Here is a 140,232-nt window from a genome sequence, read left to right as displayed (position 1 = left end):
CACGACACGCCTCCTGACCTCTCCGAGTGCTCAGTGCTGTCCACCTGCACGGACCCTCCTGCACCACAGGTATTTCTTTGTGGGCTTCAGCCAGGCAAGGTGGGGGGGTCCACTTTGGTGCACTGGGCCACTATACTGAAATCCTCTTCCTTTCCTTCTTTTTTCTAATAGTGGTAAAATACCCTCCCCTTCTTTTTAAAGTAAGTTTAAGTTTTACAAAAATAACACAGGGTCATCATTTTAAAAATCAAATAGATTTCATGGGTGGTACATAGCAGGTGTCCCATAGCTGAATGAATGAATGAATGAATGAAAGAGAAAAAAAGAGGAGCCCTTCTTGATGTCTCTCCAGCTCCTTACAACAGTATCACCCAATGAGAGTGGCAGGGAGCATTCGCTTGCTTCACTGGGAAGAAAACAGGCTCAGAGCTGCAGTTAGTGTTATTAGATAAAATGCAGCATCCCAGGAACTTGCCCGAGGTCAGCTGCAGTTTGGGTCTAGGCCTAACCCCACCCCTGCTCCACTGCCAGGGAGCCGGGGGCTGCCTGTCATCCCAGCACTGCCCGAAGGCCACTGTGGCTGCTCCAGGCTGGGAAGGTGAACTGGCTTCTCACGTTGCAGGCCTAATTTTATCTGCTTCTTCAGAAGGGCTGGACTGGATGCCAGAGGATGCAAGGCCAGAGGCCAGAGCTTTGGGGGCTAAGCCCGTCCAGGGCTCCAACAGTTTCCTTCAGCCCCAGAACCTGGGGACCAGGCTTCCAACCTCATCTTTCCTGGGGGAACAGGCAGTGGGTGGCCAGTTGGGCTGAAAAAGAGGTGAGAGAGAAAGCTTGCAGGACTTGTGGGATCCATATGACCTCACTGCATCTCACCTGCATCATTGCTATCCCCCCAGGATCTCAGCGCCTCCCAGGGGCTTCTCTAGGAGAAGCGCATCTTGTGAGGAGCCAGTGCCTCAGTTCCCTCATCCGTGAAATGGGGATGTTAATGGTGCTTCCATCTCAGCTTCCTGTGCATCTGCTGACATTGCCGTTCCAAACCTCAAGACTTGAGCCCCTTCTCTCACCCCCAGGCCAAAAGCCTCCCCCAGAGCTCTGAGGACCTCCCAGCCCCTCACTGTCTATGGCAGCCTGGGGCAGAGAAGGGGACTCGGGGAGAGGCCTACCGGGAAAATAAACTCCCTGACCGCCAATGCCCCCAGGCCCTGCCTGCGTGGGGACGGCTGCGGGGCGACAGGGTGAGGGCAGACCAAGGACGGATGGCCACTCCAGCCCTGCCTGCCCAACTCAGCAGAAACCAGGGCCAGCGGTAATGGGCTGGTGCCCCCCAGCTGCAACCAACTTCATTTTCTGTCACAATTAAATGATTGCTCGAGTTTGCTCATGCTCACTTATTCAATTACCTCTGCGGCCCTGAAGGACTCACAGAAAAACAGCCATAAATAACCCGCATCAGCCACCGCCCCCCCAGTCTGTCATCGGGCGCATCTCTCACTGGCCCAGGCCAGACTCTCCTGCAAGCGCAGGACCATCGCCACGTGTGTCCCCTGCCCCAAATCAATCCGCCCCAGCTCCCACGGCCCACCTCAGAATGTCAAGCCCTCGCCTGGCTGATGGGGGCCCTTCCTGGCTCTAGTTGCCCCATCGTGTATCTCTGGGGGGCCGCTTCATCCTGCAGGCCTCTGGTCCCTCCAATCTGTGAGATGACTGAACAGTCTGTGTGAGTCGTTAAGTGTTGCCCTTCAAAGAGGCTATGGGCCTGGCTTCACAGTCAGAATGTAGGCACAAAGGCAAGACAAGTGTCCTCTCTACCTGCCTGCACCCCCACCTCCATTCCAGGCACCTCTGCTCCAGGCTTCCAGAAATGCCCTGCTCTTCCAGCCTGCATGCCTTTGTGGATGCTGTTCCCCTTCCTGTTCCCTTCATTCACTTCTCAGCCTGGGGCCTCTAGCACCCCATAAGGCCCAGCTTGGACGCCAGCTCCCCTGGGAGGCCTGACATCTGCCCCCCATGGCAAGCGTATTAACGTCTCCCTCCTCAGGCTCCCACAGCACCCTGTGTGCCTCTGTGGTACATACAGGTTCTGATTTGGGAGCCAGTCCCAGGATCAAATATTCTGGGCCGCTGTCCCCATAACCATGTCAGGGCACGAATCTCAATTCAGTGTTGGGAAGGGTAGGTACACAGTCCGCCTCCCTGACTGAGTGCCGTCCGCATGAGGACTTGCCAGCCATCTATAATTATAGCCATTCATACAATTAGCCAGGACCTTGGAGGCCTGGTGTCACACTGTGCTAAATGGTTCTCACCTGCATTATGTCATTACACCATCACACTCACCCTAAGAAAACTATCCCGGCTTTACAGATGAGGAAACAGAGATTCAGTGAGTTTAGGATGCTGGCCCAAGCTCACATCCCCGGGAAATGGTGGGGCTGGGACTCAGACCCGGGTGCGTCCACACCACAGGCCAGGCTCTTTGCCGGCCCTCTCCCCAGGAGGCCCACAGAACTAGCAGTCTCAGGACTCGGGTTCAGGTGTAGCTCTTCACTGGCCTCTGTGCGACCCGGGCATCTCTCTGCGGCCTCTCCTTGTCTCTCCCCTGCAGTAAAATGAAAAGATTGTAATGGGTGGCCTTGGGGGGACCTTCCAGCCCTGATCTTCTGGGATTCTATTTCTTTCTGGAAAGTACCTGCTGTGGCCACACTGGTGAACCAACACAGCTGGGATGGTAGGCTCATCCCCTGGGGTTTGCTCTGGGGCAGAGCACTGCCAGGGCTCCTCCCGTGGGCCAGGAAGGCAGGTGGCAGCCCATCCTCTCAAGGAGGGCAGCTCCTGAGTCTAGCAATGGTGGCAAAGTGCTCTGGGCATTCTCAGGCAGGGCAGGTCCTTTCTCTGATGGCCTTTGATGGCTGCTGCTAAATGCGACCACAATTATTCAGGGCAGAGGAACCACACCCAGCAGAACCAATCACCTGTAGCTGGGCAATCTGTGCCATACACCAGCTGCCTCTCCCAAAACCTGTGTGGGAAAGGAACCCTCTTTGTGCCTCAGCCAGATGTGGGCAGGGGGACACAGCCAGTAACTCCGCGCTGCAGGGCACACCAGGCCTGGGCCCAGTTCCCCAGCTGTGTCCACACTCACAGACAAGCTGACACCTCCCTCCAGAGGCCTCCCCTCCCTATAGCTGGCCCATGGGCTTGACTGGGGGAGTGGAGGGAGCACCTTGTGCTTCTCCCCTTGGTGTTGGGCTGTGTTCTTGCAACCAAGTGCATCTATGGGGCTGCCCGGAAAATAAAATAGTCGTTAGGAGTGGGGGCTCTGGGTTCAAATCCTAGCTCTGCCACTGTGTGCCACTGTTATAGCTGTGTGACCTGCGGCCTCTCTGAGGCTGCATTTCTCAGCTGGAAAACAAAAGTAATAAAAGGCCCTCCCTCATGGGGCTCTTATGAGAATCAAATGAGGTTGTTTGTGTGTGTGTGTGTGCGTGCGTGCACATGTGTCTGTCAGAAGAGAAAAACGGGGCCACCAAATATGTGAATGTTTGCTGCCCCTGCAGAATGATAACCCTGCATGTGGCTGTTCTGGCTCCCTCAGAGCCCCCAACAACTCTGAGCCAGCACCCTAACCCTCTAGTGCCTGGCTGGCATTGCCGTGGCCTGCACCACTCTGCCCTGAGGGGTCTTAGCTCACCAGCCATTTGGGAGCCCAATACGAGTCCAAACAGGCTCTGGGATGGGATCCCAATGCCCAGGCTAGAAGTTCGCGGGTGGGGCCAGGAGCTGGGCACTGGGTCAGGCCAGCATGTACTCCGTCTTCTGCAAGTAGCCAGACACCAGGCTTCACGCCCCCTGGGACAGACTACGGGGGGCTGCACAGTGAGGTCGCTCTGTCCTGGGCTTTCCAGGGAATGGGGTGACAGCTGATGTAGGAGGCAGCTGACCCCCACAGGGCACAGGTAACCGCCTCCAGGGAGGCTCTGGACAGCTGGAGGGCAGGTGAGATCACTGCGTCAACCATGAGGAAGCCAAGGGGCTCCACCCCTGCAGCCTTGCTCTAGGATTCCCTTAGAGGTACCCAGGGCCTGCGTGAGGTCCCCCAGCACCCGAGTCTCTGGGCAGAATCTCATACCCCTGCCCTCCCCAGAGCACACACCCCCAGAAGCCCCCTAATGAGGACATATTTGTTCAGCCCAACGTGCTCTATCTCCTCGAGGTGCTCACACACCCACATGTGGCCTGAGCACAGCAGAGTGAGAACAGCAGTACCCACAGAAACAGACAAGGTGACAAGAGAATGTGAGAGAAAAAGCCAGGGCAGCACAGGAAATAATCCACAGGCAGGAAAAAGAGGAAGAAAAGAGATTGTGGAGGGAACCACAAGATCAAGGTGCTTCCCCTCTCTGAGCCTCAGCATCCTGGCCTATGAAATGGGGCTCCTTGCACAGAGCAGAAGAGGAGCAGGCAGGGGAGGGCAGCGTGCCACGTTGGGGTGCAGCAGGAGAGGCCCAGCGCAGGGCATCAGGGGCTTCTGCTGGAGGCTGGGTGGGTTAGCAGCAGTCACCACAGCCACGATGTTTATGCCATGAGCAGGGGGTGATGACATGTCCTGGAACATGTTGTTGTTGTCGTCTCTAGAGCGGGAAAACTGGGTCATGGGGGCAGTAGAGGGGGGAGAGGGAGGGTGTCACAGGCCACAGTCACCAGGCAGGGCCTCCACGCCCGAGGCCAGGAAGAGAAAAAGAACTCCCTGATACCAGCTCCTGACCCACGCACCCCCAGCTGTGAAGGCCAGGGCATCAGGAGGTCAGAATGGGAAGTCGCAGACCCAGAATGAGTTCATATGTTTGTTCATTCATTCACCAAACGAGCACCAGGAAGCCAGCACTATGCTACATGCTGGGGACACAATGTTAAGCAAAACAATCCAGGTTGCTGCCCTCATGGAAGGAAAACACACAGGGAGCAAATAATCACACAAGTAAAAGCATGACTATATCTGGGATAAGTGCTTCTAAAGCAAGGTCTTGGGTAGCAGACCATGTCAGAGAGGTCAGGGAGGGCTTCTTGGAGGAGGTGACATTTGAGCTAGCTTTTAAAGTGTGTAGAGGAGTTAACCAGGCAGAGAGGTGAGGGAAGGACATCCTAGGTAGAAGGGACAGCAGGTGCAAAGGATCCACACATAGTGTGGCTAGACCACAGAAGGCAAGGGGGTGCCCCTGGAGATAGGGCTAGGAAGGTGGGCAGGGCTGGGCCTCAGGGAGGGCTTTGGACTTTATTCTAAGGATGGGGAGCCACTGAAGATTATTCAGCAGGTAAGCAACATAACCTGAGTTGTCTCAAAGCATCACTCTGGGGAGGATGGATTGTAGGAGCAAGGGTGTGATGAGAAGGGGGGACACTGTGAGGAGCCCTGCCACTGAAGCCATGACACCGTGATGGGCCAGGGTAGTAGCCATAGAGATGGAGAGAAGGGAGTCCAGTTTGGGACTTGAAATTCACAGGATGTAGTGATGGATAAACTGCCAGGGAATGTGGCAAGGGGGGTGGTCCTATAAAAGGTCAGCTGGGTGGGTGGGGTGGTGAAAAGGGAGTACCCCTTTGCCTTAAGTGAGCAGGGCAGCCCCCAAACAGGTGGCTGTGTGCTTATAAGCCCAGGCATCTTCTGCCTTCAAATGGCATCCGTGAGCTGGCTGGGAATGCCATGTCCAGGGATGAGCCTCATGGGTCAGGACTGACTTCCTAGAGGAGAGGCAGGATCAGGCCCAGAGGGTGAGCCGGGGAGTTGTCATGGGGCAGAGCTGGTCCCAGACATGGCTGGAGAAGGCTTAGCTGCAGGTTATGTTGCAAGTAAAGCTGAGCTTTGGAAAAACAACCATGAAGAGAACTTGGCCATAGTCGGGAAACAGAAATAAAGTGGCTCATTTGATTGCATGATGGAAAGCACCAGATCACTGGCTCTGTGACCACAGGGCCCTGTGCATTTTGTTTATTGCTGTATGTCTTGGATCACACGGTAGGGGCTCAAAAATGATGTTAAATAAAGGGAGGGATAGGAAGTCAGTGTGGAACTTTGCTCTTTGCAACAGCAACAAAACGTAACCAGAAAGCAAGTACTGGAATGTGGTCCCACCCTCCTGAGGCCATGGGTTCAGTCCTGCAATGGCCAAATGGCTCAGGTGGGAGGTCCCTTCCTATCCACCCTTAAGAGCCTACAGCTCAACCCATGTTAATTCAGAGTTTCCCAGAACAGGGATAGGAGTCCAGCAGGTGGGAAAGGGGACGTGGGGGAGGGGTGGGGGGAAAGGAGGTCACACCGTCTCTTCCAGGGCCAGGTAACCGGAGCCCAGCACATAGCTGGGCAGCTGAGCAACCAAGTACTCAGCAGGCTCGCAAGGCAGCCTGACCATCTGCCTTCCCCAGTGAAATGTGATCCACTGCCCTGGGGAGCGAGCAGGGCCATGGATGCTCAGCCCATTACACCCAGCCTCATGGTGCCCAGGAATCCCTGTCATGCCAGCAGGGCTCTGCCCTGGCTGGGTGTGGAGAGGACTGGAAAGGAGGCTGGCCACAGGAAGGGCAGCTACGGGCAGCCCCCAAACTTGCTGTGGCCTTCCCACGACACTGTTCTTTGCTGCTAACACGTCTGCTGGGCAGCTGGTGATATGCGAGGTCCCAGAAGGGTGCAAAGCACACAGCACAGTGACGGAGGGACCTCTGGGACAAGGGCCAGGAGGCCTGCGTTCCAGTCCTGCCTGGTCTCCCATTTTGGTCCTTATCCAAGCCCAGGGCTCATCTGTTCTGGGCTCATCTGTTCTGCGCGTGAACAGTGAGGGTGGCTAGACCGTAGGAAGGAGCCCTCCGTGGACATGTGGAGACGGGGGTTGAGGGGATGGAAAAGCCATCACGGCTCAGTGCTGCAGCAACAAATCTAGGGGAGCCCTGTTAGAGCCAGGAGACAGGTGAGGGCACCCTGAGGGAAGCAAAAACCTGGGGGCTGTGACCCAGAGTCAGAGAGAGGCTGGACCAGACCAAGAGGCAAGTTGGCCTGAGGGGGCCTCGGAGGAGCCTCTGGCCAGAGAGGAGGCTGAGCCCCCTGGCTGCTGCTGAGCCGCAGGAGCTGAGTGTCCACAGCCAGGGAAGCCCAGGAAGGGGCAGACTAGCACCCCAGGCAAGTGGGGCACACAGTGCCCGAGGGAACTACAGCCAGAAGCCCAGGGTAGCTTGAGTTGCCTGAAGGGCCAACTTCAGACCTAATACTTGGCCCAGAGTCGCTGAGACCTGAAGCCTGTCCCTGACAAGTCTCTGTCCTTTTCCCACACCCCATCTCTCCCCATCTCACATCACTAGGCCTTGTCAAGCCTGCCTCCTGAACATCTCAGGAACTCACCCACTCCCTTCCACCTCACTGCCTCCTCTCCCCACCAGGCTGAACTCAGCTGGAGAACAGAACCTGGCAGCCTCGTAACCTGCCTGCCCATTTTTGATCATGCCTCCCTCACCTACTCTCCTCAAAGCATCCACTCTGCTCAAAACCCCAACCTGGGCCTGGCCCTTCCTGATGTAATGCCCTTCAGTTTCTCCTGAGAAGCCAAGGTTAGAGACCTGTGAGGTGCACTTCCCCCACCCCAGCCTCATCTGTCATCACTCCCCACATCCTGCATGCTCCAAAAGCCTCCACCTGCCAGATCACCCTGTTCCCCGCTGCCTCTGGGCTTTTGCATGTGCTCTTCCCTTAGCGAGCATGCTCTTCCCACCACCCTCTCCACCCCAACCTGGATGATCCTATTTATCCAATGGTTACTTCCCCCAGGATGCCTTCCCTGCTCCCCCCAGCCTGGGCAAGGGGCCCCCCCTAAGCTCCATGTTCACATACCAAATACACTGGAATTGCCCTTCAACCTGCTGAACACCCTTTCCAACACCTGCTCTGTGATCTCCTGACAACAGTCCCTGGTCTGGCAGGTTCCTGGGGCAGCCCAGCAAAGGCCTCAAAAACTATTTGACTGATTGTTTTCAAGCTGATTGAGTGCTGACTGGCTTGCTGTTTTCCTGCCTGATTTCCCTCTCGCCAGAGTGACAGCTTGGGGCAAGCTGACAGTAAAGTTGTGGGGAAGAGGGTGAAGGGAGGGAAAAAAGACTCCCTAGCCTAGCCTTACCTCAAGGAATAAAAAAACCACTGGGTACCTCATGCAATTGGCCCTGGTGCACAGGGCCTGACCTCCAACCAGCAGAGCATAAGGCTTCTGCCTCTCAGGCCTCTCCTCCTCTTCCTCCTCCTCATTCACATGCCCTCCTAGGCCGCAGGCCCTGCTCCCCTGCTCGGAGCAGCCATACACCAGCTGACAGCTGGACTCATCAGCCCCTGCCAGCCCTTCCCAAGGGTCAGGTGACCTCCCGTCCCAGGCCCGCTGGGCGGACCTGGGTCTAAGCAGACCTCTCCATCAGCGCCGTAGTAGACAGTGAGCTCTCTGTGCTGGGGCGCTGGGAAGGGCCTCTGCTCAGGGCCAGCAGTCGGCAGCCACCGAAGGAGATTCCTTTCCACTGGACCTTCTCTTCTACACACTCCCTGCTGTGCTTCCAGGAAGGAGGCCCTGGTGAGTGCTGCCTCGGTGGATAGGGTGGGGAGGGCCTCGTGGAGCCCTTGGCGGTGTGGGAGTGAGGGTCCACCTAGGACAGGACAGACCCCCACCCCCAACAGTCTACCCCATGGAGGTGCCAGCCTGCTTATTTATGTGCGTCTATACATCTGTGTATGTGGGGGTGCTGCTGGGTTGGCTCAGTAGCAGAAATTCTGTTGTTTGCTTGTCTCTCATCTCTGTGGCCTGCCCTTAGAGTCACTCATCCCAGCCTTCCTAGGCTGTCCAGGAGTCTTTAACCTGGGCTCCTGCATGTAGGCAGGGTGGGTTCCGCAAGCTGGGCCTGCAGAGGAAGCTGGGTGGCAGGTACAGGGGTGGGAGCCAATGATTCCCACCGTTTAACCCTTCACAGAGGCAGCTGTCTGGGGAGAAGCAGGCAGCACCCCCTGGGCTCCAGGGACAGTGTGTCCTGTCCTGGCAGCCCCACCCTCCATGGCGGGGGAGGGGTGCACGAAGCCAGGATGACCTCAGCCTGTGGGCAGTGGGCCTATGGCCTGGGTATCGGGTGCCCCTGTGGAGTGCGGGTTGACCGCAGGCACTACCGAGGGCCCCTGCCTGAGGTGGTGGCACAGTTTTGGGGAGCCCCTCCCCATGGACTCTTCTTGACCTCAGTAAATCTGAGACCTGAACCTGTCTGAGCCTGTCATGGTCCTCAGGACCTCCAGGGGATCTAAAAACATCCATCCCAGGTTCCCCCTCCAGAGATTCGGATCCCCTGGGGCAGGGCCCAGGTTTCTACAGATTTTTAAAGCTACCAGTTTATAATTTAACCTTTTTACCATGAAAAACTTTAAGCCTACAGGAAGCAGCAGGGGGAATGATATATATGAACTCTTGCATATCCTACCCCAGGATTTACATGGTTGTGTGACCTTTACCATACCTGCTTCATTGACTACCCTAAGGATAAAGTACTTGAAGCAATTTTTGGACATCAGAGCATTCCCCCTGAAGTACCTCAGGAGGTACTTACACACCCCGATGGCCATTATCCCACTGACAAAATGAACACCTCCCGAAGAATGTCCACGTGGAGTTCATATTCATATTTCCCCGATGGCCCCCTGGGTGTTTTTTATTGCTTTGTTTGGACCAGGATACAATCAAGGTATGTGGGTCTGTATGTCTTTTAAGTCCCCAATCTGAAAGTGTCTCTGCCAACCCCCCACCCCCGCCCCGCCTACCCATCACCACACTGACCTGCTAAATGAAAGGGCCAGTCATCCCACAGGAGTGAGAATCTGGCTGAGTCAGACACCTCTCAGTATAGAACAAGCAACTGAGGCCCAGAAAGAAAGGGACAGGGAATCTGAGGCAGGGCCAGGTCTCCTAGTCCCTTCCTGTGCTGTACTCCCCAAAGCCAGCTCCTTATCGAGGATCTGAGAAGCTCCTCCACTGCAAAGGGCCTGAGGCCCCTGGGACCCTCCCAGGGTGCTGCTGAGGACCACGTTCCTCTCAGCTGGGATATGCCCTCCAGCTCCTACGCCCTATCCCCTCTTTGGCAAGCCATATCACCAGCTTTGGGGTCCCTCGCCCTCTGAATGGAGCCAGGCACCCCACTCCTCAGAACACGTCTCATCAAGGGCAGGAAGCTCCCCTGCAACCAGACACCCCTGAGAAAAAGTAGGGTGAAGTGAGAGGAGACCGGAACGTGGAGGGACATCGACCTTGAAAGTAACTCCTGAGCTCTTGAAAAACTGCCCGTTCTGGGCTCTCTGAGGACAGGCCCAGCAAGTCCAGGTCCGGAATGTGTGACCTGGCAGAGGGCCAGGGCCGGTGGGCCGGCTGTGGAGTTTGGGCTGGCATGTCTGCTGCTGCCCTCTGCTGGGGAAAGGCCCGCTCGCGCTCTCCCTGAACAGGCTGGCTCCGGGGAGTGGGCCAGTTCCACCCGGTGGTCTTGCAGCATCAGGACCTCCCACTCTCACGCACACATGCACTTACACATTCGTCTGCACGCTCACACGCTTGCTCCACCCATTGTTACGTTTTAACCTTAAAAGGACGTTTCTTCTTGCAGCCATAAAGTTGCCATGCTAACCACTGACAAAACCTCCTGTCTAGCTCAAAGGCTTCTTATGTAAGGCAGGTGGCTGCTGATCACAGTACTTAGAGAAAGGTGTAGAGGCCTGGGGAAGGGTGTCGGAGGTTGGGAAATGTGCCTGTCTGGGTGGTAAGCAGCCTCCAAGATCCCAGATGCAGCTTCTAGTGGGTCAGGTCCTAAAGGAATTAGGGAATGCTGCTAGAGTCATCAGTAACCATGTCCACGGTACCCGAGGGCCCATGATGCTGTCACGAGGTTAAGATACCGTAGGGGTGAGGGAGGAAGAAGCCTCCAGCCTTAGCCACCCCCGGAGTAGCCCTTCCAGTGGCACTGGGATTCTTGAGTCATCTTTGCCCCATGCGTCTCCCGCCCTGACAGCAAGCTCAGAACATTGCTGTTGCCGCTGCTAAGGACATTTGTCAGTGGCTGAAGGGCTTCTAAACTAATAATCGCTGTATTTAAATCGCATTTGGTCCTCAAACTGGAGGAACATTGGGAGATTTTAAATGTTAAAGGAAAAGGAGAGGAAAAAAACTTCTCTCAAAGGATAAAATCAGCCCTGAAATAAGTTTGTGTGACAGAGGAATATGAAGCATTTCTCTGTGGTTCTGGCTATCAGGCCTTCCCTGGGGAACAGATGCTCTGCAAAGCCACATATTTCAGCCATGGCTGAGAAGGTGATGTGTGAAGTCCCCCAGTGTTCGGTATTGATCCCATTGGGTAGAGGACCACACAGATGGAGGGCACGCCATCTTACAGCCCTTGAGTCATTTTTAGAGTGGATTTTAAAACATGGCTTTTTCCCTCCGGAAAATAATCTTGTGCTTTCCCAGCCTGGATGGCCCCAGATGATACACAACCCTCTGCCACATGAGAAACTCAAAATCCTCTTGCCCATTACAACCTAAGCAGTTTTAAATGGTTTTCAGGTCCTCTTTTCTCTAATAGATTAAAAAATGCTCCCTCGGGCATCACAAAGACATTGAACGGTACTGGTATCAAATCTCTGGCTCCAGCAGGCCTACGAAATGTACAGTAGAGCTTCAGAGTAGAGAGGGCAGGCCATAAACCATGCTGCTTTGGAATCTGCAGCCTGACACATCTTATACTGCAGTCTTCTTTTGATACAAGCTGTTTCTTTCTTTCTTTTTTAAAAGATTTATTTATTTATTTATTCATTCAGAGAGAGCGAAGAGAGAGGCAGAGACACAGGGAGAGGGAGAAGCAGGCTCCATGCAGGGAGCCTGATGTGGGACTTGATCCCCAGTCTCCAGGATCACACCCCAGGCTGCAGGCGGCGCTAAACCCCTGCACCGCCACGCCACCGGGGCTGCCCCAAGCTGTTTCTTAATTATCTCTTCCCAAAACACTTCCTGCCCCGCCAGATTTATTGGAATGCAATCCTGAAGGCTTCCTCACCTCACCTTCTCAGGCAACCCCCTCCTCCTTGCCCTGAGCAAGACCAGACAGACGCTCTCCCGGTCTGGGTGGCCAGGCCTTCTCTCCACCCCTCTAGGCCAGCAAGTAAAGTAAGCCAGGGTTACTGCCACTCACAGTCCTCCCTCTGGTCTCTTGGCCAGCCCTGGCCACTTCCCTATTGCTTCCTGCGTCCCCTCTTCTCCTGAGACAGGCCCTTTCCAGCCTCCCCCAGACCCAGGCACAGCTGGCATCTCCCCCTGCTCAGACCCTATCCTGGAAGTGTGACACCATGCCTGTCACAGATGACAGCAGTACCTCTCCTAAACCTTTTCAACTAGGACTCCATTTCAACATAATTTGTTCCCTACGAGTCCTCCTGCGATACTCATTATACTTTTAGTATCCACTGATTGAGAAAATGGATGATGATAAAAACTACTAGGAACTCAAATAGTGCCTTTAAATGAATCTGTATTTTGGTAATCTCCAAAGTGTTCATATACATTTGAGAGGTTATCATGCTCCAAGAGTATAACTGTTCTGGTCTAAAGATGATGCTTGTGGCGGTGTGGCTTTGGGAGGCTCTAGACCGTCCCTCAGGCAGCAGCCCTTTGCCCCTGGCCCAGCAAATCCACAGTGCCGAGTGCCCCATCAGACCCTGTCCACCAGCAGTGCACCGCCCAGCTGGGTATGAGCTCCTGGAAGGCTCTCATGTCTGATGTAGGCCACTGAGGCACACAGCATGAAGAGGCCTCAGACAGGATCCCAGCCCTGAGGCCTTTAGAGTAGACAGTCTTGAATCCCAGCTAGAGTGCTCAGTACCTCCTCTAACTGTGCACAAGGTCTTCAACGTCTCAGACCCTCAGGTTCCCCACCTGAGAGTGATTCTCTTCAGAAATGGTGATAGTGACTATAAAGCCAGTGATCCACAGGAGATGCTTCATAGGAGAGGCTACTATTATATAGGATATATTTGGGCATGAAGTATCTGACTGCCTGGTTCAAGTGAGGTCACTTTCCACTTCCAGGCTCCATGATAGGAATCTGGCTGTGAGCTGGTGCACTGGTCAGGAAGCATGAGGCTGTGCTGCATAACAAACCACCCCCAAATCACAGGGGCCTACTAGCACAGAGATGTATTTCTCTGTCAGGCTACATATCCAACATGTATAGTCAGTCACTCAGGGAGTGATGGTGCTTCCGAGGTGGGCCAGAGAGAGAGGACATGGGCAATGACTTGCCCTTAAAGTTCCCACTGGAAATGACATCTGTCACTACCATGCACATCATGTCGGCAGAAGCAAATCACGTGGCTGCACTTACCTTCAAAGGGCAAGGGAAGCGCAATCATACCACATTCCCACAGGAAAAAAGCAGACTATTTGTGAACAGCGCTGACAATGACCACAGTCAGCCAGCTTGTCTCCAGATATAAGGAGCTGACAGGCTCTCATAAGATACAGTTCATGACAAATTTCATCTAAGTTTGAACTGGTACAAGTTTGATTTGTGGTCTTGCCTGCCATCTTCCCTACAATGGGAACGGCAGGCTTAAAAAGGGGCAGAGCTTCTGTAATTTTTAATGAGCCCGGGTTTAGCATGCAGCAGAGATTATATACACAGACTCTCAGGAAATAAAATGTGCCAACTGGTAGTGATGAGCCACGGGGCACTCATTCCCCTCAGCCTGCTGGTGGCCTCTGTCCCTGTGTCTGGCATCACTGGTATTGTCATCTGTCCCCACTCTGGAAGCCAAATACAAACCCAGGCCCTGCTGTCCATGACCCTCCTTTCAGTCTAGGGAGTGTCCTGCAACCCTGTGGCTGGCTGGCTGTCACTCAGGTCCCAAGGGGCTGCAATGACTGAGGCAGCCCCACGGCGGGGCGGGGGAGGAGGGGTTCATTTAATCACCAGCTGGACAGTGGGGCCCATCAGGGATTTTAGCCCTTGAGTCTCCTGGAGTGAGCCCAGAGTTTTTCATTCAGGACACAACCCAGTGACAGAAGAGGACACAGGGACCTGAGGTCATTTGTTCACTACTCCTGGGGAGGGGGCTCTCAGCTGAACTCTTCTGGCTCGAGGCATCTCCCTCCCTGCCCACCCTCCCTCCCTGTCTCCTATTTCTCCCTCCCCAAGAACACTAGGGTGGGATGCTGGGTGAGGGGCCGGCTGTGGGGCTACAGGGGGAAGTGTGGGCTGGAGAAAGGACATTTGTCTCCCTCTGACACACTGAAGGGAGCCCAGTGTACTCAGTGAGTGTGTCAGAGGGAGCGGAAGGTCCTGTCTCAAGCGGGTGCCTCACCTGCCTCCCAGCACCCGAGCTGAGTCAGTCCTGAGAATAACCCACGCAGTGACAAGCCTCGGGTGGCAGAGACACTTGGGAAGAGGACTTCACAAAGGAATTCTGTGCATTTTGTCATCTGAGTATCATGACAAGGCTATGGCAGTGGGTGGGAAATCAAGACTCAGATGAACATTAGGAGTTCATCCTAGGGGCCTCATGAGGCTAGTGGGAATGCCTGCAACAGACCTGGGCTCCTGACTCCCTGCACAGTGCTCTGAGGAAACAGAGCACTGATCAAAGGCCACGGCCCATGCATATAACAGACGTACCTGCATGTAGCAAAGGGAAGGTCTGGGTTGAGAAAGACCTGTCAGCTTGAATTATTTACTTGGGACTTCTGAGGGAGGACTGGGAAGAATGGAGGTCTTCCCTAACTCATTCCCAGAGAATGGGAGGTTGCACAACAAAGATGGTGACAGAGAACAACCTCAAGCTTCCTCGGGAATGGAAGGTCAGCATTAGTGCCAATGGGAAGCCACAGAGTGCCTCCCTGAGCAGCAGCAAATCCACCTGCCTAGCTCAGGGGCTGAGGCCACCGCCCTAATCCTCCTCTGCCCCTTCCCACCAACCTGTGTCAGAACCATACAGCTCAGGAGTAGGAGGACCCTCAGATATAGCTTCACCTATACCTTCAGATGACCCGTGAGAGGAAGAGCCCCAGTTTCCCTACCTGTTGAGTCTAGATTTTTTTTAAAACATTTTTTTTAAATAAGCTCTATGTCTAACACGAGGCTCAAACACAGAATCCCAAGATCGAGTCACATGCTCTACTGACTGAGCCAGGCAGGTGCCCCAAATCTAGAGTTTTAGAAGTATAGGCTGACTACCCAACAGATACCCCATGACTATCAACTCACCCTAAGTTTGCACTGTTGTGCCATTGGTTGCTTGGATGCCCCTGGCTTGCTCTCTGCTCTCTAAGAAGGTTCAGGCAGGGCTCCTGAGAACATCTGGGAATGACAGTGCCTCTTGGTTAGGGTTAGGGTTAGGGTTAGGGTTAGGGTTAGGGTTAGGGGTTAGGGTTAGGGTTAGGGTTAGGTCTTGTTGAAACCCCTAGCCAAAGAGTCCCAAAAAGGTCAACACCAAGCCCCAGCTCTGCATTGACCTGCCATGATAGTTTCTGTAGAGGTGCGGAGCCCACCCACCACTGGGACATGCACTTACTCCATCAGGTTGGAGGAGAGACAGGCCTGGGGGACAAGGAAACCTGTGTCCTGTCCCAGCAGAGCCAGTGACTTACAGGTGACTTTGGCCAAGTTCCAGTCTCCTTGGGGTCAATTTTCTGACTTTCAAAGTGGATACACAGTAGCCCTCAACCACCCTGCTGCATGGTGGGTAAGTGCGCTATGGGGCACAAGTGTCTGGGTTCAAATCCCTGCTCCCTCCTTACTGGCGGGGTGCACATAAGCAACTTATGTAACCTCTCGTTTTCCCAATCTCTGAAACAGGCTGATAATACTACCTCATGGGGTAGTTGTGAAGCTTAAAGGAGTTGATCTATACAACACACCTAGAACATTGCCTGGCACCCAGCAAGCTCTCTGACTTTATTACCATTTATTGCTATTTCCTCTCCCACACCACCACTGCAAGGTGACACTGATTCCCTCAGGGCTCCTTAGGGAGAGAGGAGTGTGGGGAGGGAGGGTGGTGGGCTGCTGGCATGGGAGCATGAGGGCTCGCCTGGGATACCACCTGGACACATCGGCACAGCTGGGCTGCCTTGGCAAGGCCAGGCCGGGTTGGTTGGTGTTGGGCCACCTTGGTTCTCTCTTCTTTCTTCTTTCTTGCCTTCACCAAATTTGCAAGTAGGGCTGGGTTTGCCAAGCAATTGTGCTATCTTGTCATATATCAACTTATCCCTGAGCCAATTTCTGATTTGCGTCTGCATCGAGATGCCTCCTACTGGCTTCTTAGCTCGTGGAACAGGCTCAAGTGGGGCTCCTTCTTTACAGTCTGAGAGCAGACCCAGGGTAAGGCCTAGGCTGTGGTGTCAGCACAGCCCCTTATCATCAGGCCTCAGGCTCCCTGAACCCCTGATACCTGGCCCAGCCACCCTAACCTCCCCCATCATGCTCCAGCCATACAGGCAGCTCTTAGAAGCCTCATCCTACATCCAGCAAAGCAAACGCACATACCAGGCAAAACACCTCTCCCTTCCTAAAGGGGCAGGCACTCTGTGGCCCAAAAGACAGTAGCTAATGTGAGAAAGAGAGAGAGAGAAAGAGAGAGACACCCCTAGGGGGTGAGGGGGTAATAAATGGGCCAGGCTGAGGCTTTCAGCCACTTGGTGCCAGAGGTACAGGTGGGTGGCAGGAAGCTCTCTGAGCTGGGGTCCTGAACAAATTGATAGGCACTCCATGCATGGAGCCAGCTAGCCATGTCGACGGTCTGGACTGAAGGTCATTCAGGGCATTAATCATGTCCAGTGCTGCCTAGCTTGGAGGCATCTTGGCTGGGAGTCCAACAGAGGAGAGAGTATTAATAACTCGGCAGTGATGGGCACCCCTGTAGGAATGTCCTCTCAAACAGGACAGGACAAATGTGGCCAGAAGAGCCTCCCCTCACACTGTCTCCTTGGCACTCTCCTGAGACGAAGTCAGGATGTCTTTCGGGGCTGCATTTCCAGCCCCAAGTTCCAGCAAGCCTGCCCTTAGGGAGGAGGGGGAGCTCTGGCAGGTAGCAGAGAATAAGGCCCAGAGACAAGCAGCCTCCACTTTCCTCCTGCCTCGCTCCTGGCCCGAACCAGGGCCTGGTCAAGGCATTTCAGACCTTGCTTCCCTCATGTGCAAAGCAGCAGTGAGAAAGTCTGCCTTCCTTTCAACCCAGAGCTGTTGGGAAGATATAACTACCATGGCAATAATGCTAGAAATAACAATGATAAATTACATTTATGGAGTACTTAGCTCTGGGCCCTCAGCTAACCTTTTCACAGTCTTTATCTTAATTTTGTCCTAAGTCCATGAAGTATCCTTATTATTTCATTCTACAGATGGGGAAACAGAGGCGCAGAGGTTTGGTCACTTCTCAAAGTTACACAGCAATTCTGTCGTGAAGCCATGATGTAGATTGACATGCACAGCTGTGCTGTACAAAAATGAAGCTTTCCTGTACCCCCGAAGCCCTTGCAAGAGGCTGAGTGCCTGGATAGCAGGGACTCTGCTCTCTTCTTGGGCCTGTGACCAATACTCCCTAAGGCAGGCAGGAAACACAACATGAGGAGTTAAGACAATCTGTGTACTCTGGATGCCTACGGTTATGTGTACTGCTTGATTTTTTTAGAAAATGTTTTAATATTTAAATTCAAAGGGCACAGAACAGTATTTAGAGAAGTCTACCTCTCATCCTGGCTTCCTGGAGGCAATCATGGTTACCAGTTTCCTAGGACAGATTATTCTAGAAGTGACAGATGCCTCTTTCGAGTCTCATTCAACTACTGGTGGGTCGTGGCTGGGAACTGTAGGTCCTTCTGTTCCTCTCAGCACAACATCTCCCTCACACCATTTCCACCTTCCTCCTCTGCTTTCCAGGGGCCCACAGACAGAAGGACAGCTGTGCTATGACAGTGACAAAGGCCAAGAAGGAGAAAGCTGAGGACCACTGACGGCCTTGCCTCCTGTCCGGGAACTGCCTCTTCTACCCCAGACCTTCTTCCTGTGGATACATGGTTGTGCAGGACAGCACGGATGCTGGGGATGCCAGGGTGGGCGTGCGGCTAGAGCCCTTCCTGCACCAGGTCGGAGGGCATCTGAGCGTGATGAAGTACGATGAGCACACGGTATGCAAGCCCCTCATCTTCCGGGAGCAGAGGTTCTACGAATCCCTGCCTCTGGCCATGAAGCAATTCACTCCACAGTACAAAGGTGAGTGTCCAGGCAGCCAGACGTGGCTCTGCGCCTGCCATACTGGGCTGGACTCGTGCGCACGCACCTACTGCTTCCCCGGGCACTGTGGCATGTGTAACAGTTGCCATGGAGATATGCCCCTCTCCCACAGACCAGTTGGCCTTCCCTGTCCTAGTTTCTCTGAACTCTTCAAGCCTCCAGGCCCAGAGTCTAATGCCACTTGGCATCCCTACAAATTAGCTCAAACCACCAGGCTTTGAGGAACTGAGAATGGAATAAAATGACACCCCAACCCCACCCTGGTCTGTGCTTCGGAAGTGCCACGGCTGGGTCCTGTGACCAGGGCTGGGAAAGACATGGCAGGCTGAGGCCTCCTTCAGCTCCCTCTGGGGACCCAGGTGGGTGGCAGGAACCTCAGGCCTGGGTCAGGGCATGAAGGAGCTGGGACCTGATATGTTGAGGAAACTGGGATGGGAACATCCTCATATAGTGGCCAAGCCAGGGCCATGGGCTGCCTTCCAGGTAAAATGGGGGCAATGAGGCAGAGAGCAGTGTGTGTTCTGGATCTGAGTCCAAGGTGGGTTCAGGGGAGTGAAGGCTGGGTGGGGAGGGCCACCATTTGTGGGCCTCCAGGCAGGGGCACTCTGGGCAGCTGGCCAGCATCCAGGAGGCAGGCTTTTTGTCCACACTCAGTCTTCAGGGCATGACTCTGCCAGCCACCAGCCCCTCAACAGGATGATGAGTGCCCAGAGAAAAGACCTCTTTCAAAGGTTTTTAACTGTTGTGACTACAAGCTTCTGTGCTCATCATCTAAGTATCTGCAATAAAAGTGATGATGAAATCCAAATAAGTCAGTCAAAAACTCACTTGCATTTCAATGATCAAGATAACCGGGAAGGACACGGCCTGGCCCTATGAGTGTTTCTCAGAGTCTGTGCTGGGATTGACCAAGGTTGATGGCGGGGCGGCGGGGGGGGGGGGGGGGGGTTTAAAATGCATATTCCCAGGCTCCCTTGCAGATCTGTGCACCAGAACCCCTGGGATCAGGGCATGGGAATCTGTATTCAGCATGTCCCAGAGTGAGATTCATTTATATGGGGCCAAGGCCTTGAGCCCCAGGCACTGCTTCAGTCCTGGCTGGCCAAGACCTTCCGAGAGTCTGAGGCAAGATAGATGTATATGAGCACCACACACAGAGACGGAGGGGCAGACGGCTGGTGTGCAGTCTGTGCATACCTCCCCTGGGGCCTCTGGAGCCGCAGGCCAGTGTTGCCCATCAGCTGTGGGTCACTGCCCATCCTGTCAGAGCGCCCACTGGAATGAACGTCTGTCCTTTCACAACCGAACTCAACCTAGTAAAAGGGTGGCGGGATCTTGCGTGGGGTGGCTCCTGCCCACAGCATTTCACGCTTGTTGGACACAGCTCTGGAGCTGAGACAGACTGCCAGGGCAGTCACAGGCAAAGAAGGGAAATGTAAGAGGCTGCTTAGTCTCCAGAACCCCATCCTGATGCCTTCCCTGTGTCCTGTCTACATGTGCCCATTCCTCCGTGGTGGGGGGTGTAGTGCAGCCCCACTCTCGGGCACCCTCAGGCACTGGTCTCCTGTCTAGACCCCTACTCTATACTCTGCCTCCCAATCCAGGTGGGGCTCATCTCTGGTACCTCCTGCTAATTTGATAGATTAATTGAAGGCAAGGCATCACAGCTGCACGTATCAGTGGTCACAGAACATGCTTCAACTTCTGTCCTGGGGCTACACCTGGGGGATGGTGTTTCCACACGAGCTGGGAGGGGGCTGGGTCGGGAACCACAGGACACCCCTCAGGTGAGACCACATAGCCCTGCTGAGGGTGAGGCAGGGTCCACGGACTCGAGTGACTCCCAAACATGAGGTTTCCATGGTGCAGAAACGTGGATTCACTCAGCAGCCAGAACGTGATCTGCAGGGTGCCAGGCACCACGTAATGAAACACACATCTAGGGAGACAGTAGAGAAAGGCCCAGACCCAGAGCCCTCACACTCTCAGATGCCTGAAGCAGGTGGCTGAGGTCAGGTTTTAGGTGGGAAAAGGTCCCTCCAAGGGCTCTCAGGCTGCGCAGGTTCTCGTTTCACCAGATAAGAAAAGTGGGATCAGCTAACCATTGGTGCTCACTCAGTGCAGAACACACTGAAAATGGTTTCCACTATCAACTCAATCCTCACAACAACACTCTGAGGCAGGTACTACTACGATCCCCATTTCACAGGTGAGGAGACCGAGGCCCAGAGAGGTGACAGGACTTGCCTGAGGCCATGCAGCCAGTGAGAGGCAGAGCTGGGATTCAGAGCTTCGAGGTCTGGCTCCCAAGGGTAGGCTTGTGGCCATCAAGGCCTGCTCTACCAGCCACTGTTACCCAGGAGACGGGCTCCTCAGATGCCGGGGCTCAGGGGTCATCTAGCCCAATGAAGGAGGGGATGTGATTTGCCCAGAGTCACCCAACTGGTGACCTCAGGTCAGGGGGACTGCCACAGGGAGCCTCCCTTTTTCTCCCCCATGGGAAGGGCCCTAGAGAGAGGGGCAGTTTCTGTAGTGGCCACTGTATGCCATGGAGCACAGCCTCTCCCTTCTCACTGCCTTGCTCTGATGGCACCCGGGAATGTAGGGCATGGACGTCACTCCAAAGGGTAGCCTCCCCATGCCAAGAGCACGCCCGGGCCTTTTGCTGGGCTCCTCGGCACAACGGCATCTCAGGGCTGCATCCCTCTGCCTCCCAGCGTACCTGTCAGCTTTGGACATGCAAGGACATACTCCTAAGTCTGGCTGGTGAACAGATAAGCCAGACTCATACTATAGACACCGGTGGACAGATGCTCTCACAAGCTTAAAAATAAATACAATGGATGAAAGATCTAAATGTGACACAAGATTCCATCAAAATCCTAAAGGAGAACACAGGCAACAGCCTTTTTGAACTTGGCCACAGCAACTTCTTGCAAGATACATCATGAAGGCAAGAGAAACAAAAGCAAAAATGAATTATCGGGACTTCATCAAGATAAAAAGTTTCTGCACAGCAAAAGAAACAGTCCACAAAACTAAAAGACAATCTACAGAATGGGAGAAGGTATTTGCAAATGACATATCAGATAAAGGGCTAGTATCCAAGATCTATAAAGAACTTATTAAACTCAAAAAAAAAAGAACTTATTAAACTCAGCAGCAAAGAAACAAACAATCCAATCATGAAATGGGCAAAAGACATGAAGATAAATCTCACAGAGGAAGACATAGACATGGCCAACAAGCACATGAGAAAATGCTCCACATCACTGGACATCAGGGAAATACAAATCAAAACCACAATGAGATACCACCTCACACCAGTGAGAATGGGGAAAATTAACAAGGCAGGAAACCACAAATGTTGGAGAGGATGCGGAGAAAAGGGAACCCTCTTACACTGTTGGTGGGAATGTGAACTGGTGCAGCCACTCTGGAAAACTGTGTGGAGGTTCCTCAAAGAATTAAAAATAGACTTGCTCTACGACCCAGCAATTGCACTGTTAGGGATTTACCCCAAAGATACAGATGCAGTGAAACGCCAGAACACCTGCACCCCGATGTTTATAGCAGCCATGTCCACAATAGCCAAACTGTGGAAGGAGCCTCAGTGCCCATCGAAAGATGAATGGATAAAGAAGCTGTGGTCTATGTATACAATGGAATATTCCTCAGCCATTAGAAACAACAAATACCCACCATTTGCTTTGACGAGGGTGGAACTGGAGGGTATTATGCTGAGTGAAGTAAGTCAATCGGAGAAGGACAAACATTATATGATCTCATTCATTTGGGGAATATAAGAATTAGTGAAAGGGAATAAAGGGAAAGGAGAGAAAATGAGTGAAAATATCAGTGAGGGTGAAAAACATGAGAGATACCTAAAACTGGGAAATGAACAAAGGGTAGTGGAAAGGGAGGTGGGTGGAGGGTTGGGGTGACTGGGTGATGGGCACTGAGGGGGGCACTTGATGGGATGAGCACTGAGTGTTATGCTATATGTTAGCAAATTGAACTCCAATAAAAAAAATTAAAAAAAATAATACATACATACATACATGCGTACAGGACAGAACATTCCCGGAGGCTAGGGAAGCTGCTTGGCCAACCCGAAACTGCTGAGATGCTCTGGGCGACACTTTTGCCCGTAAGCATTCCTGTGTGCTCAGCTGGCAAGACTGCAGGTTGGGGAGCCTGGGGGCTGGTGACAGGCTCACAAGGCTCAACAGGCAGGGGCCGCACAGTGCCAGGAGCCCACATCCCTGCAGGCCCAGCCCCCATGGAAATACAAAGCAAGCCAGAAGCCAGGCCAGGACCGACATGACTCCTGACCAAAAACCAATCCAAGTCCCAAGGAGTCTTGATCCCACTGATACGCTGCTTCGGTGAAGAGCTGGCAACTTGAAGTCGTCTGCAAGGCAGCTATCTGCTACAGGTCTCGGGCTTCAGAGGAAGGTCTGGGCTGAGATGGAGATGGCTGTGGGAAATGCAAGGAAGATGGACAGGCAGAGACACAGAGCCACAGGCGTGCAGAAAGGCAAAGCAAGGAGGCAGGGCCATGGAGTCTGGCTGGGTAGCTCTGACAATATGAGGAGTAGAAATGACTTGGATTTTATTGGGGCTATTTTGCACCTCTGCTCACCACCATTTATTTAGACACTCAGATCTGATGAGATCAGACAAGAACTGGAGCCTAGAGAAGTGGGTGAAGGTCACATTTCTTGTCCTTCCAGGGAGGCCTCCTGGGGCCGGGGGCTCCCCGAGACAGTGGTTTCTGGCAAGAGTGATACCATAGTCCCACCGCGGGGAAGACCAGATGGTGAGCTGACCTTTACAAGACCCAAAAGGGCCTTGCCCTTGTCTGGCACACATCCTGGGCTCCCCAGGCAGCTGGGAGGCTCCAAGCTCCCCAAGGACAAGCACAGAAGCCAGAGCGCTCTCCTTTCCCCACTGTGGAGGGGTGGGCTCTGGGACCTGGTGCTGGCTTCCGGGTCAGGCCCTCTCCAGGGAATAAGCACAGCAACCCTCCAAGCCGAGGAACTAGGAATGGAAACATAAACACCATGTCCCGGGGCCTCTTGGCAGTCCCAGCCCTCTGGACTGATGACCCTCTAAGGTAGTGGGATCATGGTTTCTCTGTTCACTCTCACGGAACAGACTGGCCAAAACAAATCTGATAGGGACACAGCAGGAGTGTTCCTCACCTACCCACAAGTAAACACAGCATGACGACACTGCTCTCCCGATAAAAGGCTAAAGACCTCGGCTCCATGTTACAGCTTCTCCCTTCTTCCATACCCACGTGGAGCATGGCCTTCTCAAGACTCCACCCCTACTGTGTGACCTTAGGCACCTTATTCCATCTCTCTGAGCCTCAGTGACCGCAGACAAGGGCATCACAGGCCTGCTAGAACTAGGTAGTAACAAACGAAAAGCACAGAAGCAGACACCTGGCACTGATTGCTACCACCATGGTTCTTCCTCTGACCTGCCATCAGTCCCCTGTTCTCATGAGCGGAACACCTCTGGTGGGCTCCACCTGGGGATGCATGCCAGTGTTCAGGGAAACCGCAAAATGCCAGGTTCACATATGGTATTATTAGTAGTATCATTATTAATTCACAAGACTCAGGGGCCTGACGTGAGCTGAGGAAAAGCAGAATTCTTTTTAAGGAGCTAGAGAGAACTGAATGTCACTCTTGGGCTGCAAATTTAGGGCACCAGGAATCTGAGATGACAGGACTAGACCGGAGAGACCGCTGAGCTAGGCACAGATGGCCTGAGGAGTGACTTGCTGAATTATAGAGCAGCCCTGAAAGCAAGCGTCTGCACTGACCAGCCAGGGCAGGGACACAAGCAGGAAAATCAGATGCCTTGAGTGCTGGTGCAGCAGAAATTACCACATGTCCAGGAAAGTGACCAAGTGGCTGGGGGAGGAAATAAATACTTGAGAGGACATGATCACGTGCAGCCCCCCTTCTCACAGTCAGAGTGCCAGCAGAAAATGAGTGGTATATTGAAAGGGGTTTAAATGAGGAGAATTTTCAAAGAGACGGCTCATAGGAGTGCATGCAGGATTAAGAGGACAAGGGGGGCTGATGAGGCACAGAGGGGCCAGCAGCACTAAAAGGCTATGGCCACCCCTAGGCCCGAAGGCCACATAGAGGAAACGGTATCACTGACCCAGCAAGAGGGGGGCCCTAGAGGGACAGGATCATGCTGCAGCACCAAGGGAACCAGTAGGATAAATACCTCCACCTTTCGCCTGCCCCACCCCATCTCCTGCCAATGTCCTCCACTGGCCAAACCCCTGGGAAACCAGGAGCAAGGAAGCCACTGGTGCACTCCATAGGGTCAGCCTCGCAGGCACAGAGAAAGGTGGGGACAGGTGGAGGGTAGCTTGGTGAGAGAAGGAGCCAATAGAACAGTCATGGCATCAGCTGCAGGAAGAAGTCTAGAGATCCAGTCCTTGCAAAGCCATCTGTGTGGCTGTCTCCCATGCCACCAGCAAGAGTATAACTCCGACTCCACCAGAACTTGGGTGAGGCCAGGCACCCACTTAGCTCTGATGCTAAGCCTACTCCACAAGGGAACTCCTAGACTGTGCCACCAGAGCAAGAAATCCAAAGTGGGTGGCCACGGAGTCATTGGCATTCGTGCCAGACCTAATTACGTGACCTGGCCAATGTCCCGGAGGAGAAGCCCAATTAGCACATTTGTCCACTGGGTTCCCTTGCACTCTGACTCTCACAAGCAGTGAATGAAGCAGGCTGTTGTGTCTCGATTACAAACACCAACGGTCAGGAGTTACTGTAGCTGGAGAAATCCTAGAAGTCTCCTGTTTCCTATCAAAGAACCATGTTCCATCAATAATATTCACGTGCTGTGTGTCTAGCTGAAGGAGATGGCAGGCATCTGTGTTAAAGCCAGAGACCAGGGGTAGGGGTGGGGTCTAAATGAAGGTGACACAGAGGCCAGGTCCTGGAAGGCTGTCTGAGGTGAGCTTCCTGGAAGAAGAGAGAGGGAAAGGGAAGGGAGAGAAAGGATGATGAAGGAGGCAACGGGAAGGAATGGGATGGGCCCCAACTTCCCTCACAGCCACCCTGAGGCAGAGGGGCCCTCTCTACAGAGGACCAGCTCCAATGACGCCAGGTTGTGCCCCGCGGAAACAGCTCTGTCTGACGGGGAAGGTACCACTACTGAGGAGCCAGAAGGTGAGAACAAAATGTATGGGACTGACTTTGTTCAAAGCATGAAAGGGCAGAGAGATGCAATGAAGCAGAGCCTGGGCCCAGATCAGCCCAAGGCTATTTTCTGCAGGTTCCATGGCCCTGGGCTCATTCTGGAACAGTCCCCATAACTCTTCCTTGAGAGAAGAGTTAGGGAAGGGGTGGTGGGGGGGGTTGATCAGTGACATTACATTAAACTACAATTCAAAAGGATGTCACCTCTTGCAACACATCCACCAGGTAAATTCCATCTGGTTTCCCCCTCCCTTCCTCCCTCGTGTGCTCTGCAGGCACCATCACGGTGCACCTCCAAAAAGACAGCCGAGGCCATCTCAGCCTGGTGGCCAACCCGCTGAAGGAGAACCGGGGGCCCTTCAAGGTCTCCACGGAGTCGGCGGCAGTGGCACTATGGCAGACTCTCCAGCAGACCACCAGCGGCAGTGGTGGCGCCCACCCCCTCACCCAGTGGCAGCTGGCACACTCGCTCGAGGAGAGGTGAGGGCCATGTGGCAGGATGGCAGAACCCCAGCAGGGACCAGTACCACTCCCACCTGCGCCAAAGCTAACGGCTCCCCAGTAGGGACAAGGGAGTGAGAGATTCACATGAAGTCTCTGTCTAGAAGCGCAATGGGACCCAGAAAAGGAATGGATTTTCTTTCCTGTGGTTTTAGAGGGAGGACTAATGTATTTACCTCAGAAGCTGCCGCATGTACAGAGTCCTATGTAGAGCAGGCATTCAGGACATATTTGTTTAATTAAATACCTGTTTCACCGAGACCAGGAAGTATCTCTGGTGGGGTGTGAGGGTGGGGGCAATGCAGAAACCCAGAAGACTTGACACAAAGGAAAAGTGGCTAATGGCAGTCAGAAATCACCTTTCCCTAGCAATCAGGAAGGGAAAAGGAGAGGTCAATGAAGTCCCCCCTGGGACCTCAGAGACACAGGCAGCTCAAGGCACCCGAGATCCCAGAGAGGTCTCCAAAACCTCTGATAATGTTAGCTGACCTTTCTCAGATGAAAAGGACCCCTGGGGACTTATAAAACATTTCTGGAAAACAAAAGGGAGCTAATACAATGAAAGTACCTCCCTTCCCCAAGGAGCACAGCGGATCTAATTAAGCCTCTTGGCTCAGCGTCAGGAAGTGGGTACACATTATCTCCATTTCACAGATGGGAAAGCCAGGGTGCGGAGGACAGGAGAGAGGGTGGACCAAGGATCCAGGATTCCCACCCCTGAGGACACTTTGAGGTCTCAAGGGAACAATGACATGGCACACTCACAGCCTAAACCCCCAGCCTTCTGATTCTAGGGAGGGTTGCTCTCTCCACGCTGTGTCGCCTCAATAGCACAATAGCAATCCAGGTCACTTACAAGTGAATTTAAACCACCTCAGCCCTCTAAGGAGGGGATGACAATGAGTTCTTCTGGGGTTCTGAGAGAAGCCCTGCCAGGGCTGCAGTGTGGACTGATCTGGTGCCCAGGGCCTGAATGGGGCAGGAGGGGCATACAGAGGCCCTGCAGACATCCTGGAGAGTAGCCAGGGACAGTCCGTGTCAGGGCCCAACCCTGGAGAGCCCAGTCACAGAGATGGGCACCCTTCCCCAGTCCTCTGGCCATTGCTGGCCTATCATTCGCTTCCGTCTCCCATAGCCCGGCCACGACGCTCCTGAGGTCCGAGTTCCAACTCAATGCCCAAGTCTCCTCGCTGGTGGAAGATGCTAAAGGGAACCAGTCTGAGAGGAGGAGCTTTAACCCGTGGGGCCTGCAGTGCCATCAGGCCCACCTGACCCGCCTGTGCACCGAGTACCCAGAGAACAAGCGGCACCGTATCCTTGCTCACACTCCTACCACCTATCAAAGGGTGGGAGGATTGAAGGCGGGTGGTGGAGACAGACAGACGGGGTGTACACAGGGCCAGGGGAGGGGGAAGTGTGGGGAGAGAGACTGATGTGAGGGACACTTCGAGGCACAAGCCCTCAAACCTAGGACCTAGAAGAAATCTGATCTCTCCAAAAGAAAAATTAGAGAGTGTGGGGAAGTCAGACTGGAAATTGAGCTGAACACAGTGCCCGTGGTCAGGCCACTGGCTGTGTCACTGCCACCTGGGCAGAGGGGGCTGGGCTGGGAGGTCTCTGTGTGCAGATAGGAATGATGACTGCCATGCTGGGTGGGGGCAGTGGGAGGCTCAGAGGGATGGGTCGATTCCCCACACCCCAGCCTCCCTTTTATCCCTCCAAATTCTCCCTGAAGATGTCTTCCTATGGATCTGACGGGGTGAGGGGGGTGGATCCCCCATCAGCGAAGTGCCTGTGAAGGAGACATTCCTCCCTCATTCTCAGGCTGCCATGTTCTGAGTACATGTAGGCTTGAAACGCCCCCTCTGTCAGCGCTGGGCTCCTTCCTGCAAGACGGGTGACTGGTTTCACAGTATTTACTAAGACACATCTGCAGCCCTAATCCCTAAGAAGCTTTTGCAGGATAATTACTCCGCTGAAATTAATATTCCTGCAACTCATCTCCAAAGCTAACATCAACCCACTTCTCCCAAAAGGTACTGGCCCATTCAGTGACTCAAGGTTTTAGCCTTATGATTTTCTGCCATAAAATGTAAATTGGGCATGTCTGCCCAAATCCCAAGTCTGCCAGGGATTTCACGCCTGCATTTAGATTTCAACCTCAGAGCAAAAAGGAAAAAGAAAGCTCACATAGTCATAAACTCCCCTAAATAAATGGACTTTTTTTTTTTAATAAATGGACTTATTAAAGCAGCCTGCAAAGCTAATACGTGGAATTCTTAAGAGGGACGATGGGCTTGTCTGTAAGGAGCCGAGAGAGAAGGAATAGCTTTGTGTTCCCAGGCATCCGCCAAGGCATGCTAACGGCCTCCGTAGGGGCAGTGGCCTTCATGTCCACGGAGCCTTCCTGAACTTGGCGTGACCAGGGTTTCTGCTGCTGGAAAACGTCGTGTCACAATATAAGCACCCCTGTATCCTAGACCTGAAGATGGGGACCCGGCAGCACGGGGATGATGTGTCTGAGGAGAAGAAGGCCCGCCACATGAGGAAGTGTGCGCAGAGCACCTCGGCCTGCTTGGGCGTGCGCATCTGCGGCATGCAGGTAGGTGCAGGGCTGGGCATCCTGGCAGTGAGCGTGTCTCCCAGACACCTCTGTGTACAGAGCCACACAGGAGGGAGCTGGGCACAGCCTGCCCAGGCAGGAAACGCTATCTGCCCTAGGATATACTGGGATTTCTATAAGAGCCCCTTTCAGGAAAGTGCTGCCAAAAAGCCACTTTTTTTTTTTTTAAACTCTGTCTCAGGGTCTCTGGCAGCTTAAATTTCCCAGTGGCCACGTGGGTCCTGTCCATATTGACAGCAGACCTCTCATAACAGTGTGTGAGCAGGGGCTGGGGACAGACGTGAAAAAGAGCTTCCCTGTGCACTCCGTGACTTTCTCAATCTCTTGAAGGATAAAGCTGAACCCTCTCCTTCTCCAGTGCTGTACAGCACTCTGCTTTTTGAATTCTTAGAAGCCATTCCTTCTTCCTACTCCACCTTTTCTGGGTTTTTGTTGTTGTTGTTGTTGTTGTTGTTTGCTACCTGTTCTGGTTAATGAATTAAGCAGATCGTAGCCTGCTAAGCTGAGGCAAAGGAAAGTTAATTTTTTATTGCCCAGACTCTACCCTAGTTTTGCAGCTCTGATGTGGCCTGTGGCAGGGGCTGTAGGAAAGGGAAGAAATAAACTTTCCCTACTCGTTTGATTTTGCAGTCTATCTCCCCAAAGCAAAACCAGAGACCAATTTGACGGTACAGGTTAAAGCTTTCCTTAATTGAAACTGCCACCCTTGAAGCTGGAAGTGGAGTCTATAAATCTGTTGCACAGATGTCCCTTGGAAGGTTTGGAATGCAGTCCTCAAGAGAATGGAGTGTGATGATTTGGGGTGTAAATGGAATCTCTCTCTGGACCTCCAATCTTCTGAAAATGATCTGATTTATTTAGACAATGACGCCTGTCATGTATTTATGACAGCTAATTTAGCAGCCCATCTTCAGCCCTCCAAAGCAAGTCTATCATATCTTTCTGATTTTTTCAGCACTGGTTTCCTGTAAACATACCACATAATCTGAAGGCAGGAAAGACCTGAGAAACTGTCTTGGCCAGGTGTGGGCTGCCCTTCCCAGGTGTGCCGGGTAGAGGTGTGCCAAGTCACGGCCATGCTAGCCACTGGCCTTGGTACAGCCTCTGCCTCTGCCATCTGAATGAAATGGGAGTGGGTGCCACTGTCCCCCCACCCCCCATCAGCATCTCCTCCATCTGTTCCTTTCTGGTGGCCAAGACATGACAGGGGAGAGGAGAGGTGCTGGTGCCAAGGAGGAGCCACCAGTTCCCAGGGCTGCTGTGAGGCTCCCCTCAGCTGAGCTGGCTGCCTGAAAACCCCACCCATACCTGATCCAGCCCGTCTTTTGATCTTTTTATTTTCAGTCAACCCTGCTTTACCTCAAGAGCCATGATTGTTTCCTTAGAATCTGCAGAGAAAGGACTTTATAAACTTAATTGGGGAAATTTGAATCTAGTTGGCTTTCCAAGGCCATTGGCTGTGATTTCAGATTCCTACTGAAGCTTTCTAGCTTGGGTTTGCTAATATTTGAATTGAAGAGGGCCAGAAGCCAGGGTTTAAATCATGATTTGGAGGATGACACTGGAAATTCACAAGAAAGGTGATCCAAAGCTTTTCCTCCTGGGTGGAGGATCACCTTTGTGGGGTGAAGAATATTTAGACCCTGGATTCCTATTAAAAGCTTGCACAGAAAGCATTTTGAAATGTGAAAGATCCCCTGGTGCTTGATGAAAGATCATCCTTCCATTCATTTCAGCCATGCTTGCCCTGCATCTCCCAGAAAACTGTTTATATATCCTATTAGTTTCTGACACTGCAACCATAGCAGTTCCAAGTCTGTTCTTAAGTTGGCAATTCTTCACATTTTCTTTTTTTATTATAAGGTTTATCAAGTTGATAAGAAGCACTTTCTCTGCAAAGACAAGTATTACGGAAGAAAACTCTCCGTTGAGGGGTTCCGACAAGCACTCCATCAGTTCCTGCATGACGGAACCCGCCTCCGGACAGAGCTCCTGGAGCCCATTCAGCACCAGCTCCGGGCCCTCCTCTCGGTCATTAGGAGCCAGAGTTCATATCGATTCTACTCCAGCTCTCTCCTCATCATCTATGATGGGCAGGAGCTGCCAGAAAGGACCCCAGGAGGTCTGCATTCTCAGGAGGCTCCGCAGATGACCCATGGCATCTCTGCTGGAGGTCTCACCAAAGTTGACATCCGGATGATCGACTTTGCTCACACAACATACAAAGGCTCCTGGAACGAACACACCACTTATGACGGACCAGATCCGGGCTATATTTTTGGCCTAGAAAACCTCATCCAGATCCTACAGGATATTCAAGAGGGAGAATGAGGCTTGTTGGGCATATCCAGATTTTTTTGGAGTCTAGTTCTCAAAAGGGACCTACTGCCAGCCAGGGTACTCTAGAAACTGTTAGATGTCTTTGTAATAATTATATCCACATTCAAAAGCCATACATGGCAGGTATATTATCGGCTGCTAAAGAAACTAGCTCTGGAGAGAATTCCACGTATGCTGGCATCTTATACTAATGCTGGTCATTGGAGACTGGACAGTCAGTGTGAAATGGCACCATTTTGCAGTACATTGGAGGGCTGCGGCAGGAGTGAGAAGCCAGCATTACAGTAAGATTCTGGAGAATTTGCGTTGAAAAATTTTTTTAAAATTTTATTTATTTATTCATGAGAGACACAATGAGAGAGAGAGGCAGAGACACAGGCAGAGGGAGAAGCAGGCTCCATGCAGGGAGCCCGATATGGGACTCGATCCTGGGCCCCCAGGATCAGGCCCCAGACTGAAGGCAGTGCTGTTGAGCCACCAGGGCTGCCCCAAAAATGCTTTTTTGTTGTCACACTGAAGTCTTGGCAAGCTATGAGGCAAAAAACTCTACTTGAAGAAGACCTGAACAGTGAGTTCACAAGTGTATGATTTTTCCGGAGCTCACGAATGACTGTCTCCTACCTTCCCAAGAGGCATTTGGGTGAGGCAGGAAGGAGTAGGGCAGATCTGCCCATCTCACCAGCTTCCTACCCAGGGTCTGAATTGGCAAGGGCAATCCAGACACAGCCCTGGCAAATCGAGACCCCAGGTTCTCCATTTTTGCCCATGGAGACAAGGGTCTCTTTCTAGACTTCCGAGTACCTATTGGGAGCGATAACTTGACTAGATCCTGGCCACAAAATGGCTCTAACCATAAAATGCAGCTTCCAGTGGGGGTGGACTGCACGAAAGGATGAGCTACTGATATTAAATTATACTATTTGCTTTCTATTTATTTATTTTGGGGGTAGGGTGGGGGAATCAGGAGAGAGAAGGCTGGAGGGCCAAGGAAACCAGGTGCAATGTTTACAAGACTGGTGAACAAGTGTAAATACGGAAGAGCAAACAGTCCTAATTAATTAGTTCTTCTGCAGTGTGGAAACCCATTACAATGCCCTTGAGTCGAGCATGAAGATACGTTACCCAATTAGGGAAATAAATTTGTTAATAAAATTGCTGAGGTCACCAGAATTATTTGGTGTGCCTTATTACCCTTTCTGTTTGTTTATTCTGATCACCACACTGTATAGCAGTTACAATTTATGGGCGACTAGTGTGTACAGCAAGAACAGTTCCCTGGGAAAAAAAAAAAAGAAAAGAAAAGAAAGAACAGTTTACTGATTTCCTACAATCCTTTGGGGATCCTGGGTGGAAAACGGTGGCTAATCAAGTATTTCCATGTATCTACAAGGCAGGTACCAGAGCTCATAATTGGTCCTTTTATCTGAACTTTCTATAACATAGAGTTAAATAATTTTTGTATTCTCATGGCTAATTACCATCAACCTTCCAAAATCCACACTTAAGGAAAGAGTGGCTTGGATTAAAAAATTTTGTTTAATTTTAGTATATATTATATGGATTTCAAAGCAAGTTAACTTCCCTAAGTATGTGTGGCTGAGGTAACGTTGTGATTAATTTGCATGCTCTGCACTCATGATGGGAGAACTGAGTCAAAGTATGTTGGGTGGCAAAAAGAAGTCAACCAAAAACTAAATATTTGTTAAAGACAAAATGGAGCCCTAAATACTGCCTTTTCTAGGGCACTTCCTTGCTTAAAAATCTGGTTCAATCAAATCTGGAGCTCCCTGCCTTAGCTTCTGATTCCTGTCCCTGTTCTCAGCCCTGGGTATTGTGGGACCTGCCTGAAGATGGGGGGTGGGGGCGGTTAGCTAGAATATTAGTCTTTCAGGGCTGGCCATGCATGTCACTCTCCTGGCTCCTGTCCACGTGACCCTTTTTCCCTCAGCCAGTCCTTTATCCAACAGTGCCCTTCACAGGAGGCCTTCCTCCTCTGCCAAGCCCTTGAGGCCCAGACCAAATCCCACATACCCCTGAAGATGTCACCAACAAAGGTGGAGTTTGTTGCAAGGGGCAAAGCTGGCTACCAGTTTTAGACTGTGCTTCCCAGACTCAGAGGAGTCTGGGCTCAGAGGAGTCACCACTGTCTAGAAATGTGTACAAGGCTTCACTAACCCAGCTGAGAGAGTCCACCTGAGCACTGCAAATCCAGGAATAAGGAGAAGATCAGAGAGATACCGGAAGAAGAGAAGATCGTCAGCATGAATGCATTTGATATCCAATGGCAGTTTACTTTAAAATGGCAAAAGAGGTGAGGGGGCCCGGAGTATCCAGTAACCATTAAGAATACACTGAACTAAGGAGCTCTTCCCTGTCGACCTTTTTGCTAAGCACTGGAGAAGATCCAGCTCTTGGGAGCATAGATTCTAGTATTCTAGGAGGCAAGAATAACACGTGTGAACTGACAACAAACTGCACAAAGAAGGTACCCAGTGATACAGAGGATTCATCTGTGCGGTGCAGATGATCAATCCTGAAAGTTCACAGAGGTCAGCTCACAGCCAACACAGAAACACAAATCACAGAAACTGTTGGAGAGGGTGGGACTTCATTTAGGCCCTGAATGGTGATAAGAATGGGGAAGGAGCTGAGTGGAGAGAAGGAAAAGTCCAGCATGCTCATGAGTCTGAACAGACCAACCCATCCAGAATGGGGATTTTGTAGTTGGGAGTAGTAGAATGAAGAGGAAAGAAAGGGAGTGAGCCCAGATAGTGGAGACACTTAAAAATCTGGCTGAGTAGCTCATTCATTTGTGATTACATTATTCTGTCCTTCTTTCCTTCCATTCATCCAACCAGTAAATATTTCCCCAGTGCCTGGTATATACGGCACAGTGCTGAGACCTGTGCCAGAAACAAGGAAGTGTGTGAAGATCATGTCGTTATCCTTAAGAACCTTATGACGTAATGAAAAGGTGAATACCATCATGTGAAAATATCAGGGGTGCTTCAAACAAGGCCTGGTGACCATTTGCTCAGCCATGCAGACTATTACCAGGAGAGGAGAGGCAGGGAGAACTCACAGCCATGTGGGGAGTTCATGGAGGTGGTGTCTGAGCTGTGCCCTGAAAGGGAGGCAAGTCTCAGAGGTTATAAAGAAAGCAGGTATTATGAACAAGCACAGGGACAGGAAGCAAGCATTTTGCTCCGGAAATAGCAGGGTAGGTGTTGGCCACAGGGTTGATGTGAAGAGGCACCAAGAGAGAATAAGATGGAAGTGAAGAAAACTCAGCACTTGAGGACCATCAAGGACCTCCAAACCTCCCGCTTCTTCTCTTGTCTGGAAGCGCCTCCTGGCTGGCCTCCCCTTCCCTGGGCTGGGGAGTCTCTTCTTTTCTAAACTGAGAAATGCACAATTATTAGTCAGGGTGGGCCATTATAACAAACAATCCCCAAACAACAGTAGCTTAACATTACAAAATCAGGTTTAGTCAGCAGAGAGAGAGCCTCTCTGCTCCACACAGTCATCCAGGGTCCTTCCTCAATCAACCACAAGGTCTAAAAGTCAGACACAGAAAAGGCACAACCACATTCCAGACACAAGAACTAGCCCTGGGCCCAGATGCCAGCAGGCTGAGATGTACTTTAACTATGAGCCTAGAAAAGGAAATAGGTTCGAGGAGACCCCAGCAAATCTGTTATAACCTCCATAACCCTCTTGTCAGCAGTGGCCTGATGCAGATCCTTCTCCTGGCTGCATCCTCACACAGTGAGTATGAGCCCAGGGAGCTGGTAGACTTGCTTCACGTCTCCTGACCCCAGCTGCCCCCCAGGAACTTTCACTTGGTCCTCCAGACAGGTGACATAGAGGAGCAATCTGCTCCTGACCTCCCCACCAGGGAGGACAAGAACGGTCTGGGAGACAGTCACCCAGACCTGTCTCCTCCCTCTGGCGTTCCTGGTGTGATTGAAGAGGAAGCTAAAGAGCAGAATGTTATTATAGCTTTTCCATGACGCGATGTCATCAGGAAGCCCTGGGCCTCTGGGCAGCACGCTGGCAGTCCCATCATTCTTCCCCGCTGCATGGAGTCTTGTAGCCCATGCTGGAAAGGGCAGGAAGCAGTCTCCTAAAACAAATGGCAAGGCAAGACCACTCATCAGCAGCTCTGCAAAATGATCTAAGCTTCTGACTTTTGATTTACATCTGCACCCACAGTGGCCAAAAACATAAAACAGAAGATGAGGAAAGAACTAAAATGAAGGCATGGGTGCCAAGAACTAGAGGGACGGAGGGTGGGTGGGAGGGAAAGCAGCTCTGGGACAGTACCAAGTCAAGCACCAGCTGGGCAGGCTGACCTGCAGCCCGGTTGGGTCCTTTTCATTATAATGTAATTTCATTTCAGAACTTCTCCCTACTGTGACTAGGCTGCCCTGAAATGGGACAGGAGCTTGGAAGGCTAATCCAAGCAAGAAATCTAGAGATCCACTTGCTCCTGATGTGCCCTCCTACCTTTCTCCCTCAGACCTCTAGAGAGGAGTGTCTCACGGGGGCAGGTGTCTGGGTGGGAACGGGTAGGCGGGGATATCCCAGCTCCAGACTCTGATGTTGCCGGTTATCTTCAGATTCATTTAGTGAGAGGTGACTCTCTGCCAGGGCCTGCTGTCCAATAGTGACTAGCGTTTTGCAGGGACCAAGAGTAGCAGGCCTACTCCCTGAAATGGGGGCCAGGGAAGGCCTCTCTCTGAGGTGACCTCAACTAGAGCAGAGTGAAGGGAGGCAGGGCCCAGGGCAGACGACAGATTTCCCACAGAGCCAAGGAACTGTGGGTACATTCGTTGGGCTGTGCTTTAGGACACCACTAGCCTACCCCAGCACACCTTAAATACCTGTGAGTCTTCTTTTTAAGATTTTATTTATTTATTCATGAGAGACACACAGAGAGAGAGAGGCAGAGACACAGGCAGAGGGAGAAGCAGGCTCCATGCAGGGAGCCCGATGTGGGACCCCAGGATCACACCCTGAGCCACCCAGGAGCCCCAACACCTGTGAATCTTAAAAAGCAGCTCACCTCCAGAGAAAGGCAACAATCTACCACCAGCCTGCCCCTTCTGGCTCACCTTTATGCAGGGGCATTAACTGACTAACCTCTTCCATGCAAGTCCAGACCACTTTTTATGGTAACATATCTAGGTACTGTAGCCAATTGTTTCCTCCAGTTGAAAGAATTGAAAGAAGAAAAATCAGGCAACTATGCTCCACAATACAGCTAAGTGTTTAATTCGTTTTTAATGTTTACATTATTAACACCAGCATTACAAAACGATATTTTTACTTTCAAGCGATTTAAATGTGCAATTTGGTGTCTCAATTACCAGGATCATTATAATTCGAAAATCTGAAGCAGCCCCTCCCCTCCCCTCCCCTCCCTATGGTGTCTGTTTCTATAAAGAGCAACCAGGATTCCATAGAGCCCAAATACCCATTCCAAATGGGTCGGGAGGTACAGCTCTGGGAGGGAGTTTTCAAGGAGCCAGGGGAGGTGGCATTCACTATGGAATGAGTGACAGTCAGCAGGTGGGTGTTAAAATGGTCCTAACTCCCTGAGGACTGGAACTGCCAAGTCCCATTCCAGGCAAGGCCTATTAATGTGTCCAGAATGGCGCTGGGTGACTGACAAGCCAATGGGCCCAGACTCTGGCTCTGACCACCCACAGGCATCAGATGGTGGGGGTCACAGGTAAAACAAGGCTGGAGGGCCCTAGAGCCCCCTGGGAACCTGTCATGTGTCCCAAAAGACACCATGTATGCAGTTCATGATAACACCGAAGGGGCCTCCTGACAGGGGGCAAGTGTGTAGGCTCTGGACTCAGTCAGCCAGGGTTCAAGTACAGGTTCTGCCACTTACCAGCTGGTGACCTTGGCAAGTTCTCATCCTCTCTGTACTGTCTCCACCTCTGTACAATTGGAACAATAACAGTACTTGTCTCTGAGAGCCATCATGTGCACTAAATGAGCCACTACTGTATGAGGCATTAGGACAGTGCCAAACACAGAGCAAATACCCAGAGAAGGGTTACTTTATCATTATAATTCCCATTTTAAGATGAAGAACTAAAGTTCAGAGAGATTAGGGCCGCCTGGGTAGCCCAGCGGTTTAGCGCCGCCTTCAGCCCAGGGCCTGATCCTTGAGACCCAGGATCGAGTCCCACATCAGACTCCCTGCATGGAGCCTGCTTCTCCCTCTGCCTGTGTCTCTGCCTCTGTGTGTGTGTGTGTGTGTGTGTGTGTGTCTCATGAATGAATAAATAAAATCTTTAAAAAAATAAAATAAAATAAAGCTCAGAGAGATTAAATAGCCCACTCAAAGCTGGCTGTCCTGAAGGCTTCTGCTGCCCCCATGCTAGGAAGCCACTCAGGTCTCTCTCATACACAGCCCTCCCCTAGACCACTCAGACCCACCCTGGCCCCAATCACTGTGCACCCAGCACCCTGCCTCAAATCTTATCTTGTTCACTTGCTAAACGACTTAACACATACAAAGTACTATTATTATTGTTATCATAGTTCTGGGCAGCCCCAATGGCCCAGCAGTTTGGCGCTGCCTTCAGCCCAGGTTATGATCCTGGAGACCTGGGTTCGAGTCCTGCGGCGGGCTCCCTGCGAGGAGCCTGCTTCTCCTTCTGCCTGTATGTCTGCCTCTCTGTGTGTGTGTGTCTCTCATGAATAAATAAATAAAATATATTTTTAAAAAGTACTACTATTATTGTTATCATAGTTCTGTTCAGTTGTTGTCCATCTCCACCTACTTAAATATAAAACTCACAGGATCAGGCCCTCGCCTGTCTCGTCTACCATGGGGAAGGAGCCCAGGGCTGCTTCATGGGTGTGTGACCTGTGTGGTCACACAGAGCCCTGAGTGCCCAAAAGCCCCATACTGGTTTAACGCTTGGCTGTTACTGTCTTGAAATTCTTTCTTTCTTTCTTTCTTTCTTTCTTTCTTTCTTTCTTTCTTTCTTTTTTTTAAGATTTTATTTATTTACTTGAGAAAGAGAGAAAGGGCATGAGCACAAGCCGGGGGGAGAAGCAGGCTCCCCGCTGATCAGGGAGCCCAATGTGGGGTGTAATCCCAGGACCCTGAGATCATGATCTGAGCCCAGGCAGACACTTAACCCACTGAGCCACCCAGACGCCCTGTCTTGAAATTCTTAATAATATTTTAACAAGGAATTTTATATTTTCACTTCATCCTGGGCCTCCACAGATTACATAGATAGTTCTGAATGAATCAATGAATCAATGAATCAATGAGCAAGCCCACATTCCAACTCCGGTCTATAAGACGCCAAGGCCTCACTACTGAATCACCAAAACAAACAAGCCTCCAGGGGGTGAGAGAGATGGGCAGGGCAGTCTGAACCAGGGACAACCACAACCCTTCTAGAAGACATTGTGCTGGGGAAAGGAGAGCCTGAGAAGGAGTTCCAGTTGTTCTGGAACTCAACTGTCTAGTTGTTCTCAACCTCTCAATCCACTTGTACCTCAAGCAGAGTGAAAACCATTTGTTGCCACCTAATGCTACTCTTCCACTCACTGAAGACAGAGGGACCTCAGGCCCTGCCTCCTAGGGACTCTGTCAGCCAGCCAGGTGATCTTCAGAGCCACAGCTGTGGTCAGGCCTCAGGCAGAATGACAAGACCTCTAGGTACCCAGCACAGCCCTAGGCACCCAGAACTTGACAGTAAACAGATACAATCCTTGACCTTTAGGCCTCATGGCAGCCATCAAAACTATGTGGCTATAAATACAGCTGATGAGGAGGATAGGGCTGGGAGGTACTGATGGACTGGGAATGAGGTGGGGGTGCCCGTGAAAGCTTCATTTTCCACTCCTCCTGAGCTCTCCTAGCCTCAGGTAGGCCCTCCCTGAACTCACTTACCTCAAGTGGGCAGTGCACACCCCAGGTCCCCAGAGGTTCTCATTCAATAGGTCTTTACTCTTAAGACCTTCAGAACAGTTCAAAGCTGACTCATTCTTGTTAAAACTACCCACTGATCTTTCCTCAAATTAAACCCCTCCCTCTCATTCCTGCCCCAGGCCCGGCTCTTGCTGCTCAGCAGCCTCTTGTTCCCACTTATTCAAACCCTAACCGTCCTTCAAGGTTCAGCCCAAATGCCATCTCCTCCAGAAGCCACCTCTGATCTTTCTCCCCTTACTCCCCTGACAGCCAGAAGTAGCATTTCTTCCTCCAAACTCTGCAGCATTGCCTAACACTTCAATCAAAGCCCCTGTCACTTTGAACCTGTGTCACTACTCAACAGTCTACCCCTTGAAGGCAAGAGTCTCCTGAATTTACCTTTACATAGTAGGAGGGTGAGAAGGAAGAGGCCTGGGGGAGGCGAGTGTTGCATGCAGGGGATGGTCCTGGCTAAATGCAGACAGTGAAAACAAGAGCCTGGCTCAGCAAAGCTGGGCTGAGGATTTCTTAAGGGAACTGGTGGGGGTAGCTTGAAAAGAAAAATGATGACATTCCACATGATGCTGCAGCTGGAGATGTATAAGAAAAGGCTTCGTGAAACAAGTTTCCCAGGCTGAATCAACCCAGCTGACTTTGCTCAAGCTGGCAAATCTGCGCCTCCCAGGGACACGTGCCCGATGGGGGGTTGGGGGGGGACTCCGAAAGGGGTACCAACAGGGGCTGGGGAAAGAGGAACGAGAGCTGCGGAGCAGTGCCAAGTCGTAGTGACAAGCACAGGAGCTGCAGAGGAGAGCAGCGGCGGCGAACAGCTCGTGCATGCTACGGGATCAAGTCCACACACATCTTCATCGAATAACAATCTGCATTTACATGCAAATACATTCGTTTATGCAAATCAGCAGAGGTCTCGGAGGAAGTTTTTTTTAGACTGTGCAGTCACTGAAAAGAGAAGCAAACCTGTCCCTGGGGTGCTCCGCGTCTCACCCGCCCCTGGGAGCGGGGCCAGTTCGAGGACGAAGAACACCGAACCAGCTCCACGGCAGAGACAGGAGAACATCGCCCCCATCCGGAGAGCCCCGGAGCGCCCGCGAAGCCGCGCATGCTCGTTCCTCCCTCCCGCCCCGCCTCCTCAGGAAGCCGGGGAGAGCCTCAGCGCGCAAGCGCCACCTACTGCGCGGGCTCCTCCCTCAGGGGCGGAGACACGCGGGGCCCAAGATGGCGGCCAGCCGCTATCGGCGTTTCCTTAAGCTCTGTGAGGAATGGCCGGTGGACGAGAGCAAACGGGGCCGGGACTTGGGCACTTACCTGCGGCAGCGGGTAGCACAGGCCTTTCGGGAGGGAGAGAACACCCAGGTGACCGGACTGTGGGGTCCGCCCGCAGCGGGGCGCTGGTTGGGGCGAGGGGCGGAAAGGACGAGGCGCGGGCGGGGCCTACGAACGGACGAGCGGCGGGGTCCACGCATGCGCGCGCCTTCCTCCCTGGGCGCACGTGCGCGCGGACCCTCCTGCCCCCACCCCCACCCCCACCCCCACCCCCACCCCCACCCCGGAACTGCGGAGGGCGGCGACCCAGCCTGGTCACTCAGCGCTCTCCTCTGGCTGCACTTGGAATTCCTGAAGAAGCTTTTTAAAAATCTAGACGTCCGGAACCATTCAGCCTTCGGGAATCAGAACCTCTGGGGGCGGGGCTTTGGTCTCTATTTTTTGACTTTCACCAGATGATTCAGGGTGCAGCCTGGGTTGAGACGCACAGCAGTCGCAGGTGGCGACAGTCACAGGCCTCTAGCTTCCCCGACACGGTGCTTTCCTGGCAGTGTTGTGCAGTGACCGAGCTAACCCTCGAGGACCTCTGCAGGGCCCCAGCTAAGCCCGTGTGTGCTCCCTGCGCCCCGGTGAGCCCGGTGCGGCAGGTTCGGGACCTCAGCCCCTGTCCCTGTGTGCGTAGCGACCTGCGTTCTTGCTGTCCTCCAGGTTGGTGCTACAGCGGCTCTGGGCCTCATTCATACACCGCACATACTCACTGAGCACCCACCGTGTGCTGGGAACTGTGCTAGGTGCTGGGAGACAGACAAGCGCCTGTTCGCCTGAAGTTGAAGTTTACATTCTCCTCTGGGACACAGTAAGCAAGTGGACATAGGTCAGTCCAGATCAATACCGTGCTGGCGTAAAGCAGAATAGCATGATCAAAGGGTAGTACTAATTGAGGTAGAGAAGGCCTCACTCAGGAGGTGACACAGAGATGAGACACAAGGGAAGAGGACGAGCTGACTGTATACTTGGTCGGAAGGGCATTCCACCCAGAGGTCCTAGGTAGGAAGCACACTGGCCTGATAAGGAACAAAAAGGAAGATTTTTTCGTTTACTAAGAGTTGAAGTCATAGGACAAGAACCAGGCGCAGTACAGTCTTCTAGGCTCTGGTTAGGAGTTGGATTTTATCATAAGGCCAGCAAGAAGCCACCGGGAAGGGGTTGTGAAGACTAATGCGACCTGATTTATTTGTTTTAAAAAATCATCTTGGTTGCGGGTGGTTATGGATTATAGGGGGCAAGGAGAGAAACAAGGAGGCTAGAGAAAAGGCTATTCTGGCAAGAAAGAATGGCAGTTTGGATGAGGGTGGCAGCGCAGGACATGGAGTGGCTGGATTTGGGTTGCACGGTGAAGGTTACTTCAACAGGACTTGCTAATATAATGGATGTGACGTAAAGGGAAAAAAAGAGAAACCAGTGATAACACCGTAACACCAGATGTTTTTTTGGCCTGAGCAACCAGGTGGGAGGAGGTTCCGTTTACTGAGATGGGAAAGACTAGATGAGGAGCAGGTAGGGTATGGGAAGAACATCTTGAATTCAGTGTGAGACATTAAATTCAAGATGCCAAGTGGACTTACCTCCCAAGTGGAAATGTCAAGTAGACAGTGGGATATTTGAGCCTGGGGCTCAGGCAAGAGGTCAGAGATAGGAAATGTGATAAACACAGGACCTGAAGAAAGGACTTTTTGCCAGACTTGGCCACAACAAAGCAGGAACATGGTTTGGTTTGGTTTGGTTTGGTTTGGTTTGGTTTTGCAACTTAGCCCAACAAAGAGCCAAGCCAGCCCATCTCAAGGAGTTAGAACATGCCCAGTGGCATCAGTGAAACCAGATTCCAGATTGGGTGGAGGGCATGGATGAAGGGTCTGGCTTAGAGCTTGGTGGGGGCACTCGGCCAACACATCTTTTACAAGGGTCTTCACTGGCCCAACATACAAAGATCTTGAAGGCAAGAATTCTATCTCCTCCCAGCTCTGCAAACACCCTAGACTTCGTAGGGCTCTGCTCCCTACATATTTTTAGTGTGAGCCTCCTGAGAGTAGAGAAGGTGCTGTTTATTTCCCCCTGCCCACCCCCCCCACCCCCCACCGGCCAGTCTAGCATAGTTCTTGGTGCATAAAAGACAATCAGTAAATATCTGGATAGATTTTTAAAGATTTTTAAATTTATTCATGAGAGACACAGAGAGGCAGAGACAAGAGGGAGAAGCAGGCCCTCTGTAGAGAGCCTGATATGGACATGATCCCCAGACCTGGAATCACGCCCTGAGCCAAAGGCAGATGCTCAACTGCTGAGCCACCCAGGCGTCCCTGGATGAATAGATTAAATAAATGATCCGTTATGGCTCATGAGACAAAAATCATTTGAATGTAGTTGCAGGTGTGGTAGAACTAGATGGAGAGAAGCAGTGAAGAGTGAGAAGGAATATTTCTGTGTCCTGATGGTGAGAATTAATTTGAGAGCTTGAGTGTGGGGGGAACCTCAGGAACTCTAGAAGAGGGACGGTAAGTCTGCTCCTTACCGTCAAGAAACTTTATAGTCAGGTAGACATGCAATTTAATTTACTGAAATTCAAGTGGCGAAAGCAGCCAGCAGGAAAGCTGATGGTGATTGGACCCTTGGGGAGGTGAGAGAGTGTGATGTTCACCTACTTGACTTAGTGTAAGGGGATCCAGGAAAGGAGGGTAGAGCTTTCTCTTTTGGAGTTGTCATCCTTTGTCATCAGCTGGGGAAATAGTTCTAATCAGTTGAAGGCCCACACAGATTTGAGTCATGGTTTTAGATGCAAGTCCTGGCTCTGTTGATGGTTCTGGAGCCACTGATGAATGTATCCCTAGTAGAGCAAACCAACATATGATGGCAGGAAGCACATTACTCAGGACCACTGTCATGGTACCCCTCATCCTAATGTCACCTGAGAATACTTCTGGGCTTGGTAAATCTTGGTGATATTTTTTAGAGGGAGCAGCCCTCTTGCCAGAATTGAGAACAGCACTGTGAGTCACTCCCACTGACACCCACGGATCATTTATAAACCTTGAGAAAGGTGGTTCTGGTGGACTCCTCATTAAGCTGGCAGCAAGCAGCAGGCATTAGACCAGTTGGCTGATGGTTAGGGAACTCGCCCTTGGTTGTGCCAGTTGCCAGAAAGACCAGACCAGAGGGGGAGCCTCCTTGTTCCTGTAGAGGAGAGGGACAGGCAGTTCTCTCCGCCTCTTGGCTTCCTGCATCTGAACAGTAACACTGCACACGTATTCCGTATGCTTTTGCATGCATATTCTCATTTAAATTAATCCTTAGTGCAAAAAAAAAAAATCCTTAGTGCAGCTGAGTAAGTTGGCCATCACTTACTCCCATTTTACAGACAAGGAAACAAAATCAGAAACCGAAACCAGCTTACTCGGGGTCCGCTGGGAGTAAGTGGCAAGCCAAGTAAGCAACACCTGGTCCTGATTTGGCGTTGCCTCCTTGGTGCCGGATCTTTCCTCAGCTGCCATTTCTCCAAGTGGTTTCTTGCTGTAAAGTCCTCTTGATCCATGAACCCCAAGCTACTCCTTTTCCCTCATGTCCCGTACAAACCTTTTTGAACCAATGACAGTTTTGCTGAAAGCAAATACCACCCTGTGTTTACCCACCCGCTTTTCTTTGCCCCAGCCGCGACCCCCCTAGTACAAACAGGAAGAAAGATGACTCTCAGGTAGGACACCAGTGCAGAAGGGCCAGACTCCCTAGAAAGCAAATCAGTCTTTCAGACTTGAAAGCAGAATACAAAAACCACCGCCTCCCATTTATTCCACTTGAGATTGCCCTTTGGGGAGTCTCACGGTCCACCCAGAACCCACCAAGAGGGAGGTGATGGTGGGAAGCAGGAACACACTTACACCCTCTGTCCTTTTGTGCGGTATTTTGAAAGTTAATGGTTATGGGTTTTGCCCCCCTTTGAATACAGTTTCTTCAAGAAAACAGGTCCCCTGCAGCACCAGGAGCTTTAATAAATAGAATCACAACGTGGGGGAAGGTGGCAAAACAACTCTTAATTGTTAGCTTAAGTACAGGGAAAGGGGCTAGTCCTTCTAATGAGTTCCCTAGCTGCACAAGCAGCCGCCTGAAAGATTCTTGACTGCGTACCAGCACCTGCTAATCTATCACGGGGCACAGCTCTGAGGAACAGCCTGGAAATGCAGTCACCCAAGAAGAGGCTCACCTGCCAGAGAATTCTTGCATTATAGCCAGGGTTAAATCATACCAATCTCATTGGAAAAAAGTTGAACTGTATCTTGGGTTTGCAGTGATGTAAATGATGTTTCCAGTTCTCTGGGGAGTATGTGAAGATTGTATATAATCCTGTTGTCTCGGTCATCCAGCAGAGCCCTGGTCCTTGGCCTTCCTCAGTGTGGCAAGGAGCTAGCCCCACAACTGCCTGGCCTGTGCTAGCGGCGGTGACACCATCTCAGCAGTGCCCACCCCCACATGTGGGCCTAAGGCATGGCCTAAGGATAGATCATGCTATTTTTGGCTATAATATTGAACACACTGCAAAACAGGAGTTGTGAGGAGAGTCCTCTCTGAGAGGGAATGCAGACGACTCCATCTTTTCTCTTTCCCGAGTTCCAGGTGGAGCCAGAGAGAGTTAAGGTAGTGTTTAGACCAAGGGATGTGAGTTTTCTGTGCTTGTTTAGAGATGTACGTGCTCTTCCTCCTAGAGGGATAAATTATTGATCACTTTCAGTGGGTGTGCACTTTGCACAGAGCTCTCTGGGTCTGCCTCTGCCTCCTGGACAAGTGGCAGGCAGGTTTGTGAGGCCTTCACTGTCCTCTGGTCTTTGGTGCCAGCCTGTGTTTTGCCCCTCACCACACCCCAGCATGTGCCCTGGCCTCTCCTTGCCTCCCAGATTGGCCACCATAGAAGTGGTTCTTAACCCTTGAGAATATAGTGCTCTGAAGACACCATCCCCCCAAACACACAAGGCTTGCCAAGACTTGCTGCCTTCCCATGCCCTCGAAGCACTCCTTGGCTCGCTTAAGACCCTGCTTTACCTAAAACACCCTTGTCCTCTGCTTTTTCATGGGTTCTCCCAGCCACATCCAGCTCCAGCCTTGCCACTGTACTCCTCTCCTCGGTGTGGTACTCTGGCTCCCCCTCACTCTGTGAACTGTCACTGCAGTGAAACCAGACCCCTGCCATACCTGCCCTGTTAGTCAAGCCTGGTGACTCCCACCCCTGATTTTCTGTATCTCTAGCACTCAATCACATGCTGCCCCAGGGCCATGTTCGATTTTTAATGCGTGCATTCCTTGTCTCTTCAGCTTGATTGCCAGTTTCTCCAAGGCCGAGGCCCAGTCTTTACATCCATCCCCTCACAGCCCCTAGCAGAGCAGTCTGCATAGTAGGTGCTCAAGAAATAGATTTGCAATTGAATTGAAGGGAAGCGGCTCCAGAAGTTCATTACCCAGCCGTGAAAACCTTTTTTCATAGATCCTCCTGGCCCGAATCCAGCTCTACCTTAATTAGCAAAGCAATTTGCAACACCCTTTCCCAAAAGTGCTTATGCGTCCCTTTGTGTGACTAGAATCAGGGCCGCTGTGTGTACCAATTGCAGTCACCACCCAAAATTCAATTTTGAAAATGGAAATCATTGCCTGCGGCCCTGATGTAGATTTGTATGTATAAAAGTTTAATATGGTAAAGAGAAATTTTCTGACAACTGAGCAGGGGAAATGCAAAAGGAGCAAAAATAGAGCCATAAAGGACACTATGTCAGTTGAACATCTATTTTATTCACATTTAAGGAGCAGAGCTGAATTTTTCATAATGTCCCACTGCTGCCTTTTTTCAAACCCAGAGCTGCTATTAGTCCTAAAATGTCCATAATCTCATTAGGTGTGAATGCAAAATCAGGTAATTTAAAGCTTGTATATAAGAATACTTCTAAAAGTGCACAGTACGTTTCATCAGGAAAACTGTATATTTCAAAATTCAGAAACGTTTGTGCCAGAGTCTGTGAATAAAGTGTAGGATGTAGGAGTGTGGCAAGGTTTCTGGAATTAGATATTTCTATTGATACCTTTTTAAGTGGTAAACGAGACTGTTTTCATTGCTGAACTTGGGGTTGGATGTGCCCAGGACCCAGAATTGGCCAAGGCTGTTTCTGCCCTTTGGCAGTAACAAGTGGCTAGAAGTTGGCATGTGTGGTTCTCATCACCTCCATCAAGCTGTGCTTACAGCCTCATACAGACACCTTCTGACCTCAAATAAGAAGTTGGGTGATTTTTTGGTGATTGGTTATTGTTAGGCATTTGGTTCCTTCTTGGATTGTCAATGGAGCATCAGGCATCATGTAAGATATCTAGGAGGCTGTGTCGTTAATACTAAAAGACAGGAAGGAAGAGGACACCTGCTCACCCTTTTGAGGGTATAGTAGGTAGCTGAGCTGAGTAGACCCATGGTAAATTCTCACTGTTAGAGAAGTCAAAGGAGAAGCAGGAGGGGAATTTGCATGGGCAAGATTTCTAAGGGCGAGGAGCTGGTCAGATTGGGGGTTTGATCAAGAAACGCTGTGTTGCTGGCCTGACAGCAGTGATGGGAGCCCAGCAGAGCTGTGAGGAGGGCAAATCCCAGGTGTGAATGCCTTTCCTAAGACCTCGGTTGGGAAGGTGGTCAGATGGTGGTAGAGGGGGAAGGTCCAGACAAACAACCCATTGAGTGAGAAAGGTGCCACAGTTGACTGCTTATTTGGCAGAGACCCAAGGATCAGAGTTTCATCCCCACCGACCTAACTGTGGGGTGCCTGGTGGCCGCAGGGAGCCAACAGGGTCAGAGCCGGTGGCATGGTCAGATGGGGCAGTTGTCCACAGCTTTGTTACTTCTATGCCTAGCCACAGCCCGGTGGTCACACCAGCAACACTGATCCGCCCAGAATTATCTCATTGCCTCTTCCCTGGGCATGTGCTTTAACTGGCCCTGTGCTTGGAGAGCCCCCACTTCCCTCTGGTAGCTGCTGCTCATCCTCAGCCATGACCCTCTGGCTGGCAGGTCTACTCTGGCCAGCGGCCACAGCACCCCTCATTCGCCTGCCCCAGAATCACCTGTCTCCAGGGTTGTCCTGAATGGTTCTACTCTTTCCCCTCATAGTCTGTGAGGTGGAGGCCTGCTACAACTGTTAACTACCAATAATACTAAGAAAAGCGAATCACTCATGTTTATCAGTGTTCCGGGCCCCAACTTCAGAGCAGTCCAGGCATTACCTCATTTTTTCCTCGCACTGCCCTCAGAAATAGGGACTATTATTATCTATTCTTTTCAAAGAAAGGTTAAGTTGGCAGGTGTGCTTCAAAAATATCGGTGCCTGAAAGACAAAGGCTGGCAAATTGTCCCAGCTGAAAGGAGAAAGATGTACGATAGATAAATGCCATGGGTGATGCCAGGCCAACAGAATATTTTTTTCCTATAAGGATTATTACTGAGACAATTGACAGAATTGGAATATGGATGATGAACCAGATAAAAGTGTTGCATCAATGTCAGGTGTCCTGAATTTGATCACTGAACCATCGTTATATAAGAGAATGCCCTTGTTCTTAGGAAACATCCTGAAATATTATGGCATGAAGGAGCATCACGCTTCAACTTTCAAATGGATCAGAAGGAAAATATGTATATAGAGATGGAGTGTGATAAAGCAAATGTGGCAGTTTTTTTCTAAAGTGTGGGGGGTAGGGGGAGAGTGTGATTTGCCCAGCATCCAGTATCTGGTAGGTGAAGGAGTCAAGATTCCAGGCCAGGCAGTGCAACTCCACTGCTCTTCACAGCCATGGAGACCTGCACATACCTGCAGGCCTAGCACGCTGCAGGTTCTGGATGCATGATTTAAAAAAAAATTTTTTTTTAAGATTTTATTTATTTATTTATTTATTTATTTATTTATTTATTTATTTATTTATTCATTTGAGACAGAAAGGGTGTGTACAAGTGGGGGGAAGGGACAGATGGAAGGGGAGAGCAGACTCCCTGCCGAGCAGGGAACTTGATGCAGGGCTAAATCCTAGGACCCTGAGATAGATCATGACCTGAGCCGAAGGCAGATGCTTAACCAACTGCGCCACCCAGGTGCCCGTGATTTTTAAATTTGTAAGTGAACTCGTTTACACAAGAATAAAAGCCACAAGCAGAAGATAAAAATGCTTGATTTTCTTTTGATAACCGACATGATATTTAAACCTTGATGCTGGCATTCTTCTCCTTTTCCTTTTGTGTCTCATACCCTCTGTTCTCCTAGCTTCCGTGTTAGCTCGCAGTTTTGCATGCTCTGCTGAAACCATAATGTTCAAAATGCTTTCCTCCAAAGTGCCAGCTGCAGAATTCTGTTCCAATTGGACATCCCCCCACACATCCCACCCCACCCACACCCCACTCTCGAGAAAAGCTGTCCTGCAGGGGTCAGAACCCAGTCCTGGTCTCATATTTTTCCATCCATTCTTTCTGTTTAGTCCACAGCACCAGTCCACCCAAGTAATGCCTTTGTTATTCAGTGAACGCTGGCTACCTCCTCAGCCCAGAATCCTCTCTTTTCTGATGTGGCTACCTGAGCAATCTCGTGATGAGTGGCCTGAACCCAGGGATGGATCAAGTGAAACTACGTGACAGATTGTCTTTTTTTGTTGGCTCTGAAGTGGGGAACCTCATTTGACACATGCACAGAGGCAGAAGCAGAGCTGCCTTATTAAAACACTTTACTGATTTATTTATGCTTTGCCTTCTTCAAGAAAGGATTTAAGTTGGAAAATCCATCATTTGAATTCTGGGGAAAAACATAAAAGAGAAAGGGTTTTGTTTTGTTTTTTTCTGGGGAGCTTTCAGAATTCTTGGCAGAATCATGTAAGGAATAGTAGGTAAATAATAGCAAGGGCAGAAGGAAGGGATAACTAAAAAGAGAGATGAACAGGGAAAAACCACCTCACATCTGTGTGTGTCCACCGTTCCTGCAATTTCCAGCAGGGGCACCAGGGTATCTCTTGGTTTTCTCCTCCTCGCATGGCATCAGTGTTCAGGGCCTCTCCTTTCTAGCAGGACCTAATTGGACTCTCCTCTGGATTCTCCTCAGTTCACCTATCTGATCTTAAACCACAGCCTTCTTCATGTTTCTTTCCTTGTAAAATTGCAATGGCTCACCACAGATGAAAGCTCAATTTATTTTGCCTTTCATAAAAGAATATTTAATACATTTTGTATTGAAGGTTTAACTCAAAAAGCTCTTGCTCTTTCTCCCACCCAGGCTCTTACCTACACATCAGGCCCTCAGCCAGACTGGTCTAAAGCTGAGATAGTGTCCATGCCTCCGCTTGCTCATACCCTCCCTCCACCAGGAGGGTCTGCACTCTCCCTTCTGCTCCCCAACTCCTGTACATCCTTCAGAATCCAGCTTAGTGTCATTTGTGTCATACACTGAGCACACGAATGCCCCCCCCCTCCAGTTTCTTGCAGCCCACACCGCCAAAAGGTTCACCCTCCTGATACTATATTTTCATTGTGGTGGCTCCCACTGCAGCCGGTGTAGTAGTCCACAGGTCACAGCTGCTCAACTGTGAGTACCTGATGCAGGTGCTCAACTGATGTTTGTTTGCCAGTTGATTGATGGAGTTTTTCTGAAGGTTGGAGAGTTGATCTGGTGGAGCCATTACGAAAAGGTGATTTCTAATAGCTTTCTAATAACTGGAGCTGTAGGCCAAGTTTGCTTCCCACAGAGTGGAGAAGCTAGTGCTAAGCTGCAGGCCTGCTTCATTTGAATGCCTTTATGTTAGTTGGGTCCATCCTGGAAGTACAGACCCTCCTTGTGGGAGGCAGGGCTTGTTTGCTCACTTCCATGAGGGGTTTCTTTGTTTTTCAGATTGCAGAACCTGAGGCCTGTGATCAGATGTATGAGAGCTTAGCAAGACTCCATTCAAACTATTACAAACACAAGGTGAGTGGGCCAGTCTTTCTTATAACCCCAGCCCTCCTACTGGAAAGGACCAATGAGAGTAAGTGAAAATCTGATTCTGTGGTGCTTTGTAAAGAATTGGGGTTTTGCTACTTTCAAATGTAACCAGTAATTTCAACCAAACTAACAGAGGCACCTGGTAGAGGCTTTTAGATCACCTAAATAAAAGCTATTTATAATTTTGAACTAAAGCCATGTGTTTTATAGACCATTGTATGCTCAGGGTGTATCTGACAATTGTTGGACCATACCCATATTTTCCCATCTACTCTGATGGAGCTGGCATTTCCCCACACTGGTGATAAAGAGGGATGCTTCGGGAAAGTCCTGTCAGACAAAGCTGGGCTTTTCCTCAGCCCTGACATGATTACTGTCAAATTCCATTAATGTGGTTTTCCCCAAGCTGGAGCATGTTGAGTAACTCCAGAGTTATACACAGCCAAATGCCTAGCCTGCAGGGAAAAGGGATTTCTTCTAAATCCTCACAACTCAAAGTGGGGTCTGTGAGCAGCAGTGTGGGCATCCCTGGGGAGCTGGTTAGAAGTGGAGAATCGTGGGCCAAACCCAGACACGAATCACACAAGCAGGATTCTTGGGTCCATTTAAGCAAAGCCAAGTCTTTGACCTCTAGGTGGCGCTGCTCTTCTAGCCAGTCTCTGGTTTGCAGAGGCCCACTCTGGTGAACCGTGCCAGGAGAGCAAGGCTTCTCCCGGTTCATCAGGTCTCAGGTTGTGTGCAGAACTAATCTCTCCTCTGTTCTCTCTCCCCATGTGACCAGTACCCTCGCCCCAGAGACACGAGCTTCAGTGGCCTGTCTGTGGAAGAGTACAAGCTGATCCTGTCCACAGGTACTGACAGCCCTGCTGCCCCTTTCTGGTTGGTTTGCAAATGATTCTTTGAGTTTGAGCAGCCAAGGGGAATTGTCTATTAAGATTGCTCTGCTTGATGGAAAGTCTTGTGGAATAGCCCAGAGGAAATTCTGAAGCTTCAGGGCATGCTTTTTGGCCATAGAATAAGGAGAAGGCCAAAGACATTACTTAAAAAAAGAAAATCCATCTTTAGAGCTTTTAAATTCAAGGCTGGGCAGCAAGGAACAGGGGAATACATATTTGCAAAATGGAAGTAGTTTAAATCAGGATGGAAGGAAAATAATTTTATTTTTATGGTCCTAAGGGAGCTTTATAAACAATGAGGGTTTTAATTAAAACAAAAAGGTATTCAATAAACTTGTACAGGGATATCGTCGAAGAGTTTTTTGACCCAGGGGACATGGTTTGTGGGTTAGATATGGGTTTAACTAGGTACATTTGGGAGTTGTTGACAGACTTCAATTAACAGGAAAGGAAATACCCTGCCTAGCCATCCCCTCCTTACTTCCCCATCTCCACTGTCACCAAAGGAAGAGATGGGGGTAGTGACAGTTGGAGCCTGGGTTAAAGTAGGCAAGTTCTGGAAAATTACGATTTGTATTTCCAAGGCTACCATATACAAAAATAGGCTAACCTTTTCTCGGAGGGCATAGCCCTGAAACATTTGCCTTCCGGTACTCTGGAAATTTCTCTTTCCTATTCCTTTGGCAGCTTTTTAGCAACTAAATTTTGGGGATTTGGCCTTCTAGAAAACGCTTACCCTCTGAACAGGTAAAACCTGGTGGTGTCAACTCTGATCCTCTTTTTGTTACAGTACTCTGGAAAACTGGGGTAAAGATATTTTGGCCAAGCAGAATTACTTTATCAACAATTTTCTAAAACACGTACATAAATTTATTCCCATTCTTGGGCCCACATAACCACCTGCATTGATGCCCTGTGTCACTCTTGAGGGCCCCAAAGGGTTTGAACAAAGTTTGGGCTTGAAACTAGAATGGAAATAAGTTCCAGAATCCCGGCCTCCATCCCCTTTGTCAGGGTCTGGACCCCTCTGTGAGTTGGGGGGACAACAGACTCCCCACTATCATCCTGTGCTGCAGCTTATTTTGGCCAGGAGTTCAGCTCCAGGAAATTTGCTGATAATTTGTTTTCACGATAAGCCTCATATTTTGTTGTGACTATGTGGCATAGGCTTACTGATTGTTTCCCTGACAAGGCAAGATTACACACCTTACAGTGTTTGAGGGCCTGGCGAGTCTGGGGCCCAAGTGTGTTCACCTGGGCTTGGGATCATGGGTGCCTCTGAAAGAGGCCTCAGGGCTTATACATGGATGGGGCCCCTCAGCATCCCACTTTGTGCCCCTGAGGAAACCTGGACTTCTGGGAAGGTTTCAGGGTGGGATGTTGGGCTCCTGGCTGCAGTAGTGTATGTCCTGATTTAGTCAAGAGGCCACTGATGATAATCTAAGTTGCCTTTTTGTTCCTAAAAGCTATTCTTTTTTTCTCTAGAAGTTTCATTAACCCATGAAAATCCAGGCTGAAATTTAAACAATACTGTGTGAAAATCTAAATTTAAAATACAGATAAAATTAGGTAGTGTAGAACTTTAGCCCTGGAGAGACTTTAGACTGCTGGTTCTCCACTGGTTGGGGGGTGGGAGGGATGACAAAACTGCCACATTGCCATGTGACAGTGTCTGGAGACATTTTTAGATGTCACAGCTAGGGGCCGGGTAGGGGGCTGCTACTGACATCTAGTGGTTAGAGGCCACGTTGCTACTAAACATCCTGCGATGATCATGTCAGCCCCACAAGAAAGGATTGTCTGGCCCAAAAGGTCACTAATGCTGAGACTGAGAGAGTTGGTTGTGGTGCCTGTGGATTGTGAGTGTGTTTGTGTTTGTGGGGTCTTGCGGGCCAGCTTACTGCCACCTTCGTAGCTATGAAGCTGGCCACCTCTTCTTGAGTGCAGGCTGGGTGCCAACACATTCTTCTATTATTTCCTTCGGTCCACAACTTTTGAGGCAGGAGTTTCAATCTCCACCTTCCAGATGAGGAACCTGAGGCTAACAGGGTTAAATCATTTGTTTCCCAGTGAGGAAATGATTGGTGGGGATCCCATCCCAGGTCTGTTCCCCCACACCCACACCCACCCTGCTCCACCACTTCTGAGCTGTGCGACCTGAGCAAATTCCCTCACCTCCCTCTGCCTCCATTTGCACATCTGCAAAGTGGAGACGGTAAGGTCTATGTGACACAGGCCAAGTTTTGAGTGAAAGCCTCTGGGCCCCTGGGCCTGCAGGATGTGTCGCTGACATGGCAGCGCCATTTCTTTGCTGCTCCTGCAGAACCAGGCAGCAGGGGCCCCAGCTTAGATGGGGGCAGAGACCGGCCGTCGAGAGGTACAGAGTGCTTCGCACGGTGCCTGCTATGCAAGTGCTCCATCCATACGAGCAGTGATTTTCTCTTAGCCCATCTGATTTGCTTATCAGAACTTGGGGCCGCACTCCCTCTCTTAGGAACACACAGTGTGAAAATCAAGGTATATCTGGATGGCAAAAGCCTCTGGGGCCAATTGACATCACCGAATTGTAAAACGCAGTCTATTGTCTTCCCCTATTACAGACACTTTGGAAGAGTTTAAGGAAATGAATAAAGGAATGTGGCAGAAACTACAGGAGAAGTTTGCCCCCAGGAATACCGAGGAGAAGCAGAAGGCCTGGGCTCGGTCCTTGTCTCGCCCGCACACCTAAGTGTGGAGTCTTGTATGTTGCCATCATAAATAAAACTGTCCTGATTTCCCCATCCTCGCAGTTTGGGAATCTTAACCAGCCTTCACAAAAAGGAAGCCCCTGCGCCTCTAAAGGAAGCTTCTGCCTTCTTTTTTTTTTTTTTTTTTTAGCTTCTGCCTTCTTTAGAAGGGAGGCCATTGAGCATCCACCCCGCCCACTGGTCAGGTAGGGAAGTCTCCAGAGGAGAGGAAATGGGGGCCTCTGTCTGGGCCTGAGAAGGGAAGGTGAAGGGACCTCTGGGCAAGGTGCTTCCTGAGCAGCCACGGGAGCCCCACCTGCCAGCTGGGGGGTCTGGCTGGCTTCTGGCAAGATTCTCAGGCTCCCTTTTGTTGTAGGAGCTCCTGGGGGAGAGCCAAAAATAGCAGTAAATATTGAAGAAGGCATCCTGCTGCAAAGGGAAAGATGGCAGAGATGAGAAGAGCCCACTTGGCCCTCATTCCCACTGATTCAGGAGGATGCAGCTCAGTCCCCTGCCCCTGACCTTGCAGGAAAACCAGGTTGTTCCAGGTTGGCTTAAAGGCCAGGGCAGGGCTTCGGATGGGCCTTGGCCAAGCGGGGCCTTGGGTTGCAGTCAGCTTCAGCACTTCGAGCAACTTCTGTGGGAGGCCACAGGAGAAGAGCCCCCGAGCCAGGGCCACACACAGGGTCACCTTACTATGGAATCTTAGCTCTGTATTCAGTGTTTGGTCCCCCACCTGCGCTTTCTTCTGTTAAGGACAGAGCTGAGAGAAGGTGTAGGGCAGGGGCTGACAGCACCCCTCGGGAACAAGGGCAGGGGAGTTCTTAGCCTCATCTGTACCCCTCAGTATGCTTTGAAATACATACAATAAAATACAAACCAGTCACAGTGCAGTACAGCTCTCCAGGAATTGCTGCGAGACAGGATGCACCCAGGGCATCTACCAGGAGCCCAAGGTGAGGTGAGGCCAGGGGGCAAGGGGTCAGAACCTGTCCTCTGCCTGGGTGCCACATGAAGCCCCTCAGCCCCTGGGGAGTGTCGGAAACCACATCCCTTTCTAATGGACTAGAGTTCTATTAATTTATTTAAGGCAATTACCATATTAGTTCTCAGGCCAAAGGATTTGTAAAATGTTACACCAAGAGATAAAACAAGCAGTCAAAAACCAGCCACTGGAACACACCCCTGCCCTGTCATCTAGGCCAACAACTCTTCTCAGCTGCTTACTAGGAAGAGGCAGGTCCCAGGAGCAAGGCTCTTTGTCCTCAGGTCACCAGTGTACCTGGGCCCGGGCCAGAGGGATGGCCTGGACAGTAAGGTCTCCGTGCAGTCTACAGCAGATCTGAGGCCTGGGGAGCCTTGCAGCCGCAGCCAGGGTTGAACACGGCACCCTCGAATAAGTTAAATAACGAAGCCCTAAGATCACTAGCAACAACAGCATTACTGCACCCACCCCCCCGGGGGGGGGGCAGGCAGAGAGCAAATGTAGTGCTTAGAATAAAGAGGTGACCCCACTCCTAACGACCCCCGAGGAGGAACACAGGAATGTCAGGTACTGTTCTAAGGGACAAAGCAGTCCTTCCGGAGACTTCCTCTAAGGCATTAGGGTAAGCTGAGTCCCAGTGACTGTCTAGTTGTCTCTCCAGCTCTAGGCAGGACTGCCAGCTCTGTGGCTCCCCACTCCGTGCTGGCCGAGCCTGGGATGGCCCGGGGGTGTCCAGGCGGTGTCCGGCAGGGTGGAAGCCAGGGGCCGAGTGGGCACTGGGCCTTGCGAGGCTAGTGGGCTGGCGCCACCCGACCCATGGGGAAGGGCAGCATTCCAGTCACACTGTCCGGGATGACCATCCCCTGTCGGGGCCTCGGGTGGCTCTCAGCGGCTCATGCAGTTCTGGACATCCACAAAGCCCAGGCGTTGCCTGCGTTTGCGCTGCTCCGTCATCTAGGATTAGATGGGGGCCCGCGGGTCGGATCGGGCTGCTCAGCGCCCGCCCACCACCTCACCGCCCAGCCTCTTGCCCACTGGGCCCAGCTGCTGTTCAGCACTGGCAGCAGGCCAAGCCCCCACCCCTACCCCCAGGGTGCACGGAGGATGTCAACCCCAAACCCTTGTCCTTAATTGGTGCATCGCAAACCCCTGATGTGCAACTGGGAAGCCCCCTCACCCCACCTAAAAGAGGTACTGCCTAAGGCCACTTAGCCACTGCCAGCTGGAAAGGAGGGTGTTCTAGGCAAGAGGAGGTCTTGAGAAGTGGAAGGATGCCTTGACTTCCCCAGTCACTGGTGAACCCCTCAGAGAGCCTCCCTAGTAGCTTCTAGGGTAAGGGGTGGGCAAGGGGGAGGACCCCTCACACAGCACCAAGGCTCCACTCGGCCATGTCCTTCAGGGTGCTTACACACAGGGGCTGCCAACCCCAGTCTAGCTTTCCACGGGGGGAAAAGCGTACCAAACCTGTCTTCCACCCCAAACCCAAGAAGGAAAGGAAGGAATGTGAAGGTCCCAGCACTCTCCCCTCCCCGCCGTGGCAGGCTGGGCTGCGACCTCCCAGTGAGGGTCTGGAGCTGCACAGTGTGGGACCCCAGGGTGGGGCCAGCGTAGGCCTGGGTACACACCTGCTCCTTGAGCTCGTTGAGCTGGGCAGTGAGGTGCGACACCAGCTTCATGGTGGAATTGAGCTTGTCCTGAAGAATCCGGATCTCATTCTGCTCCCCTTCCCCCTCATTGCTCACCAGTGACATGGCCCTCATCCGGGGGAACCAATCCAGGTTCTTGTTCTGAAAAAGATCCCGGGCAGGATGAGCAAGCTTGGGCCTGGCCTCGGAAGGCCTTGTTTATAGAAGCAGTAATGTAGGGGGAGCCTGCTGTCACATCCTGGACAAAGTGCTCCCCAGGGATATGTCACGGGAAAATCTGGACTGACTGGGGTCCTCCCCGGAGCCAGAGAGCTGGCCGTGAACCCTCAATGGGGTGTTGAGGCCAGAGCGTGGTGACATGCCAGCTTCCATTAGACAGCCTCAAGTCCCACTGGTATTGACACCATCTGTTTACTCTCTTCACACCCCACGAGAGGTGGAGGGGGGCCTCTGCATCAGGTCCTGAAGCTCCTTCCTTCCTCCCTCCCTTCCTCCCTTCCGCCCCACCCCACCCTACACGCCCCACACCCCAGGAAGCTGCGAGCCAGACAGATGGCACGCTGAGGGACAGGAGGCTCTGCCGAGGACAGCTGGCATCTGACACGTGTCTGAGAGGCAAGGCCACGTTTCCCAGGACAGAGGAGGCACAGGAGAAGACCACCAGTTTCCTGGCCCCTTGTCACAAGCTGTGAGTTCTCAGACTGACAGATAAACCTATACTAAAGATCTGTTCAAATTACAGACTTAAGAAACAAATAGAACCCTCCCCCCGTCCCCTGCCCCTGCCATGCTGCTAAATACGTCTTTTCTCTTAGCCTGCAATTTATCCATTGTGCAAGAATTTGAAGATGTACTACATTTGATGGAATGGATGGGCTTCATTTCCCCAAAATACTGCAAGATTTTTTTTTTTTTAATTTACTGCCTTCCCTCCCTTCATCACTACAGAAATTGGACAGATTAACTTTGATTCCTCCTAGGTCTGATAGTTTCAAAGTTTTTCCAAAAGCGCTGTCTCAGCCTGACCATACAAAGCTCAGGGAAGCTGCCCTTCCTCTTGCCGAGCTGGCTCCCTGAGGATGGTCCATGGGGCGGCGGCCCCTGCTCCCCGGATTCCTCGGGTTCAGGCACCCACAGGCCCTGGGGGACACCATGCACATTTTTCGGGGCTGGCAGGTCAGCCGTGGGCTTTTTCCGGACAACAGCGCCCAAGCAGAAGACCTCGGAGTCCCCTCCGGCAGCATAGGCAGCTGGCGGGGCCCTGGTGAGGATGGCATCCCCACGAGCGTGCCCAACTGTCCCGCCCACCCCGGGGGGTCACACCTTGATCATCTGGGCCACGTAGCTCTCGGGCCCTGTGTAGTCCGTCTTGTTTTTCACTCGGACCAGCACAATGAAGTACAGGTAGTTCCACATGTTATGTTCAAACTTGATGTGCTCTTCAAATGACACTGTCTTGTTATCGAATTTGTCTCTCTCTAGACCTGTGGGGGTGCAGAGGGGGAGTGAGGACAGAGAGCCGAGGTGGGGCCACCTGGTGGAGTAGACACCGCCTCTTGGTGTGTAGCGGGTGTGTGTCCTCGGCCTAACAGGCCAATGAAGGTGAGTGACGCCCCCCCTGGCCCCCACAGTCGCAGCCCTCCACCTGGGGACAGAGGCCCAGGGCAGCCAGTGCTCCCAGCAGCTGGGCAGGCAGGAATGGCCGAGAAGGGTCTGTCCCACAGGTGACAACCTGCTCCTTAGCCTGTGGTGAGCCACTAGCACTTCATAGCAGGAGCGGGAAAAGCCCTGGAACAGGGGTCAGAGAGCCTGGGTTTCCTCCATAAACTGAGAAGGCCCTTCTCAGGGCCTTTCTGAGGCCCTTTCCCACCCCTTCTATGACCTCAAGTTCAGGCAGGGTCCTGTTCTCCTCAGGTCTGGCCTGAGCAAAAAGTCCTGGAGCCACCAGCCCCAGGGCAGGGCCCTCTGGTGGCCATGCGGACCTGGGAAGGGCCAGACTGAGGCTGCCATGCCCCCCCACACCACGTGCAGTCAGCCCAGGGGGCAGGAACCAGGCCTCACCACAGATGAAGCACGTGGTCTTGAGAATCTCTTCCTTCTTCTGCTTCTCGCTGCGCAGGTCAGCAAAGGTATCGATGATCACCCCAAAGATGAGGTTCAGCACGATGATGATGACAATGAAGAAGAACAGGAGATCATAGACCACTCGGGCTGGGAAGAGAGACTCCTGCAGGGGTGAGGCAGGGAGGCTGGGCCCAGTTCACCAGGGCAGGCCAGACTCAGGCAGGGGGCAGGGCGGTGACAGAGGAGGCCGGGCCCTCAGCAGAGGGGAATGAAGGCCTCTGGCTCCCAGGACCCTGAGGGAGGCCAAGCCCACCCAGCCAGCCTCACTCTGAGCAGCAGGGCAGCGAGCACCGCAACCACAAGCCCTGAGTGCGGGTCAGGAAAGAGCAGATGCCGGATCCCAGCTGGGCTGAGCCCCATGGAAGGAGTCCAGCACAGGGCAGTAAGGCTGGAGGTCGAGGCTTGTCTCTGCCCCTGACTCTTGGTTGGGGGCAGAGCCAGTTCTGAACTCCTCTGCCCCACCCTGGGGATGCCTGGCCTCACACATTCTGGAAACTGTCTGGCCCAGGGAAGCGGCTTCTCGCTCCCATGCGGCCAAGAACAGACTGACTACCGGTGATGCCTGGCTGCCTGAGTCAAATCCTGAGGCCTCCTTGTGGAGCCGACTCAGCTTCCCCACCCTGCCCACCCCAAATGTGGGCTGGGGCCCTGCCTCACAGAGGAAGCCAGTGTAGCCGGGGATCCGCCCGATGTCTGACTCATGCCTTCCCTAGCCTGGGCAAAGCCTGGTTGCCAAGGTTTTAGAGCAGCTACGGTGAGCTGGTGGGGGGGTACAGCGGAGTGGGGCGGGGAAACCCATCAAGCTTGGGAGTGCCGCTTGACTCGGTGGGAGAGCAGAAGGGGATGCATGGTGGGGACCAGCAACACTGCAGATGGTGGGAGGGCCAAGCTGCTTGCTCTGCCAACCTGTGACCTGAGGGCAGGACCCCACCATGGCTGGCTAGGCCAGGCCTTGGGCAGCATGGATCTGGGAGTGGGGCCAGGCATGCTCACATCTTTGGAGGGCTTGCGGAGAATGTCTCCCACGCCACCTCCGTTGCGCAGCCCGTGGTTCATGACGGTGACGATGCACATCAGCAGAGTGTCACAGGCCCGCTCTGTGCTCTCCAGGTCTTCGTTCCCTACAAGCAGAGTGTGGGCGCACACCCACATCAAACCACCTGCCTCCACGCCCCTCCCCCAGGCTCCCTGAGACACACTGCGCTCACCTTCCAGGACGTCGGGTACCGAGACCCCTGAGTCACAGTTCAGCTGGTCCCCACTGCACGTGCCCACAAACGTGGCACCTCCATGTGGCATCCCCAGGGGGCTGGCTAGAGAGGACAGGGCTGAGGTCAGCAGGATAAGGACAAGGCTGGCCTGATGTACCATTCCCCTCTTTGTGTCCCCAGCATCACATCCTCCACGAAGCCTTCCCCCATCCTGCAAGCTCCCCACTGTCAGGCTACGAATGAAGGGTCTTCATGCCCTGTCCCCCCCGCCCAGCTCCGGGCTGTGTACTGAGGGCAGGAAGGGGGTCCACACCCTTGAGCCTGGCACACAGGCAGTCCCTGCAAATACTGAGTTTAACATGAATGGCAGGGTCTGCAAGCAAGAAGCTCCTTAGGGAGCCGAAAACCAAGGCTCTCCCACCCCCTCAGCCTGTACCAGGGCGACTGGTACGAGCTAACCCTCCACAGGACCCAGGAGGAGAAACTGAGGCAGGGAGCCTGGTTGGATAAGCACTCCCAGGGCCTGATCATTTGTGCAGCCCCCCTGCCCCCACCCACCAAGGAGAGGAGCACCAGACCTCCTGAGTGATTGCCGGGCAGCCGGTCAACCTCGAGGATGAAGTCATCCTTGAGGAAGAGGAAGCCAACGATGGAGAAGAGGTAGACGAGGATGAGGGCCAGCAGGGCAGTCAGCAGGATGGAGCGGCCATTGCGGGTCACGCTCTTGATGACATTGAATAGCGTCTCCTCACGATAGATGAGGTCAAAGAGCTGCAGGGTGGGGATAGGGCCTTGAGGGCCTGCAGCAGCCAACAGCTCCCGGTGGCTTCCCACAGGCTCTACCCGAAGGAGCTGTGCTCAGGCAGGTGGAACCAGCCTGGAGGACCTGGAGGGGGAGGCCACTCGGAGGAACCTGGACTTGTAAGCCCAAGGGAAGGGAATGGCCCCGGAGAAGGCGTAAAGGGTGAATGGACAGACAAACCCGCACAGGGCTGGGAAGATGGACAGCTCCTAAAGTGTGCCTGCCATCTGCCAGGACATACTCTGTAGAGTTTTAATGCATTAGCTCATTTCAGCCTCATGACCATTCTAGAAAATAGGTGCTGTTAATTATCTGCGCTTTACAGAGACAGAAAGGGAGGTGTGGGGCAATTAAGAAACTTGCCCAAAATTACAGAGCTGAGAGTGGCCGAGCTGGGACACAAACCTGGGCAGTCCAGCTCCTCAGGAGCTGGGCCAGATGGGAGTCAGGAGTGGCCATCAGGGCTCTGAAGGCCAGGCTGGGGTCAGGCAGAGGAGGACTCTGGAAGTCCATGCCTTCCAGACCCACAGCAAGAGGACTGGACAGAAAGACCAGTGTGGGGGAACCGCTAGCAAGCTGAGGGGCACACGCCCCTGCCAGCCCCACCCCCAGCAGACTCACCAGGATGCTGTAGAAGAGCTCATGGACAAAGAGGCCCAGGACACTCGTCAGGATGTAGCCCACGTGGTAGAGGAACTCCACGTCCATGACCATGGCCTTATAGCCTCGGATGAACGTGCCGCGGTTGCCCACAAAGCTCACCACAAAGACGATCTTGTTGGTCAGCTGAGGGCAAGTACAAGGCATGGGGATCAGTGTCCCACCACCCACCCCAGATCTCCACTCTCTGCAGCGGTGCCCCTTCTGTGGAGCAGATCTGAGCTGGTCCTGCTCACACTGGCAGGCTTGGCATTAATGAGACTGCTTCTGGAAATGTATCTGGGCTCCTGGGATAGAATAGGGGAGAAGCCCCTGGGGCCCCTGGCTCCAGGAAGAAAGTGAGATATAGGTGAAGGAGGATAGAATCGGATAAATCAATCTTGGCCTTTATGGTGACTTGGTAAGTTAGGAAAAGGCGCCTGCCCCACCGCCCACCCTTGCTCCAGGTACTTTTTATTTCCAGCTGTCAGGAATTGTCAGAACATACACATCTTTGATGTCTACAGTGTGAATAGTGCCCAGCAGACACCGTGTACACGGCAGCCCTGAAGCTGGTGCCCCAAAGTGACCCCTAGCTGACTGGCTTCAAGTGCCAGTTGCCCCAGGTTGTCTAGGGAGATGGAGGAGGCACAGATCAGTCCTGCCCCTGGATTTTTAACAAGCCTGATCCCAACACAAGGACAAGGGGGGCTGGGCAGAGCAGTGGCTGCTGGGAGGCGGCCGGCCTGCGTGAGGGCCAACAGCACCATGAGCATGGGGGAGGCATCAGGCACTCACGTTGAGGGCACCCAGGATGTTGAGTGTGGGCCCAATGCCCAGGTAGTAGATGGAGCGCAGGATGAGTGCCACGATGAGGGGGCGGATGCTGTAGCGCTTGGTGAACAGGGCCACAATGGAGAAGCAGATGAGAATCCAGAACAGCAGTGAGATGAGTGGGGAGCCCAGCACACCTGGGGGAAGGGGGCAGGGGTGCGCGCTGGTCAGCTAAGCCCACCACAGCCCCAGCCCCCACAGACTCCAAGAAGCCACCCCCTCCTGGAAATCTTCCCTCATAGTAAGTTCTTGGTCACCTGGTAATAGGGCCCCCACCATCACACCTGCCTGTCTAGGCTTAAGGCACGAGGCCCTACCCAGCTGCTGCTACCGTATCTGAGCTCTGCCTCATGTTTGTGTGTGAGAGAGACAGAGAGATATGTACTGTCTCCAGAGGTCAAGGACCCTGCCTGTGCCACAGACCACATCTCTCTCCCCACAATGGAGTGCAGAGCCCAAAGAGCAGTGCAGGGGTGCTCTTCCCCACTCAGCATCTGGTCCCCTCAGAGCCTGGCGGCCCCATGGCTCTGCCCAAACCCAGGGAGGGGGCGTGGTGGGCTGTCAGCCTTGCGTCCCCACCTGTGGACGCGCCCTCCATGTAGGGGTAGAAGAAGGCAATGATGATGTTGATAAAAACTGCCAGGTTGAAGGAGATACTGCCCCACAGGGTCATGCGGCGGGAGAACCAGTAGATCAGTGGCATGCCTGAGGGAGGAAGGTGGTGGCAGGCTGGCGTGAGTGGGGGTCTCTGATCAACACTGTCCACCCACCACACGCGGGCCCCCGGTGCCTGCACAAGTTCCGGGCCCCACTGCAGGAGGAAAATGTGTCTGGAGCCCTCCTAGGGGTGGCATGCGGTGAGACAACCACGGGTACGTGGGGGGGGGGGGTCCGCAGGGGGCATCACTGAGCAGCTCCAGGCCCAGCCTTGCCCTCCCGCCCTGCTGGGGTCCTCACTGCGGAGCTTGCGCTGCCATTCCATCTCATTGTGCAGGAACGAGGACTGGTCGAAGAAGTCGCTCACTTTGCTGCCCTGCTCATCCTGCTCCGTGGTGGTGAAGAGCCGGTGCTTGGTCTCCTCGGTCAGGAACTGACAGATGCCAGGCACCGGAAACACGATCTGCTCCATGCTGCGGTCCTGCCGCACAATCTGGGTGCACACAGGCACGTGGTCACACCTAGGCCGCAGCCACAGAGGGCCAGGTTCACCGCCATCACTCACAGCCCCCTACTGCCCTCAGGCCCACCTCTATCTGGGAGGTGTGGTTCTCGTAATAGGCCAGGGGGTCCTCCTCCTCCTCCTGTGCTGGCGCCGAGGACTTGAGCATCTGGGACAGCTGCTTGTTGTTGAGGCTGAGCTGGGGGTAGAGGGGCCGCTGAGTCAGGCGGCAACTCCCTACTGCTAGGCCTGGCCCCGGAGCCCAGCCAGACCCAGCCCAGCCCAGCCCAACGAGGATGAAGCCCCAAATTAAGAGGGGGGAGGGGGAGAGCCATGTCCAAACAACCCCACAGGACAGTCAGCGCCCTCCGCTGTCCTGCTCTAGGCTTCCACTCCGTCCAGGTTTCACCCGGGGCCACCAGGGGCCACCAGGCTCCTCCCGCCGTCAGCCCTGCCCTCTACCCCCCAATTCTAGCTCTTTACTCAGGTTCAGGCCACGTCCCCGCCGCACTCCGCCCGGAGCCCCTGGCCCCGACCCGCCTCCTCCCGGATTCCCAGGGGCCCTCCCAGTTCCCCTCGGCTCTCATCCCCGCCCTCAATCCCTAGCCTCACCCCCAGATACCAGCCGCTCCAATCTCTCGCCCAGCCCCGCCCCTAGATCTAAGCCCTGCCCCACATCCTGCCTCTCCTCGGGCCCCACCATGGAAGAGATGCCCTCGGCCTCCTCCTCTTGGATGCGCTTCACCGGCTTCAGCAGGTGCTGCAGCTGCTTGTTGTGCCTGGAGAGCTGCGAGGGGGCGGTGCGGAGTCACGGGGCGGGGCCGCGGGCGGGGGCGTGGTCTCCGCGGGGCGGGGCCGCGGGCGGGGCCGGTACCTGCAGCGCCAGGATGTAGATGTTGTGGCCCACTTCCCGTGGGCTCACCTCCGAGTTGTCACGCTCGTCCTCCTGCAGGTAGGCTTTCTTGATGACGTCCACCTGGTGGGACAGTGCCTGTCTGAACGCCGTCTTCCTGGGGCGTAGGGAACTACCTAACACCCACCCACCCCAGCGCACCCGCACCTCCCCCAACTCCCGCCTTCCCACCTGACCCCTGGCCCAGCCTCACCAGCTCCTGGGGCCGCAGGCTGATGAGGATTCGCTCCGCGTTTTCACTGTCGTGCCGGCTCTCCATCAGGGCCAGGAGCAGCTTGGAGGCATTGTCCTGTGGACAGGTGGGGAGGAGGACAGGCCACAGTCTGAGGGCCCCCATAGTGACCCCCACAAACCCTTCCTCTGTCTACTTCACAACAGCCTCCCCCGGCCCGCAAGATGTGTCACCACCTTTGCATTCCCCACTGTTCCCCAGGACTTGCTGAGAAGTGTCCTGCAGTGCCAGCCCACCCGCTGGCTGCCTTCACCCCCACCCTGAAGCAGGTGCACACAGTCCCCCAGATAGCAGACACCTACACAGGAGGCCCTCAGATAAACCCAGAACACATTTGCTCACACTCTCATTCGTGTATGCTTATGAACACGTACACATTAAACACATCACCACACCCCAAATGCACACTCAACACATGCACCCATGTCACATGCACACTTGTGTGAGCTGCCAGGAGCCCCACCTTGAGCTGCAGCACCAGATCCATGCGGTACTTGCACAGGGGACTGATGTCATTGAGAATCAGCGCAGTGATGATGTCTATGCCATTGGACTCGTGTGTCACGATGCAGGTCTGGCAGGAGGCAGTGGGGGGACATGGGGCCCGGGACCCTCAGAACTGTGGCGGCTCCGGAGCCCTCAGTCTCTCCCCTGCCTTGCCTGCTCCATCCACCCACACGTCCGCGCTGCCATGATGGCTCACCTGGTTCTCGTGGCAGGGGCCCTGGCAGTACTCAGTGAGGGTCTCCAGGGTCTGGATGACAAGGCCCACATTGTCCTCATTGATGTAAAGGCCCAGCAGTCCCAGGCCGCCGGTGGTGCTGCCGCACATGATGTCTAAGAACTGGAGTGTCTCACACACCAGGTTGTAGTTGGTCTTGTTGTTCTGAGAGCGCAGGAAGTTCTGCAGGGCACAAAAGGGCGGGCACAGCCGTCGCAGGGAGGGAGAGGCCTGGGATGGCGGCCCTGTGTGCGGCAGATGGCACGGGTGGTGGTGGAAGGGGCAGGCGCTCACCTGCAGGTCCCGGTTGTGATTCTCACAAAGCAGCTGCAGAAAGCGCAGGATGGGCTGCATGATGAGCACGGACATGCCCATCTCGTTGCTCTGTACACGCTCACCCACCTCGTGGCCCCGGCGCAGGCTGGGGCCCAGTGAATAGCGGGATGGGGAGCCTGGCATTGAGAAGGAAGCCACACGACCTGCAGGGCAAAGCCTGGTGAGGCTGGGCTGCTGGAAAGGACCTCACTCTCACCCTATGTTCCCACCCTCAGGTGCCTGCCTGCACCTCTTGCCCTGTGACCACCGCACCCTATACCCTCTGACCCCGGCCGGGCACCCCCATCCTATACCGCCATGACCTCTGACCTTTGGTGGTGGGGCCTGCCGGTTCCCGGTCTTCACGCGGCTGGCTGCCCAGGTCGTTCATGTTGACAGCTACTGTGGACTTGGTCTCCTGCTGGGCCCGCTTCATGCGGTCGTGCAGCACTTTGAAGAAGCGCTCTGACTTCTTGTCAGTCATCATCAGGTTGTAGAAGGATTTCTGGGGAAAGGGTGGCTCTCAGCACTGGGCCTGGCTCTGAGCAGCCCCTGGTGAGTCCCTGGAGGGCTCTATCCCTTGCTGCAGGGATGAGGTGGGGCCACAGATGGGTCCCCAGACAGGCTCTAGGACTACTGCTGGGGCTGGGGTGGCCGGGATTGGCAGAGGCGGAGGGGAAGGGTCCCAAACTGCTATCACAGCGATGCTGGAGGCCTGCACCAGCCTCCTCACACCATCTGCATGTACCCTTGGCCCTCCATCAGCTCCCCACACAGCAGGTGCCCCTCGGAAGTCTGAGTCTTGTCCTTCCCCTGCCCGAAACCCTGCGGTGGCACCATCTCACCCACAGGAAAAGCCGCACCTCACAGCAGCCACAAAGCCACCTGAAGGCCTGCCACCTCTCTGACCCCAGGGCCCACCACTCTCCCCTTCTCTCCCTTCTCCTGCCACATCAGCCACTTCCCCTTCAAACTTGGCCCCAGCTGCCTGCTCCACCCTGATTGCTGTCCCAGCACCCCCCTGGCCCTTCACCACTGTCTAACACACTCTCTGCATCGTGTAGGGATTGTAGTTATTGGCTAGTGTCCCCCCCAGGATATAGGACCAATCCACAGGATGTATGGATTTTGTCTTTCTTGTTCACTGCTGAATCCTTAGTGCCTAGAACACTGACAGGCACTTGGAAGGCATGAGTATAGACTTATTAAAACAACACGTGGGGGCAGCCCCAGTGGCTCAGTGGTTTAGTGCTGCCTTCAGCCCGGGGTACGATCCTGGAGACCCGGGATCGAGTCCCACGTCGGGCTCCCTACATGGGGCCTGCTTCTCCCTCTGCCTGTGTCTCTGCCTCTCTCTCTCTCTCTCTGTGTGTGTGTGTCTCTCATGAATAAAAAATAGATGATAGATAGATAGATAGATAGATAGATAGATAGATAGATAGATAGATAAAATAAAAAAAAAAAAACATCACATGGAGGGTGCCCGGGTAGCTTAGTCAGTTAAGCATCCGACTCTTGGTTTTGGCTCACATAGTGATCTCAGGGCTGTGTTGGGCTCCACGCCTGGCAGAGTCTGCTTAAGATTCTCTCTCCCTCTCCCTCTGCCCCTCCTCCCTTGCTCGCTCTCAAATAAATAAATCTTTAAAAACAAAACAAAACAAAAAATCCAAGGCCTGAATGAACGAATGGGGCTAGAGCAATCCTAGGGGACTTTTCAGAGGAGGCAGTCCTTCAGTTAGGCTCCAGAGGCCGAGGAGGATGTAGAGGGGGAGGCAAGGAAGCCTGAGCAGAGGCTGAAAGGCAGGGATGATGGACGTGATGTGGGCAGTATGCTAGGAAGACAGGCGCAGGCCTGGCTTCAGCAGGACGGTATGTGTGGGTAGAAAGAGGCCACCTGACATGGGGACAGTCACGGGGGGATGTGTGTGGACCCGCCCACGCACAGCCAGACCCGTGCAGGCCCCCAGCGCCTGGCCCTGCAGCCAGGCCCCGGCGGTCCCAGCAACATGGCACACCATACCTCCTCCTGAGCAGGGGGTGAGCCCCCCAGCACCCCCAGCCGCTCCACACCTGGATCTCGGTGTTGCCACCATCCAGGAGGCGGATGGCCAGGCCAATGCTCTCCTGGAAGATCTTCTCATTCTTGGTGCTGGTGATCAGGTCACATACCAGCTTGGTGGCCCCCTCCTTGTCCAGCCGGCACTGGGTGGCCGCAATCGCCGACCAGTCTTGGTCCAGGCCTGCAGTTGGGGAACCCACGTGAGGGGGCGGGGGGCAGGGGAACAGAAGAGAGGGCCACCCAGAGGCCCAGTGGCAAGGAGGCAGTACTGACCGGTGCCCATGGGGTCCGGGAGGTCCCCCCTAGAGCTGGACTTGCGGTTCTGGAGATAGTTCTGTAGCAGCATCTTGCGCAGCTGATTGCCCTGTGGGGAAGGGAGTGAGGCTCCACACTGGCACATTTCACCCTTTAACCACCAGCCCCGGCGCTGGCCCTGAGCCCTTGGCCCTTCTGGCCGGGCTCTCATGACGTCTAGTTCACCGGGGCACTCACCCGGTCCCCGTACTTGGCCTTCTTGAGCAGCATTTGCTGCAGGGTCCGCAGCACCTTGACACACAGCTTCTCCTCCGACTCCATGAGGTCCTTGGTATGCTGGATCAGCCTAGCGGGTGAGGAAGGGGGGCACGCTCGGGGCAGCCCCAGCCGCCTCCCTGCAGCCACTCCGCCTGCCCCGTCCCCGGCAGGAGCGCACACGGCCCTCCGCCCGGGGGCTGTCGGTCCCCACGGGGCCCTTCCTGCCCTTTCCCAGGCTGCCTTGCACCTGCCGCCCCCACCCCCGTGCCCGGCCCGGCATCTCGCTCACTTGGACAGGAAGCCCCCACTCTCGCAGCGCTGGTAGGCCTCACTGCCCTCCAGGAAGAGCAGCTCAGGCCAGTGCAGGACATCCACCAGCACAGACAGCTCAGCCTGGACCAGGGGCCGCAGCCGCTCCTCCAGGGCCGTGATGATGTCCTGGGCAAGGCACGGCTCCGTCACTACTGGGCCAGGTGCAGGCCACCCAGGCCCAAGAGAGGAGTGAGGCCATTTCTCCATATCATTGCTCCTGCCCCCACGCCAAACAGCCCTGCGATTGCTCCCAGCCTGTGTGAGGGGCCCTCACCCACAGAACCACCCTGAACAGTGCAGGTTGTCTGCGGGCTCAGAGCCCCTGACTGGGAGCCACCTACCCGGGCTTTTCTCCCAACCCCTCCTCTGGCTGTGTGACCTGGGGCAAACCCCTCATCCTCTCTGAGTCTCGGCCTCCTTCTGTGGATAGTAAGAAGTATGTAGACCGTGGACTGGAGTGTGTTGCATAAACACAAAGTGTTCTCAGGACCGAGAGGTGTCCTGACCCCCTTTACAAGCACCCACCCTACTAGCGGATGCCTGGGTTCTCCTGGCTTCCCCTGTAACGATGCCCCACGGTCCTGTGCCCAGGGCCAAGCCCCACAGCCACCTGCAGCTTCTCGATGATATTCTTGTAGTCCCACTGGTTGGCGGTGGGTGTGACACGGGGGAAGGCCCGAGTGGTCGCCTTGTAGTTGGACGCGTTGCGCTGGGCAGCAGCTACACAGCTGGCACTGCTGCTGAGCAGCGAGCTGATGTGTGCGTCCAGGTCCATAGGCAGGGAGATGGCCCGGCCTTTGGCTGGGGAGAGAGACAGGGGGCGCTGGAGGGCACTCGGGGTGTGGGCTTGGCCAGCCAGAGGGGCCAGGGCTGCCGTGCTGGGGGCAGGGAGAACTAACCGAGACTCGGGGACATGCTGGCCGCCACTTGGCCTGAAGTGCCCTCTTCCCCTTTCCAGGCAAAAGGAGGGAGTGTCTGCCTCTTTGTTCTACCCTGCTCCACCCTGACCCATCCCTCCTGTCTCCCACCTCTCAGTCCCCTTCCCCAGTGTTCCCCAGCAATCTGCCGGCCTCCCTTCTGCCTGAAACCATCCACAAGCGTGCAAGAGACCTTGGCTGGGGGATGTCACACAGCATTGTCCTCCAGGGAACTGACTCAAAGCTCAAAGGAGATAAAGCTTCTGTCAATTGCTAAGATGCCAAGAAGGACTTACTGAGAACTACCTGAGAGCAGATGATGGGGGAGCTGAGGAGTACCGGGTTTTATTTGGAGGGCAGGTGTCCCTGTGGTGAAGGGAGGGGCAGGGGTTGGACCTAGCCAGTCCCCCGGGCACACTCACCCACCATGGCGAGGGTCCGGATGCAGGCCTCCACGGAGCCCTTGTGCTGCTGCTGCAGCCACGGACACTCAAGCAGCCGTGTGGTAGACTGCAGCAGCTGCACCACAATGGTCTGGTGTGTCTGCAAGAGGCAACACAACCACTGCTACAGCCTGCCCACCCTCTGCCCTGGGCAGCCCTAAGCCCGGTGACCAGGGCCCACAGGGAGTGGGCATGACGGAGGAAGAAGGCTTCTAATAGCTACCATACGTCTCTGTGCCGGTTGGAAGAAGGCACCCCTTTTCCTCTTGGAAGTGCACAACCTGCCCAACCGTACGTGCAGCCCTGTGAGAACTCACTAAGGTCCAGACCTAGGGCTTACAGACCTATTGCTGAGCCTTTACTTCCTTTAAAAAATTTTTATAAAATAAATCAATATTGCAAAAAGGTGATATAATCCCATGGTTCAAAACCCAAAGTATGCAACACAAAAGCATGACTTTGAAAAGCCTCACCCAGTCCTTGATCCCATCAGCCCATTCTCCCACTTCTGCCCGGGACGGAGAGGTGGGAAAAGCTGACACAAATCATTCATAGTCCCGAAGAGGTCCCAGGGTCCAAACGTGTGTGTCAAGACAACCCGTCCTTGTGGACAGACCAGGACCCATTCCACCCTCAGGCCCTCTGTGTGTAGGTAACCCCTCTGTGGGTCTCTTGTGTCCATGCGGGGACTTCTGCTGTTATGATTTATGATTTGTTTTGGGGGCTCCCTCCTCCAGGGAACCTGCCTCTCTTGCCTTCAAGGGGCTCTGGGCTATGAAGTCTGGGAATCCGAGAATAATTGAGGGGCCATGACTCTTCAGTGACCGAAGGCAAACTTCTGCTCCCTAGCCTCGAGCCTTTCTGCTGATGCAGGTGAGACTGCAGAAGGCTGTCTTTTCGGGCCTAGGGGCACCCGATCAACTAAGCCAACACCAAAGATCTCTGCATCAGGCCCTCTGGATTACTGCTCGGGCTCTGCTATCCATCACAGTAGACATGACCGTCCTCTCTTTGGTGAGGCGGTGCTGCCAGCTCTCCCCTGCCACCCTGGGGCCCGTCATGAGAAGTCAATTTAGGAATTCCTGTTCCAGGGTACTGTCCCCACTGTAACCCCTGACCCACAGAAGTTATAGGAGAATAAATGTCGTTTTAAGCTGCTAATTTTGGGGGCAATTTGTTACACATACACAACTAACACCCGCATGTGTGTCCTTGTGCTACGTCTTTATGCGCCACAAGCAAACATGAGTATTTACTCTCCTTTTCCCCTTCCCTGCACACAAGCTGTGCGGGTGGGAGAAGCTCACCTGCAGGGAGGTGCTGTTCTCAGAGAATGGAGAGCTGAAGAAGGCACTGATGGTGTCCAGCACGACTGTCAGCACGTACTTCTCCAGGGTGGGGTCAGCCAGGCGCTTCTCCCGCTTACTGCAGACCTGGGGTAGAAGACAGAGATGCCTCGGGGGCCCCTCCACTCACTCCCCCTGGAAGGCTGCCTGGACTCCCACCCATGACCCTGCCTAGCACGGTGCGCCCACAAGCCCACGCCGTCCCCCGGAGACAGACCCGAGCCATGTCCAGGGTGAAGTTCTCAAAGAGTGTCCAGATGTGATTGCTGGTGTAGATCTCCTTCATCTCCACCTCTGTGTCCACGTAGCAATGATTCACAAAGTTCACGTAGGCCATTTTCACCTGAGCAGCCAGGAGCCAGGTCAGGGGCGCTAGGGGGGCCACCTGCCCAGGCTCTCCTCTGCACCCTATCGATTCTCCCCTGACCTCCCTGCTTGATCCTCTGGCCACTCCCCTCCCATCACCCCATGCTCCTTACATCCCAGGACTGAGAGGCTGCCCCCGCCTGGCTCTACCACCACCACTCCCCTGGCCCTCCTCCACTCCCCCACGGACCACCTCTCCCAGTCCCCAGAAGACCTCCGTGATGCAGTCCTCATGCGTCACCACAGACACCACATCCTCCAGGGGCAGCAGAGAGGTGCACTTGATCTCAGTGTAGACGTTCTTGCCCTCGGCGCAGGCGGCCAGCAGGTCTACCAGGGAGATGTGGTACATGAGCGGGCTGTGGTCCTCCACACCATCCCGGGCAGCCTTCATCATGTCCAGCAGGTGGGCCAGTGAGGCCTTGTCATTGTAGAACACGACCACGTCGTCACCTGCGTTGGTCAGCTGCAGGCAGGAAGGGTGCCCCGTCAGACCCCCCGCCTCCCCAGTCCAGCAGGCAGGCCCCAGGCTCCAGGGAGAGACTGGGACTCTGACCCCGGCCCTCACCTGACTACTCAGGAACACCTCCCCCTGCACGGCCCCCAGGGCTGTGGGCTGATGCCTCGGGCCCTCTACCATCAGGGCTGAACCTGGACCCAGACGAAGTGCCCCCTCCTCCAGATGCTGGGCCCATATAGAGAGCATGAAGGATGGTGCCCCCCTGACATCCCCCAGGTACACATGGCCCTTGGCATACAGCAGCTGCTTTAACAATTTTTAAATACGTGATAATAAAAGGATAAAGAGAGGAGTGTTTGGGTGCCTTCAGGCCTGCCGTCTGAGTCCTACTAGACCTGCCCCTGTGACCTAAGTTCTCCCTCCCCCGGGCTAATGCCTTCAGTGTCCCTTCTGTGACTCGCTATCTGACTTGTCTTAACTTTGGATCCTGCCTCCTGAGTTCCCTGTCTGCAGCCACCAGTGGAGCTCCCCTGCGCCCCTTGGCCTCGTCCTCACCTCGGTCATGATCATGTCCTGGCACTTCTTGACGTACTTGCCCTCGGCCTTGATGACAGTGTGCAGGAAGTCCAGGTACTGAACGTGCCGCCCGTGGGTGGCCAGCAGATGCACAAAGTGCTGCAACACGGGCTCGCTGATTTCCGAGCACAGCTGATAGTTGTTAAGGAAGATGTGCTGCATGGTCTCCGCCTCCAGGAGCTGTGGGCAGGTGGGCAGTCATGAGAAAGGGGGATCCAGGTCCTGCCTCCCCCCGCAGCTCCTCCCACCTTGTGCCCTTACTCCCGGCGTGAGGAAGAGGTGCAGGTGCTTATGCAGCAGGGCCTGGTTGCCGGGGTTCCCCGCACAGAACTTCTGCAGAAACTGGTGCGTGTAGCGCAGGATCTCCATCATCTTGGCATCTCCCTGGGTACCGGGAGGGGAGGGGGGGTGAGGCCGGGCCTTGGGCCTGAGGTCCAATAAGTGTGGCAGCAGGTCGGGGCTTGGGACTGGGACCACAGGGAGGCCGGGCTCAAGGTGAAAGCTGGGCCTCCAGGTCAGGATAAGGAAATGTGTGAGGGGCTAAGGGTCAGAGGCTGAGGTGAGGCTGGCATGGGGGAGCAAGGCTGAGGGATCAGGGTCAGGTGAACACTGGGTGTAGGGCTCAAGAGCCAGTGAGAGGCTTGGCACACATCAGGATCAAGGTCAGTCGAGGTGAGGCATGGAAAGTCAAAGGGTGAAATGATGCTGAATTTGGAGTCTGGGGCCAGGGTGTGTGGGAGACAGGTCAGGGTGAGAGATCAGAGCGAGGCTAGGGTATGAAATCCTCGTCAGCAGTCATTATGAGGAGCTGACCTCATGAGTCACAGACAGGCTGGGATCGGATTAGGATCAACATGGCTCAAGATGCAGAGGCAACAGTCAGAGGTCACAGGGAAGCAGAGATGGTCAGGATGTAGCCAGAGAGGGAAACTTACTGGGGTCAGGGTCAAGGATTGCGGTGAGGCGGGGCTAGGTCAACATTCGGGGTTACTGTGTGGTCAGGGCCTGGCGGGGAGCTGCCCCAAGGAGCCAGAGGTCAGAGGTCACCTTGTCATAGGGGATCTGCAGCAGGTCCAGCATGACCTTGTGGGCATCCATGTTCTTGAGCAGCCTCTGCTGCTTCTTCCTCATCTGCTCCCCGACGCCACACATCTTGTTCAGCCGCTCCAGGATCTGGCAAGGGTGGGGCGGTGAGCCTGGAGCCCCTTCCCTCCGCCCTGGCCCCCCTGCTCAGGCTGGTCAGAGGCCCCTGCAGGCCCAGCCAAGCCCCAGCCCACATCAGGGATGGGAAGGGGGAAGGAGGCCACGGTCATGGAGTCAGATCACCGCAACAAGGCAGGGGAGCACTAAAAACCCATAAAAGTAAATAGAACAATATGACTGTGAAATGGAATTTCATTAAATTCCTTCAGCTCTAAAATACTTCCATCTGGACCTTGGCAGGGTTGTCTTTAAGGCACATGCAAAGCCAGAAGATGTGTACTTTGAGGGCCAGCGGCCGGCAGAGTGGGGAGGCAGGAAAGGCCTGGCTCTGGGGCCTCCGGGGGACCTCAGGGCCCCAGAATACTCACGCCCTTGACGATCTGGTAGTTCTCGCTGCTCTTCTCCCCAGATGGGTGCAAAAAGCCCTCCTCGTCCGTGGGCCGCTGGGGACACAGGGAACGGGGCCGGGGAGGGGGCAAGGGCAGTTAGCCAGGCCCAACCTCGCCGGGAGCCCTGGACTTCCAGCTCCCTGTCACCCCGCTCACCTCCTTCTTGTCTTTGGCTGCACCTGTGTCCACCTCCTCACCCTTGCCACTGCCCTTCTTGTCCACCCACAGCTCCGACTTTTCAACCATGGTCCGCAGCCGGTCCAGCTCCGATTTGATCACCTTGTAGTTCTCCACATCCTGAGCCGAGATCAGCAGCTGGACCTGAAGGTTGATGGAGGGCGTGCCAGGTTGGACAAGCACCCCGGCTCCACCGCCTTATAGAGACCACCCCCCATACTCAGGGACCTGCCCTGTTCCAGGCCTCCACTCCCGGCATCTCCATTCCACTTCTGCTCCTACCCAGGGCTGATGGCCCCGCCATGGTCCACTGCCTCCAAGAAGCCTTCCCTGATGGCTGGAGGCTTCCCTGTACTCCTCATCTCAAGCCGCCCCGCCCCCTGGCTTCAGTTACTCACTGACTTGTGCCACTAAGGCCTGTCACTTGGTCACTTAGACCCCGAACAGGGCAGAATCAAGCACACTGGCATCACTGAATGCCGGCTACAGGAGGTACGTGAACCTCGGCTCTCACTTCACTCGCCCTGGTCAGGGTAAGGGAGGAAAGCTTCCTGGGCCTCCATGCCCCCTCCATAAAACAGGAATGAGAGTCGTAACCACGTTGCCAGGGGCTGCTGCTTGGTGCCTGGCACCTGCTGGTGGAATTTCCGGGGACGGGGGCGGGGGGGGGAGCTGTCGAGACCACACGACACCACAGTCACAGAGCCAACCACCTTAGCGAGAGCTGACTACGTGCCAGGCAACACTTGAAGCACCCAACAAAGGCGTATATGCTACGGTTTGTAAACTCTAAAGTGCTGTCCACCTCATAAAAAAGTGACAGCCCTTACGTCAGGCCAAGAGGTCATAAAGGTGGCCAACCACGGGCCTTTCTCTTTAAGAACCTCAGCAAGACCGAGAACACGAAAGAAGCATCTTGAGCTCCCCTGAGCTGTGAGCTCCTCTGTGATGGTCAAGCCTGAGCGCCCAGCACCAGCCAGAGCAGGGCTGGGGCACCCCACCACCACTCGCAAGCCCCCCAGGCCCAGGGGCTCAGATGGGGGCGGCACCTGCTTGAAAGTGTGCATGGCCTCCTGGCGCTGGCTGAAGTGTTTGAAGAGCAGCTGCAGGGCCCCCGAGACGAGCGGCGCATAGTCGTGCATGGTGAGGTGGATGAGCACACGCAGGAACGTGCGGCCGCCCTCGTCGTCCACCTCCAGCATGCTGCTGGTCTTCCTGTGGTGCCGGACGAGGGGCACGGTGGGCACACGAGCTCCCCACACCCCTTTGCACATGCAGCGCCCGGTGTCACACTCGCTCAGGACAGTGATTTCTGCCCAGTGTGTGCAGAGCCACCAGCCCCGAGGGATCCCCACATCCCCTGAGACCCCGCAGGGCTCCCCTGGATGAAGCAGCTCAAGCAGCTGCTCCCCATGGGGAGACCCACAGACACTCACCCCCAACAGAGGTTCATGGGGGTGGGCTGAGGGCCAGGAACGGGGTGGGGAAAGTCACATCTCTGGGTTGACCTGCCTCCAAAAGGCAGTGTTGCCTCCAGCGAGAGGAAATTAGCAGTACATATGATATTGTCACCGAGAAAAATCATAGATGTTCTCACACCACCTTACAGTTGTTACAGGAATTGTGAATACCGTTTACATTCATCACTACTTCGAAATCATGCTCCTAATTATACCCCCGGCACAGCTCGTTGCTTAATGTGTTAATAAAGAGCCAAATATCTGTCACTTCAAATTTGTTTTCTTCAATATTTTGATAACTGCATCTCAAAGCTCTTGGTTTCCTTTGTAATTCATGCACTTTATTTTGTGAATTTGTAAATGCCATTCCGAGCAGGGTCCAAGAGCTTCACTAGGTGCCAAGGGCAGCAGAGAAGTGGTTAAGAGCGCCCAGCCCCCCGGGGCGACCCCTCCCCACCGCAGTCCTGCCTACAGGCCCTATCCTCCTCCCGCCGTCCACCCCCCCCCCGGCCCCCTCCAGCTCCTGGCCCTGGGCCCAATGCCCACACAGCCACGATGGGCCTGGTGAGTGCAGTGGAATGACCAAGATGACACTAGGGCCCCAGTGGCCCCCACATCCCTGGGGCCAAGTAGGCACAAGAGAGCAAAAGCACACAGCCAAGGGGCTGCAGGGGGTGGGAGGAGCGGCCAGCCCCAGCCTTGGAGACCCAAGAGGGGGTTCTCACACCCGTGCTGGCACCACCCACCAGCCCCACACACCCCCGGCCTCACCCCACTCCGAACATGGCCTCCGCCTGCTCCCCGATGCGGTCCAGGTTCATGTTGGCAGCTGCAGGGAGCAAGTGGGTAGATGAGGGCAGGTGGCAGGTCCGTGCCCAGGAAAGATGGGGAGCACACAGCTGAGGGAACAGGGAGGACCCCAAACCACCCCAATCCCTGTGCCCCGCTTGCATGCTCCTCGGTGGGGGCGAGCCAGCCAGGGCAGGGGCCTGAGCATAGTTCCGAGCTGGGCCCCAAGAGACCTGGGTCCTGGCCTGGTTCAGCCTCTGACAGGCTGTGACCCTGGGCAAGTCCCCGCCCCACTCTGGGCCTCTGTTTCTCCATTTAGGAGATGGAGAGAATGATGTCTGCCCTTGCCCCTTGCCGCGACAGTTGAATGATCTGGGAAACAGGCAGGGCTGGGTTGCTGGCCCCGAGGCGTCTCCCAGCCTCCACCCCACTAATGTGCGCCCCTGGGTGAGTCATGAAGCCTCAGCCTGAAGGTGGAAGGTGGGGGGAGGCGGGGGGTGCTCACTGGTGGAGTCGAAGGCCGGGGCCGTGCCATCAGCCCCGCTGTCCTGCATGGGAAACACTTCCACAAACTCCTTCTTGAAGACGGACAGCAGGTAGGAGATGCGGTAGTCCAGGCGGACGTTGAGGATGAACTGGAGACGTGGGGAGGATGGGAGTGAGGACGGGGCTGAGGTGGGGAGGCCAATTGCGCCCCAGGACAGGGGAGGGGGACCCAGAATGAGCTCAAGCACAGGGATCTCGGCACTGATGTTCCAGATACTGCAGAGCATCAGAAGCTAAGAAAATCCAGACTCTTCTCCCTGGAGAGGTCCAGAGCACCCTCTCCCCTGCTCCTGCCCCAGTGCTGAGGGACGATGACAGCGCCTCTCCGAATGAGGCAGAGACCACTCTGTCCCTCCTGCGCAGGGAGGACAGTGACGGGAATGAGAATGAAGCTCCTGGGACCCAGAAGCCAACCTCATCCTCCTACCCTGCTCTGCCTGGGGCTGGAGGGCAGGGGGCTTGGAACTGAAGACCCGGGGAGGGGGTTGCAGCAGATGCCAGTGTGGGGCAGGGGGTTGGGGACAGATGGTTTGCAGACACCCTTGACCGGCCTCTATCCTTATGGGCCACAGAGCTTCTGACCACACCCCAGGATGCAGATCTGGAAGCCCTTAGCTCCTAGAATGAATCACATCCTCTGACTCCCCTGCCCAGGCCCCTGGCCAGCCTGGGTCCCCAAGGAGATCACTGCACTACCTTTCCTGTCCTCTGGTGGCAGCAAGGCAAACGCAAGCATCCTTACCAGTCCTGGGGATCCTACAAGCCCCTTCCCCAAGTGTTGGGGGGTTCTCAAACAAGACCCAGAACAAGAAAGACTGTCTGCCTCACCAGGAAATGTGCTCTCAAAGCTCTAGCTTTGCTTCAAAATCTCTGGCCACTGGCAGTAAAGTCCCTGCATTTCCTTTCCTCAGGTGTACAGTGGAAGGACGGAGCTAGGCTCTAGAGCGCACCAGCATCACCTGGGAGGCTTGTCACAGCACAACTGTGGGCCTCCTCAGGTGCTTCTGTTCTGCATGTAGGTCTGGGGCAGGACCCAAGAATATGCATTTCTGAGTTCCCTGGTGAGGCTGTTGCTGCTGCTGGTCCAAGGACTACAATTTGTTTTGTTTTGTTTAAAGATTTTATTTATTTATTTGAGAGAGAGAAAGAAACCGAGCATGAGCAAGGTGAGAGGTGGAGGGAGGAGCAGGCTCCCGACTGAGCAGGGAGCCCAACTTAGGGCTCAATCCCGGGCTTCTGGGATCATGACCCATGACCTGAGCTGAAGGTGGACACCCAACCCACTGAGCCACCCAGGCACCCCAAGGACCATACTTTGAAAACCATTGGGCTACACAACCAGTCACTATGGAGCCCTACAGTACTTGATACTGTGATCTGAGCTGGGGTTCAGCCCCCCCACAACCTCCTTGTCCTGGGACCCAGTCTCCTGCCCTGTTCCCAACACCTCCAACTACTGTCCTTGCCCAGCTACCTGCAAGATCTCCAGGATCTTCAGCTTGGTCTCCATCACCACAATATCTTCATTGTTCTCGAACTTGCTTCTGTCCAGCGGCTCCGTGGCACCAGTGCCCCCAGACAGGCTGGGGGCACCAAAGACAGATTGCTTTCGGCTCAGCACCATGGTGGACATCATGTGGCCCACGCCCTGGATGGACCGCCGCACGTTCTTGCCTGTGGAGAAGCATGAGGGGATCACAGGGGGGGCACAGCAGGGCCCTGCGGCCTTACTCTGTCTCTGTCAGCTGCAGGGCTAACCCAGAAAGGCTTCCTGGGGGAGGTGAGCTTCAAGCCAAATCTGAGTAAAGAAGGACTGGCCAGGGCAAAGGTACATTGTGTAGGGAGACCGGTGAGAACCCTCATGCAGGGCACCCTAAGGGCTGCTATAGAGCATGCACAGCCCAGGGGCACCATGTGCAGAGCATGACACACCAGGTGTCAGACTCTGTGCACATTTTGATTAGGGTTTATGCCCCCTAGGGATGTCCCTGAGGGCAGGGCCGTGGCTGCTGTCAGACGGTGATTCCTCCATGGCAGGGCTATTTCCCCCACCTCCCCTGTATGACTGGGAGCCCCTCAGGCAGGGCCTGTGTCTCCCGTCTTCCCCCATCATCTCCCCTCAAGACCAAGCCGCGTTGGAAGGCGACTCCCCCAGACCTCAGGGTCTCCACAGAGCCTAGAGAGGGGCCCATCTGGTCCAGGAGAGGCCAGAGGGTAGGCTGCACAGGGAGTTGATCAGAAGGGACTTTGGCACTAGGAGAAGATGGAGGACTGCCAGGGCTAGGGGGGACCCTGGCCACAAAGCCTCACCGCCCGAGTCATCGTAGGCCTGCAGCATGGCCGGGGGGCCCTGCACACAGTCGATGATGCCCAGCAGCGTGCGGGTGAGCCGCAGCAGCTCACTGAAGCTGTAGAAGCCGAAGTAGATGAGATTGTGCGCTAGGCTGACCACCTGCGGGAGGGGGCGGGGCCGAAGTGAGGGGCAGGGTGGGACTGGACGGGAGAGTGGGGCCCAGCAGGTGTCAGGAGGTGATGAAGTTCCTCCAAAATGGCAGGACCTCCAGGGGAGCACAGGGCTGCAAGGATGCAGCCGCCCACGGTGGGCTGATGAGGCAGCAAGGACTGAGGACCACAAGGAAGGTTACCCGGGGAGCCCCAGCGGTCTGTGCCGTCTCCCTCAAGTGGCTGGGGCATAGAGGGAATTGAGGTCATGGAACCCCGGGGGCACCCCTGGGGGCAGCTGACTCCTAGTGAGGGGGCAAACCAGAGCCCCCCTTGCACCCCCCTTCGCCAGAAACCTCGAAGGTGAGCTTGTTCTTCTCCTCATTGGCAAAGGGCACGGCTTCGCTGACCACGTTGTTGAGGTAGTCCTCCACGAAGTCCATGGTGCTGGCAAACTTGTTCTTCTTGTCATCGCGAGAGGCATTTAGGTTGGAATCATAGCTGGGGGTGAGGCAGTGAGGCATGAGGGTCACAGAGACCCCCCCAACCCTGGCCTCACCTGGCCCGTCCTCCCCTCCCCATCTCACTCCTTGATGGTGATGGCTGTGGGGATCTCAGTCCAGAGGCGGGCGAACTTGACCGGCGTGACCAGTTCTTGGGGGTCCCTGTCCACATGCACGTGCAGCATCAGGTGGCAGAAGGAGGCACGTAGGTCAAAGGGCAGCATCTCGTCTGCCATGCACAGGAAGATCAGGTCAACACCCAGCTGCTGGGAGATCTCATCGATGGCCAGGTACTGGCGGTCCAGGCACATGCGGGCAAAGAGCTTCAGCTGGTACCTGCGGTGGGGGGAGGGGGCACAGGGTGAGCACACGACAGGTGAGGGCCTAGGAGGGCTACCAGTACTACCTGAGGCCTTGGGAGGTGACCAAGGGATTTAGGGCAAACCAGGCACCCGCCAACGCAACAGGAAAGACACAATTCTGAGTGAGGATTTGCAGCTTTCCCCTCCTCGTGAAGGAGGAGGGCACTTTCTGGCTCAACCAGAACAGGTCATCATGGGAGGAGAGCTGGCTGAGCAGAGAGGCTGGGAGCTGCAGGGGAGGGAAGTGCCGCAGGGGGACGGGTCTCGGCAGGGCAGTGGGTACAGGGGTGAGCTCCGAGCAGAAGAGGGGCTGAAGGTAGGCTCGCAGGTGGTGCTGCTCTGCACTGGGTGCTGGCCTGCCCTCAGCTTCTGGCTCAGAGTCCTGCCTCGCTCACTGCAGCCCTGACGCCAGACGGCAGGTTTGTACTGCGGCCCACCACTAAGGAAGTGTGACCTCTGGCAAGCTCTTTCACCTCTCTGTGTGTGTCTCCCTAACTTTGAGGGTGCTAATAGTCACAGGGCTACAGTGAGCCTTCCCTGAGTGGCCTGGGATATGGCCAGCATTTGCTAAGTGTTATCCACTAATCTTATTTTTTTATTTTATTATTATTTTTTAATATTTTATATATTTATTCATGAGACACACACACACACAGAGAGAGAGAGAGAGAGAGGCAGAGACACAGGCAGAGGGAGAAGCAGGCTCCATGCAGGGAGCCCCACGTGGGACTCGATCCCTGGTCTCCAGGATCACACCCTGGGCTGAAGGCGGCGCTAAACTGCTGAGCCACCTGGGCTGCCCTAATCTTATTTTTTAAATAAATATGTTTGGGGACAGGTCTGGGGTGCTTTCAGGCCCTGTCACTGGGCTGAGCTCTCAGGGTTACACAGTCATCCTTCCCTCAGTCTCCAAGGTGAAGGCCACAAAGCTGCTTGAGCTCATCCCTCAGCAGGGGTTGGCTGACAGCCTTCTGAGAAGGCCCAAGGGCATGGGGAGCGCTGAAGGACAGGCAATAGCTGGGCCCACAGGCACCTGTAGTAGCTGAGCACGTTTTCGTCGTGGGCATTGCCAGCCCGCGCCTCCTGAGCCAACTGCCTCACACTCTTCTCGTGGTGCTCGTTATTCTTGTCCGTCCAAGTGAGCCACACCTCCTCCTCTGAGTACTCGATGCTCAAGTACTCGTGGGACTGGGCCATCTCCTTCACTGGCCGCAGCCTGCAAACCAGGGCCACCCATCACAGGAGGACCCCCTGCCCAGAGCCCTCCCCGAGCATGCCCAGCCACAAAGACCCTGCCTGGAGCTCGGCCAAGTGCCAGCTCAAACACACTTCTTAGACAGTGAGCTTCTCCAGGACAGAGAATTTGGCTCATTCCCTGAGGCCCCTTCCTCACAGGGGCCCCCTCTGGTCCAGCAGAGGCCAGAAGGCAGGCTTCATAGGGGGTTGGGCACAGAGCTGGGCACGCAGCAGGCAAGGGTACACATCCAGAGACCCTAGGGCCAGTTCTAGCCCAGATGTGCACAGGGCCCAAGCAGGGCAAGGCAGCGGCTCACTCGGTCTGGATGAGAATGTCACTGTTCTTAGGGTCCAGCACACATTTGCAGATGAGCTCCTGGGTGACGGCGATGGCGATGTGGTTGGACACACACAGGTCAGAGAGGTAGTCCAGGAACCTGGCATGGTGACAGCAGGGGTGCGAGGGGGCTCAGGGGCCTGTCCCCAGTAGGGATGAAACCCACCCTCCTCCTCCTGTCCCCCTGGGCAGCACAGGCTCCCTGGAGCTAGTTTACTTGCTTCTGTTCCTGCCCCAAAGCTTGGGAGATGGGCGTGATGGGCTCCAAGCTGCCTGGGGAGGGACAAGTCATGGGCATCACCCTGATCACCCTGGGCAGGGGGAAGCCAGCTGGGGATCCCGGGGGCCAGGGTAAAGGGGGCACAAGGACAGGAGGGATATTCAAAATATTTAACAAAAAAAAAAAATTTAACAACTGGCTCAATACAGACACCAATTTCGTCACCAGAGAAGGGTCTTAGGGCTTCTCCTGTATCGGGTGTCAACTCTCTTGTTCCAAGATTGGGTCAAATTTGGGAGGGGTCCAAGGAAGGGGCTGCAGAGGCCAGGATCTCAGACACGTGGGCAATTTACCCATGGAGGCCATGGTTTTTCACTATTTTAACAACCAGCACCAACTGCCTCTGTGCCCTGGGAGGACCGGGAAGAAAGGAGTGGGCGCAGTCGGGGAGCGGGTGGGCTCACCTGGGCTCCCGGTTCTTCCGCACGAGGCTGACGAAGGTCTCCACCTCCGTCTTGGTGATGTGCTTCTCTAGGAGCTTGCGGTTGTTGTGCAGGAGGGCAGTGATGGTGTCTTCGGCCAGGATGTCATAGCCGATCTGGGACTGCATCATCCCAAACTGCTTGGCAATGTGCTCCTGGAGACCAGACGAGCTGAGTGGAGGGGGGGCGGCTCTGCTCTAGCCCACTACCCCAGGCAGGGAACCCCAACCCTAGTCAGGTGGAGGTCTGGGAGAAGAAACGAGCACTGGGCAGAGGAGTGGGTTCACATAACATAGTTCTTCAGCTCACAGCCTGTCTCCCGACCAGAGGGAAGCCTCCATGAGGGAGGAAATTGGCTGGCAGGACTGGCTGCATGATTTGTGCGTCCCTGTCAAAATTAAACAGCCAGACCCTTCTTCAAAAACTGAGACTTTCAAGATGGCAAACCCATCTTGAGGCCCTTCTGAGCACGGAGCTGGATTGCACACCCATGAAGCTGACGCTCCTGTCTGGTTCCCTGCTGCATCCCTGGGGTCCTGAAACAGTGCCTGGCACACAGCAGGTGTATGCCTCATAAAATGTTTGCTGAATGAACAAAAGCAGGAGGGAGGGAGTGAGCAAGGCAGTGAGCAGGGGAGTGGGGCTGCCCAGGCCAGGGAGGGTCAGGCCAAGGTGAGCCTAGCACCTGATTCTTCTTCTTCTTCTTCTTCTTCTTTTTTTTAAAGAGAAAAATGGTGTGGCGGGGGAGGAGCAGAGGGAGAGGGAGAACTTTAAGTGGAGCCTGACATTCACGGCCTGAGTCGAAATCAAGAGCCAGACCCTCAACCAACTGAGCCACCTGGCGCCCCAGCGCACCTGGTTCTTGCGGTAATCCTCCTGGGAATGCCGCAGCACACGGTAGCAGAGGCGGAACATGTGCTGGTAGGGAGCGTTCTTCTGGTCTGACAGCTCCTCCAGTCGCACCAGGGGGCCCTCACCACCCTTGTCGCGGAAAGGGGCCTTCAGAATGCCAAAGATCTGGGGGAGCAGAGAGAATAAGGAGGGATCCCCTACACCCCTCATTTTCCCAGGAACCCTCGGCCCCAAACTCACCCTGCCCCAAGGCCATACGGACATAAATGCCCAAGCTGATTCTAAACTTTTTTTTTTTTTATGATAGTCACAGAGAGAGAGAGAGAGGCAGAGACACAGGCAGAGGGAGAAGCAGGCTCCATGCACCGGAAGCCTGACGTGGGATTCGATCCCGGGTCTCCAGGATCGCGCCCTGGGCCAAAGGCAGGCGCCAAACCGCTGCACCACCCAGGGATCCCCCCAAGCTGATTCTAATCTGGAGTGAGACCCCAGCCCACCCACCATCGGCCCCACTTCCGGCCCCCACTCCCTTCTCCTGGCCGATATCCCAACGCTGGCCTCAGCCCACTCATCCCCACATGACTAATCTCCACTCAGATCCTGGGCCTGGCTCAGCATCTGGGGCTACCACAGCTCAGGGGTCTGAGGCTAAGAGAAAAGGCAGGCCAGGTCAGTGTGGCCAGCACCAAAGAGCCCAGACACAAGCCTGCCTCATCAAAAAAAAAAAAAAATGTTGATGTAGTTAATAAATTTTAAAAGCATGGCTTGGGTGAGCATGAAAAACTGTTCTAAAACAGAAACCAAAGAAATGCAACCAAATGGAATGAGAAAACCTTAGTGAGATCCTGGCTCAAAAAACAGGCTTTTTTTTTTTTTTTTTTTTTTAAAGATTTTACTTATTTATTTGAGAGTGAGAGACAGAGATAGCTACAGAGAGCACAAGTGGGGAAGACAGGGAGAGCAGGCTCCCGCTGAGCAAGGAGCCCAACACGGGGCCAGATCCCAGGACCATAGGATCATGACCCGAGCCCAAGGCAGATGTTCAACTGAGTGAGCCACCCAGGCACCCAAAAAAAAAAAACAAGCTTTAAAAAGACATTTTGGGTAAAGCAGAGAAATCTGGTACAGATCAGTATTATTACTAATTTTTTACATTTGATAACAGTATTACGTTTATGGAGGACAGTGCTCTTATTCCAGGAGATGCACACTGAAAAACTCAGCGGTGAGGTACACCCCATTTGGGAATGCCAGGGTGGAAGGGCAGGTGTACACATGTACAGTTACATAAAGCCAAAATGGCAAAATGATAACAGATGGATCCAGGCAGTGGTTGTACAGTGTTCCCTGTACTATTCTTTCACTACTTTCTCAATATTTGAAAAGTTTCACAATCAAAACTTAGAAAAAAAATTTTTAAGATTTCATTTATTTAAAAAACATAATAAAAATAAAAAAATAAAGATTTTATTTATTTATTCATGAGAGACAGAGAGAGAGAAAGGCAGAGACACAGGCAGAGGGAGAAGCAGGCTCCACGCAGGGAACCTGACGTGGGACTGGATCCCAGGTCTCCAGGATCAGGCCCTGGGCTGAAGGTGGCACTAAACCACTAAGCACCCGGGCTGCCCAGAAAAAATATTTTTTTAAGTAATCTCCAAACCCAGCATGGGGCTTGAACCCATGACCCCAAGATCAAGAGTCACATGCTACCAACAGGCTCAGCCAGCCAGGCACCCCAGAAAAAATAATTTTTAATTTTATTTAAAAGTAAGCGCACAAGCAGAGGGGAGGGGCAGAGAAAGAGGGAGAGGTAGGCTCCCCCCTGAGCAGGAAGCCCAATGTGGGGCTCAACCCCAGGACCCTGAGATCATGACCTGAGCTGAAAGTAGACACTTAACCAACTGAATCACCTAGGGGGCCCCTATTTTTTTTAAAAGCACAAGTTCTGAGGACACCTGGCTGGATCAGTCTGTTGAGCATGTGACTCTTGATCTCCAGGTGGTGAGTTCAAACCCCACATTGGGCACAGAGCTTACTTTAAAAAAAAAAGAAAAGAAAAAAGCACAAGTTCTGGACCAAACATCCTGAGTTCAAATCCTGATCCTGCTGCTTCCTAGCCTCATACTCTTGGCCAAGTTACTCCAACCTCTGTGCCTTCATCTCCTTACAGGTAACATGGAGATAATTACTGTACCTCCCCCAAGTGGAGAGGATCAACTTAGCCAGGACACATAGGGCACTTAGGGCAGTGTCTGGCATGTGATCAGTGTGCAACAGATACTAATTTTCTACAAATGGGTGAAGTGAAGCTGCAGTGAGACTGCAGGTCCACGGCAGATGGGACAAGGCTCCTGTTCTGGACATCCCCCCGCCCCCCCCAAGGCCTGGAGCTGCAGGGCCCAGATGCAGCTCACCCCATCCCCCACACGTGCACACAGGCACCTGTTTGAGGATGTTCTGCTCCCTCATCAGCTTCTGCCGCTCTCGGTTGGGCTTGGTAACCATAATGTCCAGCACGTTCTGCCCATTGTTGGGGACGTCACTGACAAAGAACACCAGGTCCTCCAGCAGTTGGATGACAAACCTTCATGAAGGGACACCAGAGATGACAAGTGTGAGGAACTGATTCTGGGAAACACCCCCCGGGGACCCACCTGTCAAGTGCCAATCATGGGCAACTAGCCCTTCCCCAAACACACTCTCATCGAGTCACCTGCCCACCCGGCTATCCAAAGCACAGAGCCCATCATCAGCCTTCAACTTCTCTTCCTGGCTTCACCCCAAAAGGCTCTCAATACATCCCTCGCACCGCCCCCCCAGCCCCCACCCGCCAGATTCCAAAGTGCCCAAGACAATGAATCTCAGTATACTCCATTCTAGAAAGGAGCAACAGGGCACAAGGCGGGGTTTGGTGTGACTCTGCATTTCCATCCTGACCCTGCCACTTACTAGCTATGTGACCATGGACAAATCTCTTAACCTCTCTGAGCATCAACACAACATCAGGGTGAGTTCTGAGAGTACATAAGCAATAAGGCAAGGGCCTGGGGCCCACATCTATCTCCCCCATCCCAGCCAACCAAGCCTGCCCAGCATCTGCTTTGTTCATGAAAGACAGACCCTTCGAGGACCCCGCCCAGCAGCCCACCTGCGGTCATTCTGGCTGATGAAGCCCTCGTTGAGCTTCTCCACGGCACTGGCCAGCATGGAGCTGGCATCGTTGGCAAAGTCCAGGTCTCGGATCTCAGATACAGGAACAGACACGATGGCAAAGGCCTCCTTGTCCTCCTTGGTCGGGCAGGTGCCCAGCTGCGGGGACAGAGGTCAGCAGGGCACCCAGGGACAAGCCAAGGGCCCAGCCCCGGCCCCCCCAGCCCTGGGCGGCCCGCACCATGAGCCGAATGGGCCGCTCCTCCTCAATGTCAATGGGCACGTTGGTGCTCTGGATCCATGTGTTGGTGCAGAGATGCCGCAGCCGGACATAGGAGTTCCTGCAGGCGGGGCCGGGGCAGGACACAGGGGGCATGTCTTGGATCACATCCCAGCCAGGGTCTGCTCTACCCAAGGACGGCCCCACATCCCCCCTGACTTCACAGCCATGGGCGGGAGGAGCCCAGGCCAGAGCAGAGGGGCCAGCAAACAGCCCCCAGGCAAGCGTCTCACCTCCACTCCCAAACCCAGAGCATCCCAAAAGCCCGAGCTTGTTTGTAAACTTGAAACCAAGATTCATTTAGACAAATGAGACTATTTAGACTATTTATCCCACTTAGTGTCGAGATCCACACGTCTCAGAGCAGAAACACTCTTGTCTCTTATTACGAAATATAATTACCTTTCTGAAATAGAAAACAATTTGAATCTGAATCTCAACATGCACCTGGCCCCAGGATTTTCAGGTAAGGGTGGGTGGGCCTAACGGTGACTCTGTCACTTCTCCCAGCAGCCCTGTCTAGGGTGGACTCCATATGCTCACTTGACAGAGCGGGAAGTCAGGGCAAAGTGATTGGGTAAGCTGCCCGAGGTCAGACAGCTGGTAAATGCTAAAGCTTGAGTGACACCCAGGAAGTTTCTTGATGCTATGTCCTAGTGTTTCAGGGTTGGGGAGGGCCTGAAAGATCAGGGAGCCTGCACCCCTCAACAATGCGCCGTGGACAAACTGGTGCAGCCTATGCTTGAATATGCAGACCAATGGGGGCAGGTGGCTGATAAAGAACTCTGGAGAGAAGGCATTTTGACAAACCAGCTGGCACAAGGCAGCACCCAGCATGCACTGAACCCAGGGTCAGGCACACAGTGAGTGTTCGTGGTGGTCAGTTGTCCCCAGCTCTGAGAGCTCGGACCCCAGAGGGACAGGACACGCAGGTCCTGAGGCCAGAGGACGTCAGGAGCACAGAGGAGGTAGGATGCAGGGAGACAAGGGACAGGGACGGCACAGCCTGGGCACCCCCGTCAGCCCTTGGGGCACATGGCACTTACTCACCGGGGCACAAAGGAATCAGTTTTCTGCAACGTGGTGGGGTCCAGCTCAAAGAGGGAGGCAATGTCGTTGCCATGGGGCACAGCCACCAGGCGGTACTTGATCTTCTCCCCAGCGTTCCGGCGACCTATACGACCCTGAGCACCCTGGCATGAGCATCCCAGCTCAGAAGCCCCTCCTTGCTCTCGGGCCCCACGAAACCACCTGGGGTCCCACCTGAGAGGCCTTCCCCCTCCAGCTCACCTCCCAGGGTTTCATGGCCAGCCCCCATGGTCCCTCTTCCCAGGCCCTGGTCCTCACCATTCCTGCTGCCTTGGGTTCACAGACATCCCCCTTGTAGCTGGGGTTCTCCTGGATGGAGACACAAGGTGGGGCAGCTTTTGGACACTGAGCTATATGCTCACATGACCCCCACCCCAAAACAAGGTCCACACAGAGCCCTAGGCTGGGGCAGAAAGCCTCCACCGTCCCAGGGGTGCCCACCCCAGCACTAAAACCCAAGTCACTCCTGAAGAAGCCACCAATAAGAGCCCCCAGGCCCTGCCCTTCATACCTCTGTTCATGGTTCCACAGATGAGTACACACACACACACACACACACACACGCCCCAATACGCACAAATGCCCCAGTATACACAAGCCTGTGTGGTGGACAAACATACATATGGAATGTAAGTTATACGAGCACTGGGAATCTGGCTCACTGTGGTACCCCCAGTGCCGAGAACAGCTCCTGGCACGTAGTAGAGGCCCAGTAACATTGATTAGGCTTATTTGCAGTCACACAATTATCTGATAGTATTTGTTAAATGCAAGAGTGCAAATAAGTCACACAGACACGTGTGACTACGTGTACAGACGTGTACCAGGCCCGCGTGCTCATGCATGCCCACATGCATACAGCCTGAGCTCCCAGGGGGCCCTCTACCTCCCCACTCACCTCGGCAGCCAGGTAGTTGCCCGTGGCCAGGTGCTTGAAGCGGTACAGGCCATTCCAATGGCCAGCTCCTCCGCGGCAGGGGTCGTGGTGGACCACCTGGGGGTGCAGGGGTGAGGCAGGGAGGAGACACTGGCCAGGGAGGGGTGGCTCACACTCTAGGGAGGCCTGGAGAGCTCTGGGTTGGCGGCACCCAGACCCCTCCCTGGCTTCACACCCTCTCCCCTATAGGGTGATGAGGGAAGAAGAAGGGGCGGGCCCAGGGCTGGAGAGGAGGGTTGGGTCCGGGGTAAGGCACAAGCTCTGACCTCCACCTCCCAGAGGGCATTGGAGCTGGTGGCCGAGGTGGCAGACTGGCGCAGTGTGGTGCGCAGAAACACCTGCAGCTTGCCCTTGTACTCATCACACGTCAGGAACTTCTCCTGCTCCGCGTGGAACAGGCGTACCACATCACCCTGCAGGTGTGGGTCACGGACTCAGAAGGGGCCAGGACCTTCCCGGGGGCCAAGCCCAGCACCCCCACCTCAGATGCAGGGGGTGAGATGCATGCTAAGCCCCGCTGGAGGGTGGCCAGGGCCAGAGGCACTCTGCCCAGATCCCACATCCAGAACCTCCAGATCACTGGGGCGGGACATGGTCTTATCCAAAGCCTTCCTCAGCTTCCTAGGTCAAACCCACCCTTGATCATCTTCTTCCCTGATGGGTACCTCTAGAAACCCACTCTATGCAGGCAGGAGAGATATCACCCCGCGGGGGTCCCCCCGGGCCCATGGCTGTACCTCCCCGGGGCCCCTTCTGCCTGAATATAGGTAGTTCTTGCCCATTTCTTCTGCTCCCACAGGACTGGGACAACTGGAGGGCAAAGACTGTGGCCTATTCATCTCCAGGGCTTTGGACACAGAGACCAAGCATGGATCCTGGTTCTGCTTCACAAGCTGTGTAACCTTGGATAAGCCCCTTAACATCTGTGAGCCTCAGTTTCCTCTTGTGTAAAATGGGGATACTATGGCCTCCTTGCAGACACTGTGAGGATTAGAAATTAGAATTCACAGTTTTTTTGTTTGTTTGGTTGGGGTTTTTTTAGTGGTACACTCAAGATGTGGTGCGACCATCACTTCTGTGTACTTTTTTTTTAAAGATTTTATTTATTTACTCATGAGAGACAGAGAGAGAGAGAGCGAGAGAGAGGCAGAGACACAGGCAGAGGGAGAAGCAGGCTCCATGCAGGGAGCCCCATGTGGGACTCGATCCCAGGTTTCCAGGATCAGGCCCTGGGCAAAAGGCGTCGCTAAACCGCTGAGCCACCCAGGCTGCCCCAGAATTCATGGTTTAATGAAGTGACACTGTATGCTGCCCACGTGCCAGCTGCGGTGTGAGTACTTTACATGGACTTTCTCACTTGACCCTCACACAAACTGCCCGGCTGCATATATCATTATCCCCACTTTACGGGAGGAGAAACTCAGGCAGAGCAGGTAAGTGTCCTGTCTAGGTCACATAGCTAGTGGCACTAGCTAGATTCACCGAAACCAGTCCAGGCAGCACCCTGCTTTATTATCTAAGTGCCACACAGATTTGGGACGGGAATGTGTAATCAGAGAAGGCTTCTGGGAGGAGGTAGCACACAGACTGAGGCTTGATTGGTATGTGGATGATATGCAGGCTTAAGGGAGGGAAAGAAAGGCACTTGGACAGAGCATGTTGGACAGGAAAGAGGACAGGAGATGGGAGGGGGGTGGGTGATGGGACACAGTAGCCTGATGGGGGCAGTAAAGTCTGACACAACAGCCTGGCTGGGAGCAGAGGGTAAAGGGAGCCAGGGCAGGCTTCTAAGCAGGAGAGAATGCAATGAACACAGGGCAGCCAGCCTCCTCGGGTGGCTGCTCTCAGGCCTGTCACCTGTCACTATGTGTCCCTTTCACGGCCAGGTGCCTGCCAATTCCCCTAGCTGAGGAGCCTCACCCTCTGCCACCCCCAGATCTGTCCCTCCCATCTGCCCCTCTGCATAGGACCTCCACTCCAGTAGGCTAGTTCGATGCCCTAAAGCCCCACCTAAACCTCTGAGCCCCCCTCTCTCCACCACATCACCACATCGGGTTTTCAGGGCTTTTCTACTTGTCTCTCCAGCCCTCCTTCCCCATCACTCTGCTCCCTCCATAAGTCATTACCACACTACCCAGCAGTACCCTGCCTCACAGGCTGAACCCCTCTGTATCTGCCAACCCCTATGTCCCAGCACGCAAGCCAGCAGGTCTGGAACCAGGGCACAGGCCCTGACTCACCAGCCTCAGATCCTTGCCTAAGAGGGCACAGGGCAAAGGGCAGGGCGCCTGGCCTGGAACCATGGAACAGGCATGGGGGCGGGGGGAGCTGGAGAGGTCAAAGGATGCAGGCCCCCAAGGTGAATGGATGGGGACCCCTAGTCCACTGGCACACCCTTAGCAAGAGACAAAACTGAGGCTAGCCAGGACCCCGAAGGGATGGAGAGGGAGGCAGCAAGGCTAGAGACAAGAGAAGGGGTTGTCCAACTTATGGAGGGGGGCCTGGGGTGCCATGGGGGTGGACGGTGGCTGAAGAGGGTGCAGAGCCAGAGACAGAGGCGCATGGAGGGGAGGGCCAGAGGAGGAGCAGAGCTGGGTATGGGGAGGCGGAGGGAAGGTGAGAAGGGGGACCTGCAGGGGAGGGGCTGGGCAGCCAGCAGGCAGGTGACAGTAGTGGGGGCCCCCAGTCCTTACCCCTTTCAACACCTCCTCCAGGTGGTCTCGGAACTGCATGAACAGGTTGATCTTCCAACTGGTGTTACAGTTCACGGAGTTGACCTGGGGAAGGGCAGAGTGAACCCAGATGCCAGGCTGACCCCCAGTGGTTGGAGGCTGGGGCAAGTGAAAGGCCCCAGATGAGGGGAAGAGCAGCCCATTTCCCATGAGGGCACCAGGAAGAGGTGTCTGCTCTCAGCCAGGGCCCCCCAGGCCCCACCCGGCTGCCCTGGGGCTGCCAGCCTGGAGGGTGCAGAATAGGGCAGAGGTGGAGAAACAGGCAGAGGAATGGAGAGAAGCAGTTCATGCAGCAGGCAGTGGGGGCTGGGGGCTGGGGGGCTGGGGGATGAGACTGCAGTGAGGAGGGGCTGTCTAGGCCCTCAGGGACCCCACTAGCCCACTCACCTCCTTGCAGCCCACGTTGTCACTGAGCTCATAATTGCTGGCATGCAGAGGCTGCCCGGCGTTGACAGGATTCAGGACCACCTTGTCCCCCACAACCACCTATGGGGACAGGTGGGACAGGTGGAAGGTGGGGGGGCCAGGTCTGACCCCTCTAAGAAATGTCCATGACCTTACCCAGTCCTCTCATCGAAGACCCCTCTGGAGCTGTGGCCTGAGCCCCTCCAGCCAGGCCCTGTCCTTACATTGTCCCCGTTGCTCCGCAACTTCCAGAAGGGCTGGATGAAGAGCCAGGAGCCTTCATTGCCTGTTGCATCCAGCGTCACCCGCATGGCATTCTTCTCCAGTAGGGCAGGCAGCCGCTTGTTCACGGTCAGGTACTTATTGCTCTTCATGTGCAAGAGCTGGGGGGCAGGCAAGGTGCAAGTGAGGGTGCCAGGCCCCAAGAGGCCAGCTTGTCAGGGAGGGGCACTCTAGGGGGTCCACTGGTCACAGCTGGACACACATACAGGGTCAGATACACAGACATAAATACACAAATGGAGACACATGCAGCCACAAGCACAAGAACACACACCTTCCCGCATCAGGTACCCAGGTGATCACAAAAAGGAAGCCAGCATTTCTAAATCCTTTCTCTGTATTAATTCGTATAATCTTACAACAATCAAAAGGGAAGTACTACCACTGGCCTGATTTTACAGATGGGGAAACGGAGGCACTAGGAAGTTAAGCAACTTGCCCAACCAAGGTCACAGAGCCAAGATTTGAACTCAGACTCCAGAATCTGTGCTGGTAACCAGTGTGCCAGAAACATGCCCATGGGCACAGCTACTTGGGCCACACAGCAAGAGGTGCACACAGAGCAGATATGCAGTCACAGAGACAGTCCCAGGGCCACCCACTGGGGATGCAACCCCCAGAGGGCATGCTGCTGGCACCTCCACCCCAACACCAGCCCAGTCTCTTCAGGGGGAGATGCAACTGGGTCTTACCTGGATTACACTGCCATACTTCACGACATCCCCATGCACCTTCTTGTTCTCTGTGTCATTCTGTTTCTGCTCCATCTGGGCTGCATGCTGCATAGACATGCACAGAAGTGGGAGGCAGGCTCAGAAGCCTGCTCCTGCAGGGTGACATCCCCTACCCCCACACATGCACGCATGGGCATGCTCACAAACACACGGAGCTCCTGGCGTTGGACTCAGAGTGACCCTCCCACCCACCCAGGGGCTACCTAGCCTATTCCCTCCCTCTGTTGATAAGGGTCTGATAGTCAGGGTATGGAGGGTCAGTCGGAGGTCGGATACCATGAGGCCCAGGGAACTGAATCCCAATCCCCTGCCCCTTCCTCCTCACCTCCTCTGGAGGGGGCATGCCAGCAGGCCCTTGGGCTCCCTATGCCCTCTGATACTGCCAGCAGACAACCTAAGCTGTACCTCACTACCCCCATCTTAGCAGACTCCTGATGCCCCCAACACAGAACCCCTGCCACAGCCCAAACCCTGAGAGATGTGCCTGGTGCTACTTCCTCCTCCTCCTCCACCCCTCTCCTCTAAGACACTCCCTCCCAAAACTCTTTGTGCTCCTGGCCACTGCCTCCAGGAAGCCCTCACTGGTGGGCCATATCCCACTCTGGCAGATCCAACTCTAGTGGCCTTGAGGATTTGGGTGGCTTCCCATTAAGGACCTTTTTCTAAGCACTTCTGTCACATTTGACTGGAAGCTGCCTAAGGATAGACTGACTCCATCTCCTCCGTCAGATTGGGGTTCCTGGAGACAGGGCTCCGTCTCCTCCGACAGACTGGCACTCCCTGAAAGCACCGGCCCCTCTGCCCCATCTTCTCCTCAGCCCCATTATCCAGGCCTCACGGCTGAGGCTGAGGTGAGGGTGGCTGTTAGGGAAACTAGCCACATACCACATGACTTCCCACCAACCTACAGTGTGTGACGATATGACCATGTGTGTGCACACATGTAAGCGCCCTTACACCCAGGCCAGGTCCCCAGTTCAGTCTTGGCCCATGTTGGCAGCAGGAAGGAAGCCTGTGACAGCCCCCAGCCCGGGAAGAAAGACGGGGTATTTACAACAGACCTCAGGCAGCCCCCCCACCGCCCTGTCTCTTCAGCCCAGCTCACAGCTCTAGGGGGAGGCCCACCCTCTCCCATTTCCCACCCACCTCATCACAGAAGGGGACACAGGGAAGCAAGGTCTACAGGACAGGAGGTGGGGCACCAGGCCTGAGGGAGGGCCTCAGAAAACAGCTGCTGATCACCCAAAGTCTCCTCCTCTCTTCCCGGGGACTGGGCCGGGGCCCTGGGGTCTGTCTAGAGAGGGCTGTCTACAATGTCAACTGAGCCACTGCCCCCAGGAGGCCCATGACCAACCACCAGGCACTTCCATTGTGCACTGTCCGTGTGTTCAATGAGCCCAAGGTGGGTCAGAGACCTGGGGCCATTCAGGCCCTACCACAAACTCACAGGATGAGCATGGACACCCCGGCCCCCTCTAAGGGCCCCAGGATCCAACTCTATAACATGAGGGAGGAGGTAAAGATTGGTTCTCGGGGTGCCTGGGGGGCTCAGTTGATTAAGCATCTATCTTCACTCAGATCATGATCCCAGGGTCCTGGAATCAAGTCCCCCATGGGCACCCTGCTCAGTGGGGAGTCTGCTACTCCTCCCTCAGCCCCTCCTCCAGCTTGTGCTCTGCTCTCTCTCTTGCTCATTCACTCTCTCTCTCAAATAAATAAATAATTTTTTTAAAAAAATTTATTTATTTAATCATGAGAGACACAGAGAGAGAGACAGAGATACAGGCAGAGGGAGAAGCAGGCTCCATGCAGGGAGCCTGACATGGGACTCAATCGCAGGACTCCAGGATCACGCCCTGGGCTGAAGGCAGCGCTAAACCACTCAGCCACCCTGGCTGCCCCAATAAATAAAATCTTAAAAAAAAAAAAATGACTGGCTCTCTAATCAGGTTCCCTGGAGCCACTGTCACCAGGAACTACTGGTAACTCCATGTTCAGGCTGTTCACTGCACCACAATGTTCAGCTGAAGGGTTGTAGGGGAGCTGAAATCTAGTCCACATTCCACTCACTGAGCCATGTGCCCGGAGCAGAGGGCTATGCCAGCCTGGAGGAAGGAGCACCTTCTCCTAACTGGCACAGAAGGTCATAGAGACGAGCGGATCACTGGGAAAGCACTCTACTTCCCCTCTCTCACCTCATTCACAGCCCAGAATACCCATCACTCGCATGCTGGAGTTTTTGACTAGGCCACGGCCCCCTTTGGCTTCGATGAGCAGCGGGCCCCCCGTGTGTGCCCAGTTCCCTCAGTACACACGCAGCTGCACACCTGAGCACACCCACCTGCAACTTCTGGAGAAGGACCACATCGGCGATCTTCTCCTTGTCCTGCTTGGTCTGTTTGGCCTTCCAGTACTGCTTCTGGGCCGAGTAGCGGTTCATGGGACACACCTTGAAGAGGCAGTCTGTGGGAGGGCGATCAGTTCACGCGGGGCTAGGCCCGTGACTCGGCCCCCAATCGCACCTCCACTCTCCCCATCCCTCCTCAGCCTCCCTGCCCCACCAGGGTGGAGAGCTAATGGTTGGAATAACCCCGAAGAACTTGGAGAAGGCGTGAGAGCAAGATCCCACATGGAAGGCAGACACGGGCCCTCTCCCCCATGGCAGATTCATCAGAGGCTCCTGGGGCCCCACCCCTTGTCCCATCTGTGCCAGCTCTTGTGGACATTGGTGGCTACCAGCTAATACCTGCCATCCTTCTCTGACCCACTGCCTTGTCGCCCACAGATGCCTGGGAAGTTATAGCCTATCCCCCACATGGCTCAGGAGCAGCTTGCTCCAAGTGGCTGACACAGGCACAGAACCATCTGGCCTCTGGAGGTGACCTGTCTGCACTGCTGGTCACTCCCCAAATCCCCGCAAGACCAGGCTGAGGTTCCTATTCACCCTGAAACCACATCCTTGCTTGGCTCTTCCCCTGCCCTGAATGGGCAAGGCTCCCTCACTCCGTCCTCTCAAGACCCCTCCTTAATCGGCTCTGCTTCCAGGGATCTCGACCTGAGATCGAGCCCATCAAAATTTCAGAAGCAGCCTCACCATTCTTATTTTTATTTTGCAAAGTAGACAAAACACCTATGATTTTATGTAAGCCCAAACTCCAGACAAGGCGTCCGATGTTTCTACTTATCCAAAGGAGGCATGAGTTGGAAAATCCTATTCTAAAGCACGGCAGGGGCACCAGGGTGACTCAGTGGACTAAGCATCTGCCTTCGGCTCAGGCCATGATCCTGGGGTCCTGGGATCGAGCCCCACAGCAGGCTCCCTGCTCAGGGGGGAGTCTGCGGCTCCCTCTGCCTCTGCCCCTCCCCCTCTGTTCGTGTTCTGTCTTGCTTTCTCTCTCTGAAATAAATAAAAAGTGTGGCAGGAGGAGATGGAAGGTTCTGGCTCATGGGGAAGTGCTAACACAGTGGCTGGGCCACGATGACAATGCCATGGGCTGTGCTACGAGGCAGCAAGTTCCCTGTCACAGGAGGGAATCACAGCCTGGACAGGGAGCTGGGTTCATGGCCCATGAGCCCCCTGCGTGACTGCTCAGGCTCCAGGGGCGTGTGCCCAGGACGAGGATGGCTGTGCTGGAGCACCTGGAAGGGAGCTGCTGGGGAGCCCCTCCTTCAGGCCCTCTCCTTCTGCCCTCCGAAAGAAGGCCAGATGCCTGCTCGGGTCAGAGCTGGTCATCCAGCCCCCAGGAACTAAAAGCAAAACTGGGTTTTCTATCTAGCCCATGAACAGGCAGAAAGACTGAATGAGTCAAAATTCAAAGACAGAACTTCCAAGAAGGGAGGGGGGAAACACGACAATTCCATAAGTGGATAGAGTCACCAAGGCCTGCCATGCCTGGCCCACCTTGGCACCACCAGCACGAACGGCCATCACTTCTGGAAATAAGCACTCAGTTTGCTGGGGAGAGTATGTCTTTACAAGGACCTGCTTAGCCCTCAAGAAGCAGCTCAGGTGTCACCCCCTCCAGGAAGTCCTACTACTTCTTCAGGCTGGGTTGGAGCTCCCAAGGGCTCCCCAGGTCCCCCAGTTACCACATGGAGGCCACCGGTTCCCAGCAGAAGTCGGAGAAGGGGACCATGCCAGGGATTGTTTTGCGAAGGGGTAGGGAAAAGTGGTTGTCCCGGTAGAGGTAATAGTGGGCGTTCAGTGGTCAGGACAGGGATGCTGACCACCTGCACCATAAATATTGTCCGGCATGACTCCTGCCGAGAGCATCCTGCCACACACTGGCAGGTAGACAGCCGCGGGCAGGGCTGTGAGCCCAGAGGGGCACACAGAAACACAAAGCATTTTCTGAATGGTTTTAGCAAATGCTGAATTGTTTGGGAATGCAACTCAGATATAAACTGAGGGAATTTGTGTTCTTTGTATTGTTCCAATTTTACCAGGAGTTTTTTTGCTTTTCTTTTCATTTGTTTTGCTGTTTCAGAGAATGTATCACTCGTGGCTGGGCCACATGCTTGCGTTTGTGGCTGCCCTATTCATGATTCACAGGCAAGCTCTGACTGCTTCCTTGGGTCTTCTAGTTGTGTTCAACATCTACTTCTAAAATGTGTATTACTTCATTATAAACTGCTCCCTTTTATTCTTTTTTATCACACTTAGGACATTGCATTGACCTCGCTCCCTCCTCCCAGCTCCAGGGTCACTCAGAACCTGCCCCTGAACGCCCATTTTATATTGCATAAATATAGACATGCATCGATCGTGTTATTTTTTAATTCTACTTCATAATACTCTGATTCTGACAGGCTCATCTGCAGGTGGGCAGGGCCATGTGGAGCTCATCACCATGTCCCCAGCCTCTAGCCTGGGGCTCAGCAAATATCTGCCAGATGAATGCATGAATCTAGAAATGACTCTCTCATGTGGATGAGATGGGGCTGAATTTATAGCCGAGAAGGGAGGAAAAGGATGAGGCACTGCAAATGGAGGGACGGGCAAGAGAGTGGTGGAAGGGGCAGTGAAGTGACAGCAGCCAGTCACACTTGGGGTCTGGCCAACTGGGATGGGCGGAGGCAGGCCAGGGCCCTGGGTCTGAATGAGCCTGGAGCCCGCAGATCTTGGCGATCATGAGATCCCTGGTCTCCCTGCACCCCTACTCCTCCACACCCCCACCACTCCCAATCCAGAAAGGCGAACAGAAGGAAAGAGAGATGCTGCCCCAGGTCGCCCTAGAGCAGAGGTTCTCAAGCTTTCTGAACTGGCTCACCCAGGAAATATATATTTGGATCACCATTTCATGAAACAACATGGCAGGGGCTTCTGTCCCTGGTAAGGGGGGCAGGCTCTGACAGGGCTAAAAACCGTGGTTATGATATCTTTTGGATCAATCCAACCAGAAAGCAACTAACACAACTGGATTTTTCAAATGGATATTATTTTAAGACTTCTTAAAGAACTGACAAAATAGTGAAGAATTATTGGACCCAAGCAGAGGATCAAAGGGAAGTCAGAAAGATATAGAAACACCCAAGCTACTTTCACCCTGAGGATATTCACTGATTCCAGAAATAGGCTTTTATTTGGATGGTTTCATCAGGTGATGGAGGGTGGTGGTGCAGAAATCCAAACCCAGGCCCACAGAAGGTGAGAATCTAAGAGGATACCCTCCGTTCAATACGCTGGAACTGCACAGGGCTACACCCCCAAGTGAAGGCTGAACCCGAGGCAGAACAGCTCCTTCTAGAAACCAGAGCCTTGCTAGAATCTCCTGGATGCTGCAGAAACCCCGAACCTGAGCCCAGCTTCAGGCAGTCTTGGACAAGTGGAGCGCCAGGAGTCTCGTAATAGGATACACACACCCCCGTCCTCTCTGGAGAAAGGTACCTTCCTCCTAGTCCACAACCAGTCACACCAAATTTTTCAAACAGAATAGCCAGTGTGCAGTCAAAGCTAACCAGGAACTCTCAGGAACTAGCTGTCATGAGAGAGAACCAACCCACCAAACAGAGAGTAGAAACAGACGCGAAGAGACTTCAGGCACAGACAACATCTGTAGAACAGATAGCCTACTCTGCTTAAATCCACAAAACTTTGAAGATCCCTGCAGAGAGGAGGAAACTATAAAAAGTAACATAAGTAACATCAAAGGCTGAAAAAGAACGCCATGGAATCTCTAGAAATAAGAAAGCTTCAATAACCACATTTAAAACTCCTTGAACATATTTAACAGGAAGGAAGGAGCTGAAGGAAGAATTAATGAAATATGAACGACCCCTCCTATGGTGATGCACTTGAATTCTATTCTATGCAGGTCTTTATAGGATTGTGGAGCCCCATTAGAGGGACCTCACACGGCCACTAAAGGGTCAGAACCTGAGTTTGAATGAAACACCCCGCCCAGGAGCATCCTGGGAGTGGGAAGGAAGCCAGAAATGAGCCCTCCCTACTCCCGACTCTCCTGTCTGTCTTGGAAACAGATTCCCTAGCACTTGTCAAAACTGTCTCTTTCTCTCACACACAGATCTCCCTTAGAGCCTTGCCCATAATACCTGTCAGGAAATGCTTGTTGGATGAACGAATGACTTGAGTCCCCTAAAACGTCTGTGGCCCATCTCTACACACACCTCCATACTTTCACGGTGCTTTCGGTCCAAAGGCAGCCCTGCCAGGACCCCAGAAGGGGCTGGAACCTTTCTTCTCACCAAACCACAGGGCAGAAAGGCAGAGAAGAAGAAAGATGGGAGGGTGGCCAGGAGACTGGGCTCACACCGGAGCAGCAGCATCGAAGGCCAAGAGAAAAGTCTAGGTCCAGGGAGGACTCCAACAGTAAGGACTGTGTGTGTTGGGGGACATGAACTTGCGGTTGAGGGGGCACAGGGCCTGTGAGGCTGCAGACAAGAGGATATTCACATAGTAAATGAAGTCGAGTGACCTTCCCTTAAACTCAAGTTTGTAATACTCCAAAAGCTACTGCCAGTGGGGAAGCTTTAGAAAACAAACTCCTGGGGCACCTGGGTGGCTCAGTCAGGTGAGTATCTGACTCTTGGTTTCAGCTCAGTTCATAATCCCAGGTCATGAGATCGAGTCCTGGGTCGAGCTCTGCACTCAGCATGGAGTCTACTTGAGATTCTCTCTCTCCCTCTCCCCCTAACCCTCCCCTAGTTCATGCTCTCTTTAAAATAAATTAATTAGGGACATCTGGGTGGCCTTCAGCTTAGGCATGATCCCAAAGTGCCGGGATGGAGTCCCACATCAGGCTCCCTGCATGGAGCCTGCTCCTCCCTCTGCCTGTGTCTCTCATGAGTAAATAAATAAAATCTTAAAAATAAAATAAGTAAAATGAAATAAATTAATTAAATCTTTAAAAAAATACAAACTCCCAGGTCCTGCATAGATTCATGAGCCTGAGGGGTATGCATTAGTAAAGGCACCCCTGACCCCAAATAGTTCTGCTGCTCCAATAAGATTGCAAAGTACCAGTGCTGAGGACTCGAGATGAGAACAGAGCACAGGGAATAAAGTTCTACAGTCATAGTCACATATAAGCTCAGTGTAAATCATGTAAACATCTGCTTCTAATTATTTTCGACAGTTAGAGACTCGACCTATTGAACAAAACACGCAAGACTTCATTGTGGTTACAGAAGAGAAAGGCAAGGTTGTTCAGTCTCTATGTAAAACTGAAAGTGCACCTGATAGCAGAGGGAGGGGGTATGGGGCAGCATCCGGGGTTGCTGGCTGCAGAGAAATGAAGGTGGAACCGATGATCCCTGGGTTCCTGCAGGTGACAATGGGGAATCGCCACCAGGCTGCCTAGGGAGGATGGGGCAGAGGAAGTGGAGGAGTGGCAGAGGGAGCTAAATTCTCCTGGAATGAGCTAAAACACTGAGAGATCTGGGAGGGAACAAAAGGAACAATGAAGAGTTGGAAGGGGCTGCCTTCTCCTACGACACTGATTCCAGCTGCTCCTGCCCCTCGACTCAGCCATCTCGCTGCTGGTCCACCTTCCAAGAGCGCACCTCCGTTTGTACAACATGACAAGGGACAAGGGTCTTCGCCCGCAGCACTATTGGGGAAGATGGAGATTAGAAAGAGCCCAAGTGCCCATCAGAGGGGACTGGCTAAATACATTCCAACAGAGCCACATAATGGAATGCTCTGCAGCTGCAAAAGAGAGAGAGAGGTCAGAAATTCTGACACACACTACACGTGAGTAAACCTTGAGGCTGTCATACTAAGCAAAAGAAGCCAGTCACCAAAGGACAAATATTGGATGATTCCACTCATGTGGGTACTGAAATAGTCAAATTGATAGAGATGGAAAGTAGCATGGGGGCTAGGGAGGAGGAATGCGGTGGTAATTATTTAACAGTTTAGAGATTCAGTTTTATAGGAAGACAAAAGTTCCTGGATGGTGGTGGTGGCTGTAAAACAGTGAGAATGTGCTTAATGCCACTGAACCATACACCTAAAAATGGTTAAAGATGGGAAACTTTTTCTTTTTAAATTTATTTATTCATGAGAGACACAGAGAGAGGCAGAGACATAGGCAGAGGGAGAAGCAGGCTCTCTGTGGAGAGCCTGATCCAGGACTCGATCCCAGGACCCCAAGATCACGACCTGAGCCAGAGGCAGATGCTCAATCACTGAGCTACCCAGGTGTTCAAGGATGGAAACATTTTGTTATGGATCTTTACCACAATTTAAAAATAAATATTTTCTAAATGTTTCAAACCAGGCAAGTTGTAGAAACACTATTTTCACACAGTTGTCCGGGATACAGAACAAAAATGAGTGTTTAAATGAAGGAAAAAACAGAGAAATCTCTATATGCTAATATGACAAGGTCTCCAGTAGGATCCATAGTAAGCTTTATAAAGTAAGAACAACAGGGATCCCTGGGTGGCGCAGCGGTTTAGCGCCTGCCTTTGGCCCAGGGCGCGATCCTGGAGACCCGGGATCGAATCCCACATCAGGCTCCCGGTGCATGGAGCCTGCTTCTCCCTCTGCCTATGTCTCTGCCTCTCTCTCTCATTCTGTGTGACTATCATAAATAAATAAAAATTAAATTAAAAAAATAAAGTAAGAACAACAAAAAACAGAATGGTGTATACAGAATCCTACCTTTGTGTAAGAAAAGTAAGGGGTGGGATCCTGAATATATGTTTATATTTGAAGAAACCTGGAAGAAGCATAAGTAACTCAGGAAAGTAGTCATTGGCAGGGATCATGGTAGAGGAGGGAAGTGAGGAGACCACACAGGTGGGAGCTCTATACTTCTTTGTACAAGGTTTTGATGTTTTAACCATATGAATAAATTACTAAGTCTGTTTTTCCATATGGTTGTCTCTGGAAAGTGTTTGCATTACTTTTATAAACTGAGGGTGCGGGAGAGGGTGGGCAGGTAAGTACAGAATTTTAAGCGGCCAATAAACATGAAAAGATGCTCCATTTCACTAGTCATCAGAGGAATGCAAATTAAAACCACAGTGAGATGGCATTTCACACCCAGCAGGCTGGAAGAAATTTAAGTGGGACAGAACCAGGTGTGGCAAGATCGCTGGTGGGAGTGGGGTAGGGTGGGGGGGCGCACCCACAATCTGTAGAGGGGTGAGCACACACAGCCCCAGAGGAAGGCTCAAAAGGGCCTCCTCACACCAGGGCTCCCCCTACCTCGGAACACACCCAAGAAACTCTCGGGCACACGGGCCCATGGAGACATGTATGGGAATGCTCACTGCAGCATGGCTGCCAGCTGCCAACAGCTGGAGATGAGCTAAATGTCCATCCACAGGAGAAAGGATAAATGGCTTGCAGTTTACTCACCCAGTGGAATATTACACAGCAATTAACCAGATGAACTAGAGCCACATGCATCAACATGGAGAAATCTCAAAAACAATGCGGAATAGGGATGCCTGGGTGGCTCAGTCAGTTGAGCGTCTGCCTTTGGCTCGGGTCATGATCTTAAGAGTCCTGGGATCGAGTCCCACATCTGGATTGCCACTCAGTGGGGGGGGGGGTCTGCTTCTCCCTTTCCCTCTGCCTGCCACTTCCCCTGCTTGTGCTCTCTCTCTCTCTCCATGTCAAATAAAGAAAATATTTTTTTAAAGTGCAGAATGAAAAATGTGCAGAAAAGATTTAATATACAGGGTTATAAAAATGGGAAATACTCTGTGTTAGTTATAATAGCCCTGTGTATTAATAGCGAAAGTATAAAATCAGGCTCTGGAATGATACACAACAATTTCTTTTTTTTTTTTTTTAAGATTTTACTCATTTACTTGAGAGAAAGCATGAGCAGGGGAGGGGGGGAGGGGCAGAGGGAGAGGGAGAAGCAGAGTCCCCCCTGAACAAGGAGCCCAACATGGGGCCCCATCCCGGGACCCCAGGATCATGACCTGAGCCAAAGGCAGACACCGACCTGACTGAGCCCCCCAGGCGCCCCGATACACATCAATTTCTGATGAATATTTGCCTCTGGAGAGGGAGGGAGGGGAGAGGGGTCTGGGAGAGGACTGAGGGCCTCAGCGACAGGCATAAGATGCTTTAAAAATGACAAGGTCTGGGGGTACCTAGGTAAGTCGGTCAATTGAGTCCAACCCTTGGTCAGGGCTCATGGACGTGGATGGAGCCCCGCATCAGGCTCTGCGCTCAGGGTGGAGTCTGCTGGAGACTGTTTCCCTCTCCCTTCCCCTCAGCTCCTTCTCCTAGCTGCGCTCCCCCAGCCCCCCCATATATATAATATTAACAATAAAAATAGTATTATTATAACAAAAAAATAAACTGGGCTTGGAAGGCAGGACATGTAGAGCAGAAGCACAGCTTGGGGAGTTGGGGGGCACCCAGCCATATAAACACAGGAAGGCCGGTTCATCAGCCTCCTCCCCAACACCAACTCCCCACTGCAATGGTCTCAGGCGGTAAGTGGCCCCTACATACATTCCTGGTGTCCCTGTAGCTTGGTGTATGGGCTCTGAGCTTCCCTAAGGTAGACTGGGAGGCGAAAGCTGCCCCTCCTCATGCCCCCACATGGGAGGGAACATGCCCAGGCCCTGGACCCAGTCAGCAGCACACAACTCAGAGCAGCCATCACCCCAAGACTCCTACAGCAAAGCAAAGGTCAGCAAAGGTCAGGAATGGCTGGAGTGGGGTGCCCTACACATTGGAGCACCAGTAGCCTGGGCCTCCCCACAACCTGCAGACTCTGGAAAGAATTCCCAGAACATGTGAGGGCTTGGAATGGCCTCAGATGATGGTTAGAGCTGAAACCACAACCAAGAAGCCAATCAGGGGCTGATGGAGGCAGGCTGGGAGCTTCACTGGGCTTTGCCCACTCAGCCTGGGGGCCTCCAGGGTCAGCATGTGAGGACAACCAAGCTGTAGCGGGAGAAAGGGTGAAACCAGAGTTCCTTGCAATGGCGGGGTCCAGCCCAGGATGGCAGGACAGTACTTACGGGGCCTCAGGACACAGCCATCTCTAACAACATCTAGCCAACTTCCAACACACCTGCCATGGTCCCCATGGCCCTGCCAGGACCTCCTTCTAGGCCAGGGTATTTAGGGAGAGATGCAGAACAATGAGAACCAGGACTCCCAGGTGTGAGGCCAAGTTCTGCTTTTCTCTCCTCCGGGCTTCAGTCAAAATGAACACGTTGGAGGCCATGTCTTTTGTCCCAAGTTCTAACACTTCAACTGTACCCACCAGCCACTGGGCTGCACAGAGCCTGGGTTCTGTCTCAGAAGATCAGTTTTTCTCAGGTCCAAATAGGGCCACAGGGAGTTCAGATGGGTCTCTGCCTCAGGACACCTGGGGCAGAGAGGGCAGGGAGGAGGCTGGAGGCTGAGTCCCCTCTCCCACCTCTCTGAGCTGGCTGGGCACGGTGAGGCCACAGGGACCATGGGGCATTTCCCTCTCCCCCGACACCGACCTTGGGGAGGGCCCCACTCACAGGCTTTGGGATGATGGAGAGGAAGAGAAAGAAGAGACTAGGAAGGACCAATGGGAGAGGAGGATGAGAAGTCAAAAGAGCATTTTTTCTGCTGAGCGGCTTTTTTGTGTCAGAAATTGGCCCCAAACTCTGTCCACTGGAACTCTAGGGCAAATCTTTCTCTGTCACACCCACCTCCCTGTCACCGCTGTCACACCACACGGCTGGCTACATACACCTTGACACATGCACACACCTTCCCTTTCCAGTCCCAGGCCCCTCTCTGCCCTGGCACAGCCCACCCTGGGGACCCTCACCCTTACTAACTTCTTCCCAAGAATTTACCTAAATCCCCCAACTAGAGTGGAAATCTGCCCCTCTGTCAGTGGCTTCAAAGCTCTCCTACTTCTATTTTTTTTAAAGACTTTATTTATTTATTCATGAGACAGAGAGAGAGAAGCAGAGACACAAGCAGAGGGAGAAGCCTGTAGCAAGCTGTGTGCGAGGAGCCTGATACAGGACTCGATCTCCAGACCCCGGGATCATACCCTGAGCCGAGGGCAGATGCTCAACTTCTGAGCCACCCAGGCGTCCCCAAAGCTCTACTACTTCTGCCTCCAGGAGAGACACAGGCCCCATCTCAATCATCAGGACCCAGAGGCAGGCATGGTCAGAGCTGGGCCTCCAAGCAGGGCACCCCGCACGAGCACCCTGAAATCCCCAAAACCCGGGCCCAGTGCCTTCAAGGCTGGGTTCAGCTGAGAGATTCCGGACGGGTCATGACAGCAATGGGAACTAGAGCAGCCAGGCCTGAGAGAGGTGGCAGGGGTGGGAGGAAGCCTGAGGAGTGGCTGCTGCCTGCACTTATTCCTCAGATGTGTACCACCCACTGAAACAGTGAACAAAACAACCAGAATACCTGCCCTGGTGGAGCTGACATTCTAGCTCCATGGATGGAAAACAACTAAAATACGTGGAGTGTGTCAGACTCATGCCGTGAAGAGAGGGAAAGCAGGGAAGAGAGACAGGGGTGCAATTTTATATGGGGTGATCAGGGACGGGCCCACTGAGGACAGGAGACTGCCGTGCAAGCCAGGTGAGCATTTGGAGCAAGAACCTTCCAGGCGGAGGGAACGTGTATAAAGGTGCAGAGGTAGATACATGAAAACAGCAGGGAGGCAGCGTGGCTGGAGGGAATGAGACAGGGCAAGGGGTAGGGGAGGAGGTGAGAGGGGCAGCGGGGCCAGATGGTGCAGGGCCGAGGCGTGTTCAGTGGTGAGGCACGTCCAGTGCCAGAGGCGGTTCCCACACACCTGGGCACAGCCTGATCTGAAACCCCCACACAGCCCCACTCAGAGGCCTGGGAGAAAAGCAGAAGCAGAACAGCAGGTACAGGGCCCCCCTGCGGGCGAGGAGGGTCCCCCTCCCTCTCCTCCACCCTCCGGTGGATGGGCAAGGCCCCAACAGACAGACGGCCAAGGATGCCACAGGATTATCTTAAACCCCGCTTCCCTCCCAGCATCCCCCTGGAGGACAATCCCGGCTAATCTCTCCCCAGAGGAGCAGCCACGTGGGCAGGCAAGGTGGCAGCAGCCCGGCATGTCCCTGCTTGCTCCCACCCTGCCCACCACGCCCAGGATCCGTCTGATTGTCTGTCTCAGCCTCATAGGCAATCACAACAATACCTCACCCCGGCTGGGCACGGTGACAGCAGGATATCATTTAATTCTCTCAGCGCCCTTGGGCCTGCGGGGCGGCTGAGGAGCCCACTGACCACGGAGGACACGGAGGCCCCGCGAACGAAGGCCCCTGCCCAGTGTCAGCCAGCAGGGCCCTGCCCGGGATCCATGAGTTCCCCCAGGGCTGGCATCATCCACATGGGGCTGGGGACACAGCAGGGGGCAGGAGAAGGGCCCAACAACCTCACCAGGCAGATGAGGAGACCAGAAGCCCCCAGGAAGAGCTCTCACCCTGGGCCTCCTGAAGCCTGAGGAAATTCTCCCCCACCCCCGCCAGCTAAGAAAATGCCCAGTCAGGCAGACAAAGGTGGGGAGTTTGGGGGAGGACGGCTCTCTGCCAGAAGTGGGTATGCCCTTGAGAAGTTGGGGGCGGCCCCTAGACAACCATGGGGGGCTTCCACAGAGAGCAGCATGAGGGCTGCCGGGCCGTGGGGGTGCTGGCTGGGGTTGAACGGGCTCGTCCCAGGTCCAGGACCTACAGCCTCGGAGGGGAGGCTGGTATGGGGGCGGGAGTCTCACCTCGGAACTTCTTAGGTGGGTTGTCCAGGTCCCCCGCGGCCGGCTCCACCACACAGCGGTCATCCACCAACCTGAGGGACAAGGCAGCTCGGTCAGTGGGAGGGAAGACGCCATCCCCCCAGGGCAGGGGATGCCAGGGCACCAGGGAAGCCTCCAAAAAAATCCCTCTCCATCACTGTCACGCTCCCCCCCAACGCATCAAGGCTTTCCCTTTCCTGGCACGGAGGTTAGAAGGCAAGGTCTTTGGGGGCTGGGGCTGGGGGACCCCAGGAAAAGCACAGAGACACACCCAGGCCACCCCCTCTGCCTGACAGAGCTAGAGCTGTCTTGTGAGGGGGGTCTCCTCCAGCCTGGGCTGCCACATGCTGTAGATGCAACTCCTGTGAAAGGCCTGAGACCCTGCTGCCCAGACCTAAGGGCAGTGGGTAATGGAGGAAGGAGAGGGAAAGGCGCTAAGAGAGACGGAGATAAGCCAGACAGATCAGAAGGGAGAGACAGAGAAAGAACAAAAAATAGAAAGAATCAGAATAGAAAGAATCAGAAAAATAAGTAGGATACAAACAGAGGCAGAGAGACACTAGAGATAGACAAACAGAAGTTTATGAGACCTCAAACTAGGGGGACAGTCCTGTGGTCTCCAAGATAGGACAATGAACCTTGCACTTTTTCAACCTCAGTCAGGCTGCATTCCACTCCCTCCCTATAGGCCTTCCCTAGGGCCCCAAATCCCCTCCCCCCTTAAACTACAACTGGGATTAATCCTGAATCTCTGGAGGACATCTACCCACCCACCCATCTATCTATCCAGCCAGCCACCAATCCATCCATCCACCCACTCACTCACCCACCCATCTACTCTTCCTTCCATTCCTGCATTTAAAAGTCTTCAATGCCATCCCAGCCTCTAGGATACAGTGATGATGACGACCCACCATTTCAGAGGCCAGGTCTATTTCAGCACTTCACAACTGTTCCCTATGAATTCTCACCAACTTCCTCCCAGGGTCTAGTCATTAACACCATTTAACAGAGGAGGAAACTGACTTTGAAGGTGAGATAATTTGCCTGAAGTCAAAGAGCTGATTCCAAAACCTCCTTCTCCTCCCCTCCTTGGGTTGGTCTTTTGTGGTCTGACCTCTATCCATTCCCTAGCTAGCCTCACAACTTCTTGCTCCAACCAAGCTAAATCTCCAGTTGATCCCAAGGTCCCTGGAGCTCTCATCTCTACAGAGGTGACCACCTCTGCAGTGGCAGCCTACAATGCCGTTCATGCCCAACCCATCCTGGCTTCCCACCAAGACCCAGGCCTAGCAGACCTCACTTAATTCTTCCACACTCAGACCCTCCCTCTACTCTGTGAAACCTTCCTTGGCCAGTGCCAGTGCCCTCCTTCCCACTGGGCCTCCTTCCTCCATGTTCCCGAAGCACCTGGTCCTGGCCCCCCCCTCTTTTTTTTTAAAGATTTTATTCACTTATTCATGAGAGACACAGAGAGAGGCAGAGACACAAGCAGAGGGAGAAGCAGGCTCCCTGTTGGGAACCCGATGCGGGACTCGATCCCAGGACCCCGAGATCATGACCTGAGCTGAAGGCAGACGCTCAACCACTGAGCCACCCAGGCGCCCCGGTCCTGGCCTCTCCTGTTGCCATGTCTCTTCCTACTGCAACTAGTTGCCATGTCTACACTATGGGCTTCTTGAGGACAGGACCCTGTTTTTCTCTTTGGCATCAACAGCACTTATGTCATCAATAAGAATAATGAAAGCAAGCAGGATTTTGTTTCTAATGTTTTCATATATCATTATTTAATTTTCTAAATCCACTTTGTTATTATTTCCATTTAGTGAGCAGGGAAGCCAGAGTACAGAGAGGTAAACAATCTGGCCAGGGACACACAGCCAGCAAGCAGAAGGGTTGGTTTTGAAGCCGGCTGAGAAGCGTCAGAGCAGATGTTGTGCAGGACCTCACAATGATGGGGAGCAGAGAGGCAGCTTGTTCTGTGAGGAGGACCCTTTGGTCTCCTTCCCTCTCTCTGGCCCGCAGCACTGGCTCAGAGCTTGGCCCTCTTCCCTCTGCTATCTGCTCGCATACCCTTGCACATCTCAACCACACTCACAGGTTCAAAGGACCACTCAGACACTCATCAATGACTCCCATATCCATCTCCCCTGCAAAGGCCAGATCCTACATCTAACACCTCTGCTTGGCTGACCACGGGGATCTCAGACTCAACAGGTTCAAAACTGAGCTCCTCGTCTGCCACCTAAATGGGCTCCTCTTAAAGTCCTCCCCATCTCAGTTGGTGGCAATCCATCCTTCTCACTGCTGGGGCCAAAAAACCTTGAGCCAACCTTTGGCTCCTCTTCCATTCACCTCTCACACCCAATATGGGAGAAAACCCTGCAGGTTCTATCTTCCAGATCTGTGTGGAATCTGACCACTTTTCATCTTTGCCACCACCACCTGACCCAAGCCCCCACCAGCTATCACCTGGATGTGAGTAACTGCCTCCTCATTGACCTCCTGATGTGCCCCCCTCACCTCCCTAAGACCTGTTCTCCACCCAGCACACACACATGCCTCACACCTTTACTTTAAAAGGTGAGTCAAATCAGGAACGTCCTCTGCTCAGAACCCTCCAGAACTACCCATCTGAGTAAAAGCCAAGAATTCACAATGGCCTGAACCTACATGAGCCAGCCCTCACCTCTCTGACCTCATCCCCTCCCTCTACCCCCTGCCCACTTCACTCCAGCCCACACTCCCCTAGGTTCCTCAAACCTTCCAGGAGATTCGGCACTAGTTCTTTTGTCTGCCCTCAGACACCCTTCTGGCTCCCTCCCTCACCGCCTTCAGATCCCCACTCAAATGGCCATTCCCCTGAACACCCTCCCTTCCTAACCATTTCATTTTCATTTTTTTTAGGATTTTATTTATTTATTCATGAGAGACACAGAGAGAGGCAAAGACACAGACAGAGGGAAAAGCAGGCTCCCTGCAGGGAGCCCGATATAGGACTTGATCCCGGGACCTTGGGATCACAACCTGAATGGAAGGCAGACGCTAAACCACTGAGCCACCCAGGCACCCATCTCCCTATCTGTTTTTTTTGTTGTTGTTGTTGTTTTGTTTTGTTTGTTTGTTTTTAATTCATGAGAGACACACACACACACACACAGAGAGAGAGAGAGAGAGAGGCAGAGACACAGGCATAGGGAGAAGCAGGCTCCATGCAGGGAGCCCGAGGTGGGACTGGATCCCGGGTCTCCAGGATCACACCCTGGGCTGAAGGCGGCACTAGACCGCTGAGCCACCGGGCTGCCTTCCCTATCTGTTTTAAAACTCAGAACTGCTCTTTCTCACACTCCTCATTCTCCACCGCCGCCTCACTATGCCCATAATATTTCTCACCACCTGACCTGTTGTATATTTTACTTATCTATTTTGGTTACAACCCCCCTACACTTGGGATGGAAGATCCATGAGGACAGGGATGTGTCTGTTTTGCTTCCTGCTGTATCCCCAGAATCTAGACCACTGCCTGGCACAGAGAGGGCATACATGGAATGAATTAATTCATTTGACTAGCTGCTGAGGAAAGTATTTGAGAAGCAAAAGGTAAGGTAGGTCCCTGACTTGAGGAGTTTAAAAATCTCCTTGGGAAGACAAGTCACATACTCAGAAGAGTTAATGTTATGAAGAATATGTATCAGTGCCAACTGGTGGTACCAGCTGTGGATTTTGTCCAAATTCAAGGAAAGAACAGGTCAGAGCTTGGCCAATCAGAGAAGGTGCGAAAGAAGCGGCAGGAGCTATACAGAGCCTTGAATAATTCATAGAGTTTCCTGTAAGACCTTAGTGAATCAGATTAGCTGCCGGTCTCTTAGCAAAGCCCTGAAGGGAGGGAACCAGAATGGCTATGCTTGGATGGGGGAGGGGAGGAGGCCCTGGCCTAGGACCTGGCACTGCCAAGGGTGCTGGACAGCCACAGGGCATCAGAAGTGAGTGTGGCTGAGGACAGGCTGGGGTAGCCGGTAAGAGCCCCTATCTTGTCCAGCGCTCAAGCTTGGGGAGGCCACCTCCTCAGAGCTTCTCTGACCGAAGAGAAATCCATCCTCACCCTGACCCCTCCACAGCAGCCCTGGGAACTCCTTGTCTGGGCCACACGTGCAGGAAAAACACACGAAAATTCAGATGCCTGGCACGCTTTTCCTAACCCCCCTGGCACAAATCTACCCCGCCTTCTGTGGCTGTCCACTTGTCCCCTCCCACTCTGGCAGGCTTCTGAAGCCCTGACGGCTCCACGCAGCCCCTGGCCGTGCACTGTGGTCTACAGAGCCTGGTATATTTTGGGAGCGCGAGCTGAAACCACACAGGGGAAGGGAGGGATTGATCACGAGGGGGGGGACATGGCCTCCAGGAGGACTTCAAACAAGGTCAGGAAGGAAACCATCCTGGACCCGCCAGGGCCAGGTCCGCAGCTGAGGGACGTGTGTAGGAGGAGGGACCAGAGGAAAGAAGCAAAGTGGGAGGATACAAGAGGCAGGGGTGTTCCCCGAAGGTATCAGGCAAACAAGGGCAGTAGATGGGGACTTCAGGGGTTCCTCCTGGTTCCAACGTTGCACAGCCTGCGGCCTCCATGTGCGGTGGGGGACTAGCACAGTCAATACGGCCTGGGGACGCTGGGCTGCACTCCGTCCCCGTCCCCGTCCCCGTCGCCGTCGCCGTCGCCGTCCCCAGGAGCGTCTGACCGAGGCCCCTGGCCCTACTCATCGCTTTACGTCCCACCTGGTGCCCAGGGCAGCTCCCCCCGTGGCCGGCACGCAGAGAAGCCATCGGCAGGATGTGTAGAGTCCCAGATGTCCCCAAGCGCCCCGCGAAAGCCTCCCTCCATTCCTCTGTGTGTAGGACCTAGGGCTGCCGGGCGGGAGGGGCGCCGCGGGGGGCCGTCGGGGTGAGCAGGCCGCTGCGATCAGACGGGCCTAGGGGAGGAGACGGGGCCAGGACCAGGCCCGGGCGGCCAGACGCGCTAAGTTCTGCGGGCGGGAGCGCCTCGGAAGGGAGCGCGCCGGGGCGGCCGGGCGGGTCCGCTGGGTGCTCTGTGCCGCCGGGGCGGCCGGGCGGGTCCGCTGGGTGCTCTGTGCCGCCGGGCCCGCCCCGCCCCGCCCCGCCCCGCCCCCAGCGAAACCCGCCGCCCCACGTGCAGCCGTCGCCCCGCCGCCTCGCCCCCGCCGGTCCCGGTCTCGACTGCAAGTGCGCGCGGGGGCGGGAGGGTGACGTGCGCCGCGGCCGCGCGCCCCGACCTCTCCCCCCGCACCCCGCCCGGCGGCACCCACGGCCAGGGCCGCACCCCCCACTCTCCCTCACCGGGGGCATCTGTATTTATTAAACTGGCGGGACCCGGGTCACAGGCGCCCGGCCTCGGGTGCGCACCCGGCGCTGGGACCAGAGCTGAGCTCTCCGGCGAAAGTGGCCCCGCGCCTCGCCCTCCCCGGAGCCCTCCCGAGAGCCTCGGTCTCCGCCCAAGGTCCCGGGAAAGGCCAACTCCCACCCTCTGCCAGCCCGCTGATCTCATCGTCCCGCCTGGTCCCACCTCCAGGCGTCTGCACACCAGAAGCCCTGTCCGAGTCCTGCCGAGTCCTGCCGAGTCCTGCCGTCTTCAAGGCCGTGCCTAGGCTCCTGCAGAGTTCCCCGCCTGGTCCTACCACGGACATCGCCCCTCATCCAAAAGCAGGTGGCACCCCAGCCTCGACCACAGTAGAAAATCCAACCTGCCAATGTGCTGAACGTGTTTTAATTTATAAGCTGTTTTTATATCCAATGCCTAATTCTATTCTCACCACAGTTTAGTGTGAGGTTCACTGAGTAAAACTCAACACCACACCACCATCCCCAGCCCCACCCACCCACCCACAGAGCTGCTCAGTTGATGGCACATGTACAAGCTAGATCTCCATGCATTCAACAAAACCTTACAACGAAGCCATTACGGGCGAGGTGGAGTCAAGAAGCTCATAACCACCATGCTGATTGCCCTGAGGACAGGGGCCACTATGTCCTAGACCCCTGCATCTACCCACCTCAGGGCCCGTCCAGAGGACACTTGGGAGCTTTGAGGACAGAGCCTGCTAGGAGCCTTCTACCCACTGGGAGGCACAAAGCCAGTTTGAGCCTAGACTACACAGGGCCCAAGAGGCCATCAGCAAAGTGGGCAGTGGGATGAGGGTAAGAGGGGAGGGCCTGGCAGGAGGCCTGTGTTCAGGGCTGCCCTGGACCCTTTGTTGTTTGGGTTTTTTTGTTGTTGTTGTTTAAAGATTTTATTTATTTATTCATGAGAGACACAGAGAGAGGGGCAGAGACACAGGCAGAGGGAGAAGCAGGCTCCAGGCAGGGAGCCCGATGTGGGACTCGATCCCAGGATCCCGGGATCATGCCCTGGGCTGAAGGCAGGTATTCAACCACTGGGCCACCCAGGGGGCCCTGCCCTAAACCCTTTGAAAGGAGATGGTTGACAAGTCTGCACTACAAAGTTGTGGAGGAGGGTGCCGTCCTTGAAATGCCCATGGGGTCTGCACCCCAATAGCTTGTTTTGGGGGAAAAGAGGAAGGTAGTGACCTGAGTGGCCCCATTTTGCCCTGGCTGCACTTTGAGATCCAGGTGGGAGCCACAGGAAAGGCAGTGGAGCAGGTCAATGCTGTCTGGAAATATTAGATAAGGAGGAAGAATTGAGCTAGAGGTGGAGCAAGTGACGATCAGACGAGTCTGAAGCAAAGCCTGCACCCACCAGCATGGTCACCCTCAGAGCAGCCACAGGACAGGGAATCAGAGACTCTAGACAGCCCCCCCCCCCAAATCTAGCTTGGAAACTGAGGCACAGAGGGGAAACTGACCAGGTCACACAACAAGTCAAAGGAATAGCCAGTTCCAGACCCCAGATCTCTGACTCCAGCCCAGGACACTGGCCACTGCCCCACAAATCTAGACCAGACTCAAGGAAGGCCACTCCCAAAGAAGCCACTGTTAGAATACTGGGATTGGCTGGTGGTAGACACAGGCCTTTGGAGTCCCTTTCTCCAAATACCCAAAGTCACACCCACTAGATGGGGGTGGGGAAGAAGGTTGGGAGAGGAACCTAGGTTCACTCACTGGGATCCCTGGCTCATCAGGGAAAAGAAATTCATTTCTGCATCCCTGCAAAAACATCCATTTACGTAACCTCTCCCTATCTTTCTGTACCAAGGATCCACCATGTGCCGCCAGAGGGGCCAGTATATGGAACTTAAATGAGCATGGATCAATAAATGTTTGTTGAATGACTTCATGAAGTCCCACGAAGGCTGAGAGATAGACTCTGGACCAATAGGCAGGCAGGTAGGCTTTCTCTTCAGAGAGCTTACATCTAGAAAGGACAGGTAAGCCACATGCTCAGGGAACCCTGAGAATCTCTCCAGTGATGCATGGAGGTGGCAAAAATGACTAAATTTGGCCCAAGAGAAAGAAAGATCCCTGGCTAAATGTACACGGCTAAATGTACAAACCTTCTGCCCACAGGCCTGGGTTTCTGGCTCTCAGGACTGGTGGGCTCTGGCAAGGGCTGGGGTCTCAACAGTGCTGCTGGGGACACAGGAAGATATGCCTCTTAGGCTAAGAAGAGGGACAGGGAGCTAGAGAGACATGAGGGGAAGCTGAAAAGGGACAGAAGAGGTGCAAGCACTCGAGCCATGCCCCTGGCCAGCACTCACCTCATCCCCTGGGCTTGCCAGGACCAGGCCTTTCTCCTGCTCTCTGGACTCAGCCTGTCCTGCTCACCAAAGTAACTGAAGCCTCAGGGCTCAGCCAGGCAGGTCCCAAGGCCCCGCCACCCCACTCTGGACTGCCGCAGAGCTCTCTGGGAAACAGGGCAGCAAAAACAGCCCTGACAGATCCAGAGAGTGAAACAGTCTATGGCATAACCAGCCCTGTCTTGTCAGGAACTCAGGATCATCATGGCAAAGAAAGAGGTGGGGGCCTAAGAATCAAATGTAACAAGAGGTGGGGGGCCTAAGAATCAAATGTAACACATGGACTTTTTTTTTTAATAAAGATTTTATTTATTTATTCATGAGAGACACACACATAGAGAGAGAGCTCGCGAGAGGCAGAGACACAGTCGGAGACACAGGCAGAGGGAGAAGCAGGCTCCATGCAGGGAGCCTGACGGGGGACTCAATCCCAGGACTCCAGGATCAGGCCCTGGGCTGAAGGCAGGTGCTAAACCGCTGAGCCACCCGGGCTGCCCCAATAACGCGTGGACCTTGACTGGATCCTGAATTAAAGAAACCAGTGGTCAAAGACACACTAGGACAATGGGGCACATCTGAGTTCAGGCTGGGCATCAGATAAATTATTAAAGGGTGTCATGCCAGTACTATGGTCACACAGGAACATATCCTTATTTCTTGCAGCTGTGTAATGAAGTATTTAGAGGTGAAAACACGCAATTATGTAATTTACCATAAAATACTTGGGTAAAAAAAATGGATTCATCATATATGGCAAAATGTGGACAATTATTAAGTCTAAGTAGTGGGCATTTGAGTGTCTTGAATTATATGTATGCCTCAGGCCAGTGGTGAGGGGCCAAAGTGACAGGTAAAGGCCAGAGCCACCGCATAAGAGCTCAATGAAGTCTACCCCTACCCACTACCAGCAGCAGCAGCATCTCGGAGATGCAGACTTGATTCTGCCTCCCATGACCTAAATCACTCTGGTCACCCATTTCTAGACTCACGGCCTGAGAGGACAGCACTCCTGCAGGCTGGAGGAAGGGGGTGCTAGCTGGCTGGCTGAGTAATAGGAGGGATTTGCGAACCAAATACACACAGGTGTCTGCCCCAACACCTGCAGCTGCCCACCCCCACCCCCCGGTGGAGGGGGGGAGCCTGAGATTTATGTTCACTGCCTCTTCTGGCTCTACCCACCTGCCAACCCCCAAATGCCCATATTTACACACCACCGGGATCATTTTACTCTGCTCCCTGCAGATTCCCTCCCTGCCTATCTCCACAAGTGGAAACCCCTCTGCAAAGTGTCCCTACCCAGCCCCAGCCTCCACCCACACCCTGGGCTCGCTGAGTTGTCAAGACGTAGACTCATCTCTGTGGCCCACAGTCACTGGTGTGAAAGGCCCTGCGGCCTCCTCTCCGCAGACCCGTGCTATGTGACCCAGGGCAAGTCCTTTAGCCTCTCTACCCCAGGGGTCTTCACTGCAGGGAACTGTGCCTGTTGGGGGCAAATGCTGGGTGCCAGTGCCAGCATAACCAATGTGACACACTCAGGGCAGCTCAGAGCTCACACTCAGAGGCCAATGATGAAACTTATTTGAGATCTGGGCTCTGCCCTACTCCCCTCTCCCAGACCTCCTCTCCTCCTCTCTCACAGGCCCCACTTCCAGGGCGGAGCCCCTAGCTCCACATGGGGGTGGGGGGAGCATGGACAACAGGCCTGGGGTCGACTACAGGGACTCCGGACCCAGTCTCAGAAGCAATCAAAACTCAGAAACCACCCCCTGAGCTGTGAGCAGAAGGCTGGTGTGGCCTCACCTTAAAATCCAGCACATCACCCCACCCCCAACCCAAGCCACTGCCCCACCCACCCCACAGCCCCACTGGGAAGGGAAGGGGGTGTAGGGTCAGGAATGTGGGGCAGGGCAGAGTATGAGAAGTGGCTACAGCAAGATTCTTTAGGGCCAGGGAATTGGATGCAGCCTGGGTCCCTGGCGTCCCACGGCCGAACCCCGGGGCCTATTCTGTCCTCGAGCAACCCCCACACAGCTCCTCTCCTCACTTCACCCCTCTCCATCACAGCCACCACATCCAACTTCAAGGGCGGAGGCTGATCTTTCTCCCGATACCTCCTAGTACCACACTCTCAAATTTAGGCCATGAAGTGGAGTCAGAACCCCCCTGGGGCACAGGGCCACCTTTGCAGCACCTCTACCACCACAGAGACAGAGTTAGAGCCTATGAGGGAGAGATGGGCCTTCCTTTTGATCTCGGAATTCCACTGCTGGGAATTTAGCCCGAGAGGATAACTGGACAAGTGTTCGGGCATGTATGGACTAGGATGTTCTGTGCAGATTGTTTATAGTGCAAAAATTTAGAAACAACCTGAATGCCTAAGACTAGAGTTGCTTGAATTAATTAGGATAAATCATACCGTGCGATGCTGTGCAGCCATAACAATGGCCTGTCGGCATTAGAAAATACAGCTTAATGTATCCTCCCAAAATGACAGAATACGAATCTGCATGTGCAGTTTGACATCGTTCTGTAAACGTTTATGTAGATTGAAAGTTTTTTTTTAAAAAAAAAGAAGACTAAAAGATCCACATACAGAATGTTCATGTAAGTCACAGAAGTATCACACATAATTTTTTATTTAAGTTTTTCCAGTTTTTCCATGGGACATACATTATTCTTGAACAAAAAAGAAAACATATTTCTTTTAAGTGTGTGTTTTTGTTTTTGTGTTTTAAGTAGGCTCCATGCCCAGCATAGAGCCCAACACGGGGCTTGAACTCAGGATCCTAAGATCAAGACCTGAGCTGAAATCAAGAGTAGGATGCTCAACCAATTGAACTACCAGGTACCCCCGAAAATATGTATTTTTTAAAAATAAGTTACATGAATCAGCCTAGCTGAGGCCAAGACCCTGCCCTGGGGCACAGGACAGGGGGACTTCCAGTATCTCCAGGGAAATCACAGTTAAAGGAGAGCCAAGGGCAGGTCTGAAAGTTGCCCCAGAAATGCAGTCCGCATGGGAGGGGCAGTGCCCTCCCCCCTGGGATTACATGTGTCTCAGGGATTTAAGGTTGAAAGGGCCCTTCCAGACCTCCTCACCCAGTTCTCCCAGGGTATAGACTAAAACAGCCTGGAATTATCTTGGGTACTATTGATTCCCCAGTGCCTAGAACAGTGTCTGGCACAAAGTAGGTGCTCAATTAATGTTTGTTGAATGACTTACTGAAGTCTGAAGAGGGCTAAGAGATGGGCTCTCTGGAGCAAGGGGCAGGTGGATCCAACAGGTAGGCTTCCTCACAGCCTATCAGCTGAAGAGGGCCCTTAGATCAGGGATCCTCACCCAGGTAAAATCCCTGGGGAGTTAAAAAAAAAAAAAAAAAGAAACAACTGTCAGATCCCAGCCCTAGAAATATTGATACAATTGGTCTGACATGGGACTCAGAAGCTGAAATGTTTTTTAAAGAACCCAGGGAGATTCTCAGGTGCAAACAGAGCACCTTTAGAGGCTATCCAGGCTGACAGAAACACACTCTGAGAAGGCAGTGCCCTGCCAAAGTCACCCAGCGAGTTAGTGACAAGCCAGGAAAGCTGGGCCCCTGGGGCTGCCAACCCAAGGGTCCTGACCCTGGGGAACTGGGCCTTCTTCCACATTTACCTCTGTGTTTTCAGGGTGCTGACCTCCAGTGTCCACCCTCCTGGGGAAGTGAATCAGGCTGGAAGGTGGACAGGGAAGCCCAAGGGGAGGCCCCTTTGGACCCTACTCCCTGTGATCACCCAGCCCTGGGTGATGCAGATTCAGAGGCCCTGAGACCCCCCCCCCCAGATGGTGCTCCAAGGCACTCTGACAAATGTCAGGAGCTCAGCCTCAAGACCCAGCTCACCTACCCTCCCCAACTGATTCCCTGTGGGTGGGGGCCCGCCCCTCTGGCCACCCAGAGGAATCTTCAAGAAACTGGATGTCAGACTCTGAGCAGCCCACCCTGCACACTCAGGACCAGTTCCTCACAGCTGCTGGCCAGGAACAACCATAAATTCTCTACCTTTCACGGCTCCTTTTCAGTCACTCCAGCCCTGGCCTCTGCTGCCTTCCACCCAGGGTGAGCTGTGAGGCAGTGGCCCTGGCCACACAATCCTGCCAAGAACAGGCGTGGGCCTGCTTTCCCTTCCCTGCTGAGGTCTTGACCTGCTCCAGGATCTACGGCCCAGACCCCTCCCATCCTCCCAACCCAGAGTTAATGTACAATCTGCACCAGGAGCTCTAATTATTCAGGCAGCTCTAATTGACCTCCTCTACTTCACCCCATAGAGTCTGGCCAGAATCTGAAGGCTGCCCAAGACTCCCTCCTCCACCAAGGCCCCCCTTCCCACCTCCCAGCTGACCAGCCTCTCTGCCCACCAAGACCGCCCCTGTCTTCAACAAATTCATTTTGTCCATCCTTTACTGGGCACTTCTCAGACATCAAGTGTTAGGCTAGCCTGGGAACTCAGTCAAATCAGCCTCCAGGGTTCACAGACATGGGCATCAAGAGCCAGGGTGAAGGCTTCAAAGGGGACCAGAGTTGAAGACAGGAGCAGAAAGATTCTTTTTTTTTTTTTTTTTTTTAAGATTTATTTATTTATCCATGATAGACGTAGAGAGACAAAGAGAGGCAGAGACACAGGCAGAGGGAGAAGCAGGCTCCATGCCGGGAGCCCGACGTGGGACTCGATCCCGGGACTCCAGAATCATGCCCCGGGCCAAAGGCAGGCGCCAAACCGCTGAGCCACTCAGGGATTCCCCAGCAGAAAGATTCTAATGAGGGGCGCCTGGGTAGCTCAGTCAGTTACATGGCTGCCTTTGGCTCAGGTCATGATCTCAGGGTCCTGGGGATCCAGCCCTGAATCGAGCCTGGTTCTCCCTCTGCCATGTCCCTCCGCTTGCTCCATACTCTGCTCTGGCTCTCAAGAAAGAAAAGAAAGAAAGAAAAAGAAAAAGAAAAAGAAAGAAAAAGAAAAAGAAAAAGAAAAAGAAAAAGAAAAAGAAAAAGAAAGGGAGGGAGGGATCCCTGGGTGGCTCAGCGGTTTAGCGCCTGCCTTCCGCCCAGGGCATGATCCTGGAGACCCAGGATCGAGTCCCACATCAGGCTTCTTGCATGGAGCCTGCTTCTCCATCTGTCTCTGCCTCTCTCTCTCTCTCTCTCTCTCTCTCTCTAATGAATAAATAAAATCTTTTTTTAAAAAAGGGTGGGGGGAGGAAGGAAGGAGAAAGAAAGATAGATTCCGGTGAGGATAGAGCAGAAAGAGTTTGAGTTAGAGCAAAGCAGCTCACACTTGAAGGCACCAAATGCCATGAGGTCCAGCACACAGATTCTGCGGGACGGGCAGAGGTCTGCGGTGCTGTATTTCTAGCTAGCATCTAGGTGAGGCTGCTGGACCGAGGACTACACTTTCAGTAGTGAGGACTTAGCAGGGCTTAGAGACCATTCTCCCACGGACTCTAAGTTCCAAGAGGGTGAGACCCACTGCTCCCTCAGAGTCTCAGTGGCCAGTACGGGGCCTGTGGACACGCTGAGCGGATGAATGGTGTAATTAATTAGTTAATCCCGGCAAAATGCCCAGCATTAGATGGCCCTACAGAGAACCCTCCCACTAATTGTGAAACACAATACCGGAGAGGAGTCTATGCAAAGCCACCCAAAGCACAAAGGAAGAAGGGTTAATTCTCCCAGGTTGTGGGAGGAGGAGCTGAATCGCTCAAAAGAGGTCACTTTGCACTAGGTCTTAGAGGGTGGGTCAGATTTACTCAGGTGGAGGCTGGCCGAAGGGCGGGGGCAGCACAGGTGCAAAGGTAAAGAGACCTAGAGCCTGGGGTAGGTTCCAGGAATCAGAGTAGTGTCACCTAGGGCTGCAGAGTCTATGAAAGGGGAGGTAGGAAACACAAAATAGAAAATTAAGTTAGGGGGAAAAAAATGCAGTTAGGGTGTGAGAGCACCAAGCTGGGAGGTGGGCATCCATCCGTGCAAATGGAGATGTTGGAGATGTTTGCACAGGGAACAGGCACCCTGGAGTAGAAGTGCCATCAGAGGTCACCAGGTCCTGTCCGGAGGAAGTGGGGAGGGAGAGAGTGCGGCAGAAAGAGCAGAGGCAGGAGGAAGCTATGTTGGGAGGCAACAGAATGTCTTGTGGGGGGATGAGACTTGTGTGGAGGGTGGAATGGGATGCTTTCCCTGACTCTGACAGATCTCACAAGTACTTAAAAACTGCCTACTCTGGGCTGCCTGGGTGGCTCAGTGGTTAAGTGTCTACTCAGATCATGTTTTCAAGGTCCTGGGATTGTGAGATCAAGCCTGCATTGGCTCCCTGCTCCATGGAGAATCGGCTTCTCCCTCTCCCTCTGCTTGCCGCCTCCACCCCCCCAACCCCTGGCTTGTGTTGTGCTCCCTCTGTGCTGTCAAATAAATAAATTAGCAAACAAAAACAAAAAATCCACCCACTTTGTGCCAGCCCTGACCCAGGCACTGAGCAATGGAGAAGATGATCATTTCCCAAAAGTCCCCAGTGCTGTTCAGGCAGTAGGAGGGGGGCTTCCACCATCTGCCCCCATTTCCCCCACACTTGTCCTTCCCCCAGCGTTGTAAGAGGTGTTTACTGTGTGCCTACTGTGTGCAGGCTCGCTGCAAGCACAGCCCTGGCCAGAGGAGCAGTCAGGACCCCCTGGACAAGTGCTCTGGGGAGGCCTGTCCAGATGCTGCCCACGTGTGGTTCCAGCCCCATCCTCTGGGGAAATGAGCAACATCTGTCGGATCTAGTGCGGGGAGAGGCCCTGTGGCTAGGGAATCCACGTCTCAGTGGGGAGGGGAAAGAAACGTGAAAAGGGTGGCAGGACCAGGAGGGCAGGTATGCTGAAATTCCCAGTCAGAATCCCCTGCTGGCCGAGCTAGTCCTCCAATCCCCAAAGGCCTGTTGGATTCCCCTTTCCAATGGGACTAGAGCCAAATTCCCAACAACCCTGGGAGACACCAAGAGAGCCAGGTGACTCCCACTTCCCAGGCTCGGGGGAGCCAGGCCCGGGGTGAGGGAGGGTTCCAGGGCTGTCCTCCAAAGGCTCCAGGGAGGAGGGACCTTGTGGCTGGCTGGGGTCTGAAGAGTAGGGGGAGCAGAGGAGGATGGGTCTATCCTAAAGGACAGCTGGGTGCGGTGGGGAGGATGAGACAATTTAGCACAAGTCCCCGAAATGAAAATGGGACAGACAGCAGGCCCTGCCCAGGAGCCTGGCTGGAGAGGCGGAGAAACCACGCTACCCCCACCTCCAGCGACTCACCCAACTGCTCCTTTGAAAATAAACCTACTCGCTCTGCCTAATTCCTTTCCTGCGCTATGCCCTGCTCCGGGCCTGGACCTCTCCAGGGATCTGAAGAGATTCCCTGCTATCCAGACCCCGGGGGGTGACGTCCAGAATTAATTATGTTTGTAAAGTGCCCGGGAGATCCTGGGACCGGGGACCCCGGGGCGCCAGCCGAGCCGCGCAGGAAATTAACAGGGAGAGGCGGGGCGCGGGGGGGGGGCAGAACCTGGGACTCCTGGAAGGGGGGGGGGCGGAGAAGACGCTCGGACGAAAGCGGGCAGGGCGGGAGAGAGCCGGAGGGGAAAGGTGCTAGTGGACCGTCACTAGAGGACTCGGGCTCCAGGCTGAGCCTGCCTTCCCCCACAGCTCCGCCCCACCCCCAGAGCCAGTCACGTCCAGGCCCGGATGCCTTTCCCCAACTCAGGCCCCAGCCACCCACCTGCCCCGCCCCGGGACCACCTGCAGAGGAAGTGGCCTCTCCCCGGGCTCGGAGACTGGCGAGCGCGCAGGGGTGCAGGCTTCGCGGAGGGGGCGCCCCCGCCCAACAACTCCCGCGGAGGGCTCCGACTTCTACCTGGGCGAACATTTCACTTCCTTTCTCTAGAGAGAGGCGAGCCGTTACCTCGCTCCTTGAAGTTGGGGACTTCCAGGTCTTCTGTCCGGGGGCGGCGGCAGACGCACGCAAATGGCACCCGGGCCCCCTCCCGGCCCGCGCCCCCCTCGGACTCGGCTCACTCACCCCAAAGTGCTGATGAAGCCATTGACGGAGCCCTCGGCGTACAGGGAGACGATGTCCCCGATGTGAAGAAAGCTGGACATCTCGCTCATGGCTGCAGCCCGCCGGGGCCCCGGGGCGGTGGGGGCGCTCTGGGGCGCGGGGCCAGGCTGGCTGCAGAGGACGCCGGTGCCCGCGGAGGCCGGAGGGGCGCGCCCCCACCCGCGAGCGGGGCGCTCGGCGCGGCCGGGGCAGACTAGCGGCCACCGGAGCGGAAGGCGGCGCGGCGCGGCCCGGGAGCCGCCGGGGGCGTCCGGGCGAGGAGGTGCCCGCGTCTCGGAGCGCCCGCCCAGCCCGGCCGCGCGTACCTGCAGCGTCGAAGGAGCAGGAAGTCTGGGGCCGCCACACACACATGCAAATCCCGCCCGGGAGGCGGGGAAGCCACACCCCGCCCCCCCCCCGCCCCCCGCCCCCCGCCGCCGCCGGCCCGCGGGCACCCATGTGCGCCCGCCCGCCTCCCCGTGCCCTGCGCCCCTCGCTCGTCCGGGGCCGGGCCTCCCGGGCGCGAACGAGCCGCCGGCCCCGCGCCGCTCCAAGGAGTCCTGGGGCTCTGGCCGGCTTCCCGTTTCGGAGTTCCAGCTCCAACGAGTTCCCAAACAGACTCGCGGAACCGCCTCCCCGGGAGGCCCGGCTGTGGTGGGGGGCTCTGTGCCCTCGGGGTCCCCGGGCGGCCCTGCCCTCGGCCCTCGGGTCGCAGCGAGCCGGGGCGGGCGCGCGCGGAAGGGGCCCAGCGCCCCCGCAGGCTCTACCTGGAGCAGCGCGCGGAGGACCCGGGAGCGCCCCAGCTGAGAGCCGTCTCGCACCGAGAGGCGCGCTCGTTCCTTCGCAGCGCAAATCGGGATTCATTTTTCTCAACGTGAAAAGCCTTTTCATTGCACAATAGAAGGCGCTTGGGCTTGGAGGGGAAATGAAGCAATGGGGTGGGTTTTGTTTTTTTCTCTCCGCATTCCTGTGTACAAAGAGATCCAACTTCCGAATCAGTTCAGCCGCTCCCTCTCCAGGAGTTGGCTCCAAACTCTTGGCTCCTTCTATCTTTCTTTTTAAAGGGGGGGGGGGGGTGGGTGGGGAGGTGACGAAAGAGAAAGCTACCTTCGCTGGTTAATAGCGCACCGAGTGCCAACAACGACAAGGCCGGTACCGGGCCTCTGGGAGTGACCCGCTGCGGTGTCGCCACCGAGCTCTGGTTCACGGAGTCCAGCCCTGAAACCCACGTCTCCAACTCGCCTACTTTCTGTTCTGTTCCCGAGTGCTTGGGCGTTTGCTTCTTAATCCTTTTATCTTAACTCCTGGAATCTAGTGTCCACTGCCATCCCCATTTGACTCTCTTCTGAAACCCCCACCCGGACTTCCTGGGAAGAGGGTGGGGTGGGGGGGTTGTCCCTGGGAGAAAGGGAGGAGGGGACTGGATGGAAGCAGGAAGAAGAGAGACCCAGGGAGGGGTGGAGGCAGTGAAGAGTAAAGAGACAGCTGCTGACCCCGGGGGAATGAAGAGAAGAGTTCTGGCTGTGTGGCTTTTTCACAGAGACCCCTAGAATGTGGGCGCGGGGGGGGGGGCACCTGCGGGATTGCTGAGCTCGATGTTTGACGGTTTGTTACCAAGACCCACAGTAATAAATACGTTTTACATCCACAGTCCACACAGCTATCTATATATAATTGAAACAATAGTTTCACAAAACAATACTTACCCTGATGACCTGTGATGCACTCTGATATTTTCTGTTCTATTTCTGTATTTTGTTTCATTTTTCAATACTGATTGTGACCCATTTAATTGCTTTTTTAAGTGTACCTCACATTTAACTGCAGTTAAAAAAACCTCATCCAGATTTCTCTGCCAAAAAGAAATGACGAAAGCCCAGAGAAAGAGCACCAAACTTCAAGGTCACACGGTATATTCCTGGTAGCCCGAGCCAGAAGCCCGGCCCCTGACTGGCAGCCCCATACTCTCTCTAGAACTCCATACTGCACTGGACGGGCACTGTCCATGCCTGGAGCCCTGCTGGAACAGCCTCTCTGGCTCCCAGGAGTCAGGCCTCCACTGATAGGAGGTAAACCTATGCATTCATTTCATAAATGTTTATTGAGGGCCTACTGTGTGCGGGGCCTCTGCTGAGCACCAGCCTCTGATGGAGCTGAACCCTGGCCTGCTTTTTCCCCCTCCCCACCCAGCAAGGATGAAGAGGGATGTGCTGGAAGCACCCTCTTGGTGGCCACACTCAGGACATGTGCCTCCCTTGCACCTGCCACATCCAGGAATCCATGTTCTCCTGCTCCTGAGATTCAGATGGATGGTTCCATAACTTAGCTAAGGCCTCCCAGCCAGGCAGTGGAGCTCAGGCCTACCTCCCCACAAAAGCACATGCCACTGTTTCTCCCTCCGCACCCAGCCTGGGAGTACTCTGAACCTCTGTCCCTCCACCAACCAGAAGGACTGGGGGAAAGAGGGAGAGAGCACAACTCTCATCCAACTGAGAAGGGAGGCCACTGCCAGCCTCCTGCCACACACACCACTTCCAGGTATTTTTCTGGAACATGACATCCATGCTGTGTTCCCAGGGGAGCCATCCCTGGGCTCTAGGCCCCCATCACCAGCTTCTGCCAAATCAACTCCACCATAAGCTCTTTTAGATTCTGGGTTCTGAATTAGAGTCTGCTTAAAGAAAGGTTCCGTTGGTTAAAATATATTTTTAATAAAACATTTTTATTTTATATTTTTTATAATATATATATATTTTTTTTTTAAAGAAACAGATGCTATAGCTAGAGTGAGTTCACTCCACTATTCCCCTGCTTGAAATCCTCCTGAATCTCTTCATCACTAACAGAATCAAGTCTACACATCTTAGCTCAGTGCACCAGATCCTGTCTGTCTCCACCCTTCCCTGCTCCTCCCTACCCCTGCACCCTGGGCAGACACACAGCTCTTCAAGGAGGAACCATCCTGCAGACTGCTCAGAGCACAGGCTCTGACTCACAGGCTTGGGTTCGAGTCCCAGCCTCTGTTTCCATCTGGAAACCGGTGTGGTGTCAACACGGGAGGGAAGTCGGCTAAAGCCATCACCACAGCGCCCCCAGTTAGGAAGGACTAGGTGTTCATTCACCCTACTCCGGGCCTCATCCACTCCTACCACTGCACCCAAGCTCAATGGTTTCCCTCTCCACTCCACCCTTCTACTCCCATCCAGGAGTCAGAAGAAAATCTCCTTCCCTCATGTCTGGAACATCAGTCCCCTAAGCATTATTATGGAATATTTTAAGAAATAATAATATTGGGCAGCCCTGGTGGTGCAGCGATTTAGCGCCGCCTGCAGCCTGGGGTGTGATCCTGGAGGCCAGGGATCAAGTCCCACGTGGGGCTTCCTGCATGGAGCCTGTTTCTCCCTCTGCCTGTGTCTCTGCCCCTCTCTCTGTCTCTATGAATAAATAAAATCTTAAAAAAAAGAAATAATAATATTAAATAAAATATTAAAAATATAGTCAGGGCCTGGTGCCTTTCCTCTAACTTCACCAAATGTAAATATTTTGCAAAATTTGGTTCCAATATATTTTTTAAAGAACTGAACCTTTAAGATGCAGCTGGGTGGCTTAGTTGGTCAAATGTCTACCTTTGGCTGAAGTCATGATCTCACGGTCCTGGAAGGGAGCCCGAGCCCCACATCTGATTGCCTGCTCAGGGGGAAGGCTGCTTCTCCCTCTCCTTTGGCCCTGCGCTGCCCCAACTCATTCTCTCTCATTCTCTCTCAAATAAAAAAATAGAACCTTTAAAAAAAAAAAAAAAGAACTGAACCTTAAAAATTGAGTTGAAGTCCCCTATGTTATCCCCCCCGCAATCCCATTCCCTTCCCTCTCCCTGCAGAGGTGACCACTATCCTGACGTGGGTTTCACTTTGCACAGTTTTTATGCTTATGCCACATAGGGATGTATTCATAAATGATACGAGTGTATCACAACTATCATCACAATTCACCATCATTCTGCAGGGCTTTCCATTCTAGATGGCTTCAGATGGTTTCACCCTGTGTGTCTCTTTTAATACATGGGGCAGTAGTGTGACAGTGTGATAGTCCATTCCTGACCATGTCACAACACCATATCCATTTTGTTGGTAACCGTGAAAGCCCTATTTCAGTTTTTGCTGTGACAACAATGTTGCAGTAAGCCTCCCTGTCTCCTGAGAGCATTGTTCAAACCATGGCTTGAAACCTATTAATGGGTCAAATCAATTTAGCAGGTGAAGATCAGCATTTTTAAAACTCAAAACTGATTCAAAAATAACGTACATCACACGTCATCAGGGTAACTCTCAGGGTGAGAACTGCATCATCATGGATGTGCGATATATGCTTATTTGAGGATACTGTCAGAGGTTTTGAAAAACTCTAGAGAAAGAGCTTAGAAAGTGGAATTGCTGGATCACAGGGAAGTTCCTCCCTAGAACTGCCAAATCACTCTGCAAAGTGGCTGTTCTAATTCCCCCTCTCATCAGCCACTGGGAGTGTGCCCACTGACTCATGTCCTCACCAATACCTGGCATTGTCGGACTCTTTAATGTGGAATTTATACCCCCCCCCCCCCCATAGTACCAAGGAACATATCACGGGCTATCTTGAACTGTAATGATCTCTCTGCTTTCTGGCCCTCCCCCAGGCAACTGTGAGCTCTTCACTGGAGCAGGCCACTATGTCCACTTCACTTTATGTCTCCAGGCCAGGTCAGGCACATAATAAATGTTTAACAAGGCCATGTTTAATTTTTTTTTAATAAGCTCTACACTAACATGGGGCTCGAACTCACAGCCCTGAGATCAAGAGTCGCATGCTCTGCCAACTGAGCCAGCCAGGCACCCCAAGATTTGAACAGTCAAGGAGAAAGAAGATGGCGAGAGTATATAAATTACATCAGGAGGGACACGTGGGTGTCTCAGTGGTTGAGCGTCTGCCTTTGGCTCAGGGTATGATCCTGGGTCTGGGATCTAGTCCCACACAGGGCTCCCTGCGGAGAGCCTGCCTCTTCCTCTGTGTCTCTCATGAGTGAATAAATATAATCTTTAAAAATAAATAAATAAATAAATTACATCAGGAGATAAAAGGATACTGTGGGAGCCCCAGCTCAGGGTGTCTGTCAGGTGCCTGGGTCTCCTAAGTGGAGGGCAGGGAACTTCCAGGGATGCTGAGCTAAGGAGGCGAAAAGAAGTAATGGGCCCCACCCCTCCTGGGTGGCTTGAGCAGGATGCTAGGAAGCTGGGGCCAAGTTCAGACCCAGGAAGGAGGTCACCACCATCCCCAGGGCAACTGGGTGCCTTATCCAGGCCCCAGTGTCAATGGCTGGATATATCCCCATACCCACCTCCCACCGGAGCCTCTTCCAGAGGGGGAAGAGAGGGGATGGCAAGCTCTAGTAAGAAATCCTGAACTCAGGATTCACAGGGAGCCAGCAATTGCAGGGGCCTCTAGGAGGGGGAACCAAAGAGGGGATGGGGGCTCCATTGGGAGGAAATTACCTTTGGCTCACTCCCTTCTTAACTTTTGAATTTTGGACTATGTGAATATACAGCTTCTAACCCCAAATAAATAGAAATAAAGATGTTCAAAGCATCACCCCCCAAGTTCCAAGAGCCAGCAGGAAGACTTCCAGGAAGCCCACCTCCACTCTCTGTCCATCCTGGGCCTGTAAAAAAGAACTGGTGGTGGTCCTCAGACCCTCTCCCTGGATTCATGGTTTCACCTAGGAGGTGGGGGTGGGGGGACAGAGGACAATTTGACATAGGAGGGGCTACCAGCTGTGAACCCTAGGCCTCCTTCACCAGTATGTCCCCACCCCCACCTCAGCTGCCTCCTGGAGACACATTCCCAGCTCCCGTGACTTTGCACAGGGTACAGACAGACCTCTCTGGGCCTGTGACTTCTTGTAAAGAGAGTTCACATCCCCTTCCCAAGTTTCACCCTTGGCTCTGACTGTTCTTTAACCTCTTTCTGTCCCTCCATGACTGCAGTTGGGAGGGGTGGGAATGCTACCCCCATGTTAGCTAGCTGTGCCATCTTGTGGTTTGGAGCAAATAACAGGTAGTTCTGAAGGGCTTCCTCAGCCCCTCTCTCCTGATAGGGCAGCAAGAGGGCAGGGGCGGAGCCAGGCCAGAGGGCTGACTCAGGGCAGCAACCACCCAGCCCGTCACCACGGTGGGTGGGGTGCCAGCCCAGGCCCTCTGGGGTTCCCAGAGAATTCCTTCCCCATGCCATAAGCTGCCCCGGGCTGGCACCCCAGCCCACAGTAACCACTTAGCCACCACCAGGGCTGTCGCCTCAGGAGCGTCCACTCACACTCTCCCTCACACACACCAACACTCACATCACACACAAAGTCACACACTTTCCCTCACACATTCGCACATTCCTGTCACACACTCTCCCTCACAAACTTACAGTCTCCTCACTCTCACACCAACTCTTCCTCATATACTCATGTACTCTCCCTCATTATGCTCTCTTACGCACTCTTATACACTTCCCCTCACGCATTCACTTTCACACACTCCCTCATTGTTTCTCACACATTCACTCTCACACACACCTTCTTACACACTCTCCCTCACACACTCATACCAACAACCTCCTCACATACTCAGACATTCCACAGTCACACTCTCCCTCACAAACTCACATTCTTCTTCTCACACTCACACTCTTCCTTATGTACTCACGTATTCTTCCTCACCCGTGCTCTCCTACACACTTATACACTTTCCCTCGCACATTCACACTTTCAGTCTCCCTCACACACTCACACCAACTCTCACACTCTCCCCCACACACTCACACTCTCACTCCTACCCTCTCATCCACACCCTCACACACACTCACACACTCACCCTCCCAGGAAGCCTAAAAGGAAACAATACTTATTCTGTTTGCTTTCACCCCACCCCCACGACCCCGTCATTGATGCCATATCTGTGTATTTCAGACATTGCTAACCACCTTCACATGCAAGGGACCAGACAGGAAACAGATTATAAAAATGTGGCCAGCTAACTTGAACACATGGTCCCATGCTGGTGAAAAGAGAGATAAAAGAATCTTCTGGGATTCCCTCTGGTCCCAGAAGGAAGCATGATTCCTTCTAATTTTAATCTCTTGAGAGAGAGGCACTCTGGCTCTGGAGTCCTGAAACCAGGGGGCCCTACTCCAGGCCTTCCCTCCTCCTCTGCCCTGAGGTGTGCTGGCAGGCAAGGCGTGACCCTCTCCCCAGGCACCTTCACAAACAGAAGCGAAAGGCAGAAGTCCTGGGGCAAGACCCCTGGAGTCCTGGCCCTGACCACCTGCCAACAGGTACAGAGAAGCTGCCCAGGCCCTCTGGCCCTCAGACGTTCTCGTGTGTAAAATAAGGATCTGGCACTGTTGTAGTGAGAACCTGGCAGGAAACTGCCAACACATCCCCAAGGAGGGACTGAAGAGAAGTTCATGAATGGGGCCACCCACGGAGGTGCGGGCAGGTTAACCTGCCCCAGGAGGGGATGATGGGAAAGTGCCATGCAGCTAACAACTGTGTAGAGCCATGACCACTCCAAGCCTGAAAAGTAGCCAATGGAACAAACACCTGGACCTCTCTCTCTTCCTGCCCCCCCTTGCCCTCTCATTGCTCAAACGGTGAGGGAGTCTAAGTACTTCAGGCCACAGAGGTCAGCCTCCCAGGGCAGAGAGTAAGCAGAGAAGAGTGGACAGTGGACCTGGAGGGCAGGGCTGAATGTCTAGCGTAAGGAACTGCTTTGTAAAGCCCTTAGTTCTGTCAGCAAATATTCTCTGTAGCAAATATTGTCAGCAAATATTCTCTGTAGCCTTTGCATAGTCCTGAGAGATCTTCATAAAGAGAAAGGCTTGTGGGTCTAAAGGAATGACAATCTAATGGTGGATTTTGTTTTAGAGGAGACCAAGGAGGAAACATTGATAAGGCACAAGATTTTATCAAGCTCTCCACAAACCATGCCTGAGGCCTCCCCAACTGAACAATCAGTTGTTTGAGTGCCCACTTCACCCACTGGTGAAGGCTGGACTGAGCATCAAACGCCCCTGAATTCTGAGGGAGTCGGGACTGGTGGAGGTTACAGTGGAGGCTGACTACAGTTCCCTGTCACTGTGACGTCACCCCATCCTTGGATCCAGGTCAGCACAGTAGAGCTCCCGAGAAAGGAGCAGGCTTCTGGCAACTCTGCCTCTCTCCAGATTTGGGGGAAAGGGCCCTGCCCCTTGAGGGGAAGCTGCGCAGGCCTCCGCACTTCACCTGCTGAAAGGGAGGCCATTTAGAAGAAGGATATCATCTCAGTGATCCTGCTAGGAAAGGGGACCAGTATGGAAAATCTCCCTGGGGCCAGGGCCAGGCAGGAGCAGCCTTTGTCTGGCAGGAGACGGAGAGGATGATGTCAAGTCCACCTGGGCTGGGTCCTGGCCTCCAGCCACGCCCCACACCCACCTTGGCAGGGCTGGGGCTCTGTGATCCGGCCCTTCCTTGCCTGGGCTGCTTGGCCGAAGCTGGCAATGGCTGAAATCTAGGGGTTCGCCCACCAAACAGGATCTGCTCCTATGCCAGCTTTGCCAGCCTCTGTTTCTGGATCATATGGAAGAGGTCCTGCAGCAAGGGGTGAGCCATGCCCTTCTGAGGGGGCAGGGAAGGGTCACAGCTGAGGCACTCTGTAGGGGAGAAGGAGAGAAAGGCCTGCTGTTTGCCCAGGAGCCAAGCAGACACTAGGGCCCTTGTCCTGGGGCAGCGGGGGAGGCTGCCGGCCAGATGGAGAGCAGCGGGCGGGAGAGGAGGGACTCCTGGGCTGAGCAATCAGCCTCTTCCTCCCACACCCCCACGGAGCTCCTGGGGCTCTCTTCCTCTCCAGCCCAAGACCAAGAGAGGAGCCTCACAGAGCCGGGTGAAGCCCAGCCCCCAATCCCACCCCGACACGAGAACAGTCCCAGGGTGCACAGAAGAACCCTGAGCTGTTGAGCAAGGTGCTACCTTCCTGGGGCCCCAGTGCTGCAGAGCCCTCTGGGTCTGGGCCATTGAAGCTGGCCAGGCTTTTCTTTGGAAGGGGCCCTCCTGGTCTGCCATGAACAGGCCCAGCCTCAGACCTTCAGGGCAGTCTGGTGAGGAGTGCTGCATCCAGCCGTTTGACAGATACCTACTGAGTCCCGTGCTGTGTTGCTGGCCACTCTGCAGGGGCAGCAGGGTGACAGCTCCCCAAGGGCCTAAGCATCTCGGTCGCCATGGCACCCAGCTCCTGCCCAGCACCTGACCCAGAGCAGACCTCTGAGCAGCATGTCTTGGGCCAAGCTGGGCCTCAGCAGTTCCCTCTTTAGTCGGCACTGCCCTCTTTCTGAACATAGGCACACCCAGGAGCGGCCCCCAGCACCTCAGCCAGCCCCCTAGAATTGACTGGGCGAACTGAGAGGAAGGCGCTCTCTCCAAGCTCTTGGAGCAGGAGCCAGAAGCAGAAACTATTGCTGACCACTGCCCCTAGATGGTGCTATGGCTGCATTAGTGCCCTTAGGCTACCCTCATCCCTGCCCCATTTTACAGATGAGAAAATTGAGGCTCACAGAGCTGAGCAGACTTGAAGGCAATCAAACAGCTAATGGATCATCCCCATGCTACCAAGGGAGTGGAAACTCATCTATCTAACAGGTTGGTGAGGGCTGTCTACTAGTAAGGTGTCCCCATGTTGCAGATAAGGAAAGCTCAGGGAAGCGAAGGGACTTGTTCAGTGCCACACCGCTAATAAGTGACAGAGCTGGGACCCAAACTCAGGCCTGCCTGACCCGCAGAGCCTGCCAGCTTAATCTACCCTCTGCAGAAGGGTTGCAGACAGGAGGGGAATGTGCTCACCCACAAGTTATGCCCACCAGAGGGCAGTTCCTTTGCCTTCACAGTCCCTGCCTAGAACTCGGTGGTGGCTGGGAGGAGACCCTTACCATTGGGACAGGGACTCTACCAAGGCCTGTGGCTCCAGCTTCCTTCTAAATCTTTCCTCCAACTCCAACTTCCAGTGGGCCTGGCCTGGCTCCCTCCATTCTGAGCCAAGTGGGCCTCCATGCCCAGGATGGCTTCTGTCTGGGTACCACAGTCTGCGGGACACACGGAGGCTGCACCTGCTCTGATTCCTGCAGACTCCAGCACCAACCACCATGATTCATTAGCTCTCCCTTTGTCCCAACAGACAAAACGCACAGCAGGAGGAAAAGAAATTAGACAGCAGGGATGACTTCCAGGTTGTGGGCAATGGAAGGTGCCGGGGATGGGATGACAGAGGTTGTGGAGTTCTTTAAAAGAGGCCTATGCCAGGCTGCCCGAGTAAAAATCCAGATTCAAGGGTTCCAAACTAATTAGCTTCCTTTGGCTTCTCCAGCTCCCTCCCCTAAGGGCTTGAGTGCTGGGAGTGGCAGCTGGCAGGCTGACTCCAGAACCTGTTCAGACCTCCAGCCAGGACACACCTAGCAGCTCACACTGCTCTCATTCGGAGCCAATAAGAATGAGCATTTCCTGAACCTTACCATAGTCCTTCCATGTCTCTATCGATGCACTGATTCTTCAAATGGCCCTATGGCAGGGGCACTGCTGTTCCACCCACCTGAAAGGTGAGGAAACCAAGACCCTAAGAGAAGCAAGAGGAACCTACGTGGCCTTTTATAACTTCACTTCCTTTTTTTAAAAAATAGTTTTTATTTTATTATTATTTTTAAAGATTTTATTTATTCATGAGAGACACACACACACAGAGAAAGAGAGAGAGAGAGAGAAAGGCAGAGACACAGGCAGAGGGAGAAGCAGGCTCAATATGGGACTCGATCCTGGGACCCCAGGGTCACACCCTGAGCCAAAGGCAGACGCTTAACCGCTGAGCCACCCAGGCATCCCTATAACTTCATTTCCAGAGTCACACGGCATCACCTCCATTGTATTTTACTGATGGAAGCAGCCACAGCCCTCACAGATTCAAGGGAAGAAGGACATAGATCCCACCCCTCCCTGGAAAGAGTGCCAAAGGATACTGGGACCATGCTTCTAAACTACCACAGGTAACATTGCAGAATGGGTCTTTCCCTGCGCTAACAGGGACCTCACAGGTTAGAGGCCTGAGAGTTACCAAGAGGCCTTAAGTCAGCCCCTATCCTACAGATCTGAAGACTGGGGCTCCCAGAGTGCAGAGCTTGGCTCTCAGCACCTGCCTCTGCCCCATCCTGCCTGTCCATGACAGGGAAGGCCAAGGAGTCCTCAGGCCCTACGCCCAGGGGGGGTCTGCAACTGGGAGAGGTATGTGGGGGGATGCATATGCCCAAGGGGTATTTAAGTCTGTGCCTGCTTTGTACAAGCACTGGCATGTGTGTCTGAACAGGGGAGGGTTACTCCACTCACTAGAAGATACTGTGCCAGGGCCAAACTCCCCTCTTGTAGGGCACAGACTTTCCAGCGCAGTGGGGAAGCTGAGGCAGGACCACAAGGATGAGAGGGGTTCAAGTGGAAGGGGCTGAGTCAAGAGTGTGTGCTGAGCCAGAAAAAGGTCCATGAGGGTTGGAGGAGCTAGCGCTCTGGTCCTGGGGTCTTGGGGCTCAGGGCTCCCAAGAAGCTAGCAACAGCTAATCATCAGAAACCATTGACAGTTTCCTGGCAGCACAGGGAAACATTTGCAGATTGGGAGTGGAAGACTTGGGGGCTCAGGCAGGCCTGGAGAAATGCATGGTCTTCACTCCTTGCCCTGAGGTCAAGAAGGGAGCCACCTCTCCAGTACCCCACCTGTCCCCGCTGTCCCTGGAGCTGATCTAGGCCTCCAGTCCAACCTCATACCACAGGAGCCCAAGGCAAAGCAGCCAAGGCAGGCCAGTGTCCCAGGGTGTGGCAACCTGTCACCCAGTCTCCCTCATCCCCTCCAAGGCAGGGACTTGCACAGCCATATTTCCAACAGGCGCTCAATAGAGTTGCTGAGTGAAGGAGGAGTGCCCCTCCCTCTCTGCTCAGCCTCCAGGCAGGATGACTACTGCCCTAGGCTTCATGCCCACTCCAGAGGCCCACCCAGACCCTCAGGCACTTCCTGAGCAGCAGGACACATCCTGCCCTGCTTGCCCCTGGAAAGAGGCCGCTTATCAGAGGGAAAAGGACACTTTGTTCAGGCCTGGCCATCTGCCTGGGCTGCGGGTGCCCTACTCAGGGCCTGGCTGGCAGAGGCAGGAAGATCCCTGTAAGCAGGGATGGAAGGCCTTGGGGAGAGCAAATGAGCAAGGCTCCGTGCCTCAGGCCCCTCCCTTTCAGAGGTCCACTTGGCCTCTCCCTTCCCCTGCACCATTCTATCTTCTTTCCATTGGTCTCCTACCTCTCTGACTCCTGATGGAGTTTTTCCCTCGCTCACTCACTCCATTCATTCACTTAAGCAATATTTAAGGAACACTTGGAATGTGCTAGTAAAGTTCGAGGCCCTGTGGACACAGCAGCAAGCAAAACAGGCAACAATGTCTGTCCTCATGAAGCTTACGTTCCAGTTGAGAGACAATAAGCACACATACACACAAATGAAATAGGTGCTGCATTAGATGATAAAAGTGCTTGAAAGAAAAGCAGGGCAGGAGCACAAGGACAGAGCTAGTTGCAGGGAATGAAAGGGAATAAATGCCTTCCCCCTCACAACATATACAGTGGATAAGAAGCCCTCCTGAGAAGGTGACAGCCAAAGACCTTAAGGAGGCAAGGAAATGAATCACATAAATCCCTAAAGGCAGAGCCTCCAAAGCAGACGGAACAGCAAGTGCAAAGGCCCTGAAGCAGGAGTGTGTGTGTGTGGGGGGGAGTGTTTGCAAGGAACAGCAAAGAAGCTGGCGAGGCCAGAGCACACAGAGCAAGGAGGGCAGCAGGAGAGGGGGTCAGAGACGGAGCAGCAACTGGATAAAGAGGGGCCTTATCACCCTTGGAAGGACTTTGGCTCACGCTTACTGATGGGGAACCAGTGTGGAGCTCTGAACAGAGGATTTATGTTTTAAAATAACAGTAGCTCATGTTACATAGTGTGTTGTATGTATCAGCCACTTTTCTAAACACCAAACATGTATTAACCTGTTTAATCCTCCTAATGACTTTTATTAAAGCTGAGAAAACTGAGCTAGAGAGGTCTCTACACACTAGATGTTAGTAGCACCCTCCCCTAACTTGTCACAAACCAAAAATGTCTCCAGACAGTGCCAAATGGCTCCTAGCAGAAAGAATGTCCCTGGTTGAGAACGACTACCTAAGTGTCCTCCTGTCCACACCATCTGCCCCTGTCCCAGCTCAGGCCCACACCCTTCTCACTAGGACACTTGAGAGCCTCCAAATTGGCCAATCGGCCCCCTGTCCCCTCCACCCTCCACAGTACATCTTACCAAGCCATTTAGGATGGTATTAGTGGTCCTATACAATCTGGCCCCTGCCTATCTTTCCAGCAATAGCCTTGAGCCCCTCCCCTCCCTTCCCCCCTCAGTCTAGCAGCATGTGTTGAGTCTATTGTGTGCCGACCACTACAGTGGACACTGTAGACACTGCTGACAGGGAGCCCAGGCCCCCCAGGACCCATCCTGTCCTCACAGTGTATCTGTCCAGGGTAGGGAAGAGCAGGTGAGCTGACAGCTCCTGCTCATGCGGAGCCAGGGAGATTTGAGTGCTCCAGGAGAAGAGGTGCTGGAGCTGAGCTGTATGACATGGGCAGGGCTTATTGAGGAGGGGCAGGGAGGACTTGGGCATGGTGGGGCAGCAGCTTAGAGAGGCCCAGGAAGCTGTGGCTGTGATTTGGGGCTCCAGGAAAGGCCTGGAGAGAGCACGTGTGAAGAGGGACTGATGGCAGGGAGCAAAGGATGACATACGAACAGGTGGACAGAACAGGAGGCCCAGGAGAGACGTCTGAGATGGCTCAGGGAGGTGGACAGAGGGATGTGGTGCCCACTGGACACTTTCCCATCAGGACAGGGTTCTCCTGGCAGGCATGCCCTCCCCCCCCCCTTATTTCATCCATTGAATTCTCCCTCCCCCTGCTAGTCCAAATCACAAATGGTGCCTCCTCCTTGAAGCCTTCTGGATTCCTCCCTGCTGATATGACTGGCTCCCTCCGGCATACTGTCCGAACCTCATCATCTGCTTTCATTGCAGGAGTCCGTTGTTACCCCACTCCCCTGACGACTGTGAATTTCCTGTGAGCAGGGAGGTGTCTTATCCTCATCTCCCCATGAATTAAGTCAGACGGCCTCTGGGCTCTGCCCCTGCAAGGGGCTTGGGGGTGGGGGCAGGGGGCCAGGCTGCATTTGCCGCACCTCGCACCTCAGTGCTGCCCTCCGCACTGCAGTGGCCCACACACAACTGGGGCCTACCGCTAGCCTTCCTGGGCCTTCTCCCTCTCCAAGCCCAGGGTGCCCCTCTCTGCCCTCAGGGGCGGGGCTGGGAGGTTGCCCTGGGGGAGCCCCTGGCTGACTGCTGCACAGAGGTGTGGGCCAGGGGGCGCTCCCTGGTGGGAGACCCCCCCCCCACAGCAGCCCCCAGTCAGTACCCCTGTAATAATTACAGCAGTGAGGCCACCTGCCTCACGACTCCAGCAGCCTCCCTGCTGCAGGCTGCAGTCCCTGCCTCTACAGTCTCATTCCCCTTCAGCAGCCAAGGAGGACTCTGAAACCATAAACCACATCAGGTCACTCCTCGCTGTGTTCAAATAATCCCCAGAAAAAACTCAGATGGGCTAAATACATGTCCTCTCCTTTCCCTCCAGACCTCACCTATTATTCCCTCTCCCTCACTCCCTGTCCCCACCCCCCCACCCCCACCCCCACCCTCCTTCTTCCCCTTCTTCAAACACACTGGAGCCTGCTCCTGCCTCAGGGCACATGCACTTGCTATTCCCTCTGCTGTAATGCCCTTCCCCCAACACCCCCCCCCTTCCTCCAGGTTCCTGCTAACACATATTCTCCTTAGAGCTGCCTTTCCCACCCCATTGATCTAAAACAGCATCCCATTACCCAGCTCATCTTTCTTCATAGTACTTATCACTCCCTGATGTATTCTGTTTATTGTCTATCCTTCTAGCAATACGATAAACCCTCAAAGAAAATAATAAAGGTTCTGTACATCTTCTCTGCTCTATTCCCTAGTGCCTAGAATAGGAAGGGGATATAGTAGGTGCTTGATAAATATTTGTTCTATGCCGAATAGCCGACCTGAGAAGCCCCATGAATTGCCCATGTCATGGATGTGGAAACTGAGACAGAGAGGTATGGGTCCTGTCTGCGATCACATGAGCTTGCCAGCCTTCCAGCTGGGGCTCCAACCCAGTGAGTCTCTTCCCTCTGCCTCTCTGTTCTCCATTTCACCACCCACCTGGAAAAGAATACAGGTGGTTTTGCCGTTCCCTTGCCGGGGCACAGGCAAGACTGACCAACAGTGACTCTAGATATGGCCCAAGGCAGCATCTTCCACAGAGATCCTGCCCAGGAGCCCGCAGGGAGACTCACTGGCTCCCCAGGCAGGCCCAGCTTTGGCCCTGACCTCTTTTCCCTGGGACCATCTGTGTCTCCCCGCCCCCCATCACTCCCCTCTACCTTCCTTTCAGCCACCTCCGGGTTTCAAAAATGCCCTCAGAATAATCGCAGGCTGCTTTTCTTACCTCTATCCCACCAGAGATACAGTAAGAAAGAGATAGAAACACAGATAGAGAAGTATGAGGGGGGTGTGTGTGGGAGGAGCACGAAACAGAGCCACGCATGCAGAGACAACAGAGGGAAGACGAAACCCAAAAAGGAGCGGAGACCGGGTGAGTTCCGAAATAACGGCTCCCCTCAAACCCACAGGCCAGCCCAGGGCCACTGCCAACCCAACTGGTGCTCTGGAGTGAATCAGAGAGAGGCACCCTGGCTGGGTTCCAGAGCCCTCTGGCCTTTGACCCAGCCCTGCCCTGCTGTGTGCCTGTGGGGGAGGAGGGCCACTTTCAGTGCCACCCAGTCCACAGATCTGACCCACAGATGCAGCTACAGAAGTCCCTGGAAGCCTCTGGGAAATGCCCCGTTCTCTCCGTGTGGCTGTGAGCCTGAGTCCAGCCCTCCGCACTTGCCCACTGGGCCTTCCCCCACAGCAGGTCCCCAGGTCATGTTACCCCTGCCTTCATCACTCAAGAGTGTCATCCCACCCACACAAGCCAGCCAAGGACTTCAAGGGGCCGAGATGAGGCCCTTGTGCCTGCATCAGTGCACAGACCCTCTTCCTGCTTCCACAGGATACCTCCCAGCCTCAGAGACCTTCTCTGTAGTTCATGGGAACCCTCCGGAGGTAGGGGGGCAGGAGGTGGCATGACCCTCACTGAGAGAAAGGGAAAGGGAGAAGCAGAGAGGGGAGTGATCACTTCAGAGTCTCTGATACTAAATCAAGGTTCCTGCCCCCTGCCTCCCCAGCAGCCACACTCCTGTAGGGCTGAGGATGAGATGTTCCTTCCCCAGGAGCAGAGGTGACCTATGAGTGATGACATGGCTCACACAGGCAGCCAAGGAGCCTGAGCTGCCAGTGGGGACCCAGCCTACCCCAACCCAACGTAGGGCTGTCTGTGCACTCCACTGGCTGGTCCCACCCAGAGGGCAACAGGGGAGCAGACGTTCTGTCCTGCAGTGCTCTGGGCCCTGGATTCCCCATCCAAGCCTGGGCATGGCCTGGCACAAGGTCAGGGGCCTATGAGGATGGAGGTAGGGCACAGACAGGGTCCGTGAGGAGTGCTCCATCTGTGCTGAGGGTGATCAAAGGGCCCAGGTGGAACCAGGAACCCCCACAGGCCACTGTCTAAGGCCCCCACCCTTCCCAACAGCCAGCACTCTGGGACGAAATAATTAGGGCACAGGTGAGTCATATTGTCACAAGGCTGCTTCCTGGCTGACTCAGGGGACATACAGTCAGAAGGGCCCTTCCACCAGCCCCCAGCCCAGAGCCTGCGTCAAGGATTCCAGGCAAACAATGCCTTCTGGTGTCCAAACTGGGCCTGGCCCTCCCTCCCACTGCATCCCTGAAAAGCCAGGTATGAAGGTGCACCCTT

At 54.0% G+C, this 140,232-nt stretch overlaps 3 protein-coding genes and 1 long non-coding RNA gene across 7 annotated transcripts; 3 read left to right on the top strand and 1 right to left on the bottom strand.

Moving 5' to 3' along the window:
- The first annotated feature begins 8,461 nt into the window (after positions 1-8,461).
- IP6K3 (inositol hexakisphosphate kinase 3) lies at positions 8,462-32,230 on the top strand. Its single transcript, XM_055330265.1, has 6 exons — positions 8,462-8,597; positions 17,974-18,306; positions 25,850-26,054; positions 27,211-27,386; positions 28,502-28,677; positions 30,562-32,230. Exons 2-6 carry the CDS (start codon positions 18,108-18,110, stop codon positions 31,027-31,029), a joined length of 1,224 nt encoding a protein of 407 aa, XP_055186240.1. The 5' UTR covers positions 8,462-8,597; positions 17,974-18,107; the 3' UTR covers positions 31,030-32,230.
- A 7,961-nt stretch (positions 32,231-40,191) lies between these two features.
- Positions 40,192-53,974, top strand: LOC129512725 (ubiquinol-cytochrome-c reductase complex assembly factor 2). The gene is made up of 4 exons (XM_055330266.1): positions 40,192-40,366; positions 50,209-50,283; positions 51,080-51,149; positions 53,795-53,974. The coding sequence occupies exons 1-4, from the start codon at positions 40,229-40,231 to the stop codon at positions 53,920-53,922; spliced, it is 411 nt and encodes a 136-aa protein (XP_055186241.1). The 5' UTR covers positions 40,192-40,228; the 3' UTR covers positions 53,923-53,974.
- Positions 53,975-54,986: 1,012 nt separating this feature from the next.
- Positions 54,987-123,505, bottom strand: ITPR3 (inositol 1,4,5-trisphosphate receptor type 3). Of its 4 annotated transcripts, none has more exons than XM_055329758.1 (58): positions 123,140-123,501; positions 107,296-107,366; positions 95,445-95,566; positions 93,062-93,148; positions 92,312-92,470; positions 92,070-92,168; positions 91,644-91,727; positions 89,217-89,363; positions 88,912-89,007; positions 88,272-88,322; positions 87,975-88,117; positions 86,886-86,985; positions 86,643-86,803; positions 85,937-86,078; positions 83,495-83,656; positions 82,622-82,794; positions 81,918-82,037; positions 81,398-81,580; positions 80,087-80,338; positions 79,856-80,000; positions 79,368-79,509; positions 78,532-78,731; positions 77,017-77,146; positions 76,494-76,551; positions 75,312-75,477; positions 74,242-74,406; positions 74,065-74,139; positions 73,541-73,666; positions 72,755-72,877; positions 72,473-72,673; positions 71,648-71,923; positions 71,309-71,434; positions 71,053-71,178; positions 69,725-69,845; positions 68,996-69,186; positions 68,363-68,511; positions 68,053-68,161; positions 67,834-67,924; positions 67,572-67,741; positions 65,832-66,006; positions 65,481-65,665; positions 65,169-65,369; positions 64,929-65,039; positions 64,427-64,522; positions 64,195-64,296; positions 64,021-64,107; positions 63,409-63,519; positions 63,119-63,311; positions 62,741-62,866; positions 62,126-62,298; positions 61,310-61,474; positions 60,465-60,657; positions 59,884-59,988; positions 59,669-59,796; positions 58,613-58,778; positions 57,875-58,035; positions 56,531-56,692; positions 54,987-55,859 (listed from the first exon to the last, which is right to left on the bottom strand). In XM_055329758.1, exons 1-58 carry the CDS (start codon positions 123,226-123,228, stop codon positions 55,791-55,793), a joined length of 8,040 nt encoding a protein of 2,679 aa, XP_055185733.1. In that variant the 5' UTR covers positions 123,229-123,501; the 3' UTR covers positions 54,987-55,790. The 4 variants fall into 4 exon arrangements, 3 of the variants coding, with proteins under 3 accessions (XP_055185733.1, XP_055185735.1, XP_055185734.1); XM_055329760.1 differs by having other exon boundaries at positions 71,672-71,923; XM_055329759.1 differs by having other exon boundaries at positions 87,975-88,108.
- Positions 123,506-131,701: 8,196 nt separating this feature from the next.
- LOC129513011 (uncharacterized) lies at positions 131,702-134,225 on the top strand. Its single transcript, XR_008665123.1, has 3 exons — positions 131,702-131,810; positions 132,738-132,842; positions 134,090-134,225. It is a non-coding gene; the product is annotated as an uncharacterized LOC129513011 (long non-coding RNA).
- Positions 134,226-140,232: the final 6,007 nt, after the last annotated feature.

This window comes from Nyctereutes procyonoides, unplaced genomic scaffold (genome assembly GCF_905146905.1).
Source record: "Nyctereutes procyonoides isolate TBG_1078 unplaced genomic scaffold, NYPRO_anot_genome, whole genome shotgun sequence".
In the NCBI taxonomy this organism is placed as follows: Eukaryota; Metazoa; Chordata; class Mammalia; order Carnivora; family Canidae; genus Nyctereutes; species Nyctereutes procyonoides.
This window is presented reverse-complemented; position numbering and strand designations above follow the sequence as displayed.

Coding starts and splice junctions, on each gene's coding strand:
- ITPR3 (XM_055329758.1), bottom strand. CDS start 123,228: ATGAGCGAGATGTCCAGCTTTCTTCACATCGGGGACATCGTCTCCCTG. Junction 89,008..89,216: donor ATGCCCTCTGGGAGGTGGAG/GTCAGAGCTTGT, acceptor CTGCACCCCCAG/GTGGTCCACCACGACCCCTG. Junction 83,657..85,936: donor AGCAGAACATCCTCAAACAG/GTGCCTGTGTGC, acceptor CTGCTCCCCCAG/ATCTTTGGCATTCTGAAGGC.
- LOC129512725 (XM_055330266.1), top strand. CDS start 40,229: ATGGCGGCCAGCCGCTATCGGCGTTTCCTTAAGCTCTGTGAGGAATGG. Junction 40,367..50,208: donor GGGAGGGAGAGAACACCCAG/GTGACCGGACTG, acceptor TTTGTTTTTCAG/ATTGCAGAACCTGAGGCCTG. Junction 51,150..53,794: donor CAAGCTGATCCTGTCCACAG/GTACTGACAGCC, acceptor CCCCTATTACAG/ACACTTTGGAAGAGTTTAAG.
- IP6K3 (XM_055330265.1), top strand. CDS start 18,108: ATGGTTGTGCAGGACAGCACGGATGCTGGGGATGCCAGGGTGGGCGTG. Junction 26,055..27,210: donor GCACACTCGCTCGAGGAGAG/GTGAGGGCCATG, acceptor CGTCTCCCATAG/CCCGGCCACGACGCTCCTGA. Junction 27,387..28,501: donor CCCAGAGAACAAGCGGCACC/GTATCCTTGCTC, acceptor TGGCGTGACCAG/GGTTTCTGCTGCTGGAAAAC.